Here is a 144,179-nt window from a genome sequence, read left to right on the forward strand (position 1 = left end):
ACAAAATAGAAACAGGCTCACAGATACACAGAACAAACTAGTTGTTTGAAAGGAGAGACGGATTAGAGGAGGAAAGAGGTAATGTAGGAGACTAAGATGTGCAAACTATTGGGTATAAAAGAAATAAGTTCAAGGATGTACAACACAGGGAACATATCAAATGCTTTATAATAAGTTTAAATGGAGTATAATCTATAAAAATATCAAATCACTAAGTTGTACACCCAGAACTAATATAATATTATAAATCAATTATATCTCAAGAGATAAAGAAGACAGTGTGATGCTACACAGTAACATAATCCTAGCAAGTAGCAGAGAGGAGGTCTTTAATCTCCTGAAGGCAGCATTATGGTTGAGTGACTGCCTTTGCTCATTTTAGTGACAAGGTACCTTCAAAGTACTCCCTTAAGTGAACCACACAACCCAGCTTATACATCATCAAATGCAACTGGGTATTCCATTGTCAAAGTAGATGCCAACTATTAGCTACTACGTGACACAGGCATGTACATCATCTCCTTACCCTTAACAGTTTTTGAGACAGGTACCATTATTCACATTTTACCGATGACAAAACTGCACTGAGTAACTTTCAAAGCTGCACAGCTAATAAGAGATACAGCCTAGATTCAAACCCAGAGCCAAGGTTCTTAATAGCAACCAGGATGTATCTGGGCATTTTGGGGGGAAGAAACTAGAGAAGGGGGCTACTCTGGACAATAAAGAGATAAGTCACATCTTTCATACAAACATAAACAACTTTGTTTTAGAGGTAAAGAAAACAAGCATACACCATTAGTGTCTAGGTAGAACACAAAGTTTCCCTGCAATAGGAAGTGACATCCAGTTAAAAAAGATGAAATAAATGCATAGATTCAAAGCTATGGTTCCAGTAGTCATGTATGAATGTGACAGCTGGACCACAAAGAAGTCTGAGTGCCAAAGAATTGATGCTTTTGAATTGTGGTGCTGGAGAAAATTCTTGAGAGTTCCTTGGACAGCAAGGAGATCAAACCAGTCAATCGTAAAAGAAATCAACCCTGAATATTCATTGGAAGGATTGATGCTGAAACTCAAGTTCCAATACTTTGGCCACCTGATGCGAAGAGGTGACTCACTGGAAAAGACCCTGATAAAGACTGAAGGCAGGAGAAGAAGGGGACAACAAGAAGACGAGATGGTTGGATGGCATCACCGACTCGATGCACATGAGTTTGAGCAAACTCCGGGAGATAGTGAAGGACAGGGAAGCCTGGAGTGCTGCAGTCCATGAGGTTGAAAAGAGTTGGCCACAACTGAGTGACTGAACGACAACCACATTGTGTATTTTGATGCCACTCTCCAAAGAGCTTGCAACTTGTTGTGCAAGCTTATTGAAACAGGATGTTGTGTTGTATATAAAGCACAATCCAACAGATGCATGCTCTGAAGGGAACTGACTAGTAGCCAGTGTTGCACTGGTTATGAGTTTATCTCTCCTTTCCTTACATAAGCATGTTTATGCAACATCAATACACAGAGCAATAGCCAAAAGATGCCGTGATAACTGATGAGAACAAAGAAGTTCTGCCCAGCTCAGCACTTCTGGACAGTGCTGCCTTATGAAGAAGGTATTTCTTAGTTAAGAGATGCTCACCTTGAAAGCATACCTCCTAGAGATGCATAGTCAGTTCATTTATTTTTACTGCTTCTTTTGGATAATAGTCTGTCTTTAATTTCTATTTATGATTATGTTTTTATAATTAATTAATTAACTATTTATTTTTGGCTGCACTGGGTCTTTGTGGGTGTGTGTGGACTTTCTCTAGTTGCAGTGCACAGGCTTCTCTTCGTGATAGCTTCTCCTGTTGCCTGGAGCATGGGCTCTAGGGCACTCGGGCTTAGTTGCCTCGAGGCATGTGGAATCCTCTCAGATCAGGGATTGAACCCCTGTCCCCTGCATTGACAGATGGGTTCTAAACCACTGGACCACCAGGGAAGTCCTATGGTTAGATTTTGATTTAAGGAACTATAAATTTGTCAAAGCTTAAAAAACTGACCTGGCTGAATACCTGGTCACCTTCCTAAAGGTCTCTTGAAAGAATTCTTTGTTAGGAAGTATTTTAGACATAATGATTTATAATGGTATTCGCGGAGCTTAATGTTAGGTCTGAAGGATTCACTTGTAAATTATGTAGATTTGAGTTACATTCATGCTAATTGTGTTAGTTCAGAAAAGTGTTTATATAGACATTAAATCACTGTGTTTTGGGAAACACTGTTCCACTAGACCTGCCTGTGGTTAGACCTGATTACTTCAGTCTTCCTCACTACTTCAGCTCTTACTTTAATTGGTGTTTATGCACACCCCATAAGTATATAATTATCTGTACATATCTGCTCTACACCCTCTAATTTGCTTTCACTCTTTTTTTTTTATTGCATTGAAAGTTTTCTTTTTATATATATATATATGTCTTCCTCCTCCCCAAGCCTCAAAACTCCTAGCAAAATATTGTAAACATACAACAGGATTTTGTCTGACGGTAGAGTTCCAAGTCAATTAGTGAGTTTCGAGTCTTGCAGCTTTGGAGATGTCTCAAAGGAATCAAGCCTAAATGATTCCTCCCAGATACCAGTCATCTCTTGGGTGGTTTTTTGTCTTTCAATTACTTGTTTATGTAATCAAATGGCCACAGGCTCCTCTGAGAGCCCATGTTAGAAGGAATTTCAACATCTAAACGAGCATTCATCTGTAAAGGATCTTACTGTGTCTAGAGGCTAAGAGAGTTTAAATGCATATCTATTTCTATGTTATTCACTTCCTTTCTTATTCACTTTTTTCCAGGCTTTTCCCTCAAATATATCAGTAATACCTCATTTCCGCAAGCCCGTGTCTACAAGTATCTTTAGAGCTCTTTTGCGTCCATCATTTACCTTATTTGTGAAAACCAAGTATTTTCCACTCTGAACTTCTCTAATGGTTCAACTGGGAGAGTGATTATTTTCCATGGCAAAGCACTCTTCACTTTCAAAGGAGACCAAGGACCTCTCATCTCTTCTTTGTATAAATACTAGCTGAGCCCATGGTGCCGGATGAAAAGAGTTCTGGGGGTGGATGGTGGTGATGATACTACAATAATGTGATGTACCTAATGCCACTGCAGTCTACACTGAAAAGTGCTGAAGATGGTAACGGTGATGTTAGGTGTCGTTCGCCGTGACTGTACAACGTCTGCCCTTGCACATTAACTGTGGCCTGCACCGTGTGTGGTCCATGCTGCGGCCACGACAGTGAGTGACAAGAGCCTGTCGCTGCCCACGCGGCCCGGTCCAGCGGGACCGTCTGGTCGACTGACCAGGTCGTGCTTCCATGTGGCACAGTGCTGGGCAAGGTGTGTAAGCTATGTCCCTGGAACTGAAAACCTGGCAGTGGGCACCTAACTTACCTACAGGGACTCTGAGAAAGACTAACATTGGGAGGCGAAGTTAACATGAGATGGGTTAGGTTATTTCCAGTTGGCAGAGAAGAGTTTCAGCACTGAGGGATTGGCCGAGGCAAAGGGTACAAGGTCAGGGATAATTCTATGTGTCTGAGCAACGGAAGGAAGACCTGGTGTGGCTGAGGAAATTCATGCGAGTAAAGTATGGAAGGACAAGAAGCTGGAGAGGAGCCAGCATCCGGATCTTTCAGGTAAAAAAAGATTTGGATTTTACTTCAGGTAAAAGGAAAGCCACTGAGAGGTTTTAAGCAGGGGGCTGGCCTGGGCTTATTAATATTTTAAACAGAACACTCTGACTGCAGTATAGAGGCTGGGTTGAAGGGGTAAGAGTTGAAGCAGAGAGGATAAAGAAGAAACTTTTGAAAATAAAAATATAGTTTAACTTAAAAATGCAATGGAAGGGACTTTGCTGGCGGTCCAGTGGCTAAGACTCCATGCTCCCAATTCAGGGGGCCCACGTTTAATCCCTGATCAGAGAACCAGATCCTGCAAGGTGCAACTAAGGATCCCACATGCCACAATGAACGCTCGGCACAGCCAAATAAATAAATAAATAAATATATATATATATATATATATATATTTTTTTTTTTTTTTAAACGCAATGGGAATTATATTTTTAGGGGTTACCTGAAAGGTAATGCAAATACATAAATGCAGAATACATCTATCAGTATTGGTTTGCTTTGCTGTAAGAATCTAAACTTTTTCTTTGACCCCGTTTTTTTCTCTGTCAGTACACTTTAATTTGCTTTTCATTGTATTATTCCTGAATATATAGTGAATGATTTTTGAAGAATGAGAGAATTTACAATAAAGCTATTTGTAACCACTTGTTAAAACTCAACATTCAGAAAACAAAGATCATGGCATCCAGTCCCATCACTTTATGGCAAATAGATGGAGTAACAGTGGAAACAGTGGCAGACTTTATTTTAGGGGGAGCTCCAAAATCACTGCAGATGGTGACTGCAGCCATGAAAAAGACGCTTACTCCTTGGGAGAAAAGTTGTGACCAACCTAGACAGCATGTTAAAAAGCAGAGATGTTACTTTGCCAATAAAGGTCCGACTAGTCAAGGATACAGTTTTTCCAGTAGTCATGTATGGATATGAGAGTTGGACTACAAAGAAAGCTGAGTGCTGAAGAATTGATGCTTTTGAACTGTGGTGCTGGAAAAGACTCTTGAGAGTCCCTTGGACTGCAAGGAGATCCAACCAGTCCATCCTAAAGGAAATCAATCCTGGGTGTTCACTGGATGGACTGATGTTGAAACTGAAACTCCAACACTTTGGCTACCTGATGTGAAGAACTGACTCACTGGAAAAGACCCTGATGCTGGGAAAGATTGAGGGCAGGAGGAGAAGGGGACAACAGAGGATGAGATGGTTGGATGGCATCAATGACTCAATGGACATGAGTTTGAGTAAATTCTGGGAGTTGGTGATGGACAGGGAGGCCTGGTGTGCTGCAGTCCATGTGGTCACAAAGAGTCGGACACGACTGAGCGACTGAACTGAACTGAACCTGTCCCACATCACTCATATGTAATGTATTACTATTGTGATTATTTAAATACTGGATGATGAAGATAATGGAAACAACACTTCACTGGCTGAAAAGATGTCCAAAATTATTGACTGCGGTCTTACCCTCAGAGGTTGCCACTCCTTCTTATGTGAACCATCTTGATTCTTCCCTGGCTGATGGACTCTGGAGTCCGAAAAGAAGGGACCTGGAGAAGGAGCGTGTCTTTGGAGTGGGCCACATACTTCAAGAGGTGTCTGTTTCAGCATTAAAGAATTAAAACGCTTGAATCACCCAAAGCCAAGGATTGGCAGAAAACACACACAGAATGAGGGCAGATTTCCCATCACCAACAAGTGAAGATAAAGTTGCAGTGATAAAAATGTCACGAGGCATTCCTGGCAACACTGGGTCCTCAGTCTTCATCTCATGAAGCAGAAGGATATAAGCGCATACTTCATAACTGTGCCTACTGCATGAGTCAAAACCCTCACGGCTGTTCAAACTAGAGAACGGGACTCTGTGTCCCTGCCCTCGGGGTGGTGATCTCAGCACCATCATCTTCCTGGCAAACTTCCCACGCTCTTCTCTGGGGCTCACCGGCCCCATCCGCCTCTCCTCGTTGCTCTGTGTCTCTCCAGATCCAGTCACTCTCAGAAAATAACTGTGAACAAAGTGTAGATGGAGGAAGGTGTATACTGTTCAAGGATATTAACTGCTAAAACAAAAAAATTTCCCCTAGCCTTTCAGTTAACATAATAGTTTTCCCTCACACAAGAGTCTAAACTGAGCTGGAAGATGGAGATGAGGGGATGGGGCTGGATCTGCTGCACAGAGTCACTGGAGAATCCAAGCTGCCAGAGGCCCTGCCCCCATATACAGGTGGCTTCTTGGGGAGGGAGTGGGAAATGGAAAGTTGTTGTTCAATAGGTATAAAGTTATGGTCAAACATGAGGAGTTGGAGAGCTCTGCAGTATAACATAGTACCCCTCCTTAGCGATATGGTATTGTGCACTCGAAAGACCACATGGTCTTTTCTTTCCAACGACTGAAGCAACTTAGCACGAGGATGACATATATTTCAGATTATTTTTCATCATAGGCTATTACAAGGTATTGACTATAGTTTCCTGGACTATATGGTAGGTCCGTATTGTTTATTTTATGTCCAGTACTGTGCATCTGTTACTCCCATACTCTTAATTTATCCCTTCCCCCTCCCTTTCCCCGCTGGTAACCATAAATTTTCATTTTCTACATCTGTGAGTCTTTTGTATATAGATTAATTTGTATCATCTTTAGATTCCACATCTAAGTGATACCAAGTAACATTTGTCTTTTTCTGTCTGACTTGTCTTGCTTTGGATTATTCTTTCAGAGAGGAATGTATGAAACATACATTTGCAGCTCTAGTGAAGTGAAAGTGAAAATTGCTCAGTTGTATCCGACTCTTTGCGACACCATGGACATAGCCCACCAGCCTCCTCTGTCCATGGGATTCTCCAGGCAAGAATACTGGAGTGGCTAGCCATTCTCTTCTGCAGAAGATCCTCCTGACCCAAGGATTGAACTTGTGTCTCCTGCGCTGCATGCAGAATCTGCTGCAGCCTTATTATTCTTAATGTCTTTTGACTCACTGGAATTGGCGATAATCTAAGATCTACAAACTCAAAACAGACTTTTAGTTACTGATGCTTATCAAACACCTGTATTTTAATTTTAATACCATGACTAAAATGAGGGAGTGTAAGGGGAATCCCCAGCACTCAGATGAAACTTGAATGCTTCAAAAAACAAACTGATTCTTTGGGCTTTTTTTTTTTCGGTAATAATTTTAAACCACTTTTATTTATACTGTTGTTAAGTCCCTCTGCCTAAACCTACTGAATCAGAAGTCTTGTCTCAACAAGCCCTCCAGGTGATTCTGAAGAATACTAACAATAGAGAACCACTGCCTTAGAGACTAGCTAAGTGAGGATCCTTGGAACGCTGGAGTTCCACTTTTGATTGCCACAATGCCGGCTGATTCTGACTGTTAAGTATCTTCTGATTAAATGGCTTTGTATTCACCGTGCCAATACTAAAAATCATATCTTTGGGAACTATTCTTCCAGATTCCATCCAAACATCAAAAGAACTCAGAACAGATTAAATCATTACATTCTTCTTCAAACAATGCATGCAAAATGCCAGCCTAAGAAATGTACAAAAGTTATAAACCAGCTATATTCCAATATAAAATACATTTTTAAATAAATAAGGCAAAAAAGAGAAATGTACAAAGTGAAGTGTCCTGGTTGTGACTAAGGGGTGATGGTGGAGGACCTGGAACCTTACTTGTTGGCCTTCCCAAGCCCTAAATCTGCCCCTGCGCCAGCCCTACAATGGCCCTGGAGTCGCCTCTGTGGAGTTTCTGTAGGAAATCCTTTTTTAAAATTTTTATTGGAGTACAGTTTATTTACAATGTCCTGTTAGCCTCAGGAGTACAGCAAAGTGAGTCAGTTATAAATATATCCAGCCTTTTATTATTATTATTTTCCCATATGAGCCACCACAGAGTACTGAGTAGAATCTCATATGCTATACAACAAGTTCTTATTAGTTACCTATTCTATTAATATATATTGCTTGCTTGTTCAGTCACTTCAGTCGTGTCCAACTCTTTGAGACCCTATGGACTGTAGCCCACCAGGCTTCTCCGTCCATGGGATTTTCCGGCAAGAGTACCGGAGTGGGTTGCCAGTGCTTTCTCCGAGAACTGTGTATATGTCAATCCTAATCTCTCAAGTTATTGCCACCCTCCACCCCTTATTCCCTCGTAACGACAAGCTAAACCTCCACATCTGTGAGTCTACTCCTGTTTTGTAAATAAATTCATTTGTACCATTTTTTAAAAAAGATTCCACATAAAAGTGGTATTTTATGATACTTGTCTTTCCTCTGACTTAACTTCACTCAGTATGACATCTCTAGGTCTACCCATGTCGCTGTAAATGGCGTTCTTTTTTTTTTAATGGCTGAGCACAGGATACACTTTGAAAATCATTCACTCTTAGACTAGTCATCTGGCCCTTCATTACATACTGCCTTGGCCTTGGATCCAAGCTTCTCACGCTCAATTGTCTCCTAGAACCATTGGCAGAACTCAGGGAAGCTCTTTATTACATTTGTCAGTTTCTTTTAAAGGCTACACTCAGGCACAGACCTATAGAAGAGATTCAAAGGGCAAAGTGAGAGGATGGGGGGGGGGGGGCGTGGGGCCCTGCCCTCTCTCAGTTTGCTTTCCTCACTGAACCAAGACTCATCACCCACCGGGGAGTTCTCTGAACCCTGTGGTTTAGGGGGTTTTAGGCAGATTCCATTCTGTAGGATTAGATCAGTGAACTCAATGTCTGAATGTGCAGCCCCTCTCTTCTCTCTGGGGCTGAGAGTTCCAACTCTCCAATCACACCGTCTGTTCCTCCGGCAACCAGCCCCCGTCCTGAAGTTACCAAGGGATCCACCAAGAGTCACTTCAGTGGTATAAACTCAAGTGTGGTTGAAAGAGGTTTGTGCTAAATAACAGAAGACACTCCTATCACTTCTACCCCTCAGGATATTTCAAGGGTTTCAGAAGATCTCTGTCAGGAACCATTGACAAAGACCTAATACATAGTTCTTAAAGGGTCACACTTCTTATGCTTGCCTTTTGTGTTATTTTATCATTGCTTTTTGTTCATTTAATTTTTGTATGGACTCAATTTCTGAGTCCTTTCATGCATAAAGCAGCAGAAAAGATCGTGAAGCACTAAATAATGTAACGGGCACATATAGCACACATAAATTCAAAACCAATATAGCCAGTAAGGTAGCCAGGAAACGAAAGGCATGGGTTCCGTGGGCAGGGTTTCTTGTATTTTTCATAGCTCTTGTATTCTTCCACGTCAACTAAGTGGAAGAAGGAATATAACTGGCACATGGAAGACACAGCCCAGCAAGGAGGCAATGAGAGTCAGCAGCTATTCATGTGGTTTTTGACTTCAAAACAAAATCATATAGGACCTTTATTTCTCTTCAATGGACCCTATATTTAGGACAATTTTATTCACTAGACCAACTTACTAAGTAATAAATTATTTCTCCAAATTTTCATCATGTAGATATAGGTCATGCATTCTCAATGGGGGCAAAAAATGGTTTCTATGGAGTGGCTGAAAATATCTTACTCTTCTTATATATAAAGCAGAGATAGATATGGACACATAGATATACACAGTGGATAAAAACATATGTAAAATATCTATAATATTAAAGTGTCATATGAGGGTTATTAGGAACAAAAATACATCTAAAAAGATTCCTCAGGGGATAATAATGGGGGAAAGGTAGTGATGCATTCATATAGTGCTTCCCAGGTGGCGCTGACTGTAAAAGAATCCGCCTGAGATTCTGGGAGACTCGGGGTTGATCCCTGGGTCGGGAAGATCCCCTGGAGAAGGAACTGGCAACCCACTCCAGTATTCTTACCTGGGAAACTCCATGGGCAGAGGAGCTTGGTAGGCTACAGTCCACGGGGCCACAAAAAGTTGGACACAACTGAGCAGCCGAGCTCAGGCACTCATATAAAAGACTTCCGATCAGAAGATTTGATCTGTGAGACTTACCTGTATTATCACACTCAGTTGGAATTCCAGTCAAAAGTAAATAAATGTCAGGACTTCCCTGGTGGTTCAATGGCTAAGACTCAGTGCTCCCAATGCTGCAAGACTGGGCTCCATCATTGGTCGGGGAAGTAGATCCCACATCCTGCAGCTAAAGATCTCATATGTCCCAAGGAAAAGGGAAGGTCCCGTGTGCTGCGACCAAGACCTGGTGCAGCCAAATAAATAAATAATAAAAGAGAACAGCAGGCAAAAATGGCGGTAGGGGTCACAAAACCACATCACTGAGTAAAACAGGAAGCCTGTGGAGGGCTTGAAGAGAGGAGTTCATGATGTGATTGTCACCTTCAGAGGTTGGCTGTCTTGCAGAGAACAGACCTTGGTTTGGTAAGCATGAAAGAGACCAAACCAACTAGAAGACTAATGCAATAGTTCGAGCAAGAAACAGTGGAGGCTGGCCTAGGATATTCTGATTTGGGATATGTTTTTACAATATGTTTTTTTTTTTAATCCAAAACAGCTCAATATCCCCATAATAAAAGTTTTTAAATTAGGAACTGCAACATTATCCCAAAGTTCTAGGTCTTACTTGGGGGGAATCTTTGGTAATTCTTCAGGTTGGCAAAAAATAAATTGGCGAATCTCACATCTTCTCTCATAGGAAAATTCTATTTGTAGCTGGACTGAATTACTACTTGGACAAAGAGTGGCTTTTATTAAAAGACAAGCTTCGTATGTTTTACACGTGTATGTGTGCTCATTCACTCAGGCATGATGACTCTTGGTGACCCCATGGACTATAGCCCGCCAGGCTCCTCTGTCCATGGGATTTTTGAGGCAAGAATAGTGGAGTGGGCTGCCATTTCTTTCTCCGAGGGATCTTCTTGACCCACGGATTGAACCCGTGTCTCCTGCATCGGCAGGTGGATTCTTCACCACTGTGCCACCTGAGAAGTTCATTTTGCTCCATGAATGTTCCTTTATTTTGGAAGCTGTCGGTATTTCCCAACTGAAAGTAATCTAAGTTGACGTAACATGCTATACCCTGTAGCTATTGAAGTACATTTGTATTTCCAGAGCTCAGAAAGTGCACAATGAGCATTAATGAATCTTTCTAGGCAATTTTTAAACTTCTGGCATTGATCAACTGTTACACTTACTGTGGTGAAACTTTCTTCCAGATAAAATCCAAGTTTGGCTCTGAAGTCTGTTTTCCAATCCTATTAATCAATTTTGCAAGCTGCCTCAAATTCCTTTTGGTGAAAAGCTGTCGTAAATAAGTAAAAATAATCATTGGCTAGTCCGGAAGTGGGGAAGTACAAGCTAGTATACACGCAAGGCATCAGGGTTGGGACATAGTCTGCATATGAGAAAGATGGTTTCTTCTCTGTGGTTACATGGGTCATACACTTGTTTATCATCCTCTCCCCAGGCTAATACAAAAGGCTGTAAGGAGCATATAATCCAAGAGTCTACTATCAAAACAAGTCTATCTCATGAAATGTGAGCTTCCCCTTCATTTTAGCAATGACTTGAGATCATTTGTGAGGGGTTATAAAGCATGTTTTCAGAATGGGCCCATATTTCTTACAAAGAATAGAATTTATAGAGGAAAAATAATAAGACTTTTAAAATAGAGACTTAAACTAGCTTCTTCATTTCTTGAGTGAGAGTAAATATATTGCTAAGTCATATGTGGGTTTCCCAGGTGGCTCAGCAGTAGAGAATCAGACATGGGTTTGAATCCTGGGTCAGAAAAATCCCTTGGAGTAGGAAATGGCAACCCCTCCAGTATTCTTGCCTGGGAAATCCCATGGACAGAGGAGCCTGGCAGGTTACAGTCCAAAGGGTCGATAAGAGTCGGACACAACTGAACAACTGAGAAAAGTATTCACAATATTCCTATATTTGTAGACCCCAGAGAACTCAAGACACCCAAATTGTTGATGTTTAGGAAGTCAGTTCTGATCTACACCAGCCAAGACCAGGAGCCCATTTACAATATTTGAAAACTTAATGGAAGTTCTAACTAGGTTTGCAGCTCTAGAGATGAAATAGTACAGGAAAAGTAGTTTGAAAGTCAGCAAGGGCCTACAAATGTTAAGGGATCTTCTCTTTAGACTAACTAACTAACTAACTCTTAAGACTAACTTTTTGTAGTTGTTTAGGTCCTTACATGAAAAAAGAATGTATTTTGTTAGAGAAAAACAAAAATTGAATTTATGACTAATTTCTCTCAATAGTCTTTTTCTACAAGACCTTACTCCAAGGATATTCAGAGAAATAACATTCCAGTTCCAGAGACAGTTCCCAGAGTCAGACACACTACAGAGTGGGTTGCATGTTTTAGCATTCTAAACTGCCTTCTTTCCAACATAGCTGGGCACTAAATTTCTTTCTCAGGAGGTGACTGAAGCAGTTTGAGGATCATGGTAATATTGTATCACTGTTATTTCTGGATTTGCTGGCTGTCCTTTGGTTACATAAGAGAGTGCCTTGTATTTATACGGAAATGTACACTCAAATGGTCATAGTCAATGTGGTGGCATGACTAGGATTTACTCAAATGGCTCTGGGGAAAAATAAAAACAACAGAAAGAGAATGATAAATCAAATGTACAATGTTAATAACTGGGTGATGAAATGAGGAAGGTTTTTTGCATTGTTCTTGCAACTTTTCTGTAAGCTTGAAACTATTTCAAAATAAAAAGTAAAAAACTTTCAAAGGGCACAGTTTGAAGAGCCTCCAACTGGCCAAAGTTTGCACTATGTGAAGCTCAAAAAAAAAAAAAAAGACTGTAATTTTAATCTGATGAATAAATAAGAATCTATGAGTCCACAATGATATTTAACAAAGGCTGAAAGAAAATAAGAGAAAGGAAGGGAGAAAACAGGAAAGAGAAAAAGAAGTGGCAGTTACTATTATTCCAAAAGTTTAATTTGAATTTTTTTAGAGAAAAAATTTAGGCATTTACTCTGTCATCAGTGCCAACAATCAATAAACAGTGTGTCCTAAGAAGGTTGATGTTTGATAGAAAACAACAAAATTATGTAAAGCAGTTATCTTTCAATTAAAAATAAATAAATTATAAAAGAAATATGAGAATTTTGTGTGAGCCAAGCCAAGGAGTATAGCCTGAGTGACATGGATTCAAGAACCACTTGAACTGTGTTCTGCTATACTACAAAATTGGGCAGGGGGCGAGGGAGGGTGGGCTTATGTAGGCAAAATCCTCCAAGTTACATAAATTATTTGTACAGAATTAGGACTGGAGCTGGCAAGAAGTGAGAGTGCTTGTTAAGCAAGGATTGGTTGGGATCCAAAATGGTTGCACAGTTATAAAGGGAGACCTTGAGATCCTAAGTTTGCAGCTGCCAGCAGATACTCTTTCGAAAATGCCTAGCGGGGTCCTTGAGTTTGACACAGTTCACAAAATTCAAGCTCTCAGTGATACAGGAACATGTCTGAACAGTGGCCATCTGGCGCTATTCTGGATGCCTGAACCATAGTCACTCCATTTTGATTTTTAAATGATCTTAAATAGGTTGTCATGGTCTTTTTTTTTTTTTTTTTTTTGATGTGGACCATTTTTAAAGTCATTATTGAATTTGTTACAATACTGCTTCTGTTTTGTTTTGTTTTACCCTAAGGCAGGTGGAATCTTAGCTCCCAGACCAGGGATTGAACTGCACACCCTTTATTGGAAAGCAAAGTCTTAACCATTGGTTACCATTAGGGAAGTCCCTCATCCCTCATCATGATCCCTCATCATGATCTTTTAGAGATCTTTTTGAGAAGAATTATCATCATCACCAGTTGCTGAGTGAAAGGAATATTTTCTTTTAGGAAGAATGTCCACTCACATGTTAAAGAAATGATAGACTAAAAATCACCATTTAACAGCCACTATATGTGTACCTATGGCTGATTCATGTTGATGCTTGAGAGAAAACAACAAAATTCTATAATCCTTCAATTAAAAAATAAATAAATTAAAAAAAACAGCCACCAAAGAAATAATCAGATATGCAAAGATCATCAGTGCATGCTGGGGGGAAAAAAGTGTGTGTGTGTATGTGTGTGTGTAAATACACAAGTAAAAAGATAAAGACAGTAAAATAATGATATGTTATTGAATCTATGATGGGTGTACAGACATTCTCTGTATTATTCCTTTGTCTTCTTTGTATGTTTCAAAAGTTACAAATGTACAAAATCCTTTTCAATATCAATGCCACTCTATATTTGACTAAAGTATAGAAATCAGGAGAAAATCCATCCTATCAGTTGTTAAAAGACTGTGGAATATTTACTGCTTTGCTTACCCCCTCAACCACAAAATATATTATTGGAGAGGATTTTCTGCTGGCCGCTGAATTTAACTAAAGACCTTAATCTCTGAGAGCTGCAAGATGACTTGCTTGGCAGGTGCACAAAGGTGTTCAAGGAAACCTGGCAGAGGGGGGTTTGTCCTTAAGTCCCCCAGTGATGAGTACTCCTGGCACCAACCACAGAGTCAGGCTGATTGATATTCTGAAGCTAGAATGGAAATCTCTAGCTGCACTTGAGACTTACCATCTGAGAGTTGGTATTATTCACATACTAGGATAACTGAATTCTTCTTATTCTCTACCCTTATTAATATACACCTATCTCAAGAAAAGTCTGAGGAAACAGTGAATATTAAATTATGTCTTGTATTCATGAATACTCACTCTGGTATTCTCTTCACCTGAGAACTATCTCCATGGTGGTACAGGGCAAAGAGAAAGCTCAGGATTCCCCCTGGTGGTCCGAGGCTAAGACTCCCTGTTTCCAAAGCAGATGGCCTGGGTTCAAACCCTGGCCAGGGAACTAGAGCCCATGTGTTGCAACTAAGACCCGGTACAGAGAAATAAATAAATATAAAAACAACGTGGAGAAAGCTCATTAATTCTAGCAAAACTTTAGTGAACCATCCTCAAATGAACAAATCCACTCATAGCTCATCTCCAAAGAAGATGTCCAGCTTCTAAAGCCATTCAGTATAAAGCTCTTACAATAAATACAATTTTCTGCACAAACATAGCAGAGTGATTTCTAAGGTTTCTATTCTTGTTGCAAAATATATTTAAAATTATTTTAATATCTAAATCTCTGAATCATACCACATCTAAATATGACATGTCTTTGTGGATAAAAACAGATCTGACCTACAACTGTGCTGTTTATGTGGCCACATGGCCTACTGCTCCCTGGGGACCAGAGGGTCACTTCAGTGACAGTATTTAGCAAACTGAAATGAATTGCTATCATATGCTAAAACTGGGCCATCTATCATAGGCCTGCCACAAACTCTAAGATGGAATAAGCCAGCTCTACAATCATGTGCAGCAAAACTCCCAAATGATACAGGAAAACAGTGGAAAAACAGAATTGCATTAAACTGTAAGTTTCAGGGAGAGTTTGTTGGGGGTAGGCAGCATAAACAACTCTGCAAAAAAACTTTCAAGGATCCTTGCTTTAAATACATCAATTATTAAAAGGATGGGTTTGGATGAGCTCTCATTTTAGCATCTAGTAACTCTATAACTGTACCTCAAGGGAGTAATGGGGTCTTCAAACTGGGGTGCACACTCTTCTGGATATGTACAAGAAGATTCACTGGAGAAGTTCTAGTTACTTTTAATCTAAACACAAGTAAGCTTTACTAGTACTTAATATACAGGCTGCCATTGGAAGCATCCCTCCAGCTACATGTTAAGCTGCTATTGGCTTATGACCTATGGACACCAAGGAGAACCCAATGGGACACCGCACATATGCTGACCAGCACCTTCAGGGTCCAGTCTATTCATATAGAAAGCTGTTTTGCACGACCCAGGGAAGCTGGGTCATGTGTTACCTATGGATGGGCTTGGGAAAAGAGTTAATACAAAAACAAGTGCAAATAACAAGGTCCTATTGTGTACCACAGGGAACTACATTCAGTAGCCTGTGATAGACTATGTGGAAGTGAAAGTCGCTTAGTCAAGTCTGACTCTTTGCAACCCCATGGACTACACAGTCCATGGAATTCTCCAGGCCAGAATACTGGAGTGGGTAGCCTCTCCCTTCTCCAGTATAATGGAACAGAATATGAAAAATAATATCTATGTATAACAGAGTCACTTTGCTGGACAGCAGAAATTAACACAGCATTGTAAACCAATGATGCTTCATGAAAATTTAAAAAAATCTGAAATAAAGGTAAAAATATGTCAGAAGCCGAGACCCAACTGAGCAGTGGACCCATAAATAGATGTCATTTTCAAGGCATTCAGATCTAAAGAACTTACAGGTAGTAGAACTACTTCTCAGTGGGCTGAATAACATTTATTATCTCTCACGCTAATCTGCAAACAAAGATGTAAGTTTAAATAGTTGTGTATTGTACGTGGTTGACTAAATGTGGGTAAATGTCTATATTAAAGGGACAGGGGCATGATAACTAATTATAAGCAGGGAGTGAGTCAGTCCCATCAAATTAGCTGATGTGTCAAACGAGGGAGCCCTGAAATTGCAATTCTCACGGGAAGAGGCTGCAGGAAAGCCAATGCCTTGAGAAGCACACGAGGCCAGGCCAGCTGACTTGGTGACCCTCCGTCACACTTTAGGTGCTCTGAGCAGCTTTTGGATTTGATTTTGCTTGAGACCTGAAATCAGTGCCATTTACTCTCTCATCTAGGCATATGTGGGGCAAGAAACATTTCCCATTCCAACCAGAGGTTCTCAAGAGTTTATATACTCTAAGACCAACTGTAATAGTAAAACAATGAAAAATTACCTGATATTGCTCTACGAATGTCACTATGTCAGTTTATATGCATTATCTATATCATTACACAACGGTTCTGAAGAAGTTTTATGACTCTGACCACACCTCATCTTAAAACAACCATGACTTAATATCTTAATTCATATAAGCCAAAGACACATGCAGACTTTCTTTTCCCTGGTAACAGTTAAAAAGCACAAGCTTTCCTTATGCAGATATTTCAGGCTTGTTTTAATTGAGTTCAGTTCAGTTCCATCGCTGAGTCATGTCCAACTCTTGACAACCCCATGGACTGCAGCATGCCAGGCTTTCCTGTCCATCTCTGACTCCCGGAGCTTACTCAAACTCATGTCCATTGAATCGGTAATGCCATCTAACCATCTCATCCTCTGTCGTCCCCTTCTCCTCCTGCCCTCAATCTTTCCCAGCATCAGGGGCTTTTCAAATGAGTCAATTCTTTGCATCAGGTGGCCAAAGTATTGGAGTTTCAGCTTCAACATCAGTCCTTCCAATGAATATTCAGGACTGATTTCCTTTAGGATGGACTGGTTGGATCTCCTTGCAGTCCGAGGGACTCTGAAGAGTCTTCTCCAGCACCACAGTTCAAAAGCATCAATTCTCAGCACTCCGCTTTCTTTATAGTCCAACTCTTGCATCCATACATGACTAATGGAAAAACCATAGTCTTGACTAGACAGACCTTTGTTGGCAAAATGATGTCTCTGCTTTTTAATATGCTGTCTAGGTTGGTCATAATTTTCCTTCCAAGGAGTAAACGTCTTTTAATTTCATGGCTGCAATCACCATCTGCAGTGATATTGGAGCTCCCCAAAATAAAGTCTGCCACTGTTTCCCCATCTATTTGCCATGAAGTGATGGGACCAGATGCCATGATCTTAGTTTTCTGAATGTTGAGTTTTAAGCAGACTTTTTCACTCCTCTTTCACTTTCATTAAGAGGCTCATTCATTCTTCTTTGCTTTCTGCCATAAGAGTGGTGTCATCTGCCTATCTGAGATTATTGATATTTCTCCCGGCAATCTTGAATCCAGCTTGTGATTCCAGCTTGTATGTTTTAATTATTCCAGTAGATCACTAAATCTGCTTCCAATTCCTTCAATGTGAAGCTTTTCAAAATGCCATCTATGAGGGACTTCCCTAGTGGTCCAGTGGTTAGGATTCTGCACTTCTACTGCAGGGGGCTTGGGTTCCATCCCTGGTCAGGGAACTAAGATTCCATATGTCGTGTGGCATGGTCAAAAAATGAAACAAAACAAATCATATTAAAGACCCATTCCCTGTATCTCTGTGCTTCTGATTAAAGCCCAGCCCAGGGGCTGCTGAGGTCTGTGGTAACTCTCAGTACCCCTGGGCCCTCCGGGGATTGCTCAGAAGTGCAGCTCGAAACAAGAAGTTGATGCCATTTAAAGCTACCTCCTGGCTCAGGGGGGACCCTCCAGGAAGATGGAACATATGTTATCTCATTTCAAATTTTCTTTTCTGGAAAGAGGAAAGAGAAGTGTAACAACCATTCATGAGAACTTAATATGGGCCCTGTGGTTTGCTAAGTGCTAATATATTTGTTCCCTGGAGACAGAAATGGCAACCCACTCCAGTGTTCTTGCCTGGGAAGTCCCATGGACAGAGGAGCCTGGCAGCCTACAGTCCTTGGGGTCACAAAGAGTCAGACACGACTTTGTGACCAAACAACAATAACATATTCGTTATTTTTCATGTTGGCAGGCTCCAGAGTCACAGGACCTCATTCACACCTTATTACCCCATTTATGAGTTATTTGGGCCTTGGTTTCCTCATCAGGAGAGAAAGGATAATAATAACACCTACTTCATAGGACTGCTATGAGGATGAAATGAATATTTTTTTCTGGATAAAGTGCTGAGAACATGACAGTTACACAGTAAGCTGTCTCAGAACACCACTCCTCTGTTGTCTACCACAACACACTCCACTTCTGTATTTTTAGTTGGAAGGACTGACTGCTGAAAACCAACCCATAGAAAGGTGCTCTTCAACTGAATTTGGACTTTATTCCTTTGACTTCCCCTCTGCCTGGAACAACAGTGTAATTAACCTATTACTGGCTTGAAATATGTTATTTCTTTATTGGTTTATGAAATATTGGCTTGCAAAATATTATTATAAATGATAATTCCTGTAGTGAACCTGTGTTAAATAAATTACTGGTGAAGACAGTCTCTGAGAGTAGTTTGCCTCCAAATAAAACATCTGTGCTTCTGACCGACCATCCATAAATCAAAAGTCCCCATGATCCCTTCCTTGGGTTTGACTGATTTGCCAGAGTGGCTCACAGAACTCAGGAAAACAGTTTACTTACTAAATTACTAGCTTATTATAAAAAGATATAACTCAAGAACAGCCAGATGGCATAGCTGCAAAGGGCCAGGTACATGGAAGGGGCTGAAGCTTCCACATCCTCTCTGGGTGTGTTACCCTCCTAACACTTCCACTTGCTCACCAGCCTGGGAGCTGTCTGAACCCCATCCTTTGTGGGTTTTACGGGGTCTTCCTGAAGTAAGATGACCAATGAAATCTTTCGCCATCTATGATGGGGCTTCACAGGTGGCTCAGACAGTAAAGACTCTGCCTACAACCAGTGCATCCTAAAGGAGATCAGTCCTGGGTGTTCATTGGAGGGACTGATGTTGAAGGTGAAACTCCAATACTTTGGCCACCTCATGCGAAGAGCTGACTCATTGGAAAAGACCCTGATGCTGGGAAAGATTGAAGGCGGGAGGAGAAGGGGACTACAGAGGTTGAAATGGTTGGATGGCAACGCCGACACAATGGACATGGGTTTGGGTGAACTCTGGGAGTTGGTGATGGACAGGGAAGCCTTGTGTGCTGCGGTTCATGGGGTCGCAAAGAGTCAGACACGACTGAGTGACTGAACTGAACTGAACAATGCAAGAGACCCAGGTTCGATCCCTGGGTCAGGAAGATCTCCTGGAGAAGAGAGTGGCTACCCACCCCAGTATTCTTGCCTGGAAAATTGCATAGACAGAGGAGCCTGGCAGGTTACAGTCCATGAGGCCACAAAGAGTCAGATATGACTAAGCGACTAGCACACATACACACACGTACACGGAAGATTCATCCCCCAGCCCCACCCCGTCCCTGGAGGTCAGGGGGTGGGGCTGGAAGTTCCTACCTTTTCAGTAGCCAGTTGGTTCCTCTAGTGAATAGCATTCATCCATAGGGGCTTTCCAAAAGTCACTTCACTAACATAAACTCTGGGTGGTGAACAAAAAATGAGTAACAAAAAACACCTTTCTCACTCTTATCACTCAGGAAATTCCAATGGTTTTAGGAACGGTGCCAGGGATAGAGTCAGAAGACTAACTGCATATTTCTTATTATTAAACACAGTATCACAAAAGCACTCAACACAAGTTGGCTGGTTTAATCTAAATTCTGATAACAACCCTACAGGGTAGATAATAGTAATTCTCCTTTTGCATGGAAAAAGTAAGCTCAAAGTGATTAAGCAAATTTTCTTGGTCCCGCAGCAAGTAAGTGATGATGCTGGTATATTTGTACTTGAGCTAGTTGGCCTGACTTGACATTTTAAGCTCTTTTCTGTCCACCACACAGCTTCAAAGAGAAAAATCTATATGGCAGAAATGAGAACCAAGCAGAAACTTATGAAACAGAGCATCACCCTGTGGGGCCCTCCCAGGGAACAAAAGCTTTTCTGTGCCCCCCGTTTCTGGTGTGTAGGAAAAAGCCTTCAGCCTTCTAGACTTTCCCTGAGTTCCAGAGGGCAGATCTGAGCCATTACTAATTAGGGAAGGTGGGGGGTGCAGAAACAAAGGAAAAGCAGTCAGGAAATCACAGCGCAGCATGAAGACAGAGTTCGAGTTCCTTCTCCAGGGATATATACAACCATCTGATGCATATCTTCCAGTTGTTCTACAGGAACCAAGGACCCCACCCAGGTGGAGAATGGCAACTTGGGGCTGAGCAGGAGATTCCTGGAACACCGCCCTGTTACCTCACCAGCAACCAATCAGAAGGAAGTCATACCCCCTTCAGCCCAAATGCTGCCTTTAAAAAAATCTCCCCTGAAAATCATCCAGGAGTCTGCCTGGGTCTTTCGAGCATAAGCTCCCCATTCTCCTTGCTGGGCTCTGCAATAAACCTTTTTCTGCCCCAAGCTCTGATGTTTTGGCTTGTTTAGTGTCCCTGTGCATTGGGTATGTGGCCTTGAGTGTGACAATACTTACAGAACAGGGGAGGCTATCCAAGTCATGTCTGTCCTTCATTCCTATTTTGGTCAAAATATCTGGAGATCAGATTTGCTCTAAATTCTTTCCAGAATATAATGATTATGGTAATGAACTGTGAACTCTAAATTCTGAGGAGCTATTTTATGAGTAGTGGGAAAATCTAATTATTTCTTCAGTGATATGGAATAAGCTATGTATGGAATGTGGCTTTGGAGTTTCAAGTTTAACCGTAAAACTGTTATTCTTGTTACTGTTTATACAAGAACCAATTTAAATACCTACCCAAGTTCTGAACTACTTACCGCCTGTACCTCAGCCTTCCCCCTCTTCCCTCTTCGGTTGACTTCAACATATGTTTGTGCAACAGACACTAGAAAAACTAAGCTTTTTTTCTCATTATTTTTTTTTTCCCCTTAGTAACTGAGATGCTTTACTTCTATAAGTAAAGAATCCCTTAACATTGAGAGAGCTAGCAAGGAACAACGACACAGCATACTTTTCTTTTTTCCATGCTTTAGGGAAGTGGGATAGTTCAGGCACCACATCTAATCTCTTACATAAGACTTATGCAAGAGACGTGAGCCAGTTTTTTCCTGAAACAGTGCCAGAGCTAATTCAGATATTGAAGGGTCTCTGCTTCCTAATATTCCTGGTAAGCATGGCATAAGCTTACTTTACTTAGTTCACTTAGGTTATTTTTAAACCACATGGGTAAACACACACATACACACATTTAAAAACATCCTTGCCAACACAGGGCAAGCTCATACTGTATTTGTTCAAGTGTGCTAAGCCTGGATGGGGAAGGGGAATAGAGAAAGTTTTGGGATGATTCATGCTACTTTTTCAATCTTTCGTAGAAAAGTACACAGTAATTGAAGACATTTCAGAAACAAGCTATTGATACTCATCTGGACTTTGGTAGGACGTAACTCCAGTGTGGAAGGCAAACAGTCCTGGCAAGTGGCTCAGGAACTGGAGTTCTGTTACTTCAAGTGTGGGGTTTCCCAGGTGGTACAGTAGTAAAGAGTTAGCCTACCAGTGCAGGAGACTTAGGAGACACGGCTTTGATCCCTGGGTCAGTAAGTTCTCCTGGAATAGGAAATGGTAACGCACTCCAGTATTCTTGACTGGAAAAATTCCAGGAACAGAGAAGCCTGGTGGCTCGCAAAGAGCTGGACGTGACTGAGCATGCACACACGCAGTTTAAGAGTGGTGAGAGTTAGGCAGCTAAAAGTTGAGTGACTCTGCCAAAGACAAAGGGGAAATCAGAAGCAGAGATGGATCAGAGATCCCCTTTGGTCGACCAGAGTCTCTGGGAGTGTTGTGTGACAACCTTGTCTTTTCTCTAACACGTGATTTGTGTTGGCTGGCTGAGCAGAAACAAGTCCTGTTAAGATACGTTTAGGTGGGGCACCCTTTTTCTCACATTGCAAGGTAGAGTACACCATCTCAAACCCAAGTATCAACTGACAGTCGAGCCAAGCAAAATAGCTATTGTAAAATATTAGTAAACAAAAATCTCAATTAAATAAAATCTGGAGACCAGAATGGGGAGCTCTCAGGCCCTGTGATGGCAGCAGAGACCAGTGTTCTTTCCTGGCAAGGACTCAGCCCATAAAGAGCCATGGACTCTTTGTTTACTGTAGTTTCCCCCAATTTCCTTTCCTCCTTTATATAAGTATTCTTTCCTTGCTGAGTGAGGACTTGCCTGTGGCTCAACAAGTGATTACAGACCCTGAGTTACAATTCTCTACTGATCCCAAATAAACCCATCATTTATTTTCCAATCATATATTTCTTATTTATTTTTAACTGAAGGATAATTTCTTTAGAAAATTGTTCTAGTTTCTGCCCTACATCAACATGAATCAGCCATAGGTATACCTATGTCCCCTCCCTCTTGGACCTTTCTCCCACTTCCCACCCCATCCCATCCCACCCCATCCCACCCCTCCAGGTTGTCACAGAGCACCGGTTTGAGTTCCCTGAGTTATATGGCAAACTCCCACTACTGATTTTACATACGGTAGTGTATATGTTTCCATGCTACTTTCTCCATTCATCCCACCGTCTCCTCCCCTCCTCCATGTCCACAAGTCTGTTTTCTATGTCTGCATCTCCATTAGAAAGTGAAAGTGAAGTCGCTCAGTCGTGTCTGACTCTGCAATACCGTGGACTGTAGCCCACCAGGCTCCTCCGTTCATGGGATTCTCCAGGCAAGAATACTGGGGTAGGTTGCCATTTCCTTCTCCAGGGGATCTTCCCAACCCAGGGATCGAACCCAGGTCTCCTGCATTGCAGGCAGACACTTTAACCTCTGAGCCACCAGGGAAGCACCTTTGCTGCCCTGCAAATAGGGTCATCAGTACCGTCTTTCTAGACTCCATACATGTGTGTTAATATATGATATTGTTTTTCTCTTTCTGACTTACTTCACTCTGTATAATAGATTCTAGGTTCATTCACCTCATTAAAACTGACTCAAATGCATTCCCTTTTATGCCTGAGTAAGATTTCATTGTATATATGCAGCTTCTTTATCCATTCATCTGTCGATGGACATCTAGGTTGCTTGCATGATCTAGCTATTGTAAATAGTGCTGCAATGAACCTTGGGTACCTGTCTTTTTCAATTATGGTTTCCTCAGGGCATATGTCCAGGAGTGAGACTGTTGGGTCATATGGTTAGTTTTCTCCCTAGGTTTTTAAGGAATCTCCATGTTGTTCTAAATAGTGGCTGTATCAATTTACATTTCCATCAACAGTGCAAGAGGGTACCCTTTTCTCCTCACCCTCTCCAGCATGGATCATTTGTAGATTTTTTGATGGCCATTCTTAAATGGAAACCCACACCAGTATTCTTGCCAGGGAAATCCTATGGACAGAGGAGCCTGGCAGGCTACAGTCCATGGGGCTGCAAAGAGTCAGACACGACTAAAGCAACTAAGCATGCATACATGCATTTTGACCATGGGGTCACAAAGAGTCAGACATGACTGATCAATGGAACAACAACAAAAACAATTCTGATGGGTGTGAGGTGATATCTCATTGCAGTTTTGATGTGCATATCTCTAATAACAAGCAATGTTGAGCATCTTTTCATGTGTTTACTGGCCATCTGTATGTCTTCTATGGAGAAATGTCTGTTTAGGTCTTCTGCCCACTTTTTGACTGAATTGTTTGTTTTTATGGTATTGAGTTGCATGAACTGCTTGTATATTTTGGAAATAAATCTTGTTTAAGTTGTTTCATTTGCTATTATTTTCTCCCATTCTAAGGGTTGTCTGTTCACCTTGTTTATAGTTTCCTAAACCCATCACCAACTCGATGGACATGAATTTGAGCAAGCTCCAGGAGTTGGTGATGGACAGAGAAGCCTGGCAAGCTGCATTCTATGGGGTTGCAAAGACTTGGACATGCCTGAGCAACTGAACTGAAACCCATGTTTACTGAAGAAATATTTAGCAGTCTGTTCGATTCAGGTCAATGCTATCTATGAATAGAAATGATGAATAAGATATCTATTCATCTATTTATGAATAGGAAATGAATTCTAACCAAGATTTTTAAAAATCAAGTAATTAATTGAAAAAGATGAGTTCACACTATACATCATGAACTATATACACTTAATTAGAGCTTAATAACTTAACTGAGCAAATTATAATACATGGTGAGAATTCTAATACCTCTTCATATCTATCCTTTCTTCCTGACAAGTGTTGAGTTGTTGACGTCTTTCAATGTGACTGGGGGCATTGTTTCTGTTCTAGTTTGGTCAGAATTCTCATCTTACAGAGCCTCCAGGTTCTACTGATCTTTTTATATATCTTCTGTTGAGTCTAGACCCAGGGAGTTTTGTTCTGAGTTTGTCACACTTATGTATTAAAGCAGAAAATAGTCTCTTGTATTATGACTGTTCAAAGTACTAGTTTTAGGTATGGTCTCCACCAGCTATATTTAAAGGGTTGCAATTCTCCAAGGATCCCTGTGGAATACTTGCCACATAATGGAAATGTCTTCTCTCTTTATCATGTGACCTCGCACCCTCTCTCTCCAGAAACACCTTCTGTATTCTGCCTTATTAGGGTGATGAAAACATTGAAAACAGCAATTTCAAGCAGGAAGAATTAATTTCTGGATCAGATCTGAGCAGATATGACCCCTCTATTGTTCTAAGTCAATTAACATCCTGACACTTTGAAATCATTAAAAGCTCCACCTGGGAGCAGAACTTCAGAGTTTAACTGTATAACCACTTCAAACTCACTAACAGTTGGGCCTTATTAGAATCACATAGCCTATAATAGGAACAGAATACACTTTAAAAAAAGTTCCCAAACAATAAATATAACTGCCATATTTTTCTCTCAAAACTTGATTCCTCCAAGAGATATTTCATGTTTTAATCTATCCAATTAATGGAGTCAGAACAGAACCAGCTATGGACAGAGGAAACCATGGAGCCACCCAAATACCATGGCTTTTTAAAGAGAACAGGGTATATTCTGCATCTTTAATTCTCCTCCTGAAATTCTATACTGAGCGGTATTTCAATCATTACTTTGAATGTGAAAACTAAGTTATTCCTGTGAAGGTTATATGCTCTCAAAGGTTAATATCTGAGCTGAATTTAGTGAATAGATACCTTGAAACAAGACAGGCTCTGCTAGGCGCTATAAGAACAGACAAATGTGCCCTGGCGCTTTGTGCCACGGGACGAGGGAGCAGAGACCCTGAAGCCATTCACACAGAGGGGAAGGGGAACTAGACACTGGCATTGGCCAGTTCCCTGAGCTGTGAGAGGCTGCCTAATTCCAGACTGTTGCCTTTTGATAGGGGCAATGAAGCCTACAGAGAATCTCTGGGTCCAGAAGAGCACTGCCCAACGGAGCTTTCTGCATCGATGGAAATATTGTCTATGTGTTCTATTCAGTATGGTAGCCACTGGCAACATTTGGCTTCTGAGCATTTAAACTGTGGTTAGTACAACCACAGATTTAATTCAAATTTTTAAGTATAAATAACTACATGAGGGTAGCGTCTGTTGTATTAGACAGTGCAGGTTTAGACCATGTTCCTTTTGACAGTTCTGCCTATACGTTGCCAAGACCAAATATAATTCTAATTCTTTAGTATCCCTCCTTCTTCATTTTTTTTAATTCAAAGAATATTTTCAATTGAGATATATCAAATTAGTATTACTACTAATTATTACTTTCATATATTAACTTCTTACTAAGTACTAAGTTCATTTATTATTATTTTAACTCTAACAACAGACCTTAAAGATAAATGTTAACTTTTTCTTAGCAGATTAAATAAACAGGTTCAGAGAGGTCATGAAGATAGGAAAGGACATGTCTTTGGATTTGTCTTTGAGGTATTTATTCTTTCCCCTACCCCACACTAAGGGCACCAAACATATAAAATATTTTACAGTTATTTTTATTGATCAAACCATACTTTAATTACATTTTATTAGCATGAATAATAAAATTTATTCCCCCTCCATCACTTTCTGAACCTATGTCTATTTGATACAGCCAAAGAGAGCTGACTGATGTCCACAGCAGAAGTGGTTCTCTTAGGAAATACAAACAGAATCATAAAAGACATGGACAAATTTATGACTAAAAGGGCTATAAACTTCTATTATCCTTCTGGGATATAGTTATTTTTAAAGCTTGTTAGGTAGCACAGTTACAAATCACCATTGCATGTTGCTTGAAGTAGCTATTCATAGCTGAACACTGGAATGGATTGACCCTGGCGTGACTCAGTTCAAATCCCTATGTTCTTATGATAGGCTATTAGCAAATGAAGGGAACAGAATTCTACCTAAACCTCAGGTTTAAGTTAATAATTTACTTGTTTAGGGATGTTATCAAGCTTTATCAGCACCATTATGCAAAAATATTAACTGCTTGAAAATGTTAAGATGTATGAAAATCAAACAAAAGCAAAAGTATTCAAATAAATTCATGAATTCACAAGAAGCAATATTAATTTCAGAAAAGGCAGAAAAACACAACACAGGTGTAAATGAGAACCCAATTAATGAATTTTTAAGTGCTCTTTTCAGCTGTCAAATTTAGTTTTCTCAAACCAGAGTTTAGATGGTGGTAAAATGAGCAAAAGTGGAAAAAGAAAAGATTGAGTATCCAATCAAAGCCACAGTGTCAAGAGAAAGCCAGATTTTTGAGCAAGCAAGTAAGGTCAAGGCTCAGCTGTTTTAGGAACAAATGGCACCCAGCAACGTGAGCTGAAAACGAACTCTTAAAGCTAAGAGTTAGTCCTCAGGAGAAAACCAGGCAATACACAAAATAAAAGCCCACGGTAACTGGCAAACTGAGAGTGGGTCAGGTATTCTTAAAAAGCCCACATGGGTGGGCAACTGGCATGGCTAGGACAAAGGCTGCTACAAGCAGGGAGAAAATGAAGTCAATAATGGAACAATTCAGCCATTAGCAAGACTACTACCATACAAGACAAGAAATAAAGTCTGTGAGAAGACAATATATGATGCGGTCTGAATGTCTGCATCCCCCTCCGATTGTTATGCTGACATTCTAACCACCCCCCCTGCCCACAACCCCACAGCAATGATGTTACACAATGGAGCCCTTGGGAGGTGCTTAGGTCATGAGGGTAGGGCCTTCATGAATCGGATTAGTGTTCTTATAACAGACTCCTCTGAGCTCCCTCTCTCCTTCCACCATCTGTGGGCACAGAGAGAACGTGCCGGCTGTGAATCAGGAAGTTGGTGGAACACAACCGTGGCTGGTGCCTTGATCTCTGCTCCAGAAATGTGAGAAATGACCTTGTGCTGTCTGTAAGCCGCCCAGACTGTGGGATTCTGTTCGAGTAGCTCGAACGGACTAAGAGCGTACAGAAGCCTAACTACTGAAGAACTAGGGTTGCATACAAGAAGCCATTTGTGTAAGCCCTGAACATACAGCTGAGAGAGAGCTAGAAGCATGGCTGACTCATTGCTGAGCAAGCAAGCCGCTCCCTCGCAGTCAGGGGACAATGACGTCTCAGCTAGTGTAGGGGTGTAGCTAGACCAAGAGACGCCGCCGTTCAGTCTTTAAAGATGGTGTGACCACTGATGTGTAACCTTCTTGAGAAGATATCATGGCTCTAGGAAACAACACTGAACACATCTTTTCTTGTGGCTCATTGGGCAAAGGTCGAGGTGCCAGTTCCCTTATGTGCCCATGAACAGACACGAAGTGGGGGCAGTGGAAGCTTGGAAGGGAGCAGGGAGCACGGTAACCTAATTCTTACCTTCCAGCTTCTCCCTAAAGGCATAGTTGGAATTAACCAGCAATTTTCACCCTGATGGTGTAGGAACACCCTTTGTAACACAGCTGTTTTCTGATGGCAACAGCAGATAGGCCTCTTCTCATTTCACTGTCCCCTTTCTTTCCCGTGAGAAGCAAATGCTACAGTCTTTCTTGGGTCTTTCATACCCAGGAAAACTGCAGAATGTTCCTTTTATGTTTGCTCCAGGGATGGGAAAGATGGTGGGTACAAAAGGCCACATTTCTCCTACAGTGCCCGATAACATGTCTCCAATGAGCCCTGCCAGTAAAGGGCACACCCTAGAAAACTCACATGCCTTAATGCTCTTCCACTGGCAGGCATTTAGACCCTTTCAATAGGTATCTATTTTGTCTCTCCATCCACGTGTATAAAAGTCACAGGAGTTGCGCTTAAGTGTTTAGCTTGCTTTTATTTTATCTGATAGGGAATATGGCTTCTGAAAGGAGCCAAGGATGGGGAAGAAATCGGGAAGGTGTATTTTGGAGCCCACTCTCCAAAAGGTGGCAGGGAAATCTGCTTTTGCTCTTTTCCATCTCATTTTTTCACTGTTTTGCATGTTTGATTCTCCCTCATAACTCTGGGGTTTAGTTTCTTTTTGAAACTATTAATTGGGCTAGAGTCACAGAATACTGGAGCTACTTGGCAAAGAATCAATGTCTCATAATTATCACAAGAAAAGCATTAAAACGAGCAAAACCTATTAAGAATATTCCTGTAGACATTTATAGATACTTCCTGTAATAAAGAATGAAGTTTATATTCTGTCTGGTAGCACAATATGCCTAGGGGGAGGCAAAGATGCTACTGAACAGTGAAAAAGAACATTGCAAAGAATTTTCCAGTCACACGGTTTTAAGGATGATATTGTAAGACGGGGATAAATCTCACAATTGGAATAATACTTTCTGAGACCTAATTTTAAAAGTTTAGGCTTCTGGAAATCTCTACTTGTTTGTTTACAATTATTCTGAACATTTGTTTTCTCTTATCTATGATGAAATTTGAAAAGAGCTGGATCCTAGACTAGAGGAGTGTCCTGCTTTTGCTTAAAAAAGCCTTGTTGAGTAGCATTTTTGCACAACTTCTGAATGTTATCAGAGGTGAGAAAGGTAACTGAAGCTTCTGGAATCACAAAAAACTACAAAAGAAGCTCATTTTTATAAACAGTATTGTCTTATGTAACCCCCTGGAAGACACCCAGTTCTCACTTCTGAGAGCTCTTATGAGTCAATTTGTCATTTGATATTTTGTAGAGTTTGCAGTAAATTGGAAGAAGTGAATTCTTCTATTAAACTTCTATGGTAAACTAAATCAACGCAATTTTGTACTGCAGTTCCGTGAGGGAAGCTATTTTATCTCCTGTCCTTGCCCCAGCTGGTTCCCAGCATCGAAAACAGTTTCTTACATGTGCTACAGGCCCAATAAGTATTTGCAGCATGAAATTGAATTTTGGAAAAATTTCCTTCTTTGGGGTATGGAACTGAAAAAAATATGAAGCCAGAAAGTTTTGCACCCCCAACCTCCATGAATTCCCGGCGCACCAACCCCCCACTACCCCTCACAAGTGTCTGCCTTTCCTGGGGCTGGTGATGAGAATAAACCAACAGGAAAACAAGATGTTGATTTGTTAATAGCTGGGCAAGGACTCAATCATTCCAACTCAAGGCAGATTTGGCAAATAGGGTTTAAGTCCTGGGCAGCTCAGCTGGTAAAGAAACCACCTGCAATGCAGGAGACCCTGGTTCAATTCCTGGGTCAGGAAGTTCCCCTGGAGAAGGGATAGGCTACTCCTCACTCCAGTATTCTTGGGCTTTCCTGGTGGCTCAGATGGTAAAGAATCCACCTGCGATGCGGGAGACCTGGGGTTCAATCCCTGGGTTGGGAAGATCCCCTGGAGGAGGGCATGGCAACCCACTCCAGTATTCTTGCCTGGAGAATCCCCATGGACAGAGGATCCTGGTGGGTCACAAAGAGTCAGACACAACTGAATACAGCATAGCACAAAGAAGTCTAAGAAAGGCTTCTTTTTGTTTGGCCCCTGAGTCTAAGATGAGCAGGAGTCCACTTAGCCACCAAGATGCATCAAGATAGACAGAAGAAGGTCTTAAGGCAAGACAGCAGCACCATCAGGGTCCTGGGCTAGAAGCACAGAGCTGACCGTGTGGACACAGAAAATGACGCAGATGAGGTTGTCCTTTAACACACCGACATTCTGATCATAGTTAAAAAGTGGCCAGTGGGAGGCTTATGTTCTCACCAACCAGGAAACCACTGGTTCTACTCTGGGTAGGGACTAGTGGAGGACCGGGGTGGGGGGCAGAAGAATGGGGGTGCCTGCTCTCCTCCTGGACAGAGGCGGGGAGCAGAAGAGCGAGCTGAGGGTCCCTGACAGGGAAGCACAGACACAGAGGTGGAAAGTGAGTGTTGAACTCTCTTGTTGGACTCCTGTTGAACTCTACTCACTGAGGAAACCAGGCCATAGAGTTGAGATTTTCACCCTGGACCCAATTCAATACATGAATGGTCACCACTGGACTTCTGCTTGACATCCCCAACCCAGCTTCAACCTTTCCATTTTATTTCCCACTACTCAGTAAGCTGCCACTAAATTAGACTTCTTTTCAGTTCCTTAAACAGCCTCTGTACTTTTCTGTCTCCACATCTTTATTTTATTCCCTTCCACCACTCTGTCATAAACTTGCACAGTGGGGCCTCCATATCCGAGGGTTCTGCATCTGTAAATCTGACCAGCTGTGAATGGAAGATATTATTTTTTTAATTTCAGAAAGTTTGAAAAGGCAAAACTTAAATTTACCTAGTGCAGGTAACTATTAACAGAGCAGAAGCCTGGAGTGCTGTAGTTCATGGGGTCACAAACAGTCAGACACGACTTAGCAACTGAACAACAACAATAAGTAATGTAGAGATGATTGAAAGTATATGGGAGGACGTGCATTTGTTATATGCAAACACTATACCATTTTATATAAGGGACTTGAGCGTCTGTCCTAGAACCGATTTCTTGCAGGCACTGAGGGATAACTGTACATCCTTCAAGACCCAGCTCGGATAACACTTCTCTATGAGTCTTTGACCACCCCAACCAGAAACAGTCACACCTTCATTGGTGTGCCCAATGTGCATCTTACCATGCAGAGAGCAAGGATCTAGCAGTTTGAGTCTGAAACCTGGCTCCACAGGCTTTTAAGTTTTGACCTTGAGCAAGTTATATTTTTTCATTACTAGATTTCCTCATAGTATTTTATGTAGGGAGTTGCCATGTCATAATGATTAACATCATGTGGTTTTTCCAGTAGTCATGTGTGGATGTGAGAGCTGGACTATAAAGAAAGCTGAGCACTGAAGAATTGATGCTTTTGAACTGTGGTGTTGGAGAAGACTCTTGAGAGTCCCTTGGACTGCAAGGAGATCCAACCAGTCCATCCTAAAGGAGATCGGTCCTGGGTGTTCATTGGAGGGACTGATGCTGAAGCTGAAACTCCAATACTTTGGCCACCTGATTCGAAGAACTAACTCATTGGAAAAGACCCTGATGCTGGGAAAGATTGAAGGCAGGAGGAGAAGGAGACAACAGAAGACAAGATGGCTGGATGGCATCACTGATTCAATGAACAATGGAGTTTGAGCAAGCTCCACGAGTTGGTGATGGGCAGGGAAGCCTGGCATGCTGCAGTCCATGGGGTCGCAAAGAGTCAGACACAACAGAGTGATTGAACTGAACTGAACTGAAATTATGTAATGCCTGGCAGACAATAAGTCAGTCTCCAAAAAGGAAGCCTACCATTACAGATGTAGCCATCCTTAGCATCAATTACAAGATATGGTGAAATTATATTTATGCGTAGACCTGAGTTATCTCCTCCTACTGTGTAATTCACCTGCTGTGGGAAGGAATTCGCAGCTTCCCATTTCTGTATCCCTCCCACCCTCACCCCAGCGTCTCGCATGATGCACACACACAACATGGGTGATCAACAGAATGGACTTAAATGCACCAAAATAGACTTGGCTGTCTATTGTACATCAGTTCATATCAAACTCAATCATTAATTACTGCTTACCTTAAAAGGGCACCGTATAACCTAATTAGTACTGTAGAACACTACATATATTCATTTACTCAAAGTATCAGATGACCAAAGTTTGTATTTTTGCAATCAGATGTTCTTTTAAAAACAGAGCTTTGTTTGAATAAAGAATTAGAACCTATTAATCTTTTATCCTAACCGTTTGCTGAGCCCCTGCCAGAACTTCAGGCTTTGCCAACCTTTTTTCCTCCACCTCTTTAACAATTATTTTTTTTAGAGCTAATCTGATTTTGCTGTTATAGCACACTCATCAAGATCGCAGAACAGACTCCACAAAACGAATCAAGATTGATGAAATGCTGTTCATCATTGAGGGTAATGACGATTCTCTACAATCTGTACCCTGTGTCTCTCTGTTTTACCAGGGCAGGCTTGTGCCACAGCCCCGCTGGAACCTCGGCTAAACTTTGTGGAGCAGACAGACCCTTTCTGCGAGTGCGGAATCGATTCAAGCATATGCCTCTTAAGCTCAGCTTGAAAAAAAATAAAATTAGGGGAAAAAAAAAAAAAAAAAACCCAACCTGTGAGTATGGGAAGTTTACATGCCATGAACTCTACACCATCATTAAAAGCAGAGTTCTTCCAGAATCTGGAAGTAACCAACAGGGCCCCTTTGTTCCAGCCCTGCAGTCCTAAAAGAGCAGTTCCAAGCCAAACAGCTCGGAGGGGCACCCAGTTCGCCCTGGGCACGGCTGCCAAACAAACGCCCAAGACGGTTCCCAGGAACCTTCCGCGCCGGCTGAAGTGTTGACAGGCTTGCGAGCAGAAACATCGGGCTGTTAACACGAATCTACAGCTCAAAGAGTCAGAAACCAACCTACTCATATTTCCCAGCCCATCCTCCACTCCCTTTCTCTCTTCCCAACAGTCCAAGTACAGATTCCTTTTTTTAAAACCTTCTTCCAGTAAAGTATTTACGTCCCCTGCTTCCCTCCACCCGGAAAAAATATAAAAAGCTGTTAAGGTTCTTGATGCCAAGCGGAGTCAGCTCAGCTCCCTCTCTGCCCGCCAGCCCCACCCCCACCCTCACCCCAGGTTCTCGCGGATTCCAAGGGGGGGGGGGGGGGTGCGGGGCGGGGCGGCCTTGGCAGCTGCACCCGGTCCGGGTCCGCCCTCACCTCCTGCTCGGTCATGTCTTCTTGGGGCCTCATGGGACATGGAAAGTGTCTTTTGCTTACAGAGAATGCGGGAAGCCCGGCAGCCCATGAAGCTTTTCATTTCACTTTCTTCTAAAAAGCCTTTTTATTTTTCTAAACACACCTCCAAGACTGGTCTGATGGTTTTAGAGACATCGGTCCCTCCATTCACAAGATATTAATGCTAGCTAATGAAGCTCTGAGTTAGTAGACTTAAAAGTTTAATGAGAGGTCAATTAGACCTCAAGAAAGCTGGAGGGAAAAGTTAATGAGTCAGAGAGAAAGAGACCGAAAATGCTAGCTGCTCCAATACTGATCTTCCTCTGTTTCTATAGTAATAAAACCCTTGACATTGAGCTGACATACCTGACCACCTAGAATAGAGCCGTCCTTTCTCAGGGTCCTCAGCAGCTATGGGAGGCCATGTAACTAAATTCTGGACGATGGGATGGAAGGAGCAGCTCTAAATGCTCTTTGCGGAGCACGTTCCTGAGTCCAGTGCAGGCCCATTCTTCCAGCCCTTCCTCAATCCTGCTGCCAAAGACAACATCCCAGGAACGACAACCGGGAGTAAGAAGACAGAGGAACATTGAACGGTGCAGCCACACCACCACCCCTGGAGTGTCTATCCCTGGACTACTGCATGAGAGAGATACATTCCTATCTTGTTTATGCTACTGTTCATTTGAGTTTCTATTTTATTTCATGTAGCCAACTGTAATTTAAACAGAGTTGGGTTTTCCATGAAGCGAATGAAGTGTAAAGTCAGAAAGCCTTGCTTGTCTGGGATTATTCCAAGGCTGGAGGAAGAAATTTAGTGTTGTTTCCATGGTTATTTTGTATTCTTTTCCTTAATGGGTTCCCCTAAACTGCATAAGCCCCACAACCTTGAATTCTTACCTCATCTTCAGTAATTCAATGAAGTATGTGCCTCTTCTGGTAAGCCAACCTGAAATAAAGAACAATAAGTATGTCAGTTTTCTCCTGTATGACGTAAACTCCAACATACTTGGTAAGATTTAAGAATATTACTGCCCACCTTTTCTCAAAGTATACATGCCTAGATATTAATGATTGCTATATGAAAAAAGAGTTTTATGATCAAGTCATTTGGGGAAATGCAATATAAGCTAAAACATTTGTGTCTATGATTTTAACTTTAATCTCTCAGAGGATTTAATTTGCCAGTGTGAATAGGGAGTCTTCCTGAGAAAGAGAAGGCTGTGTTTTTGAAACTTGAAACTACCTCAGTTGTGTCTGACTCTTTGCGACCCCATGGACTGTATAGTCCATGGAATTCTCCAGGCCAGAATACTGGAGTGCGTAGCCATTCCCCTCTCCAGGGGATCTTCCCAACCGAGGGATCAAACCCAGGTCTCCCGCATTGCAGGCAGATTCTTCACCAGCTGAGCCACCAGGGAAGCCCAAGAATACTGGAGTGGGTAGCCTACCCCTTCTCCAGGGGATCTTCCCAACCCAGGGATCAAACCAGGGTCTTCTGCATTGCAGGTGGATTCTTTCCAACTAAGCTATCAGGGAAGGGAGCCCAGGACGACTAACCATCTCTCCCCTTCTAAGGAGTAGTTTGTGGGCTAGTTTTCTGTGGAGCAAGATTCAGAAATTCACCAGGTCTCAGCAGGAAATATTTTTATGTTTTATTTTTTAATATTTATTTTTATTTATTTGGCTGCACCAGATTTTAAGTTGCGGCATACAAACTCTTAGTTGCCACACGTGGAATCTAGTACCCTGACCAAGGATCAAATCCAGGCCCCCTGCATTGGGAGTATGGTGTCTTAGCCACTGGACCACCAGGGAAGTCCCTGTGTTTTATTTTTATAGCATTAGTGGAACAAGGTGATTTTTCTTCCTCATCTTTTTTTAAGTTGCTGTCTGAAGTTTGTTGCCCAGTAAACATGAATGCCAACAACACTGCCATTTTTAGATTGACACTGGCCCATCTCTCAAGTCTCCAACAAAAGCTAGGAATATTATGTACAAAGTATTAGATCACCTTTGCAGGAAAGGGTGTGATTTCAGAGGAGCTGGGGTCACACTGAGGTTTTATCTCCCATGAGGAGGTTTTTTTGATAGTGAGCTACACAAAGCTACAACCACAGTTGAGAAGTAGTTTGCATAAAATATCTTTTTTTTCCCCCTTATGTCAATGCTTGTAGAAATGTCCCAGCTCATTTGTGACTTAGAATCTCATTACAGGGAAATAATTAGTCTCCATGCTTCTTGCCTTTTAACTAAAATTTTAGCATTCACACTTGTATTTGTCTTCTCAAGTTTCTGTAAGAGTTCCACAAACTGGGTGACTCAAAAAAATAGGATTTTACTTTCTTGCAGTTCTGGAGGCTAGAAGTCTGAAATCAAGATGTCAACAGGGCTGTTCTTCCTCTGAGACTCTGGGGAGAATCCTGCCTTGCCTCCTCCTAATTTCTGATAGTAGCCTTCAGTCCTTGGGGTTCCTTGGCTTACAGCTGCATCCTACAATCCCTGCCTGTTTTCACATGGTTTTTCTCTTTTCACAGAGGTTAGAACTTCACCATATCTTTTGGGAGGATACAGATCAACCCATAACAACACCAAAGAACCCTTATTTATCTGCGGGGCAGCATGCTGTCATAGTGGACAGAGCTCAGAGCTGGGGTCAGAAACTCTGGGTAAATGTCTAGCCTATGTTTTCATACACATGCTGAGAATAATAATACATGCCTTGATGTCCATCTAAGGGTTGTGACAAAGATTTGGAAAAGTGCTTTGTGGCCTTTCAATGATAGTAAGTGCTATCGCTATCTTTAAGGAGAAACACGGCCAGTGTGGGCAATCATCATTTAGTATATAATCCCACGGGCTTCCCAGGGTGGCTCGGTGGTAAAGAATACACCTTCCAATGCAGGAGACATGGGTTTGACCCCTGGGTCAGGAAGATCTTCTGGAGGAGAAAATGGCAAGCCACTCCAATATTCTTGCCTGGGAAATCCCAGGGACACCCTGGTGGGCTACAGTCTGTTGGGTCACAAAGAGTTGAAATGACTGAGCACACACACGGCAGCGGCATATCATCCCATACCTAACTGTAGACAATCATTTTGACCTCTATCTCATTCAGCTACTTACTAGACAAGGATAAGATTTTTTTTTCCCTTTTTTTGCTGCCTGTGCATTGTTAACCAAGCAAAGTCAGGTGGTGAGGTGAATCCTTGCAAGTGCAGCCAACTCAGAAATTGAATATGAAGCACTGAGTAATGGGAAAATGCCCATAATGCTTTAATAAAACTCTCTGTGTTTTAACTCAAAGGACTGAAAAATGTCAGTGAAAGGCTTTTTTTTTAAAGATTAGATATTACTGAGTATATTCAAAATTCCTCAGCATTCATTGTATATAAATGGCAACCCAAAGTTTTTGATGCAATAATAATAAATCAGTAGAGCTGACTCCTTAGAAAAGACTCTGATGCCGAGAAAGGTTGAAGGCAGGAGGAGAAGGGGACAGCAAGAAGACAAGATGGTTGGATGGCATCACTGACTCAATGGACATGAGTCTGAGCAAGCTCCAGGAGGTGGTGATGGACAGGAAGCCTGGCGTGCTGCAGTCCATGGGGTTGCAAAAAGTCGGACATGATTGAGCAACTGACCAACAGCAGAGAAGTGGTTCCTAAACTGAGGTCCTTGATCTCTAGAGACACTGGAGATAGTAATAGGAATTTGCATACAAGCTTTAATTTTGCCTAAGTCCCTAAAATCATCTTTTCACTTAGTTAACTAAAGTTATCATAACTAAAACGTTCATCTTTTTTCTTGGGTGTGAATTTATTACATAACTTTGACTATACTGGTTTTCTCCTGTTGGGTAGATGTTCTCCTTGGCAACCATATACCTTTTTAAACAAATACAAATGAATCAATTATGATGACACAGTTTAAATCATTTAAAGAATTAAAATGGAGTAACTGGTTCAGGTCACCAACATGGAGCTGGGTGGCTCTTATGGATTTGGTTTCAGACCTGTTTAAGCATTACAGAGAACCTGAATTGTTTGAACTGTATCAAACTCGTGGACACCACCAGCTTTTTCAAAATAGTATCTGCTAGCAGCTGCCAGCTACAACCTTCTGGTCTCAAGGTTGTAATTTATAACTATGCAACCATTTCAGAACACAGTCAATCCTTGCTTAACATGCACTCTTACTTCTTGTTAGCTCCAATCCTATTTTTTGACAAACATCTTACGTAACTTTTCAGTTCAGATTGTTATTGATTATCTACATCAATGTTTATACGTGTAGCTATTTTGGTATGCAGAATCTTAAGAAAACATGAGAATAAAGGGAGATTGAGATCTTAAGAAAGGATTCTTAGTAGTTAAAATGTCGAGAAAAGGGTAGATTAAAAAGGTGGCTACTGATCATATGACCCCCTTTTCAAAACAAAGGCAGTCTCCCAAACTCTGTTCTATTTTTACTTAAAACCATTACTTGACTTAAATGCCTTAAAACTATTACTGTGACCTTCTAGAATTTCCTGAACAGTTTTCTGCTATTTAAAATGTAGTTGGCTGATTCCTTTCACATTTCAGAAATTTCCTGTATCATTTTAATGATTATGTAGAGTATGACTTTCCTCTCAGCATTATTAAGTAAACAGAGACAAAACACTAGGAAGAAAAATTTATATATTTAGGCAAAACCTTAGAGAGGGCAGAATGCTTTTATGATGTGTGGGTGCATGGGTGCTCAGTCGTTCACTCGTGTCCGACTCTCTGTGACCCCATGGACTATAGCCCTCCAGGCTCCTCTGTTCAAGGGGTTTTCCAGGCAAGAGTACTGGAGCGGGTTGCCATTTTCTCCTGCAGGGGATCCTCCCCACCCAGGGATTGAACCCACGTCTCCTCTGTCACCTGCCCTGGCAGGCAGATTCTTTACTATTGAGCCATCTGGGAAGCGTTTATGATACAAAACCTGAAGTAAGACAAAGTCTGGGAAGGCAGGGTCGCCATTCCTGAAAGGTCTCAAACCCTAAATCACAATACTCTACACAAGGAGCCAATGATGTTCTAGTAGATTTAGTGACGCGATCTCCCTTGTTTATGACGTGAAGATCCCACGTAGTCCCCCATGTTGTCTGGAATCCCTGAGGAAATCAATAGAAACTACATCCCTGACCATTCTTAGCTGCTTTCTATCACTTTTCCTAAACTTTAATTTTATATGATCTTACTAATCATACAGGTTTTCCTTGTGTGTGTGTGCTAAGTCACTTCAGTCATGTCTGACTCTTTGCAAACCCATGCACTGTAGCCCGCCAGGCTCCTCTGTCCATGAGGATTCTCCAGGCAAGAATCCTGGAGTGGGTTGCCATGCCCTCCTCCAGGGGATCTTCCAAACCCAGGGATCAAACCCATATCTCCTGCATTGTCAAGGTTTTTTTTATCACTAGTGCCACCTGAGAAGCCCCGCAAGTTTTTCTTAGAACCGCATAGATCTTTACAACAAAGCACTTTTCACTCCCTGGGAAAGATGTTCCGAAGGCCAGGGTATGCTTTCCTTTCATCCAGAGACTCAACTTTAAGCAGCTCCTCATTTCTACCTTTTCCAATAACTTGTTTTAAAATCAGTTCATTTTCTTTCAAAGTGGGGTATCACATAACATTCTCTGCTGGAGGGCATATTCGGTGAGAAAAATCACTCCTTTAAGTGATTGTCAAAAAATGTATCCTTTCTCGTAAGGTATATCATACATACATATCAACATGAAGGGCTCTGTTCAGTGACATTTTACTCAGTGAACATATTTGTGGGGCCAGAAATAGAAAAAGAAATCAAAGTTGGTCAGCACTCTAGGTGCCCCTCTAAAGCCACCCCCCAGTCACTCCTAACCCTACTCTGCCCCTGAAAATAACTTTGTAAAAACAATTTTATCACTACAGATTAATTAGTCTGATTTTAGTCAGAATATATGCATCTGTACATGACTCAGTTTCCTATTTGTTGAGGCTGCTGAGGCAATGAATGGTTCATTTTTATTGCTGACTCATACTCTGGTATGAAAATGCAACAATTTATTTTTTTGTTCTATCTTGGATGAACCTTTGGGTTATTTCTAACATTTGACTCTTAAGAACACTGCTTCAATAAAAATTGTTGTGCATGTCTTTTAGAGAACACACATTATTCTGTACATCACTACATTTTGCTATTATCTGTGCTCTCGATATTATTTGCATTTATTGTGTCTGTATGGTAGAATATAATATAATGGTGTCTTACAATGTTTCTCTTCTCAACTCCTCATTCAGGAGCATCAGGTAGGTAGCATCACACTGGTTTTGTTGGCGATAAACACACCAATGAAACTGGCAATTACTAAAAGTCAGGACTTAGTGTTGTGTTCAAGACTTGTTTTGTTCTTGATCTTGTTTTGTTCAAGATCATCAAGACTTACAAAGATGAATAAAAATATTAATAATGCAGATTAAGTGTAAATGTGTATCATACCAGTAGTCACTGCATTGTTAATAGCGTAAAAATAGAGAAAATACTTTTGAATATTTGAAAACCATTATTCAATTCAGCAAACAATTGTTCTTGTTTATTGACAAGTGAGTGAAATTTCAAAACACGTGTTTTTGGTTTCACTTTGTTCTACTTGTGAACATAAACAAAAATATCAGTCAACATTTATGTTGGATATCCACTTGGAGAATGTTAAACATTTGTTAGAAAATCTCTGGTCAGAAGGTACAATTATGTTCAGTTTTAGTAGAAAAGACCAAACAGTTTTCTAATTTACACTCTTATCAGCAGTACATGAGAGTTTCAGTTGCTCCTCACGTGCACATGTACTATTTCATTCCAAGTACTTTTTTTTTTTTCAGCTTTAGTCATTCTGATTCATCTGATATAGCACTGTTGTTCTTATTTGCATTTCCCTAATGACTAATAATGTTGAGTATTTTGTCAGTATTAATTAGTCTTCTGAATATCCCTTTGGGAAGTGCCTATTTTTATACCTTTTGTGCATTTTCTTATTAGGTGGACTGTGTTTTTCTCATTGCTTTGCAGGAATTCCTTATATATATTTTGTATATCTTGTGTCTGAGGTCTTCTATCTTTTATAGATCTTTGTCAGATATACATCTGATCATTTGCAGCTTAACTTTTCCTTCTCATGATGGTGCTTTTAGATTTTAATTTTAATACAATCCTATTAATCAACCTTTCTCTTTATGGTTTCAGTGATTCATTAAAAAACATTTGCCTACACCAAGGTCATGAAGACACTCTCCTAGGTTACATTCTAAAAGCTTTGTTGGTCTTTCATGTTTAGATCTATAGTGTGCCAGAGTCAATTTTTGTAGGTGATGTGAGATGAGCATTTAAATTGCTTTTTTCTACATAGGTTTCCAAATTCCATCTAAGTTTTCCAAATGGATACCCATATACCATTTGTTCAAAATACCATCTTACCCTATCGCAGTATAGAGTTGTTCAGTCGCTTAGTCATGTCCAACTCTTTGCGACCCTATGGCCTGCAGCATGCCAGGCTTCCCTGTCCTTCACCATCTCCCAGAGCTTTGTCAAACTCATGTCCATTGAGTCGGTAATGCCATCCGACCATCTCACCCCTTCTTGTCCCCTTCTCCTCCCACCTTCAATCTTTCCCAGCATCAGGGTCTTTTCAAATGAGTCAATTCTTTGCATCAGGTGGCCAAAATACTGAAGTTTCAGTTTCATCATCAGTCCTTCCAATGAATATTCAGGACTGATTTCCTTTAGGATGGACTGGTTGGATCTCCTTGCAGTCCAAGGGACTCTGAAGAGTCTTCTCCAACTCCACAGTTCAAAAGCATCAATTCTTTGGTGCTCAGCTTTCTTTATAGTCCAACTCTTGCATCGGTACACGACCACTGGAAAAACCATAGCTTTGACTAGACAGACCTTTGTTGGCAAAGTAATGTCTCTACACTGTAGAGTAACTGGTAATAAGTTGAACAACTGTCTATCTCTTTCTGGACTCTGTTTTTTTCACTGGTTTATTTGCCTTTCCATGTATCAAGCCCACGGTGTTTAAAATAAGTCTTGATATGACGTTGTGTAAGTTCTGTAACTTGGTTCATCCTCAAGATTGCTTTTATTATACTTGGCTCTTTATACTGTCATAAAAATTTAGAATTAGCTATTTCTTGAGAGAGGGATCAAAAGGGAGGGGATGTGCCACATAACATAATCTGTTGGCATATAAGTAGTGTGATTAGTCTCTCCTGATTTTGATGATGCATTAGGCTTATGAGCTCCAAATTAGAATGACTGGGGCAGTAAGTAGTAGAAGACTTCAAATCAACTGGTTTAAATGTTAAAGCACTTTGTTATCTCAATAAACAAGATTTATTCATGGTATGATCAATATCTCTGGGTTCACTTATATATGATTCTGTCTTCCATGTGTTTTGGTTTTATCTTCAGGCTAAGAGATCACTGCATTTTCAAGTAACATGTCCATAAATAACAATATTCAAAGGAAGGAGCACTCTTTCTTTTTTAGGTTTTTCTCAGGACAAAAAGTTCTCAAATCAGACTTCCCCCTGTTGCCTCATTAGCCAGAATTATATCCAATGTCTTTGCCTAAATCAATTACCATTTAAGAGAATGGGACCCCCATGAATGACTCAGATAGGACTTTGGACTAGGATTATTTCTCATTAGGTACATGTTCTTGCCAAAGAGGGTGTCTATCTGAACAAAAACAGAGTGGAAGCTATAGGGTAAGTGTATAAATATTTCTGCTACAATTTCCCTTTGGTTACTCAACATCCAAACACATTCTACTTCTTCTGTCTTCACTTCCAAAGATAACTATGCTTGTGTGAATGAACATGACTACTTTCTTAGATGAAAATAACCCAGTGTCTCTTTTAGTTAATATGTCCAGCTCCAATTCTAGTGTCTCTAGATGTTGTGAAGTCTTACCAGAGCCTTCACTTCCCAAAAGAACCAGAGTGCTAGAAATCCTCTAACACTCTATCTCTTTGTAGTCATCTCTATGCAAATATAAGAGCAAACCCCACTGCAGTTAGGGGACGTTTTGAAGGACTCTTTGCCCATCTCTTGATTTGACATCTGCATCGATCCAAGGTCCCTTATGTCAGGAGAGCTGGGCATCACTGAGCCCTTTGTACACATTTTCCTGACTCTCTCCAAGGTAGGAACATTCAATGATGATGGAAGTTTCATTACTGCTGCTCGGTTCCTGCTTATACATGAGACATTTTATGATTCCAGTTAATACAAGATAACCACTGCAGAACAGGAACAACCAACGCACTTAATCACAAGATTGAGCCTTCTGATCTTGAGAGACGATGCTTTCCTATTTTAACAGTCACCACTGCTGCTGCTGCTGCTGAGTCGCTTCAGTCGTGTCCCCTCTGTGCAACCCCATAGACGGCAGCCCACCAGGCTCCACCGTCCCTGGGATTCTCCAGGCAAGAACACTGGAGTGGGTTGCCATTTCCTTCTCCAACAGTCACCACAGGAAACCCCAAAAACAGTACTCAGAAGAGGCCTCCAGGAAAGCAGAAATACTCACGGAGTCTCAGGAGGACTGAGCAGATTCTGTGCTGACTCTGTGAGTTGGTCAACAGGTACGAGCAGTGTCACGCTTCGATCTCATCCCAGCAACCCTGCTCCGGACTTGCTGAGAGAGGACAAAAAGAAACAGGGAGGGATAAAGAGAAGATCAGGACCTGTCTGAAAGTCACATGCTTACTCATCCCCATCTCCCATACATCCTCCTCTGAATCATAGAATGGTGGAGAATCTGGTAAACGGGAAGGGAAGTTCCAGCTAAGACACAATCTTTGTACATATTCGGTCAGCTGAGTTCAATGTCATTCATTTCAGTTGAAACTGATAACACTTTATTGAGGTGGTCCAAAGCAGACAGATCTGTATCTAAGCATCTTATTTTTAGTGACATATTTTTAACTGTGGGTGTGACCTCTGGGAAAGTTATGTAACCAATTTGAGGCCTGGCACTAGCAATAACTAACAGTTATTCAGGACAGGTGGTTAATAGTAACTGATGCAGTATACGTGATGCCTGGCACATGGCAGTCAGGGCTAAGTGACATTGATTTTTTCTTCCTGATTACTGATAAGGATGGTGTGTACGTGACAACAATAAAACAAAGAGCTTTGGCAGAGTCAGTTCTCATAGCCACAAATGGTATTAAGTACAAGAAAAAAAACTGGAACCTCTCCAAGTAACTGACAACACAATGTAACATAATAGAAAACAATTGCCAAGTGAAATCAGAAATCATGCAAAAAACGCTCTAACAAAAGTGATCTTGAGGGAACTGCCCACAGAATACACACATCATCTATTGATAACATTTGTGAGGTCAGGATAAAATATGCTATTTGTATTTCCAACGGAAGGATCATGTGAGCTGGATCACGGGAATGTATGTCAACGGTGCTCTGAAAAAACTGCCACTACACCACATCAGTTGTTGTTTAGTCGTGAAGTCATGTCCGACTCTTTCAAGCTAGCACTTGATGTTATTTCCAATAGACCCCAACCAACCACATGTGTTAGCACCATAAATCAATTTTCCTAAGATCTCATAGTCTCTGGATTAATCACACTTTAAAGTTTTGAGCTGAGAAAACAAACAAAATACAAAGAGCTAAAAGCAACCATAAATCTTTCTGGATCAGCAAATTTGATACCAGTGCTATTCAGGCCCCTTCTTTAATATTTTTGTTTATTGAGCTAAAATACATCTAACATATTTTGAGCATTTTAAAGTATACAGTTCAATGGCTTTTAGTATATTCACAACCTTATACAACCATCACCATTATCTAATTCCAGAATATTTCCCTTACCCTCCAAAAGAAACCTTTTTTTTTTTTTCCTTTTGGCCGAGCCACGTGGCCTGTGGGATCTTAGTTCCCCGACCAGGGATCAAACCTGCAGCTCCTGCAGTGGACGTATTGAGTCTAACCCACTGGACCACCAGGGAAGTCCCAGAAACCTTTCTTTCAAAGTGAACATACTTTTGGAGGAGGAACCTATTAATTTCAGTACTAACACCTATATATTTTCAGACTTAATTCCAAAATACAATTTAAATATACTAGGGAAAAGGGGGAAACAGGGAGAGAGAAATATGGTAGGGTATTGTAAGCATCAATAGTGCATTACTCCTGGAGTGGCCTGCCTGCAAGGAGGCCTGCTGTGATCTCTGCCTTCTGACAGCCACGCCCTGCGTGACCCCCTCCCCCATCCAATCAGGACGGGTCGGAGGAGCCAATAGAATACTGCAGGCGGGATACCAGGTCATTTCTTAGGTAGGTTTATAAACCACACGGCGGTTTTCCCTCGCTCTGTCTCTCAGGTCTCTCCCTCTGGGGAAAGCCAGCTGCCACGTCATGATGACGCTCAAGCAGCCTGTAGAGTGGCTCACCTCTCAAGGGACTGAGGCCTCCAGCCAGCAGCCGTGGGCGGCAGCCATCTTGGAAGTAGGTCATCCAGCCCCTCAAGCCTTCAGATGACTGCAGCCCTGACCGACACCTCCTGAGAGAGCCAGAACTACCAGACCAAGCTGCTGCTGGACTCCTCAGTGTTAGACATCACAGGTGATAATAAAGGCTTGTGGTTCTCATTACCAGAGAAATGCAAATCAAAACCACAATGAGGTACCATTACACACCAGTCAGAATGGCTGTCATCAAAAAGTCTACAAGCAATAAATGCTGGAGAGGGTGTGAAGAAAAGGGAACCCTCTTACACTGTTGGTGGGAATGCAAACTAGTACAGCCACTCTGGAGAACAGTGTAGAGATACCTTAAAAAACTGGAAATAGAACTGCCATATGATCCAGCAATCCCACTGCTGGGTACACACACTGAGGAAACCAGAAATGAGAGAGACACATGCACCCCAATGTTCATCGCAGCACTGTTTACAATAGCCAGGACATGGAAGCAACCTAGATGTCCATCAGCACACGAAAGGATAAGCAAGTTGTGGTACATATAAACAATGGAATATTACTCAGCCATAAAAAAGAACGCACGTTCTAATGAGGTGGATGAAACTGGAGCTAATTATACAGAGTAAAGTAAATAAAAAAGAGAAACAGCAATACAGCATATTAACACATATATATGGAATTTAGAAAGATGGTAATGATGACCTTATATTCAAGATAGCAAAAGAGACACAGATGTAAAGAACAGACTTTTGGACTATGTGGGAGAAGGCAAGGGTGGGATGATTTGAGAGAATAGCATTGAAACATGTGTATTACCATATGTAAAACAGATGACCAGTGCAAGTTTGATGCATGAAGCAGGGCAACTCAAAGCTGGTGCTCTGGGACAACTCAGAGAGATGGGGTCGGGAGGGAGGTGGGAGGAGGGTTCAGGACGGGGAGACACATGTACACCTGTGGCTGATTCATGTCAATGTATAGCAAAGACCACCACAATATCATTAAGCAATTAGTCTCCAGTTAAAATAATTAATTTAAAAATAAACAACAAAAAAGTAAAATAAAACAGAAAAAAAAGTTTCACACTGCTAAGTTTTGAGGTAGCTTGTTAACAGAGTAGTAATACATACGTACTAGAGCGGTGTCAGGGGAATGACTGAGCAAAGCTGCCAGCAGGAGGAGATGAAATACAAATGCCTCACAGAGCGAAGCACCTGAAATGCACAGAAATACAGAATTAAAGACAACGCGCAAATCCCCTACTCGGCACTCAGCTTACACAGGTGGGACCACAACTTCCCTTATGGAGTCCTTTCTCTGCCGCCAGTGCCCTGTTAACAACCTTTCTTCCCAATTAAGACAGTCCTTGTTCAAATAAAACCTAACTCATACCGAAATCAACAGAGGGGTATACACACTGTGATTTTTTTCTGCGCTCCATTTATGCCTAGAGATGGAATACTTTTATCCCCTCCATCTTCCTAAGGATGGAGCTGAGAGAAGGCTGATAAGTATTTTCCAGAAGGTCCTTCTAATGTTCTCTGTGTCTATTTCCACTGGATTTTTTTTTTCAAAGAGGTAAAACAAACAAAATGAAACAATTTAAAGTAAATGCAAATAAAATGGCAAACCACTTTAGAATAACTGGGGGGGGGGGGCGGTCAAGGAAGAGACAGCTTGAAAATGTTAAATCAGGTATTAATATCTTCACCATTCCTTAGTTTTCTAGAAAACGGCTGGTTTCTCCTCTCCTGCTCAAAAATTCACTCAGACCCTCTATTCTTTCAGTTGCGTAAACCACTCCACAGTGTTTTCTCCTGGCACCAAAATATGTTTGGATAATTCAAAGCTCTAATCTGTTCAGATCTTGTTCAAACTTGTTTGCTTTGCTAACTCCTAGTAAAGTAAATGTACTTTTAGAGCTTGGTCATGGACTTAAGCTGCCAGATGTTTTTGTCTGATACCATCTATTCCTATCAACTGTCAACAAGTTACCAGAGGTGGGGTTAATTCTCATTTTGCAAGAATGTGACCCAAAAATGTGTTTGGTGATCCTGGGTCCTGGTTATCTTGGATTTACAGCGGCTCTTAGATCACAGCTCTGAGAACAAGCCAGGTGCTCTCCTGCTACTCCCTTCAAGAGCACAGTGAAGGAGCTGGGGCGACTCCGTGAAGCTACGAGCCATGCCGTGCAGGGCCACCCAGGACGGACAGGTCACCCTGAAGAGTGCTGACAAGAATGGCCCACTAGAGGAGGAAATGGCAACCAATCCAGTATTCTTGCTTGGAGAACCCCATGAACAGTATGAAAAGGCAAAAAGATAAGACACAGGAAAATGAGCCCCTGCAGGTCGGAAGGGAGTCCAATATGCTACTGGGGAAGCGTGCATGAGTACAGTCGCTCAGCCCTGCCTGACTCTTGGAGACCCTATGGACTGTAGCCTGCCAGGTTCCTCTGTCCATAGAATTTTCCAGACAAGAATACTGGAGCAGGTTGCCATTTCCTTCTCCAGGGGATCTTCCCAACCCAGGGATGGAACTCGCATCTCATGCATCTCCTGCATTGGCAGGTGGATTCTTTACCACCATGCCACCTGGGACTCCCCATGTGTGGAGGGCAATTACTAATAACTCCAGGAAGAATGAAGAGGCTGGGCCAAAGCAGAAAGGACGCTCAGTTGTGGATGTGCCTGGTGGTGAAAGTAAAGTCCGATGCTATAAAGAACAATATTACATAGGAACCTGGAATGTTAGGTTCATGGGTCAAGGTAAGTTGGATGTGCTCAAGCAAGAGACAGCAAAGCTGAACACTGACATCTTAGGAAATCAGTGGTCTAAAATGGATGAGAATGGGCGAATTTCATTCAGATGACCATTATATCTACTACTATGGGAAAGAATCCCTTGGAAGAAATGGAGTAGCCCTCAGAGTCAACAACAGAGTCTGAAATGCAGTACTTGGGTGCAACCTCAAAAATGACAGAATGATCTCTGTTCATTTCCAAGGCAAATCATTCAACATCACAGGACTCCAAGTCTATGCACCAACCACTGATGTCGAAGAAGCTGAAGTTGACTACTTCTGTGAAGACCTACAAGACCTTCTAGAACTAACATCAAAAAAAGATGTCCTTTTCATCAAAGAGGATTGGAATACAGAAGTAGCAAGCCAAGAGATACCCATAAAAACAACCAAGTTTGGCCTTGGAGTACAAAATGAAGCAGGGCAAAGGCTAAAAGAGTTTTCTCAAGAGAACATGCTGGTCATAGCACACATTCTCTGCCAACGACCCAAGAGATGACTCTACACATGGACATCACCAGATGGTCAACACCGAAATCAGACTGATTATATTTTTTGCTGTCAAAGAAGGAGAAGCTCTATACAGTCAGAAAAAAACAAGACCTGGAGCTGATGGTGGCTCAGATCATGAGCTCCTTATTGCAAAATTCAGGCTTAAATTGAAGAAACTAGGGAAAACCACTAGGCCATTCAGGTATGATCTAAATCAAATCCCCTATGATTATATGGTGGAGGTGACAAATAGATTCAAAGGATTAGATCTGGTAGACACAGTGCCTGAAGAACTAAGGACAGAAGTTCCTAACACGGTACAGGAGGCAGTGACCAAAACCATCCCAAAGAAAAAGAAATGCAAGAAGGCAAAGTGGGTGTCTGAGGATGCTTTACAAATAGCTGAGAAAATAAGAGAAGTGAAAGGCAAGGGAGAAAGGGAAAGATATGCCCATTTGAATGCAGAGTTCCAGAGAAAAGCAAGAAGAGATGAGAAAGTCTTCTTAATTGAACAATGCAAAGAAATAGAGGAAAACAATAGAATGAGAAAGACTAGAGAGCTCTTCAAGAAAACTGGAGATATCAAGGGAACAAACATTTCAATCAAGAATGGACACGATAAAGGACAGAAGTGGTAAGGAACTAACAGAAGCAGAGAGAGATTAAGAAGAGGTGACAACTTAATACCCAACTGAATGCAGAGTTCCAGGGAACAGCAAGGAGACATAAGAAGGCCTTCTTAAATGAGCAATGCAAATAAATAACTTTGTTTTCAAAGAATTACATTACCATACAGTATGCCTCTTTCTCTTTTAAGTGGAGAAACTGCCTATTGGCCTATTATCACAGGTCTTTTTTTTTTGTAATGTAACAAAAATTAAATATTATAAATGTGACTATAATACTATGTGCCATAAACACTGCATAAAGATCCATTCATTGGCGTATAGGTTAGAATACTGTGAAGCAATCTTATCCATTGCATTAGGCTACTATTAAGCAATTGCACTGCTGCTTCCTTAATTATCAACGTATAAATCATTATATAAAAAGAGGAAAAGAAATAGAAAAACAGGAAAACAATAGAATGGGAAAGACTAGGGATCTCTTCCAGAAAACTGGAGATACCAAGGGAACATTTCATGCAGGGATGTGCACGATAAAGGATAGAAACTGTAAAGACCTAACAGAAGCAGAATATATTAAGATGTTGCAAGAATACACAGAAGAACTATTAAAAAAAGGTCTTAATGACCCGGATAACCAGGATGGTATGGTCACTCACCTAGAGCCAGACACCTGGAGTATGAAGTCAAGTGGGCCTTAGGAAGTATCACTACAAACAAAGCTAGAGAATATGATAGAATTCCAGTTGAGCTATTTCTAATCCTAAAAGATGGTGCTGTTAAACTGCTTGCACACAATATGTCAGCAAATTGGAAAACTCAGCAGTGGTCACAGGACTTGAAAAGGTCAGTTTTTCATTCCAATGTCAAAGAAGGGCCATGAAAAACAGTGTTCAAACTACCATGCAGTTGTACTCATTTCACATGCTAGCAAAGTTATGCTCAAAATCCTTCAAGCTAGGCTTCAGCAGTACATGAACCAAGAACTTCCAGATGTACAAGCTGGGTTTTGAAGAGGCAGAGGAACCAGAGGTCAAATTGCCAACATTTGTCTGATCATGGAGAAAGCAAGGGAATGCCAGAAAAATATCTACTTCTGCTTCATTGACTATGCTAAAGTCTTTGACTGTGTGAATCACAATAAACTGTAGTAAAGTCTTAAAGAGATGGGTGTAACAGTCCACTTTACCTATCTCCTGAGAAACCTGTATGTGGGTCAAGAAGCAACAGTTAGAACTGGACATGGAAGAACTATTGTTGCTATTGTTCACTCAGTCGTGTCCAACTCTTTGCAACCCCATGTACTGCAGCACAAGAGGCTCCCCTGTTGCTCACAATCTCCTGGAGTTTGCTCAAACTCATGCCCATTGAGTTGATGATGCCATCAAATCATCTTGTCCTCTGTCGTCCCCTTCTCCTCCTGCCTTCAATCTTTTCCAGTATCAGGGTCTTTTCCAATGAGTCAGCTCTTCACATTAGGTGGCCAAAGTACTGGAGCTTCTGTTTCAGCATCAATCCTTCCAATGAATATTCAGGACTGATTTCCTTTAGGATTGACTGGTTTGATTTCCCTGCTGTCCAATGGACTCTCAAGAGTCTTCTCCAGTACCACAGTACAAAAGCATCAATTCTTCGGTGCTCAGCCTTTTTTCTGGTCCAACTCTCACACCGGTACATGACTACTGGAAAAACCACAGCTTTAACTATATGAACCTCTTTGTCGGCAAAGTAATGTCTCTGCTTTTTAACATGCTGTCTAGGTTTATAACAGCTTTTCTTTCAAGGAGCAAGCATCTGTTAATTTCATGGCTGCGATCACTGTCCGCAGCGATTCTGGAGCCCAAGAAAATTAAGTCTATCACTGTTTCCATTGTTTCCCCATCTATTTGCTATGTAGTGATGGGACTGGATGCCATGATCTTCGAATGCCATGGAAGAACTGACTGGTTCAAACCTGGGAAAGAAGTAGGTCAAGGCTATATATTGTCACTCTGCTTATTTAACTTGTTTGCAGAGTACATCATGCAAAATGCCAGACTGGATGAATCACAAGCTGGAATCAAGATCACTTGGAGAAGTATCAACAACCTCACATATGCAGATGATGCCATTAGGAACTAAAGAGCCTCCTGATGAGGGTGAAAGAGGAGAGTGAAAAACCTGGCTTGAAACTCAACATTAAAAAAACTAAGATCATGGCATCCTGTCCCATCATTTTATGGCCAATAAAAGGGGAAAATCAGATACTGTGACAGATTTTATTTTCTTGGGCTCCAAAATCACTGCAGATGGTGACTGCAGCCATGAAATTAAAAGTCATTGGCCCCTTGGAAGGAAAGCTATGAAAAACCTAGACAAAGTATTAAAAAGCAGAGGCATCACTTTTCCTATAGGTCCATATAGTCAAAACTATGGTTTTTCCAGTAGTTGTGTACAGATGTGAGTGTTGGACCATAAAGAAGGCTGAGCACAGAAGAATTGAGGCTTTCAAACTATGGTGCTTGAGAAGACGCTTGAGAATCTCTTGGACTGCAAGAGATCAAACCGTTCAATCCTAAAGGAAATCAGTCCTGAATATTCATTGGAAGGACTGGTGCTGAAGCTGAAGCTCCCATAATTTGGCCACCTAATGCGCAGAGCTGGCTCACTGGAAAAGTCCTTGATGCTGGGAAAGACTGAAAGCAAAAGCAGAAGAGGTTGGCAGAGAATGAGATGGTTAGATAGCATCACTGACTCAATGGACATAAATCAGAGCAAACTCTGGGAAATGGTGTAGGACAGAGGATCCTGGTGTACTGCAGTCCATGGAGTTGCAAAAAGCTGAACACAACTTAGGGAATGAAAAAAAACTGTCCAGTTATTAACATCAGAAGTTGGTAACCCAAAGGAGCTCATCTCTTGTTCCATCAAATAAAAACACGACACAAATACATATTGTTAACTGGGTAAGAAGGTCAGACATTGGCTTTGTGGGCCCAGTGGTTTATAAAACAGGCCAAAAAAGGTCATCAAGACACTGCTTTGGACTCTCAGAATCAGGTGTTAAGACAAAATTATAGTCTTTGAGCCAGACTGCTTTCTGCATTTTTCTTCTCTATTTCTATTGGTCTATTTGGACTGTGCTTTGTTGGTGGGCTTACTTGTTAATTAAAAACTTTATGTGGCTTACATTTTGAACTATTTCAATGATAAAGAAAAGCTCAGAAACAAAATACTAGAAATCTGTGTATGCAATACCAAGACTGAACAAATGTTAAAATTTAGATTCTGTTTTTTTGAGGATGAACACAATTTAGACAAAGTCAAGACTCTAGTCCCATGGTGGACAGGCCATTGGGTGGTACCCAATGACCCACACCTGTTTAAGTCCCCTTTGCAGAACCTGTGACTTCTTTCTAATTGACAGAATGTGGCAAAGATGATGCAATGTCCCTCTTTTAATCAGATTATGCTACATGGCAAAGGCTAAAGGATTTTGTAGATGTGATTAAAATCCCTAACTAGTTGACCTCAAGTTTACCCAAAGGGAGATTGTTCTGTTTGGGGCTCATTTAATGAGAAACTAAAAGAAAAAGTTAGTCACTAAGTCTTGTCCAGCTCTCTGTGACCCCATGGACTGTACTCCACCAGGCTCCTCTGTCCATGGAATTCCCCAGGCAAGAATAATGGAGAGGGTTGCCATTTCCTTCTCCAGGGGATCTTCCCGACCCAGGGATTGAACCAAGTTCTCCCACATTGCAGGCAGATTCTTTACCATCTGAACCACCAGGGAGGCCACCATTTAATGAGGGGGGGCATCTTAAAAGGGGGACAGGGGATAAAAGACTTATAAAGACTGAGATCCTCTCTCCTCATCACTGGTTTTGAAAAAACAAGCCACCTTCTATTCTACAATTGCAAGAAATGAACTGTGCCAATAACCAGAGGGAGCTTGGAAGCAGATCTGTTTCTAAGTGAGGTTCCTAAAGAGAACACATTGTGGTTAACACTTTGATTTCAGCCTTGTGAGACCCTGCTCAGAGAACCTAGGAAGCTTTCCTAGAAGCTTTCCTAGGTTAGGTAGCCTCTAACCTACAGAGCTGTAAGACACTGTAAACTAACTGGCTTTAGTTTAACTTATGAAGCTTGCAGTAATTGTTACTCAGAGATTAAAAAAATAAAAATAAAAACCTAATACAAGCTCTGATCTCATTTTTTCATCTCCTTCCCCATGGTAATCCCATGAAATGATGTTCAGCTTTACCAGAAGGAAGGGAAATACAAATTTAAATAAGGAGATGCCATTTCATACTCTAAAATTGACAAAAATCAAAATGCCTAACAACTCCAATAGAGTAATAGGAAGTGTTATGTACTGGAAGTGGGAATGAAAACTGGTAGAACCATTTCAGAGAGAGGTTTATGATGCTTTTGTGACCTAACAAGTTAACTTTTAACAGGTTTTCATACTTTTTACTACATACATTCTGCATGAAAGTGAAAGTTGCTTAGTTGTGTCCAACTCTTTTCGACCCCATGGACTGTAGTCCATGGAATTCTCCAGGCCAGAATACTGAGGTGGGTAGCCTTTCCCTTCTCCAGGGGCTCTTCCCAAGGCAGGGACTGAACACAGATCTCCCGCATTGCAGGCAGATTCTTTACTAGCTGAGCCACCAGGAAGCCCAAGAATATTGGAGTGGGTAGCCTACCCCTTCTCCAGCGGATCTTCCAACCCAGGAATCGAATCGGGGTCTCCTGCATTGCAGGTGGATTCTTTACCAACTGAGTCACAAGGAATGCCATAGATTTTAATGTATATTATTCAGAAACATTTGGTATTTTTGAATGTCTTAAATTTTACATAAGTAGCATACTTTAGTAACTTCACTTTTTACTTAATACTCTGATATTAAAATTCATCTACTTTTATACTTAACAGATTCCTCTTTTTAACTCAGTAAAATATTCCATTATATTACAATATACCACACTTCATCCGTTCTTCAAACTATAGTGGGACAACCACACCTGTATTCATCTTAGGGACAGTTTCCCTAGAGATTACACTTAAAAGTGAAAATTTAAATAAGGGTGAGCATCGCTTTCTGTGTTTTTTGGTCATTCTATCTTCTTCTTTGCTAAATGCCTTTTCATGTTTTTTACCCATTTTCCTGCAGGGTAGTTATTATTTTCCTTGTTGACTTAAAGGACGTGTCTTATGTATTTTGGCTCTCAATCTCACCAGTTTTATGCATTACAGATGGTTTATCCACTCATTCTCTTTCAAAAAAATTTATTTACAGTGAACATGGTTTCCTCACCTGAAAAATGTGGATTATACCATGTACCTCACAGATAAATGACATGATATCCATGCAAGTTTCTGCTCCTGTGCCAGGAACACTTTAGATGTTCAGTGAATGTGAGTTTCCTCCATCTCCTCTTTAAGGAATTTCTGGATATAGGAATAAGGCAATGCCTAAGAGAATGGACTGGGATTGGACTGAAGTCTTGCTGAATCCCAGTGTCACCACTTGCCAGTCTTGTGATCCTGGACCACACTGCTTCAAGTTAGTTTGCTCATTTGTAAAATACAGATCATAATGCTTGCTCTATAGAGCCACTCCAAGGAATAAAGCTGTCTTCCACAGCGCCTATGACACAGTGAGCTATCAGAACAACAGCAACTTCTATCGTTATTAACATTATTGTTAGGGAAGATGAGAACTGTAGAGAAATAACAAACAGAAGCTAGAACATGACAGAGTCTCCCTATGTGAGATGCTAGCTAACTGGTATCACAAAGCAGACGTGAGGGAGAGATTACATCCAGTCATGGGTTGCTGGAAACTCAGGCAAAGTTTCACAGAGGAAATGTCATTTAAATGCAGCTTTGGGGGACCTCCTTGGTGGTCCAGTGGCTAAGACTCCGAGATGCCAATGCAGGGGGAGCTGGGTCCCATCCCTGGTCAGGGAACCAGATCTGACAGGCCACAACAAAGATATAGGATCCCAAGTGCTGCAACTAAGACCCAGAGCAGTGAAATAAATAAATAAAAGAATATTTTAGAAATGCAGCTTGGAAGAAGTGTGGGTGGGATATAGATAGTCAAACCTGAGGAGAAAGAAAATTTTGCAAATAAAACCAAAAACTGCCATGGTATTAAGCAAAACAAACAAAACACCTACTATTCCAGCTGTGCAGAAGTGTGGGATGACCTGAGAGGGGCTGTCAACATCCTGAAAAGGAGCATCCAGACCAGATCAATGGAAGCTCTTGGATGGCTTAGGATTCTGAAGTCAGATGGTGATCAAAGAGCATTTACTCTTTGGAGATATCAAAGTACAATACATTCTGCATGAAATAGAATCCCATGCCCTAGAAAAGGCCCTTTCTGGGTAACTACAGAGGGCTTTGGGCTATGGGATCACACTTGTCACCCAGGAGTCTGTGAGCGAGTGCCCGGAGGTGGCAGTGGGGAGGACCGGGGACAGTGCCTGTGACTGAGATAAAGGGGTCCAGCAGGTGTGTTCGTGGAAACAGGCCCTGGGTCAGCGGCCTGCGGAATCCAGCGTGGAGCTGCTCACTGACTCCCATCCCGCACTAGGAGTCAACCAGGTATGCATGTTTCCTCTCTTACATGGCATCAGTTCCTAAATAGGACCCAGAAAAGGCAAAGTGCACAGTCTTCTCGTAGACAAACCTGGTGGCTCAGTCAGCAAAAGAATCCGCTTGCAATGAGGAGATGCAGATTCGATCCTGGGTTGGGATGATCCCCTGGAGGAGGAAATGGCAACCCACTCCAGTCTTCTTGCCTGGAGAATCCCATGGACAGAGGAGCCTGGTGGGCTACAGTCCATGGGGATGTAAGAATCAGAAACGACTTAGCAACTAAACCACTTACCACCACAGGTCCAGGTAATAGTTTCATGAATATTTTCTTTTAAATGTGGGTGAAAGACATCTACCTTCAGGAACTTTGGCTTTAGACAAAATGTGCGCCACCAATTTGCCATTTAAATCATAGAATTTGGCTGTACCAAAATATATTGGATTTACAATGATCCTTGTTTCTTGTGTTTTATCTAGATTTTTTTCCAGTTTACTATCATATGATTGTTAACTTTAAAAGATGTTTTTGGTCTTTCTTACATGAGGAATCTAAAATATTCAAATTCAGAGGAGCAGAGGGTAGAATGGTGGTTCCCAGGGGCTGGGAGGAGATGGAAATGGGGAGGTATTAGTCAAAAGGCACAAAGTTTTAATTATATGAGATGAATACATCTTAGAGACCTATGGTACAGCATAGAGCCAATAGTTAAAAAATACTGTACTGAAAACTTGTGAAGAGGGTAGATATTATGTTAAACGTTCCTATACAGAAAAAGATTATAAGTACAGAGGGTGAGAGGAAACTTTTGGAGGTGATGGGTATGATTATGACACAGATTGTAGTGATGGCTTCATCAGTTCAGTTTCAGTTCAGTCACTCAGTCGTGTCCTACTCTTTGCGACCCCATGGACTGCAGCAACCCAGGCCTCCCTGTCCATCACCAACTCCCAGAGTTTATCCAAACCCATGTCCATTGAGTCGGTGATGCCATCCAACCATCTCATCCTCTGTCGTCCCTTTCTCCTCCTGCCCTCAATCCCTCCCAGCATCAGGGTCTTTTCCAATGAGTCAACTCTTCGCATCAGGTGGACAAAGTATTGGAGTTTCAGCTTCAGTATCAGTCCTTCCAATGAACACCCAGGCCTGATCTCCTTTAGGATGGACTGGTTGGATCTCCTTGCTGTCCAAGGGATTCTCAAGAGTCTCCTCCAACACCACAGTTCAAAAGCATCAATTTTTCTGTGCTCAGCTTTCTTCACAGTCCAACTCTCACATCCATACATGACCACTGGAAAAACCATAGCTTTGACTAGACTGGACCTTTGTTGGCAAAGTAACGTCTCTGCTTTTTAATATGCTATGTTGGTCATAACTTTCCTTCCAAGGAGTAAGCGTCTTTTAATTTCATGGCTGCAATCACCATCTGCAGTGATTTTGGAGCCCAAAAAAATAAAGTCTGACACTGTTTCCCCATCTATTTGCCATGAAGTGATGGGACCGGATGCCATGATCTTAGTTTTCTGAATGTTGAGCTTTAAGCCAACTTTTTCACTCTCCTCTTTCACTTTCATCAAGAGGCTCTTTAGTTCTTCTTCACTTTCTGCCATAAGGGTGGTGTCATCTGCATATCTGTGGTTATTGATATTTCTCCCACCAATTTTGATTTCAGCTTATGCTTCATCCAGCCCAGTGTTTCTCATAATGTACTCTGCATATAAGTTAAATAAGCATGGTGACAATATACAGCCTCAATGTACTCCTTTTCCTATTTGGAACCAGTCTGTTGTTCCATGTCCAGTTCTAACTGTTGCTTCCTGACCTGCATACAGATTTCTCAAGAGGCAGGTCAGGTGGTCTGGTATTCCCATCTCTTTCTGAATTTTCCACAGTTTATTGTGATCCACACAGTCAAAGGCTTTGGCATAGTCAATAAAGCACAAACAGATGTTTTTCTGGAACTCTCTTGCTTTTTTGATGATCCAGCAGATGTTGGCAATTTGACCTCTGGCTCTTCTGCCTTTTCTAAAACCAGCTTGAACACCTGGAAGTTCATGGTTCATGTATTGCTGAAGCCTGGCTTGGAGAATTTTGAGCATTACTTGACTAGCGTGTGAAATGAGTGCAATTGTGTGGTAGTTTGAACATTCTTTGGGATTGCCTTGCTTTGGGATTGGTTTCATCGGTGTACACTTACCTTCACAGTCATCAGGTTGTATACATTAAATATGTATGAAAGTACTGGTTGCTCAGTCGTGTCTGACTGCAACCCCGTTGACTGTAGCCTGCCAGGCTTCTCTGTTCATAGAATTCTCCAGGCAAGAATACTGGAGTGGGTCGCCATTTCCTCTTACAGGAGCTCTTCCCAACCCAGGGATCAAACCCCCAACTCCTGTGCTAGCCGGTGGATTCTTTACTGCCTGAGCCACCAGGGCAGCCTTGATATATGTCTAGATTTTTGTATGTCAATCACAACTTAATAAAGTGGTTTAAAAATGCGTTGTTCTTATATTATTGTTTTCTTAACAACTGAACATTCCAAAACCTATTTATTTATTCATAAGAAACTGACTTTCAAAAGATAATGAGATCCAGCTGCAAAACTCTATGTATTCAAATTATGAGTCTGAGGTTAGAAACATGCCTATTTTTTTTTTTAAAGCAAGTTCTAAGCTTCAGCATGCTGAATGCCTTTTCTCAACAAGGAAATGATGAGTAATTCTGTTAGCAAAAGCAGAAGGGCGTCATGCCACAAGAAATGTTTATCTCTTCACCTCCATCACCTGTTAGAAAAAAATCCAAAAACATTTCTAAAGGAAAGACAGAGAGCGTTGACAATGAAGTTACCCTATTGCTGTCCTTCTTGGTCTGAAACATTCTGCTGTTGTTTACTGCCCAGTGAGTGTAGATGGAGCTGAAATGATCTATGCAAGACCAGCAGCTCTTCTTCATTTTCTGCCAGGACTTTTGTAGTATTTGGCAAGAAGTAAGTAAACAGCAGGTGTGTTCACCATTATCAATTGATTTTTGAGAGCCGTTTCTTAAGAGCCATTTCAATGTTTCCTCTCATTCTAACCTAACCAGTAGACAGCATAGGGAGCTTTTTAAAACAATGCTATTGTAATGAAAGCTATTTATCCAGGACTTTGTGAACAATGATTAAAGTTTTTAAAACATTTATTTGGCTGCATCAGGTCTCAGTTGCAACTCGTGTGATCTTCCTTTCGGTGCCTGGCCTTAGCTGCCCTGTGGCATATGGGATCTTAGTTCCCTGACCAGGGATAGAACCTGTGTTCTCTGCACTGAAAAGCAGATTCTTAACCTCTGGACCACCAAGGAGGTCCCCACAATGACTAATTAGTCTGAATACCACAACCTTTTTTAAGACAGAAGATAAAGAAGTATGAAACGGACGAGTTGATAGCTAGCTTTTAATTCTTTATCTCAAATGACTTTCTGGCTGGATGTTTCATGAAAACGTGCTCTCTTACAAGAAAGGGAAATGGGTCTCTGAGGAGTTCCTTGCCTTCTCCTAGTACAGATGTGTTGGTGGTTCTAACCAGAGACACAAGTCTTAGGACTCTTCATCATTTATGTCTGTTGTCTGTCAATTTATGATTTGCAAAGGACACTTGGAATGCTATTTCTCATCAAGAGACTTTTATCTTTGTTAATAAATTAACTGAGGCAATTTTTAATATTCCTATCAATTTGCTGTAATATTCCTATCAATTTGCTGTAATTTTCCCCAAGTAGCTGCTCCAGATGGTGCGTTAGAGACCAGAACATAGGGTATGAAATGTTTTCAGGATACAATGCCATCTCTAATAATACTTCCTTCTAGATAACATGGCCAACCTTTTTCCTTCCTAATACTGTCTAATTAAACAAGAAGGGAGCTGCCAGTAGGAAAATTCCAATGTTCCCCTTCAGAATTAGGGCTCTTTTTTTTTTTTAATACAGACTTCAGCACCTGCAAAGCTTGGGGAAAACAGCTCACAGTAGTGAGCAATTTGGCCTTGCTGGTCGAGAAAACATAACACTTCTCATCAGTCTCATTTAGAATTCAACTCGAATCATTGTTTTGAAGATAATGACAAGCTGCATCACTGATATTTTATGCTACGGTTCCAGGGGGCACAAACCAGACACTGAGGCTTGGACACTTTCCTCTCACGTTCTGCTCCATGTTTTTTTTTGTCTTCCTTTGGTCCCAGTCCTAAGAATCCTTAGATTGAGCACAGGACTCTTTTGAAAAAGTCTCTGCTCAGATCTGGTTTATAGGCTCATCCTTGTGGTCATGCCCCAGACATTTTAGAAACAAGACGGCATATGTGGGCCCCTCTGGGAGCTGAGTTGCACAAAGTCTTCTCAGGTTGCCTTCTGCAAAATTTCCCTAGTACTTTCTCTTCTTCCCATGAAATTCAACACTTTTAGCCTCAGGTCCTTAAAAAATGGAAAAGAGGCTTGTGACTGGGCAGCATCCACAAAGAAGGAACTGGAACCCATCGTCTCCCATCCTTGGCCCTGGGCAGCGCACTCTCACTGCTGGCAGAGGGAGCTCGTGACAGATGGGACGTTCACCACCACTTTCAGAACACAACGTGGCTGTGTCCGGGCCCGTTTTCAGTTTCTTGGCAGCTTGTTTTGGTAAAAATAAGTCATCAGCATGAGACGAATGTAGAAGCATCATATGAATGAGAAAGGTATGCACTGTAACTGCCTTGTCTGTGATCCAAGGTAAGATCTTGCATAGACCTTCTCCTTCCCCACCCGAATCTCTAATGTCATTTAAACAGTCTAACCTAAACACTGAAATAGTCCTTCTGGGATTAAAAAACAATTCTCAGGGACTTCACTGACAATCCAGTGGTTAATACTCTGTATTTCCACAGCAGGAGTCCTGGGTCTGATCCCTGGTGGGGGAACTAAGTTCCCACCCGCCATACAGCCAAAAAAAAAAAAAAAAAGAATTCTCATTTGGATGCAAAGCCCCGTCTCTGACCATCCTCTCTGGGTCGTCTCCTAAGATGGTGCCGTTGGTATAGGAGGGAGACAGGGGTGGCCACATGACTTCTTGAGTTTGGGGAGAAAGGAGACTCTGGTCTTGTATTGTATTTGGAGTGTGATCTAGCAACATCTTCCAGCCTCTGGCATGATGTCACTTGATCAACTGCTTCCAAACCTGCTGCCCAGAGCCAAGGAACTCATGGTTCTGTGTTCCGAGCAATGCTTCCAGGCGGCACTGGTCAACCCTCACAGGCAGGCTCGGTGTCTCTGCTTCTTCCACTGCCTGTTGACTCCCCAGTCTTCCTTTTATCCTCCACGTGGTCTACCCTTAGCCTCTGTGTGAGTCACACTGCCCCATTCTACCAGCCCCATGGCAGCTCCACGGGCCCTCAACACGGGAAGGAGAGTGCCGTGGGAAGCCATTTTTCTCTTCCTGACCACGTGTGCCTCCAACTTTATTTGCAAGGACTGTCCCTTGTCTAATATGTGACCCAAACGAACAAGAGTCCATGGGCTGAGTTTAGATAACAACTTTCCGAAGCAAGGCTCAGGACACGTTTATCCAGCCATCTCGCTCCCCTATCTGTCCCTTTTTCTCAGCTCCTTAGGGCCTTTGCATCATCATCTCAGGGCTGGAAAAGGGCAGGTTTCCTGCTCCTCATCTGCTCTGCCCCTTCACAAAACTCTAAGCTGAAGAAAAAGATAAATCAACTGAGTTAATCCTTTCTTATGGCAGAATCCTTGCCAGAAAAGCCTCTGTTTTGCTTCATTTGAGTGACATGTCAAATATTTTTAAAAGCTCTAAGTGTTTTATTTCGTTTAGACTAAACCACAGTGTAACTGACAAAAGCTGAACATTAGCTGTCATTGTGTTGTTTGTCGTTAGTTTGTTTTCTGTTCCTTTTATAGAACATCTCAATCCCCTTCCCTCCCTCAGGCAGACAACTAACTACCTGGAATGCCCTGGGAACAACGCCACGCATTCGGAAAGTCAGAAGTATAAAAGCACATACATAATTGTTAAATTATTTCCCGCATGACATCTATGCTGTCCCAAATCTTCACGGAAATCTACCAGAATAGGTTTAATTCTTGATGCCATTCTCTGGAGGAGGAAACTAAGGTTCACCTTTTAAAACAGATTTCACCTGAATCATACTGGCTCCAAAGACCAACCTCCTTTCCTGGGTGATGTGAAGTGAAAGTTGCTCAGTCGTGTCTGACTCTGCAACCCCATGGACTGTAGCCCGCCAGGCTCCTCTGTCCATAGGATTCTCCAGGCAAGAATATTCCAATGGCTTGCCATCCCCTTCTCTAGGGGATCTTCCCAACCTAGGGATGGAACCTGCATCTGCTGCACTGCAGGAAGATTCTTTATTGTCTGAACCACCAGGGAAAACCAACCATGCTGCTTTCATAGAATAGCTGCAAGTTTAGATACAGATCATGAGCCAAGAGTGGAAGGTCAAAAAAGAACCATGTAAATGACATCATCCACATGGACTTGAGCGCAGGGACAGAGCAGAGACAAATGTGGCTCCCGATACTGTGGTCCCAGGCGATCTGGGGAGCTTGAAGGTTTAAGTAAATACCAGGCCACTCAGTAGAAGATTTGATTGCTTGCTTAATAATAAAAACAGAATCAACCAATGACTTCATTAAAATGGGGCAGGCTTTGAGCCTCATTCTCTGAATTCTAGGTCATCTGGGAAGCCCAGCAATCGTTCCATAATCTTGTGGAGGGAGGAACAATAGATTCTGCTATTCTGACTTCTGTATCCCAGGCTTCCTACCAAGTCTCTGCTACTCAGGTCAATGTCCTACAATTGGAGTTTAGAGAATTTAAAGATTAATGGGTATCATCTTTATAACTAGATACTAGATACTTCATCTCAAGCCGGCTTCATTTTAAGTTTATAAACACATGGTTGTGTTTTCAGTTGTAGAGTTTATTCCATGCCCATTTCATTCTCTGCCCTTGTTTTTAACTGATATTATAAAGAATGGTAACGAATGAACAAGAAAGCTGGAAAAACAAAGAGCACCCATCCGCGGACAAGGAGAGGAGGGCATTCCTGCGTGAGCATGACCTCAATGGGGGCGTTAGAAAGGGAGTGAGGTGCGAAGGACAGCCTTGGGAGAGGAGGTGGCCTGGAGTGGCGAATGAGAGCCAGACTGGGTGAGAGGGGTGTGTGTGTGGGGTGGGAGTGCCTGGAAGTCAGAGCCCTAAGAACATCAGGAGGGGGTCTTCCAGCAGGGACCCCGGGGGTGCCGGAGCCCAGGTGTGGTGGGAGAAGCGTCCACATGGAGGAGAGGGTTATGACAGCAACCAAGAGATTGTTTACACACTGGGGAATCAATCAAAGAAGTAACCACGTTAAGGGTAGAGGGAAACAGATTTCTCCCCATCACAGAAGAGAGGAAACTAGACAAGTCCAGGGCTGTTGGACTGGAACTGAAAGCGTCAGTGTGAACATTTGGTTTTTCAATATATATCAAGGTAGATAAAGAGATACAAATAGATTTAAATATACAGACAAACACACACACACATATAGTCTGGCTGTCTGCTGACAGCATCTTAGTGAACTGATGCTTCAATAACTGTGAGTACCTAGTACTCAGACCTAGTTTTTCAACATCGTTCTCCACAAAAAGAAGTCAAGTTTCTTGGAGGACTGGCCAATTCAGGGCTGAGGTAAGGAATGTACCCAATGAAACAGAAAGATCTTTTTTGTGTCCAAAACTAAGACAGTGCTCAAAGAATGGTGGGGGCACATCAAAAGGACACAGGGGCTCCCACTGGCCATGTCTGGGACAATCTGTCCTTCAAAATAAATAATCCTACTGGGAGATTATGGGTTTCCCTGGTGGCTCAAGGGTAAAGAATCTGCCTGCCAATGCAGGAGATGGGGGTTCAATTCCTGGGTTGGGAAGATCCCCTGGAGAAGGAATGGCAGCCCAGCCAGTATTCCTGCCTGGGAAGTCCCATGGACAGAGGATCCTGGGGGGTCACACAGTCAGTGGAGTCACATGACTTAGTGACTAAACAACAATAACAACTGGTAGATGATAACCTATTGAAAAAACTAGGAAACTATGAGTCACACTGATATAAATAAATAAGTTGCATGAAGATTGGGGTATTTCTTCTCAGAGTACCTTTGCACAAAAGACTTACTAGTTACAAGGAGAAAAATGGTCACCTTGCACTGGAGACTGTGGCAGAAGGCACTTTAGTGAAGTGATCAAGGTGAAAATCACCAGTAACAGGAGAAATTGAAATGATGCCCCACCAATCAAATGCAGTGAGGAGACCTCAGCATCACACTGGGATGTTCTCAACAAAGATGCAAAATCTGAATCTAATCACGAGGAGTGACAGATTACTCTCCACTGAGGGACACTGCACAAGGTACTTGCTTATCTTCAGAAGTGTCAAGGTCATGAACATCAAGGAAGTGTGAGGAATAGTTCAAAGTAAAGGAGAATGAAGAGACCACTATGTGATTCTGAACAGGATCCATTGGCCATAAAGGACATTCAGTTCAGTTCAGTCACTCAGTCATGTCCGAGTCTTTGCGACCCCATGGACTGCAGCACGCCAGGCTTCCCTGTCCATCACCAACTCCCAGAGCTTACTCAAATTCATGCCCATTGAGTTGATGATGCTTCCAACCATCTCATCCTCTGTCATCCCCTTCTCCTTCTGCCTTCAATCTTTTCCAGTATCAGGGTCTTTTCCAATGAGTCAGCTCTTAACATTAGGTGGCCAAAGTACTGGAGCTTCAGCTTCAGCATCAATGAATATGCAGCATTGATTTCCTTTAGGATTGACTCTGGAACAATTAGCAAGGTGGGGAGGGGGGGTCTGGGGCCCAATGATAATTTTGTATCGACATCAATTTCCTGATTTGGAGGTGGTCTTATGGCTCTGTAGGATGCCTTTGTTTGTAGGAAATGCACCCTAGTCTCCTGCCATCATGGCATTGGTCTCACTATCAATGCTTCAGGAAAAAAAGGTCTGTGCTGTACTGACACCTTTCATGTGAAAAACAACTCTTTAAATAATATATTAGAAAATACGTAAATATGTAAGGAAGTTAAAACTTTTTTTTGATATTTAAATAAACTTCAGATCCTGGTATATTTATTCCTACAGCTATCATAGGGTATTAGACAAAGGTGTCTAGTCTGATTTGAAGCGGAAAAATGCAACTAGTGTGAAGCTTTAGGTTCAGTTTCTCTGAATTATTATTACTATTATTAACATTATTACTATTCAGTTAAAAATCATTGCAAAAAGTATGGAAAAGCTGTAACAGTACTCCATAAACCTTTAAACTTCACTTAGATTCAATACTTGTTAACATTATATGAGATTTGGTTTTTCACCTCTTTCTGCTTTTTCTTTTTTCTGAACTGGTGATAAGTTGCAGATACCATGCCCCTTTCCCCTTCCTTAAACCCTTCTGCCTCTATCTAGAGAGGCAGAATATATAAGATGTGTGTATATATATAACTAATTTATTTTAATTGGAGGCTAATTACTTTACAATACTGTGGTGGGTTTTGCCATACACTGACATGAATCAGCCACGGGCGCACATGTGTCCCCATCCCAAACCCGCCTCCCGCCCCCCTCCCCATCCCATCCCTCCGGGTCCCAGTGCACCGGCTTTGAGTGCCCTGCTTCATGCATTGAACTTGGATAGGTGATCCATTTCACATATCTTTATATAGAGCTATCCACCTATCTATATGCATGCATGCATGCTAAGTCGCTTCAGTCGTGTCCAACTCTTTGTGATCCTATAGACTGCTGCCCACCAGACTCCTCTGTCCATGGAATTCTCTAGGCAAGAATACTGGAGTGGGATGCCATGCCCTCCTCCAGGGGATCTTCCCAACCCTGGGATTCAACCTGTGTCTCCTGCATAGCAGGTGGATTCTTCACTGCTGAGCCACTGGGGAAGCCCATATATCTACCTATACATAGATATATACATATCTATTCAAGGATATTCTTCTACATAACCACAGTATAATGATCAAATTCAGGAACTGCAGCATTGATATAGAGAGTTTAATTCTGTCAATCATCCCAATAATTTCCTTATTTCTTAGTGCAAGATCCAATCCACGTTCGAGAATCACATTAGACTTTCATATCCCCTTCATCTGAAACAGTCCCCAGACTTTCCCTGTCTCTCATGATATTGACAGTTGCTTTGTGAAGTGTCTCTCCATGTGGGTATGGTGTCTTTCTCTGGATTAATTTTCTTTTACCTCCTCTCTTTTCTTTGCCAGGTTTTCCCACCTATTATACACAGCCTTTTTCCTACCTTCTTGCATTCTACCAAATTCCAGAAATGGACACTTGTTTTGCTGGGCAGATTGTTCACAACATATGATTTTTTTCTAATTTTTAAAAAACTTGCCGGATGAACCATGGATCAATTCCTGAGAAGTTTCAACAATTTAGAATTATATGAGGACCACAAATAGATTTGTTGGAAAGAACAGAGTTCACAGTTGGAATGAACTCTTTATCACTGACTAAAGAACTAAGAATAACTCTATACAGCAAGATACAAATCATGGGCTCACGAACCATCATACCCACAGTGTGAGATCGGTGCTAATTGCCAACTGCATCTTTCTAAAGCACCTCGAAACCTCTTAGCCTGGAGGAATGAGAGTGCTGATTCTGTTCCAGTGGGTCTTCATCGTGTTGGCTCCGTGTTGAGCTCTCACGCTGGTTCCTTCCTTAATAACAGCGCACCGCTGCGTCATAAGGAGACGTTTAAGTACACAACGTGAAAAGACAGACAACTAATTGTAAGGAAAGATAAAACAACCTGAGCCCAAAGGAGGTATTAAGTGGGCTTCACTTCAGGGAAGGCAGGGTGAGGTGGGTAGGATTATGCTAAGTACAGAAACAGAATATAATGTGCTAATTATGTAACAAAACATCCACCTCATTTAGCAGTATCATAACCTCAAGGTTCTCAGAGTTACAATCTTTTCATGCCTGCCAATATGGGTAACCGTTAGCTTATAAGTTGTGAACACGGTAATGGACAATTTAATAATATTGAGAATATGTGTCTGGCTGGAATAATGGTGCCCTAATCATATGCATATTTCCCCTAGATATCTGGATAAATTATACTGTATAAAAACTAAGCAGTATTAGTACACATAGCCTTGTACTAAAACAACTCTTAGCTTGCCAGATGGAAAGGTCATTTAATAAATGTTTAAACAAGCATTTAACAACATTAATATTATTTGCTAATATTTTAAAAGTACTCTCCTATGAATAAGGGCATTTTGTTTTAATCTGCTTCAGATGCAAAACACAAGACTTCAGAGATCTTAGCGAGGCCTGCTTCCCTTTGGCTTCCGAGTCTGTGCTGCCACCTGGCGTTCTCTGAGGGCCTCAAACTCTGACACAAATGAGTTTGGTATTTCCTGCTGCCTGCTGGACATTAAACAGGATGTGTCTCTCACTGCAGCCCCTTCCTGTCTGGCTGAAGACGCCACATCTTCTGACCCCTGACTTTCCTATTCCTGCTACTCTTCCCAACTCCGGGCATGACGCTGACATACCCAGTGCCTGATTCATCGATGCCTCTTAGCTGAATGAATGAATGATGCTTGTTATCCAGACTACAAAACATGAAGCCATTTCTAACGGCTTCTTCTTTTCTCCCGCCATCAAATGGTCAAGACTCTTTTTACCTACTGCCACCCCTTAGTTTAAATCTTTACAGTGTCACGTCTAGACTAATTCTAATTTATGTGTCTCCTCTTCCAACTGAAATCTCCCCCTCTCCTTCTTTCTGCCGTATCTTATTTTTCTTGAATGTCTGTAGTCTTTCCTTTCTGTACCAGAGATCTATAAGTAGGGGGTAGTCAAGAAGATAAGGCTTTAGAATCAGTAGATATGGGTCTGAATTCCAATTCTGTCCCTTACAAACTGGGTAAATTAAACACATTAATCTCCTTAAACTTCAATTTCTTCATCTGTAAAATGAGAGTAAATAATCAGTTGTTCCAGGCGTGTGTGTGTGTGTGTGTGTGTGTGTGTCTGGAAAGTGAGGCAGAGCAAGACTGTTATTTTTAAAGATTACTTTGATCTGAGTCACTGGTCAAGGCAGAATAATATTTCTTAAAGAGAGAATTACTCTTTTGTTTAGAAAATATCTTGATGTCTTTGGCTCTGAAAGGCAAACCTACATTTCTTATTCTCCTTCCACAGAAGTCTAGATCATGCAAAGAACTGAATTCAAAGAGAGCTAACTTTCTCTGCTGAATAAAGTATTTGAAATCAGATATCTCTAGCCAGTCCAGGAAAGAGGGCATTAGGTTGATGAGGCTGAAATATGGAGAGAAGTGGTGGGGTAAGTGGAAGGGGACTTTGGAGGGAAGATAAAGTATTAGTTGTAAAATATTCAATCTTAGGTTATTTTCTATTCTGTACTTAATTTTTCCCTTTATTTTTTTCCCTCTAACTTTCAGAAAAGTTTGTTGCTCTACTGTATGTGTGGAAGTGAGGTTTTAATGAATGAAGAAGGGCAGACTTTCATGAGTGGGCTTAAGAGAGAAGAAAGAGGATCACCATACAAGGGATGGCTCAGAGGGGTGTGCTTGAGACTCAACTCAGGAGGAGGCAGCTGGGGAGAGGAGGCAGGAGAATGTAACACTCACCACCCACTCTGTCTCCCTCAAGACACACTGAGGAAGCCTCCCAAGAAAAAGGAACCCTGCCGCATTGCTGGTGGGAATGTAAATCCATGCAGTCATCATGGAGAACAGTATGGAAATTCCTTAAACAACTAAAAACAGAGCTACTACCACATGATCCAGCAACTTAAGTCCCGGGCATTTATCCAGAAAAGATGAAAACTCTTAATTCGAAAAGATATATGCATCCCAGTGTTCACAGGAGTTCTATTCACAATAGCCAAGACATAGAAGCAACATAAGTGTCCATTGACAGGCGAATGAATAAAGAAGATGTGGTACATATATATGATGGAATATTATTCAGCCATTAAAAATGAAATAATGCTATTTGCAACAACATGGATGGACCTAAGTGAAGTAAGTCAGACACAGAAAGACAAGTATCATATGGTGTCACTTATTTGTGGAATTTAAAAAAACAATGGTACAAATGAATCAATTTACAAAATGGAAATAGATCACAGACACAGAAAACAAACTTACAGTTATCAAAGGGAAAAGTGAGGGGGGATAAACTAGGGGTTGGGGATTAACAGATACACATTACTATATATAAAATGGATAAGCAACAAGGATTTACTGTATAGCACAGGGAACTATATTCAATATCTTTATATAAATATAATATATACAATATCTTTATATATATATAATGGAAAGAATCTGAAAAAGAAGACATACACATGTATTGTATATATACAATATATTTATATGTATGTATGTCTGCTCAGTCACTCAGTCATGTCCAACTCTTTGCAACCAGATGGACTGTAGCCTGCCAGGCTCCTCTGCCCATGGAATTTTCCAGGCAACAATACTGGACTGAGTTGCCACTGCCTACTTCAGGGGATCTTCCTGACGCAGGGATCGAACCTGTGTCTCTTGTGTCTCCCAAATGGCAGGCGGATTCTTTACCACTGCACCACTTGGGAAGTCATGTACATATATACAGTACCTATTTATGTATGTATATTTTCAAATGTAACTCATATGCATATGAAAATACATATAAATGTGTATATATTATTCATATCTTATATACCATTCATATCTTATATATTACACATACATATATATATCTCTCTTTTTCAGATTCTTCCTGCTATAGGTTATTATAAGATATTGAATATAGTTTCCTGTGCTATACAGAAAATCCTTATTGCTATATATATATGTGTGTGTGTGTATATATATAACATGTATGTATATATGTATATAGTGTGTATGTGTATATACATATACATACACACATATGCATAACGTGGTTCCCTGATGGTTCAGCAGTAAAGAATTGCCTACAATGCAGGAGATGCAGAAGACGTGAGTTTGATTCCTGGATTGGAAAGATCGCTTGGAGGAGGGCATGGCAATCCACTCTAGTACTCTTGCCAGGAAAATCCCATGGACAGAGCAGCCTGGCAAGCTACAGTTCATGGGTTGCAAAGAGTCGGACACAATTTAGTGACGGAGCATGCATGCACAGAGCATGCATAATACACATACATATAAAACTGAAGCACTTTTTTATATGTCTGAAACTAACACAACATTGTAAATCAACTATACTTCAATTAAAAAAAAGCCCACCTCCCCCCAATATTGTGTCAGACTTTTGCACATTATGAGGGATAGAGGCTCCAGGCATTTTATCTCAACATTAAAGAAAACAGGCCCGCAGAGAGCCAAAGGACGTGGGGCCAACTGAGTTACATTTGAAAATCAGTTCACGTGATGCCTAGGAGAAAGGAAGCACTCAAACAGTGTATGGTAAGAATAACAACTGTGACACTATCGAGCCACTATCATCCCCATTTATTCAGAATCTTGTATGTGGGTGTCATAGTCCATCTCTTAAAGTGTTGAAATGAATTTCTGATTATCTCTTTGTGTGCTGGTATTTTTATCTTCATGTGGCCTCCTCTCTAATACAGTTTAAACTCTGGAGACTGAGGGACATAGCTGGGGTTTCTATATATGCTCCAAAGCCCCTAATCTGATATGTTCTACAGAATAAACTCTCAAAATATTTTTTGACTGAGCTGTCCTGGGGTGTGGTGCTAACTCTGCATTTACATATTCCACTGATTCCACCCAGGAACAACCTGGACGACTTAACCTTTAGATGCTCTCCAACTCTCAGCTCCCTCCCCTTCCAAACCTTTAAGGATGGGTTCCCCTGACAGAGAAATAGATGCTTTTAGATTATACTTTTTGTCATTCTCCAAAATGCGGGCTGGGTTGAGATTTTCAATTATCAGCATGAATGCTTCACTGAAAATGGGGATCACTGTGGAAATGTTAGCCCAACGAGGCTCCAGCTTGGAGCCTATCCAAGGACGTCCATGAGCAAAAGGACCTCCTCACTCAGCAGCCCCGTGCAGAGGTCTGTAAACAGGGATCCGGGCGGCCCCGCTGGTGTGAGGCCCCGGTGAGTTTATTCATGTGGGTGAGGCTGAAATGGCCTCCATATAACCCCCCCCCCTTTTTTTTTTGCAATCTGTGCTTCTGAGAAGATGAATGCTTGACTTACAGTTGGAGTCACCACCTGTGACACTGCTTACTTACTGTCCATTGGAGCGGAGCATGGAGCATTCCCTGCCCGAAGAATCACCAACATCTGAAGCAACGGCCACAAGCAAGAGAAGGGGTGGGGAGAGGAGCGGGGGCGTTGACAGCTCTTGCTTCTGGGATGCCCGAGATTCATCATTCAATACAACCTACAGTTTTGAACCTCTCACGTTGTACTCATTTTCTTATCACTGAACAACAAGTTAATCAGTATAAAAATTTAATGCTTACAGATAAGGCTAGAGGAGAAATGTTTATTGTATCTAGGGAAATATTTATTGTATCTAGGGAAAATTAAAGGGAAAAAACCTAAAAGCATTGTTTTCTAGATTACTAAAATCGCAGATTTATTTTTTACTATAGTTGACTTTATACTTTTATTAAAGTATAGTTGACTAATACTATATTAGTATAAAACACAACAATTCTATATTTTAATAACTTATTCTCCCTACAGAGTTATTACAAAATATTGACTATATTCCCCAGGCTACATAAAATCACAAGTTTTTAAAATGTGCACTTAGAAGGCCTGACTTAAATATTTTTTTAATTATAAAAAGTAAGTTATGACATAAACTATGTAGATTAAGATCCAACATACCTTTACTGTATTTGCTGAAGGCATAATATGTGCTCACACAGCTGAGGGTTTTTACCAAGCGGAGCCTCAGTTCGTCCACAAAGCACCCTATTATAACAGAGCAATGTTTTCCAAAGTGGGGGATGAGGGTCACAGGACAGAAGATGGTTTCAGGTGGTGCAGGGAGTCTCTCAAGTATCACAGGCAATAAGAGAGTATCAGCAGACACGCTGAAGCCTCACAGGATGACTGAAGTTTAAAAACTCTGGAGACTAAGAATCGTCAGCCTGTTTCATAGGTGAGGAAGAATGCCAGGGAAAATGCAGTTATTTCCCCAGGGTTTAATCCAGAAAACATCAGAGCTGTGATGTGTATTTATTCTCATTCAAAGACCAGGGCTAGCCTTTCATGCTTTCTCTTTTTGTTCTTAGTCATTAACTGTCAGCTATTTTAAAACAGAAAATATCTTGCTGCACTGGCATCAATCTCTTTACTTTCTTAAGAGAAATAAAATATTCCAGATATTGTCAGAGCACCATCCAGGCCTTTCCTTTCCCTTCCTCCCCAAAATAACTACTCTCCTGAAGTTGGAACGTATCCTTTCCATGTATTCTTTTTTACTTTCATCATACATGCAAATTACAAAAACAATATAAATAGAATAAAAAAAATGAATCCTATAAAATGTGATGTTCGGTTAGTAAAGCTAAGAGGAAAACTTGAGGAGGAGGAGGAGGGCAGGGGCCTACACCGGCCAGTGGCAGTAAACCGTGAGGAAGGATTAGGTTTACAAAGTTACATAAATTGCATTTGTGCACATCCTTTAGCGATGTGTTTTTTTTCTTCACTCAGCCCTGCTTTGAGATTTCTTGTGTTGAAACACATCTTTGTAATCCATGCAAATGAGCCCATGTACTGCAGCTCCATTTTAAGAACTGCTTCTACTTTTTAAAAAAAGATTACAAATAGTGCTGCTATGAATACTACTGATCAATCAGTTCTGGGGCAGAACTTCTGGTGACATCTGGGGCTGGATAACTCTTTGCTATGGGGCTGCCTGTCCATAGTAAGCTGCTTAGCAATGTCCTTCGACTCTACCCGCTAGATGCCAATATCAACTACCCCATCACCCATCCACACTCCTCCCCTTGAATCATGATAACCAGAAATATCTCCAGACTTTGCCAAATGTCACTTGTGAGGCAGAATCTCTTCGTTTGAGAACCACTGCTCTGGAGGCTACAGTTAGAATGGAATTTCTGAAATGCTAAGTGTGTGCACCTTTAGCCTACTTTAGCACACTGCCAAATTTTCTCTAAAGTTGTACTAATCTACACTTCCATCTAGGTTTTCATGGATACACTTCAACAAGTTAAGGCAAACCCCTCTATCCTTCGTTTGCTAAAGGCAGTATCATGAATAGGAGTTGAAGTTTAGCATAATAATTTTACTGACTCTGTTGTCTCTACATTCACTAATGTGATGAATTTTATATTTTCTAAAGACATGTTATTCTGTTTTCCTGAGAAAACTCCTTGGTTCGGGTGGGCTTTTAAAAACACCATGTTGGATTTGGGTGATATATTTTATTTGCCTCTCTGTTCAAAAGTGAGATTATCCAATAATTTTTCTTTCTTTAATGTTCTTGTCTATTTTGTCTATTGAACACTTGAAATGTGGTTAGTTGACTGAGAAACTGAAGTTTAAAGCTGATTTAATTGTAGTTAATTGAAATTTAAATAACTACGTGCGGCTAGTGGCTTCCATATTGGAGAGCAAGTTCCAGAGTCACAAGAATGTGCTACCTACAGACATTACAAAGAGAATAAGAAAGTTCTTTTCTCTCCTTTCCTGAACACAGTCCTGAAGATGTTAGATACAGCTGAGTGTGGGAGAGGGGGAGCCAGCCAGAGGGTCACAATCTGATCAGTTACAGGGAAGTTGCCTGAATACATGATTATATTAAGGAATTCTTGTCTTAAAACGTCACTGTGATTAAGACAGTGTGGTTATGGCTTTGCTTTTTTTTTTTTTTTGAAGAAAAAAATTTATCTTTAGATAAGGGGTTTCCCTGGTGACTGAGACAGTGAAGCGTTTGCCTGCAACTCGGGAGACCCGGCTTTGCTCCCTGGGTTGGGAAGACCCCCTGGAGAAGGGAATGGCAGCCCACTACAGTATTCTTCCTGGAGATTCCCACGGACAGAGGAGCCTGGCTAGCTACAGTCCATGGGGTGGCAAAGAGTCGAACACAGCTGAGAAACCAGGTTGTTCAGTCACCAATCATGTCCGACTCTTTGCAACTCCATGGACCGAAGCATGTCAGGCCTCCCTGCCTCCCATCTTTAGATATGCATAACGAAATGTTTGTAGATGAAATGGCATGATGCCAGTAATTTGCTTCAGAATAATCCAGTCATGTCTGGGAGGAGGGGCAGACCCTGGGAGGAAACAGGACTGGTTGTGAGTGGGTAACTACTGAAGCTGGGTGACAGGTGTTTGAAGGTTCATCAGATAGCCTGGCTTCCCTGGTAGCTCAGCTGGTAAAGAATCCACCGGCAATGCAGGAGACCCCAGTTCGATTCCTAGATCAGGAAGATCCCCTGGAGGAGGGCATGGCAACCCACTCCAGTATTCTTGCCTGGAGAGTCCCCGTGGACAGAGGAGCCTCATGGGCTACAGTCCATGGGGTCACAAACAGTCAGACATGACTGAGCGACTTAGCACACATACATTCACATGTGCTTAAAATATTTTATAACAGAGACTCTTTTAAAAAGAACTTCTTAATTATTTGAATCTGTAAAGAGAAAGCTAGTATTTTTCTACCTTTGGCCAAAATCCTCCTCAAACATGCAGTTAGATTTTCTTCTAAGTATGGCTTTAGCGGCATCATACCACTTTTCATATGTGACGGTTTTGTCAGCCTAAATATTTTCTCATTTTTGATTTAAAATTTTCTTTGATCTGTGAATTACTTAAATACATGATTTTAAAATGTCTAAATATTTTGGGGGGAGGTTATTTTATTCTTTTTTAATTTTATAAATTTGCATGTAGACAACATGGTTGTTTGGTTATTCACTCTTTGGATTTTTTTTGAGATTTGTCTTTTGGGCAAGCATATGGTCAGTTTTTGCTGATATTTCAAGTGTACTTACTTAAAAAGAATGCCTAGCTAGTGTTTAGCTCTATACAGGCTCACTAAAACAAGTCTATCTTGTGTTTTTTATATATTCCATATCCTTACTAAGCCTGCCTAAAACATACAATAGCACAAACGAAGGGAGGTGTGTTAAAACCAGAAATTACTCTGTGTTTTAAAACAATTTCTTTATGTAATTTGACAAAATTTTCTTTATTGTTAGGTTCACACAAGTTTAGAAATACAAGTTCCTGATCAATTATTCCTTTTACGTTTGCAACAAGTATTTTTCTCTCTCCATTCTTTCTTCCTAAAACTCACTTTATATATACCTATAATTTTCCATTCTCAACCATCATGTCTCTTAATCTCAAATACTTTCATATTTTTTCTCTTGCTGTATTATAGATAATTTCCCCCTCATAGTTTTTTCATTGATTATGTCTAACCTAGCTTCTCACAGAATATTTTTTTTTTTTTTTACAGAATTTTTTTTTAACCTTACATGTCTGTGTTCTCTATTTCTGGAATCTCTATTTGATGGTTTTTTCAAATCTGCTGGCTCTGTCAATACAGGGTCTTATTCTTTCTTAAAAGTTTTGATTCACATTTTAAACTATTTTAAACAGCCTTTCTTTATATCCTCTTTCTGACAGTCATTCCATTAAACTTAGTTCTCAGAACTGTAAACTCACATTGTATTGTTTCTGTTGGCATTCACTCACTGTGTCCTCTTATGTAAGTTGACATGTTTTACAACGAGCTCATCTTTATCAGGGCTTGTTTCTCCCTGAGACACTTCTGTGGTGTGGGCTGGAGGAACGTTGTTTTGAGCAGTGTTACATCTGCTTTTCCTGATAGCTCTACTTTTTCTACCCCAGACTTGACTTTCTTAAGTCTTCCCAAAGTCCTGGCTATTGCATTTCAGATCACAGATTCAGGTGTGGTTCTGGTCTGTGCCTTTTGAGAGTAAGAGCTGAATTTTTTCCCTGCAGATTCTCCACACTGAGGCAGAGCTTCCCTGTGGTCCCTCTGTGCCAGAGTGTGACATTTTCCTTGGTCCAACTGAGATGTCATGACTTTTCAGGGGGTGGGGAGGGTCTTGGTTATAACTCTTTCGTGTGTAGACCCAGAGTCTAATTTCCTACCCCAACTCAAGCATTAAGCTCAACTCCTTAAGTGACTCTGCCTGACATACCAGTAAAGCATAACTTTATTTTGTCTTAATTTCTAGCTCAGCTATGCATTTCAAAGAGTAACTATTTAGATGTACACTCATTTCAACCTAAGCATCATTAGATTGAGGTCAAGGGTTTCATCTGTTTTGTTCACTGACATGCCCCAAGGCCTGGATAAGTACCTGGCACAAGGCAGGAGCTCAGTAAATATTCGTCAAAAAAAATGAAGAAAGAATCAATGAGTGTAACTCACTCCCTAGTATGTGTGTGTATATGCTGGAGTGGGTGAAGGGCACTTCTACACGTTTACAATGGGATATTTTTCAGATCGTCCAGTCAACACTAAGGAGACATACCTGTAAAAACAGGCATGCATTCTACCATCCCATATACTGGATGACATTAGGAAACCCTAGCCCTATTAGTCCTCAATACAAATACCCAAATCTGGACTTAATCCTTCTTCCCATAGTCTCCCATTTCCAGCTCACCCTTCCTGGTGGTAACCCCTTCTCCCCAATTCTACAACCAACACCAGCCACCAACTCCAGCTCAACCTGAAACCTATCTCTCACACCCTTCAACCCTCAGTCTCCTGTCCAGCCATAAATACTGTGTGTGCATGCTAAGTCACTTCAGTCATGTCCGACTCTGGGCAACCCTATGGACACCTAGCCTGCTAGGCTCCTCTGCCCATGGGATTCTCCAGGCAAGAATACTGGAGTGTGTTGCCATGCCCTCCTCCAGGGGATCTTCCTGAGAGGAAGATCAATCCCTGATCTTCCAGGGATTGAACCCGAGTCTCTTATGTCTCCTGCATTGGCAGGAGAGTTCTTTACCACCAGCACCACTTGGGAAACCCCAAATCAAAAATCCCAATTCCTAAATGGAATATCCGACCAAGAACCTACTGAATCCAATCATAGGGCTGGGGCTTGGTTTTGCTCATGGGTATACTCAGGGGAGGACCCAGCACCAAGAAGGATTTCAGTAAATACATGTTAAGTAAAATAAAGAAGAAATGAATTTAACTGCCACTCACACTGAAATACCATATGGTATAAATACACAACATGCAATCAAAACTTCTGCTTTCAAGCAAAACGAAGATAGCAGAAATATGCACCCCAAAGTCTGGTTGTAAAGTTTTTAAGTACCTTTGAAATTTTCCAATCTGGGATGGTATTTCAAGCTCCCATGCTGCTGTTTCCAATTTAAAACAAAGTAACAGACCTAAGTTAAGAAAACAAAAATCTTCTGATATAAATAATAAAAATAGCAGAGAAAGATTCAGATTTTAAAAAACATATTGAAATTCCCTGGCCTCAGTTTCCAATTAAAAAGGGCAAGCCCAAGTCCAGAAGTTAAAAAAAAATTATTTATAGAAATCTTCCAGCATATTTTGGGACCTGAAGTAGGGAGGAAAAAATGGAGAGCCTCTTTAGAAACTTGATTTTGTTGAAAGTCCTGTGGCCTCAGTTTCTAAACAAATAAAGTTTTCAAATAAAACAAGCCACAAAAATATCAGCCGAAAGCCCCAAAACCCCAAAGCAAAACTTGGCTAAATGTTTTGCAAAAACCTACCAAGTTCAGTTTCCAATGAAAACAAACAGTAAGAAGAGCATACAAACTAAATTCATACACAAACTAAGTTTCTTCCTTAAGGAGGCTTCCCCTAAATTTTCTCAAACCTCCTCTCTCAAAATTTTATTAAAAAAAAAACACACACAACATTGTTTTTTAATGAGAAAAAGAATCTTCTTTCAAAATAAAAATCTACCTTCTTCTGAGTTGGAAGTCAATTACAAAGAGCTAAAATTGGCCACAAAATCTGTTTCCCTCTCCTCTGACAGCTTCAAAGTAAAAGAATAGTCTTTGGCAGCATCTTAGGGCTTTGCGGAGCTGAAACAGAACACAGTGTGCATGCTCCTAGGATTTACCTTTGAGGGGCAGATATTCCAAAAGAAGCTCTAAGGTGCACCTGCTCTCCACGTCCAGTCCTCCACGTCCCGCTTCATTCAGGATCCGTAAGGAGGACAGACCATCCTGGAGTGGCAACTAGGATGTCAAAAAAACGACTGGAATTTTCAAAATCTCTTTATCATGTTGGTATTCTTCGGGCCCTTCCAAAATGATCTTGTGTTTGACAAGTATACCCAGTTTAAAATGAACTCTTTGAATTCGTTGCAATCATCTTGAGGACATATTCACTGGGAGTTAACTAAGTAAAAACGTTAGGTATATTTTCATGCTTTTTACTGAAATAGTTTAAAAATGTCTTTTCTCTGGGCAGGTACAGGGGGGCGGGGGCTGTTTAAGAATATCTTCGAGGATCCCATGGTAATAAATGTCAAACGAGTGAACAACCAGGAGATGAAAATCTTCCTGGAGATTCCACTCTGACAGCAGCTGCCACTTTGGGCATCAGAAGTGCCTTCTCGGGTGCTACAGGGTGCTGATCACCTTGTCAAATGTGCATCTCTGACTCCTGAAAGTCTTTCGTGAAGTCTGACTGCCCTCCTTCTTGCTTTGATCGGGGCAAACTGTGGTCCTTCTGCCCTGGCTAGAAAGGCACAGGTAATCAGAGTCTTGTTCTGCCTTTACTCTCACCGACACTTTATCTCTCCCCTCTTCCCTTTGTTTAGGGACTCAGAAAACAACTTGTCACAGCTTATTTTTTATTACAAAGACAAAGCTTTAAAAAAGTCTTGGTTGGGAGTTGCCTGGAGGTCCTGTGGTTAGGACTGGGCACTTGGCTGCAGCCACCCTCCACCCCCATCCCGCCCCTAACAGAAAGTCTTGGCATTCCATAGGCTTCTCCAGCTAGAAATCCTGCTGGGGAAATGAGTCTGGGAGATCCATTCCTGGTGTCTAAAACAGTTATCAGAGGGAGATTAAAAAGACATTTTGACATCCTCTGAGTTTAATGTTTAATCCTATGAGAAATTAAACTTACAGAAGACCAGGCACGTTTTGTTGAGTCTTTCTCAGTTCCCTGGGGGCGTTCCCGGGAGCCCTGCTGCTGAAACTCCTGAGAGGCTGGGCTGTGGAATGGTTGTTGGGCTGTTCATCCCAGTAACCCAGTGATCTGCTTGCCTTCAGCTGCCTTCGTACGTGTGTGCTCCGTCGCTCTCAGCCGTGTCTGACTCCTTGCGACACTATGGACGGTAGCCCACCAGGCTCCTCTGTCCATGGGATTCTCCAGGCAAGAATACTGGAGTGGGTTGCCTTTTCCTCTTCCAGGGGATCTTCCCGACCCAGGGATCAAACCTGCTTTCCTGTGTCTCCTGCATTGGCAGGCTGATTCTTTACCACTGGGCCACGTGGGAAGCCCAGCTCCCTAGAGCATATCTTTTAATACTTAAACAGAGACCGGAAGTGAGTGAAGACTAGGGTCTTTATCAGGTGGGAATTCGGAACCAAGAGGCTTGCACAAAGGAAGAACTTTCAAAACACCATTAGTAAATCCAGCCCAGCAGCAGGAGACACAGCAAGGACTCAGGTGTGTTTTCTTCTTTCTGCCACTGGGCCCCGACCCGACATCCAAGACAAAGTGTTCTCGGTTATTCCCCAGTTAACTGCCTTCTCTTGCCTCTTACCCGGAAAACTAAAACCAAATACAAGATTATTTATCTGCTGTTACTGCTTCATAATCCTCCAGTATTTTCCTGTCTTTATAATCAGAAGGACTTCCTCGGAGTCACCTGAGCAGAAGGCTCATCCTAAACTAGAAACTCCCCGAGATCAGAGGTCAGGAGCACCTGTCAGTCTAGCAGCTCCTGTTTCAGCATTCAGCGAGCATCTTGGTGTCTAATTATCCTTACTCCAGCCTAGACATGGATAATTAACTTGCCATTATTAGAAATACTTACTACTATTAGAAAAAATTATTAGAAATGTTTTGTTGAGGTGATTTACATACATACTCTTTTTAATTTCAATAATAGTTTTGCAGGTGAGGTATTAACTCATTTTAGAGGCCAGAAAATTTCAAAGAACATTCTGCTCAAAGCTAGAAATCAGTGGAGTGAGATTTAAATTTGGATCTAACTTTAAAGCACTTGATTTTCTCCCCCTGCTATGCACTCTTGCCTCCCACATATCTATGTTGTTGATGTTTATTTGCTAAGTCGTGTCCGACTCTTCTGAGACCCCATAGACTGGAGCCTGCCAAGGCTCCTCTGTCTACGGGATTTCCCAGGCAAGAAGACTGCAATGGGTTGCCATTTCCTTCTCCAGGGGATCTTTCTGACCCGGGGTTAAATCCACGTCTCGCGTTTCCTGCACTGGCAGGCGGGTTCTCTACTGCCGAGCCACTAGGAAAACCCCACATACCCTACACAGAATATAAAATCTAGTTCAAGCCTTTACCAGCCTCGACCAGCAGTGTACTGGAGCTGGCTTGTCGGAACCAGTCATGAGTCAATTACAAATGTTTCTGGCTGCACGTTCACTGACTTCAGATCTGTGACTTTAAGTGAGCCATGACGGAGGTATTTTACCCCCCAAATTAGCAAACATTACAAATTAGTGCTTTTCAGAGTGTTAACTGCTACATATACACCAGCATACCACTGTCTTCAAACTACAGTGCCTTTCTAAATTTCATATCAACATCCATGCAGACCATGTAGCAGAGAAGTGTCAGCTAACACTTCAGTCTCTTAGGTCCAAGATGCTATAAAACAGAATTGAATTTTAAGAGTCTAGAGTAAGATATATTCTGTAGAAAATTCTTCAAGAGATGGGAATACCAGAGCACCTTACATTCCTCCTGAGAAATCTGTATGTGGGTCAAGAAGCAACAGTTAGAACATGGAACAACAGACTGGTTCCAAATTGGGAAAGGAGTACATCAAGGCTGTATATTGCCATCCTGCTTATTTAACTTATATGCAAGGCACATCATGCAAAATGCTGGGCTGGATGAAGCACAAGCTGGAATCAAGATTGCCGGGAGAAATATCAATAACCTCAGATATTCAGATGACACCACCCTTATAACCAAAAGTGAAGAGGAACTAAAGAGCTTCTTGATGAAAGTGAAAGAGGAGAGTGAAAAAGCTGGCTTAAAATTCAACATTCAAAAAATGAAGATCATGGCATCCAGTCCCATCACTTCATGGCAAATAGATTGGGAACCAGTGAGAGACTTTAGTTTGGGGGGCTCCAAAATCAATGCAGATGGTGATTGCAGCCATGAAATTAAAAGACACTTGCTCCTTGGAAGAAAAGCTATGACCAAACTAGACAGCATATTAAAAAGCAGAAACATTGTTTTTGTTGACAAAGGTCCATCCAGTCAAAGCTATGGTTTTTCCAGTAGTCATATATGAATGTAAGAGTTGGACTATAAAGAAAGCTGAGCGCCGAAGAATTGATGCTTTTGAACTGTGGTGTTGGAGAAGACTCTTGAGAGTCCCTTGGACTGCAAGGAGATCCAACCAGTCCATCCTAAAGGAAATCAGCCCTGAGTATTCATTGGAAGGACTGATACTGAAGCTGAAGCTCCAATACTTTGGCCACCTGATGCCAAGAACTGACTCGTTGGAAAAGACCCTGATGCTGGAAAGACTGAAAGCAGGAGGATAAGGGGACGACAGAGGATGAGATGGTTGGATGGCATCACTGACTCAATGCACGTGAGTGTGAGTAAGCTTTGGAAGTTGGTGATGGACGGGGAGGCCTGGAGTGCTGCAGTCCATGGTCCGCGAGGTCTCAAAGAGTCTGACACGACCGAGTGATTGAAGAGTAAGACGCTGTAGGGTGTCAGATCTACCAGCAGGGGGAGCCTAACTCTCAAATATATGCTCTTAGCCTCCTCTTGGAATACAGCAGCAATGCAAACGGAAAATAGAGAACTCAGCTTTGATAAAAATTCACCAGAAACTCAAACATACATTAGAAATAGAGATAAATACCATTCAAATAAATTTATATTTGCAGAATAAATCAGCATTACCCATGCTAATGGAAATAAAGGAGAAACTTATACAAAATATCTAGTAGAAACATTAAACAAAGAACTGGGAATTTTAAAAAGTTATGACAGCTTTTTCAAAAAGAAAGAAGTACTATACACTTTGAATTCTCTTATCTAGGCCTATATATAAACCATGCAATTTTCAGAAAGCTTATTAAATTATTCAAGGTTCTTAAAACTCTTCCAAATAATATATAAATATGATGAGACTACAATCTAAATTTCAATAGCACTCTTAAAAACTTCACAAGATTATTCTAATTTTTACACCCAAAACTAAAACATCAGGAAGGCATTTAAAATACTGAAAAATGAAAATCACTTTTAAAGAGGGAACTTTTACAAAATATGAACTTTCAGATTTTGTATCATGTCATATAGCATAATAGTAATAATTAACATGCTATCACACATGTGCTAAGACACACAAACCAAAAGAACATAATGGATTATATGAACCTAACTACTGAGGATTTTATTACAGTGGCATATCAAACTAGTGGGAAAATTGTGAATCATTCAATAAATGGTGTTGGTACAATTATTTGGAGATAAAAAGTTACATACTTCTCATGTTCTAAAATACAGTCCAGATGGACTAAAGTTTTAAATATATTATTTTATATATGTCTGTATGTGCAATACACTAAATGTAATTTATAGACTTCCCAGGTGGCTCAGGAGTAGAGACTCCACCTGCCAATGCAGGAGATGCCAAAGATGACCCCTGAGTCAGGAAGGTCCCCTGGAAGAGGAAACGGCAACCCAGTCCAGTATTCTTGTCTGGGAAACCCCACGGGCAGAGGCGCCTGGTGGGCCACAGCCCACGGGGTTGCAAAGAATCAGGCATGATTTAGCGACTGACTCACACACATCATTGCACCTAACACATGAATTGCAATTCCATTGAACAGTCAGCATTTAATTTCCCAAACTTTATTATAAATGTTTTGGTACTATTTGAATCCAGCTCTTAACCAGCTCAAGGATATATTCTAAGAGGCTCCATCTTGGTTACATGCTCACACCTCTATTAATCGCAGAGCCCTGTGGGCATGCGTGACAGACTGTGATTGCCCAAACCCCTGGGCAGGAGGAGAGGACTTTGTTACAGGCTAAGCGGGGGCTGCAGAGACACAAACCGCAGCCAGTATAACCGAGGCAACCCAAACTAGATCGTTACTTCCTGCTTCCTTTTCCAGCCTGCCTCTACAACAGAGACTTATACTGATACTTCCTGTATTAGCCACCCTCAAGAATCCCTTCAATTCTTTCAGAGAGTTTTGAAAGGGTCTTCTCCTGTATGTTCCAGAATAAGCTTTTCTGGCCCTTGTCTCCCCATCTCGACCCTGGCTGCTGCCTCTGGTGCGGCAACTTCACGGTGGTGTGGCTCTTTTGAGAACAGTCCTGGTGGGTGACTGCTGTGTTTCTTTTTAAAAGTCTTTATTGAATTTGCTACAATATTGCTTCTGTTCTATGTTTTGGTGTCTTGGCTGTGAGGCATGTGGGATCTTAGCTCCTGACCAGGGATCTAACCCGCACCCTCTGCACTGGAAGGCAAAGTCTCAACCACTGGACCAGCAGGGAAGCCCACAGTGATGCTCTTTTACCCTAAAACCCACATTGGAGAAGAGACACTGCTCTCAGGGCCCCCAGCTGCTAGGAGAAGCAATTTCTCTTGTAATCTTAGGTCTACCGCTTCCTAGTTATATGTCAGTGTTTCAAACAAGATGGCTTTACAGCCAATCCACTTGGTGTCTTTAATTAATCCCCACTTATCCCTCAAGTGCTGACATGAATTGAGCTTTCTCTGAATGGGTGGGTTTCCTCTCACTGTGACCTCTGGTCTGAGCAGTCTATTCTAACCCTTCTTACCATGTATTCTTCTTTCTCGCTATGGCTGTTTGTACAGGTGCCTACTTGATGCAGTCTCTGTTCTAGACTGGCTTTATTTATGGGATACTTCCTTTGATATTAATATGTGCAATGATTCACCAATTAAGTTTTCCTGAAAATCTGGAGAAACTAGTAAGTCTAAAACACTGAATTATTTCAGATCAAGTGAGAAAAGATGCTCAACAGTAGATATCATTTTCAGCTTTAAGGATAAAGAGTAAATCAGGGAACTTCCCTGGTGGTCCAGTGGTTAGGAATCTGCCTTGCAATGCAGGGGACATGGGTTCAATCCCTGGTCGGGGAACTAAGATCCCCACATGCCACGGAGCAACTGAACCCGTGAGCCACAACTAGAGGGTCCAGGCAGCACAATGAAAGACCTTACATGACACAGCAAAGAGCCTGTGCGCTGCAACTAAGACCTGGCACAGACAATTTTTTTTTTAAAGGGTAAATCAGGATCTGAGCAGAAGTTAATGCAAACCTGATTATTTCCTTTGGTTTTGATCCAGCTTAGTACCCATGCACGCCTCTGGTAGCTGGTTAATAAAAGTTTGCAAATTTCTGCTAGAAGCTAATGAACCTACTTACTGAGAAGTACAACATTCACAGTATTAGCCTCAATCTAACAGTATGCAGACCCAGCTTAGTAGCTGTGATTCTCCACTGAGGTATGCTGCATTCTGCACCTTAGTTACTTGTTAAAATTGTTCAGCCAAACTTTGCTGTAAAGAGAAAGCTTTTTCTCTTGGGCTTCATAACAGATGGCAAACCACAAGAGAAGGCAGATTTATTGTTTCATTTGTGAAAAAAATCTGTCAAGAGAATTCCATGTATCTTAAGAAAGACTCAACCTTCAGAACAGAGAGCATGCATTCATAAGATGTTATAAATACTTTATGATGTCCTGTTTCACCACTGTTGGTAAATTCTGAGTGCTGTGGAGGAAGGGGCCTTGGGCTGGAGAGAAAGATACCAGTTCAGAAACCCTATGCCACCTAAAGTTGTGTGTCCGAGTCAATCACTTAACTTGTTCATCTTGTATATAAAATCAGGATCATGATAACCACCTCTGAGGGCTGGTTCTGTTTGAGTGCAGGCATGTCAGTGGCATAAAACAGCGGTTGAAATCTAGCATGTGACCAACAACACAAAATACAATGATCTTCATGGATTCATTAAATCAGTATTTCCCAAAGTGTGCTTGATCAACACCAGGACTTTAATAGTTACTATACAGTGAAAGCATTCTGTGATTAAATGTGCTTGGGCAAAACTGGGTTAAACAAAGAGCAGATGGGTTATAGATTCTCTTTTTGTTTTCTTTTTCCCCTTTCTAAGCTGCAGGACATCCAGGAGACTTTTATACGGATCTCTAAAGCAGAATTTCCCAGCCTTATTTGAGTATGGAGTCCTTCTTACAACCATGGAACACTAGCAATTGCAAGGCACATTTAGGGAAATACTAAGTTATCCTCCATCAGAGACATAAATCCTTCAACCACAAAGCCTTTCTTACATCCATACTACAGAATTATGATGAGACTGGTTCTCAAATATTTTCTGAAAAGAACTTTTCTTTTTTTCTTATTACTGTTAATATACTTGAAGGAAAGATAATGGCTTGCTCGAAACCATAGATATGTTTCTCCCATTATTAAAACAACTAGAGCTCTGATTTGGTATATTAAGTATCAAATATGCTTACATACATTTGCACAGAGTTCTAGAAATTTTAAAAAAGTGGGAAAAGACCAAAAGGCTGTTTAGTCTCATCTCTGTCAGGGCAGGGATCCTTTCAGGGCTACGTTCTCTGACTTTTTCAGGCTAATAATTTTGTACAGTCAGCATTCAGAAATGGAGTTCGCTTTCATCACCCAAATCTGCAAGAGGAGTGAGCCTTTTTCTTTTCTCTCACTTGGAACAATGAGGATTCAGTAAGACTCGACTGCCTGGGGAAGATTCTAGCTATTTTCACCTTCTTGCAAACGAGCAGGAGAGAAGAAAATGTCAGCCTGGATGAAAGGAGGAGCGGGCAAGGAGACAAGGGAGCCCGGCTGCCCTTGTGGACGAGCAAACTGCAGCTGGGCCAAAGGGACTTGGCTGGCCTTAATGCTATGCTGTCACTGTTTGGAAATTCTTCCTAAGTTTTCAACAAATGGTTCTACATTTTCACTTTGCACTGAGTCCCCAGAATTATGTAGCTGGTCTTGGAGGGGGAAATTGAAGACAGGGTGTGACCCTCTCAATGTCTGGTGTGTCTAGGTCAAAGACACTGGCTGGAATCTAGCACTGACCGAGGTCATATTTGGTCAGAGCTCTTGACGCAAATGCCACTGACAGAAAAATAAAATGTTTCAGCGGGCTAAACTATGTGGCAGCGAAAGAACAAATTGAAGGGATAAATATATATTTTGTGGGTGAGGCTTTCTGAACTAATAAAATATTTGATCCATCATCCCTCCTCTGAAATCCTTAGGAAGCTACAGAACCTGAACAAACAGCCGGGGGGATTATTAAGCTCTTAATACAAACCCTCAACTTGCTCAGCCATCAATTTCCTTTATGAAGAGTTGCCATGGTGATGTCTATCACACCTGCCAATCACTTCTCTGAACCATTCATCTAGAAAGTAAGTAGTTGATACTATACACAAAATAGATAACCAACAAAAGCCTGTTGGCTCAGTGGTAAAGAATCTGCCTGCTAATGCAGGAGATGCAGGAGACACAGGTTCAATCCCTGATCTGGGAAGATCTGATAAGCCATGGAACAACACAGGCCTGTGCCACAACTATTAATAAGCCCATGTGCCGAGAGCTCGTGCTCCTAAACAAGAGTCAAGAGAAGCCACGTGAAATTAGAAGCCCTCACACTGCAACTAGAGAATAGGCCCCGTTCGCTGCAACTAGAGAAAGCCTGCACAGCAACATAGACCCAACACAGCCAGAAATAAATAAAACAAAACTATATTAATATCTCATAATAAACTATAATTGAAAAGAATTTGAAATATATATATATAACTGAGTTACTTTGCTGATACCTGAAATTAACACAACATTGTAAATCAAGTATATTTTAATTAAAAATACATTTTAAAAGACAAAAAACAGAAGGCAAAGAAAGAAACAAAAAATTAAAATAGTAGCAACTTCCCTGATGGTCCAGTGGCTAAGACTCGGCATTTCCAATCCAAGAGGCCTGGACTGCATCCCTGGTCAAGGAACTAGATCCCTCAAACCACAACTAACAGTTCACACACTAAAACTAAAGTTCTTCTGTGTGGCAACTGGGACCTGGAGCAGCAGATTATTATTATGTTGTTGTTATTATTTATTATGTTATTATTATTAATATAATCGATGAATACATTTAAATTTTTAAAAAAGTAGTTGTGGGCTACCCTAAGAGGAAATACTAAACAGTAGTCATTTCAGCCACTTTGGATGAATCATCCATTGCAATGACAATGTTTGAAAGCACCTCCAGATCAAAATCATAACCCCACCATTGATTTTTCAGTCATTAAGAATATTTGGGGGCATTATATAGACAGTTTAAAACATTATAGGTGCTTAGAAGAAAGTTACAAAACATATAAACATTCATGGAAACTTTTTTTTTAAAAACTGACCCAAGAGAAGGCTTGTATTTTCCAGTCAGTTCCATAAGAGAGGTAAATAAAAGAGGAGAGCTTTCATATTGGGCCAAAGTGGAAGAACCTAAATCGAAAATTGAAACGTTGCTTGTGGGGAGAAGAGAAGAAAATCAAGAGATTGTCCTGTCACTACAGTCAAAATAGGAGCACTGCACAGATGGAGAGTCAGTGGTGACAATCAATCACCATTCTGGGGCACGGGGCAGGCAAATACAGAACAGGCAGCTCATTCTTGCATCTCTGCTTAAATTTCTCTTTTCATCTAAGAGGTGATCTCTATGAACCAGTCTTGATATCTCTGTGATAAAAGACTTTTAAAAAAATTAATGACATTTCAATGATTGTTAATAACTACTTTACAAATTACTTCAGATCTTTAAATTTGGGGAGAAATTTCCTTCAAGAATCATTTAGCTCTAAAAAAATTGCTGTTCAACTATTCATTACTTTATATGTCCAGCTTTCCTGACACTACTTACTGAGAGACTATTTATTCTCTATTTGCATATTCTTGCCTTCTTTGTCATGGATTGATCATGTGGATCAAAGGATCCAATAAATAAGCAGATTTACTTCCGGGCTCTCTGTTCTTCTCAATTGATCTATGTGTCTGCTTTGTGCTAATATCATACTGTTTTGAGTACTGTAGCTTTGTAGTATAATATAAAGCCAAGGAGCGTGATACCTCCAGCTTTGCTGTTTTTATTCAAGATTGGTACAGCTATTCAAGATCTTCGGTGGTTCCATACAAATTACAGAATTATTTGTTCTAGCTCTGTGAAAATATGTCATGAGTATTTTGATAGGGATTGCACTGACTCTATAGATTACTTTAGGTAGCATGCACATTGTAACTATGTTAATTTTTCCAGTCCCTATCTTTCCATTTATTTGTATAGTCTTCAGTATCCTTCATCAGTGTGTTATACTTTTCAGAGTACAGATCTTTCACTTCCTTGGTTAAATTTATTCCTAGATATTTTTTTTTAAATTCAGTTATAAGTGGAATTGTTTTCTTGATTTCTTTTTCTGATAATTCACTATTAGTGTATAGACATGCAACAGATTTATTTATATTAATCTTGTATCTTACAACTCTACTGAATTCATTTATTAGTTCTAATAGTTTTTCTGATGGTGTCTATAAAAATATCAAATTACTATGTTGTACACTTGAAACTTCTCTGTAGCTCAAATGGTAAAGAATCTGCCTGTGATGTGGGAGACCAGGGTTCCATCTCTGGGTTAGGAAGTTCCTCTGAAGAAGGGAATGGCAATCCACTCCGGTATTCTTGCCTGGAGAATTCCATGGTCAGAGAAGCCCGGGAGGCTATAGTCCATGGGGTTGTAAAGAGTCAGATATGACTGAGTACACACACACACACACACACACACACACGTGAAACTAACATAATATTGTAAGTCAACTATATTTCAATAAAGGACTTTCCTGGTGGTCCAGTAGTTAAGAATCCACCTGCCAACACAGGGGACCTGGGTTCCATCCCTAGTCCAGGAAGATCCTACATGCTGCAAGCAACTAAAGCTCATTCACCACAACTACTGAGCCAGTGCTCTCGAGCCTGCGAGCTGTCAACTACTGGGCCCACGAGCCCTAGACCCTGTGCTCTGCAACAAGAAAAGCCACCACAATGAGAAACCTGCATACTGCAATGAAGACTAGATCCCAGCTTGCCACCGTTAGAGAAAGCCAGAGCACAGCAAAAGAGACCCAATACAGCCAAAAGAAAAAACAAAACTGTCAGTTCATTTCAGTTGCTCAGTCCTGTTCAACTCCTTGTGACCTCATGGCCTGCAGCATGCCAGTCTTCTCTGTCCTTCACTATCTCCCAGAGCTTGCTCAAACTCTTGTCCACTGAGTCGGTGATGTCATCCAACCATCTCATCCTCTGTAGCCCAAACTGTACTTCAATAAAAACAAATACCTAAAAAAGAAGCATTTAGCTGAAGAAGCCAAACAGATATAATTTTAAGTGGTTTCATCACAAGACCCTAGAATAAAAAAGGCTAACAAGCCATTAGTGAACTTTTAAAAATCTTTTTTTAGATATTTTATCTAGTCTGATAGCAGAAAACTTACTTTCCATCCACTATTTTTCATGTTTTTATCTCCTAAAAATGTAATATACAAGATCACTTTATCTTCAAGTCTATTTTCTATTTAATCTAACTTAATTTCTTTTTCCTAGTCTTAAATGCATATTTCACTTGCAGACTTTATTCTTTGAACACTGCGACTGGCAATCTCTTCCAGACAGAGGTCTTTAATTTGGTTAGCAAGCTGTTTTTTCCCCAGAAGGTTCTATGAGAGGAGCCTGCACATCTGTGCCTCCTTTCATATTGATATCTTACCCTCCACTCAGAAACCAATGTTCTGAAGGGAAAAGAATAGTCTTTTCCCAGTGGGGCTGAATTGGAAGGTTTTCTTGTGTGACTTGCAGCCATTCTCAAGTGCTATTCCGACTTTGGCTAGTGGCCTCACTTATAAAGAATTTTGCAGAATTCTTTTTTAACATGGGCCCCCTCTTTCTGATTAATTACATAGCAGAGAGGAGTGGGGAGGGGAGCTCTGGGGAGCCATCGCCAGATGCTGAGGGCAAATGAATCATTTCTGCTGCACCACCGTTTCTTCTTCATTCAAAATTGTTCTTCAGTAGGTGATTCCAAGCTAGATTTGATTCCTGCCTTGCTTTAGTTTCATGATACAACTACAGATGTTTGTCTTTTTTTCTTTTGAAGTGTCCACATCCCCAAATAATCCTTCTCACATGATACCACCTAAGCAGTTACAGTTTATTTGAACTATATAAAATGACAGTGCCCTGAAAAGATACCTCCATTTCCATCAGAATGTAGTCATCAGGCCCTTAGATGCAAGGATCAAAACTTCTCAAGGATTTGTGAGTCACATGTGCCAAGAGGTACTTTGATAGATCACTCATATACATTTTTGATTAGAAAGGCTGAGCAGGTCCTTCAGTGACTTTACTGTTCCTGGAAAGACAAAAGTTCTACAATGGAGCAACACAGCTCAGAGAATTATGAGCATCGTTTATCTTTACAACCAGTGTCAAAATCAACTGGATTTGGAGATGGTGTTTTTTGTGTCCACTTGAAACAGTTTTAGAAACTCAACCTCAATTCATTTTAAATTTACGAACCACAAAGAAGTTCTTTACTCAATGTTTGTTAAAATATGGATCTTTTGAGGCTTATATTTAAGCTCCGTTTATTTTTCCTTGCCTCATGGATACTGGGGTAGTGATCAGGGAAGTAAATACAGAAGATTAGAAACAGGAGGATGAGATGATGACAAACCTTATAGGCTAAGGTCCTGCATAACTAATTGTAATCTACCTGAAATTTGTTATTTCCATGTATCACCAGGATTGTTAATATCTGAGGATGCCAAACTCAACATTTAAAGTGGATGAAAACTAACTGAACCAATAAGTGAATGAAAGTGCTATTTGTTATAGAGAATGCTCTTTTTTGAACTTTTTTTCAATGACCTGAATTTTATCAGATAAAATTTCTTTTTGAGTTTCATTCTATTAAAGCTTTGGAATAAGGAGTTATATTTTCATTTGGAGTTTGTATGTCATTTTAATGCTTGAACACAATGTTCTTAGTTACTTTTCACAGGGCTTTCAGGTATAATACATTTCAAAAATAATTAACAGAAGTTTATTTTGAAGGGAAAGATTGGAAATAAGAATCACTCTAATTCAGAATAATGGGGGATAGTCAACTGAATTAGTGAAAATAGAAATAATTAATTCATGTTAATTTTACTATTTTCAATTGCAGAAACTAACTAGGAAGTATTATCCATCTTTATATCATTTCACCATGAGGCAGTATGTTTGTGTGCATCTTTTTAGCTTCTATTTCTGTACCATCAGCTTCATCTGGAGCCCCATGGCTAGAACATAGCACTTCTTCAAGATCTTAAACCAACTGACTCTCGACTATACTCATGAGCTCTTGCAAGTTGAGTCTTAAACTCCCAGGAGCACCAGACTGTGAGTCTCATTAGAGTAAGAAAGGGCTTGGAGCTCGAGGTGGAGACCTGGAGACAGATGAAGCTACAGACATGGGTGTAATTTTCCAGGGAGAACAAAGAAAGTAGGAAAGAAACTTTGGACATAAGCCTAGAAAATGTCTGAATTTTTGTTGCTGTTGTTCAGTCACTAACTCATGTTCAACTCATTGCAACCCCACAGACTGCAGCACGCCAGGCTCTCCTATCCTTCGCTGTCTCCTGGAATTTGCTCAGACTCATGTCCATTGAGCTGGTGATGCCATCCAACCACCTCATCCTCTGTCGGCCCCTTCTCCTTTTGCCTTCAATCTTTTCTAGCATCAGGGTCTTTTCCAATGAGTCAGTTCTTTGCATCAGGTGGCCAAAGTATTGGAGCATTAGCATTAGTTCTTCCAGTAAATATTCAGGGTTGATTTCCTGAATTCCTAAAGGATTGACTGGTTTGATCTCCTTGCTGCCCAAGGCACTCTCTAGAGTTTTCTCCAGCACCACAGTTCAAAAGCATCAGTTCTTTGACGCTTAGCCTTCTTTATGGTCCAACTCTCATATCTGTACATGACTATTAGAAAAACCATAGCTTTGAGTAAATGTGCCTTTGTTGGCAAATTGATGTCTCTGCTTTTTAATATGCTGTCTAGGTTTGTCACAGCTTTTCTTCCCAGGAGCAAGAGTCTTTTAATTTCATGGCTACAGTAACTGTTAGAGGTGATTTTGAATTTAAGGGGGAGAAAATAATAGGAGTCCATAAAGAGATGAACAAGGATAGTCAGAAAGGTAGGAGAAAGTGAGAACCCCATCCCAGTAATCAGAATAAGAGGAAGCTTTTTTTTTTTTTTAAAACAACTTTATATTTCTGCTGAGATGGCTGTCAGAGCATTTCTGGATTCACAATTCACATTGTGAAGAGAGGGTAATTTTAAAAGTTTTTATTTAGAGTAATAATTGGGATCCAAGAATATTGATTACTGTTTGCAAAATGTCTAAGATGTTTTTTTGGGGGAGTGGAAGACATATATGCTATACACATAAACAAAAGAACTCCTATTTCTTCCAGGTAATTTCTTTGAAAAAAATGTGAAGGTTCCCTAAAAACAGGTCAGTAGCCTATCAGCCTCATAATCAAGAAGACAGACTACCTCTATTAACATACTGTCATGACTTTCTAGCATTTTGGCAAATTGGTAGTATTTCCCCATAAAATTCTTATCTATCACTTTTTACTCTGTCCATTAAAAACCAGTCATACACATTGAGGAGGCTCTGCTATCCACCAATACGAGATTGGTCGGCACTTCCTAGAGTTAAAATATGTGAAAAGCCAGCTACTTGGTACCCTTAGCAGTGTATAAAGAAAAACACCAATAAGTCAGTTCTCTTTCCGTCCTGTCTTGCTTTCCATCAGTCATAAGCAAAGTGAAAAGATAGCCTTCAGAATGGGAGAAAATAATAGCAAATGAAGAAACAGACAAAGGATTAATCTCAAAAATACACAAGCAACTCCTGCAGCTCAATTCCAGAAAAATAAATGACCCAATCAAAAAATAGGCCAAAGATCTAAACAGACATTTCTCCAAAGAAGACATACAGATGGCTAACAAACACATGAAAAGATGCAACATCACTCATTATCAGAGAAATGCAAAGCAAAACCACAATGAGGTATCACTACACGCCAGTCAGGATGACTGCTATCCAAAAGTCCACAAGCAATAAATGCTGGAGAGGGTGTGGAGAAAAGGGAACCCTCTTACACTGTTGGTGGGAATGTAAACTAGTAGAGCCACTATGGAAAACAGTGTGGAGATTTCTTAAAAAACTGGAAATAGAACTGCCATATGACCCAGCAATCCCACTGCTGGGCATACACACTGAGGAAACCAGATCTGAAAGAGACACGTGCACCCCAATGTTCATCGAAGCACTGTATAATAGCCAGGACATGGAAGCAACCTAGATGCCCATCAGCAGACGAATGGATGAGGAAGCTGTGGTACATATACACCATGGAATATTACTCAGCCATTAAAAAGAATTCATTTGAGTCAGTTCTAATGAGATGGATGAAACTGGAGCCCATTATATAGAGTGAAGTAAGCCAGAAAGATAAACACCAATACAGTATACTAACGACATACATATGGAATCTAGAAAGATGGTAACGATAACCCTATATGTAGGACAGAAAAAGAGACACAGATGTATAGAACAGACTTTTGGACTCTGTGGGAGAAGGCGAGGGTGGGATGATCTGAGAGAATAGCATTGAAACATGTATATTATCAAGTGTGAAACAGATCACCAGCCCAGGTTGGATGCATGAGACAAGTGCTCGGGGCTGGTGCACTGGGAAGACCCAGAGGGATGGGATGGGGAGGGAGGGGGGAGGGGGGATCAGGATGGGGAACACACGTAAATCCATGGCTGATTCATGTCAATGTATGGCAAAAACCACTGCAATATTGTAAAGTAATTAGCCTCCAACTAATGAAAATAAATGAAAAAATAAAAAAACCCCAAAATTAAAAAAAAAACAATCAACAAACAAAAACAGAATGTCCCTTGATGACAGTCACTGAGCTGGAGATTAAGAAGTATTAACATTTAGGGTGAGATAAAGCTTTCAAGACAAAGAGAAACAGAGTGGGAGCACCCCCACTTCCTAAGAACCCGTGTGCAGCCACCCTGGCAGGCCCTTTATGTACTCTATCAGCAGGCAGACCCAGGATTTTGCAGGTCTAAAACATCCAACCTGGGGCCTTCTTTAGCAAAAAGAATAACAAATACAAAAACAATGCTAGGTACAGAGCCTTAAAAGAATCACATCACGTTACATCACATTTCTCACCTATAGACCTATTTCAGCACTGTTTATAATAGCCAGGACATGGAAGCAACCTAGATGCCCATCAGCAGACGAATGGATGAGGAAGCTGTGGTACATATACACCATGGAATATTACTCAGCCATTAAAAAGAATTCATTTGAATCAGTTCTAATGAGATGGATGAAACTGGAGCCCATTATACAGAGCGAAGTAAGCCAGAAAGATAAAGACCATTACAGTATACTAACACATATATATGGACTTTAGAAAGATGATAACGATAACCCTATATGCAAAACAGAAAAAGAGACTCAGATGTTTAGAACAGACTTGTGGACTCTGGGAGAAGGCGAGGGTGGGATGTTTCAAAAGAACAGCATTGAAACATGTATATTATCTAGGGTGAAACAGATAACCAGCTCAGGTTGGGTACATGAGACAAGTGCTCGGGCCTGGTGCACTGGGAAGACCCAGAGGGATCGGGTGGAGAGGGAGGTGGGAGGGGGGACTGGGATGGGGAATACATGTAAATCCATGGCTAATAAAAACTCATCTCTTTCACAGTTGGAATAAAACCCAAACATTTTACCTTGGCCTTGAAGGTTCTGTGTCATTTGGCCCCTTGTAGAAGTCCCTTTGGAGCAATACATTAAATACGAGTGTATGCATCCCTATTTGAAGGGTCAATCAACTTGATGTCTGACAGAAACAGGGAAGAAATCACTAGATCAATAGTTCCGAAAATTCAATTTTCAAAAGACTATTTGGAGTGCTCTTTTACCAAAGGAGACCCCTGGCCCAACACTGGTCACGGGGAGCTCGAGTTTGTGGATGTGTCTCATGGATATGCACGTCAGCAAGGTGTGCCCCCAGAAAGTCTGATGCGGAGAAATAAAATTTATCACTGTTCTAAATCCAGACATAGGGCCCAAATTTTCAAATAATTGACAATTACTAACAGCAGAATTTTGTTTTATATTAATTATAACTGAAAAGTAGAAAGAGGTCTCGGTTCTGAGATGCTCATAAAAATGGCTGGGCCCCAAGTTCCCCTCCTACTTTACACACACACTTTCTCCTTCTTCTATTCACTTCCTCTCTCTCTCTTTTCCTCTGATCGAAAGACTCAGACTTCAAAAAATCCTAAATGCTTTCCTGCTTAAGAAAAGTGTCTTCCTAATTTAAACTTGCTGAGAAACAAGTCTTGAAGTAGACAATGTGTCTGATAATAGTGTGAAAAAGAAATAAGCATAGCCCTTTGGGAAAGAATTAAAAAGGGAAAAAAAAAAACTTGGCAGGATTGAAAAGTCTAGACCATTATCTTAGCAATAGCAAAGTTTTTTGGTTGGATGAATAATACATAATTTCTTCAGCTCAGACTGTTATCTCTGTATTTCATTTTTCTTTTGTAAACAGGCAAATTAATTATCAGAATTGGAGGACTCTGTTCAACAATCAGTTGCAAAGTTTCAGGAAAAGTCTAGAAGAAGAAAAACATAGTGGAGTTATAAGTTGTCCCTCACTGCTCCCTCCCTTAAACTAAAGTATCCTTGTGATTTGGATCTGAGGAAGAAAACTGAGCTGGTTCAGTTCTATACTAATGATTGAACTAAAACCCTTGGAGAATCTAATTGTTCAAAATCTGGCATTATTAGGTTCCTTGCAATCTGAACTTCAGTCCTGCTCCAAGGAGAACAGAATGAAATGTACTTAAGCATAAGAAGGAACAGTACAATATGGAATGGATGACTAAAAACCCAACCTTCATTAGAAATTCAAAGCTAAACCAAAGACGACCAAATTTTCTGTCTGCTTACCCAAGTCAGACATCCAGAGCTTTCCTACTAATGCAAGGCATCCCTCTGATCTGACACTTTTCAAGTATCTACCCTAAGCAGCCTCTCATGTATTTTGTTGTTGGTGGGTGATCTGTTGACACTGAACCCAGGAATAGACGTGAATTCTGCAGGGTTGGTATTAAAGGGATCTTCTAGATTCCACCTCCACTGGCTGTACCAGGATAAGACACCTATGAAGACATTTCTGGAGAACAGAATAGCAGTAAAGTGAACGGCAAAAGAAAATCCAGGAAGAGCAGACATGGGCAAGTGAAGAACCCACTGATCTTCAAGAGTCATTCTATGGCTCTGTAAGTGTTAGCTGCTCAGTCATGTCTAACTCTTTGCAATCCCATGGACTTTAGCTCGCCAGTCTCCTCCATCCATGGAATTCTCCAGGCAAGAAAACTGGAGTGGGTAGCCATTCCCTTCTCCAGGGGATCTTCCCGACCCAGGGATTGAACGGGTCTCCAGCACTGCATTGCAGGCAGATTCTTTACCATCTCAGCCACTAGGGAAGCCCAACTTTCCTAAACTCCTCTCTTCCTTCTTTTGAGGCCCACTGCTCTCCATACCCACTTCTGTCAAAGCATATGTAACTGTGGTTGCATTTATTATTTACACATGAATGAAAGTTTTTATAAATGAGGGATTAAAAATGAACAAATGAAAAATAAAGGTATAATATTCCTGCACTCAGGGTTTTTTTTTCCCCCTCAAAATAATCATGATGAGCTGGGAAAAGATCATACTAAAAAGAAGACAGTTTTAGTATTGTGAATTATCTTCGTCTGAATATTAAGAGGTCTCTCTGCCCAGTTTTAAAATAGTTTCAAATATTTCAGTGATTTGCTCTGACCCTTGTAAGGCATATGCATTCTTGGTATGTCTCTTGATTTCTAGTTGGAAACTTGCTAGAGAGAGAAATGTTTTGTAGATTATGAAATCCTATTTATACAAAAAATCTGCATAGCAAGACAACTCTAAATTTTGAGACATCACGAAGAAAGGCAGGCTGCTACCCAAGACCCTGATATTTATAAGCTTTTCAGAGACTTGAAAATTAGAAGTTATGTTTTATATCACAAATGGTAATTGTGTTTTAAATACATCTATTTGAAATCTATTATCTATCTTGTTCTCTATCATCTATCTATGTCTATCTATCTAAAACTGTATGACAATATGACTTACAGAATATGAAAATATGAGTATGTTCCTTTGGTAAGAATAATTGCTCTCCATGTGTTTTAAGTTTTAAGAAATGGGTGTGTAATTAACCACCGAAGACACATTCAACAACAGTTCAGTTATTACAGACCATCTGTTATGTTTGTGGACTGTCAAGTTAGAGCAGGTTTCAGAAGTCATAAATATCTTGGTTGTGTTTTTTCCTTGGGACTAGTGCCGGGTGTGTGTGTGTGTGTGTGTGTGTGTGTGTGTGTTGGAGCAGTGATAAAAGTAGGCCAAGGGGAGAGATGAGTGCTCCTAATTAGGCACAGATGGGGAAGGACCAAGGTTTTGCTCCAGTGTTTTCAAGTGAATTGATTTTCTCATCTCATACTCTTTTTTTTCAGAACTTCCCCCTATTATTGAATCTCTGAAATATAATGGTGCAAAAATACTTATTTAATATATATTGACCTATATTATATTTATTTACTATATAATAGTTTTAAGTAGCTGCGTCTTTAAAGTTAAACCTGTTGCCTCTTTGGCATAAAATGGAATCCTACTGTGGTTGTATTGTGGTGTTGTTTGGGGGATCTATCTATGGCTAGAATGTTCTGCAACAGCACAATAGAGCGTGGCTCTCAGGTGGGAATCTAAAAGTGCATGCATAGAGGTTTGAGGGTTCTATGAGAAATGTTACAATCTTTGATGCTGTTTCATTAGAATTTTTCTCTGGAAGAGGCATTTAAAAGGACACAGAATGCACTGACCACAAAAGACAAGACTGCTCCAGTTGAATGCTATTGAAGTCAAGAACTTCTTCCCAAGAAAAAGACACCACTGAAAGAGTGAGAGGCACTCTGAAGACTGGGTGAAGATGTGCAATACACATATCTGTCAAAGGACCCTCCAGTTCAGTAAAAAAGGACAACCCAATTTTAAAAATGGGCAAAATATTAAAGTAGGTCTTTCACAAGAAGATACCCAACTGGCTACAAGCAAATGAAAAGGTTTTCAACGCTGTCATCAGCGAAATGAAAATCAAATCAATGAGCTTACATTATCCACTCTCTAGAATGGCTAACATTGAAAAGACAGAATATCAAATTTCTCATCCCAGCTGTGAAGAGTTTAAATTGTTGTACTTGGAAAACTTAGTAGCAGTTTTTACTAAAGTGCCACATATGTCTACCCTCAGTTCAGTTAAGTCGCTCAGTTGTGTCCAACTCTTTGCAACCCCATGAATCGTAGCACGCCAGGCCTCCTTGTCCATCATCAACTCCCGGAGCCTATCCAAACTCATGTGCATCGAGTCAGTGATGCCATCCAGCCATCTCATCCTCTGTCGTCCCCTTCTCCTCCTGCCCCCAATCTCTCCCAGCATCAGGGTCTTTTCCAATGAGTCAACTCTTCACATGAGGTGGTCAAAGTATTGGAATTTCAGCTTCAGCATCAGTCCTTCCAATGAACACCCAGGACTGATCTCTACCCTACAACCCAGCAATTCCACTCCTATTTACCCTGGAGAAATCAATGTATATGTCCACCGAAGACATCTCCAAGACTTGTTCATAATAGCCCAGAACTGGAAATATGCCACCAACAGAAAAAGATACCTAAGTTTGGTATATTCATGAATAACGTATCAATGAAAAAGAAAAAAACTGACTGGGACGTGGGTTCAGTCTTCAAGACAATGTTGAGGAAAGTAGCCAGACTTAAAAAAAGTATGTCCGTTTATGTAAAGTTCAGAAACAGGCAATACTAATCCATGGAGATACACTCACAACTGTAGTCACTTTAGCAGGATTTGGTATTAATTGGGAGATGGCATGAGGGAGCCTTGGAAGGTTCTGGAAATGTTTTAATCTGAATGGTAGTTAACATATACAGATACATATGTAAAAATTAATTGAATGATACCCTTAAGATTTGTACAAGTATGTATCTTATGATCCAATAAAAATATTTTTTAAAGTGAGGGTAAAAAATGAAAGCAGAGTAGGGCCCATCAAGTTTGAGAAACTGTGCTATAGCAAATACACTACCCTTATGCACAAGAGAAGAAAAACATTAATATTGAGGAGGAAATTATTTTAAAAAAACTAGAAATGCATGAAGTTAAATATACATTATCTTAAATAGAATATTTGTTGGTATTATAAATATCCCCTATCTGTTAGAATATATTTACATATTAAATAACATTTCCAATTCTTACAATTATAAATGCAGTTCATTTCATTTACATAACTTGAAGTTAGAAAGGAGCTCAGTTCTACCACACCATTTCTAAAAGCAATCTGGATCCCTTCCCTGCGTCATTTTCACTTCATTAATTAACATCTAATTTATAAGCATCTCAACAGTTGAAGCATTCTTGCAAATAGGGCAAACTAAAATAAGTCTGGACATGTTTAAACATCTTGGAAATGCAAATGGCCCTTTCCCATTCTATCTGGTAATTTCAAAATCTCTTCCCCGTGAGGCCTTCCTGACCTGCTTAATCACAAGTAATCACTCCATTCTTCGTGTTCCTGTAACATTGTGTTCTAACGTCTATCACTGCACATGTCCCTTTATAAATAATATTTGCTAAACCGTGAGTTCCTTGAGGACAGAGAATAAGTTTTATCTACTTTTCTTAATAGGGAAAAATTATTTAGCTTCATGGGGATATAATTGATATGCAACAAAACTGGACACATTTACACTATACCTCTCTTTTTTTTCTTTTTTTCTATGTTCCCCACCTGTACATTTCATAACCAACCATGTCTCATCATTTTGCAGCAGGAAGTCTGTACCTCTTAACCTCCCTTACTTCTTTCTCTCAAGCCTTATTAATCTCTTAATTTCTTTTGCCTTGTACACTGTGGGCACTCAATATACATCTGCTGAATGACTGAATGCCTTAATGATAGACAAGTCTCTCTAGAAACTTTCCAAGTGTCTTGGGATATTTACCAACTTTGAAAATAAAGACTGAGCAGCCCTACCACAGTTCCCTGACCTCCACACCCTGCCCACAGGGGCCCTTCCACCTGGAATCCCCTTCTCCTACACTTCCGTCCCTACCCACCTTTTCCTGAATAACTTTTCATTCTTTTCCAGTTCAGCTGGGAAGCTGAGACCCTGCAGTCCCCCACTGTGGACTGTGTTATCGGGTCACTGGTACCCGCTTGCCTGAAAGCAGGTGTGGCTCTCCCACCCAGATCTTCCTGAACTTGAATAGCTCTGCTCTATACAGGTTTCCTGCATGTGCTCGGCCAGAACTCAGAACTGCCGTCCAGGTTTGAGGGCTTGCAAATGCACAAAGGATATTCAGAATAAGGGTACAATCGAGTGGCAGATGTTGCTTCCAGGCCTCACTCATTTTCAGCGAGGGGTGTCTTCAAGGGACCCACCCCAGACCAGGTCCCTGGGGTGGGGGTGGGTGAGAGACTCTGCTGGTTGGGAAGCTCAGAGCGTGGCTGGGGTCGAGGGAGCCAAGCCAGCACTCGACAGAGAGCTCGGAGTGCCCACTGAGACCACACCACTGCCCCTTCCTCCTCAATCCTTGGCTTCTAAGGGGACCGCAGGGTCAGGCGGGGAGCTCCTGTGATCACTGAACGCACTCCCACGTGACAATGGTGGCCCAGCCTCCTTCGCCCAGACTCATTTTGAATAGGACCTCCCTCCTGCATCCCTGCGGAGAAGGCAATGGCACCCCACTCCAGTACTCTTGCCTGGGAACTCCCATGGACAGAGGAGCCTGGTAGGCTACAGGCCATTGGGTCGCGAAGCATTGGACACAACTGAGTGACTTCACTTTCATGCACTTCATGCACTTCTCACTTTCATGCACTGGAGAAGGCAATGGCAACCCACTCCAGTGTTCTTGCCTGGAGAATCCCAAGGACCGGAGTCTGGTGGGCCGCCGTCTATGGGGTCGCACAGAGTCGGACAGGACTGCAGTGACTTAGCAGCAGCAGCCTGCGTCCCTGAGAGGAGGGCTCGTTCCCCTCAGCCTTGGACTTTTTCAGGGCTCTGTAACTTGTTGCAGCTCAGATGACATCACTGTGACCAGCCTTTGGGCCCGTTCTCCTAGCAAGGCTCAGGCCTCTTTCCAGCTTCAAGATCTGATGGTGCCAGCATCTCATCTCCATAGTAACGGAGGCCCCCCACAGGCCCACCAGCGTGTCCTGGGTCACAGTGCAGTGAGTGGTTCCCACCAGCTCCGCCTTGCTGCCTGTCACAAGTCTCGATGTGGTGCTAGTCCTTGGGAGTGGGGCACCATTGCTGAGACTCCCTGGTCTAGGAACCTTCCCAGGGAATGAATGAGGGGGGACCTTGGGGTCTCTGAGAATGGCTGTGACAGCACATCAGCTGGGACAAAGTTGGGACTGCTGCCACCAGCACCGAAGCCTCAACCTTCGCTCTCAAGTAGGCAGCCTGAGTCATGTTCTCCTCCACCTGGACATTCTTCAGACTGATCTGTGCTGTGGTTCCATTTGGTGCCAAGAGGGGGACCTGGGTGCAGCACTAGGTTTTCTACTGCATCTCCTCCCGCAATGCCACGGTCCTCAGGGCACAGAGTTTGGTTGCTCTGAGCTAGAACACAGAGGGCAAGCAGCAGGCCTCCTGCAACAGGCACAGGAAAAGATGCTCAATATTGCTAACTATTAGAGAAATGCAAATCAAAACTACAATGAGGTACCACCTCACACCGGTCAGAACAGCCATCATTAAAAAGCCTACAAATAACAAATGCTGGAGAGGGTGTGGAGAAGAGGGAACCCTCCTACACTGCTGGTGAGAGGTAAACTGGTGCAGCCACTACGGAAAACAATATGGAGGCTCCTCAAAAAACTAAAAACAGATTTGCCATATGATACAGCAATCCCGCCCCTGGGCATATACCCAGACAAAACTATAATCCAAAAAGACTCATGCGCGCCAATGTTCACAGCAGTTCTAGTCACAATACAATAGTCACAAGACATGGAAGCAAACTAAATGTCCGTGTACAGATGAATGGATAAAGAAGATGGTGTGAATGTATCTCTATCTGTAATACTGTGCTGTGCTAAGTCACTCAGTCATGTCCGACTCTTTACGACCCCATGGCCTGTAGCCCACCAGGCTCCTCTGTCCATGGGGATTCTCCAGACAAGAATATTGGAGTGGGTTCCCATGCCCTCCTCCAGGGTATCTTCCAAACTCAGGGGTCGAGCCCAGATCTCCTGCTACTCAACCATAACAGAGAATGAAATAATGTCATTTGCAGCTACATGGCTGGACCTAGAGATTATCATACTAAGTGAAGTAAGTCAGAAAGAGAGAGACAAATACCACATGATATCACTTCTATGTGGAGTCTAAAATATGACACAAATGAATCTATGAAACAGAAACAGACATGGAGAAGAGACTTGTGGTTGCCAAGGGGGAGGGGGTAAGGGGTGGGTTGGACTGGGAGCCTGGGACTAGCAGATGCAAACTATTATAAATAGAAAGGATAAACAACTAGGTCCTATTGTACAGCACAGGGAACTATATTCAATATCCTGTGATAAACCATAATGGAAAAGAATTGAAAAAATAAGAAGAGGGCCTCCTGGCAGCTAAGAAAGCCAACTCTTATTCCACTCTTCTTATTCCTGCTAAATGGCAAATTATTCTCGCCCAACCTACCGGCTCCAAACGAACTGCACCAGGCAATAAACAGCTGGTCCTGAGATCAAAGACAAAAAAGAATGACAATTAGGACTGAAACTGCTTTTACTTTTGTTTTCCTTCAAACGTGTAACGAGCCTGGGCAACAGGTCTAGATACAAGTATGCCTGTTTTTCAAGATTCGCTTTATGCCAGTTCCACACTACTTTTACAAAAGACCTACCCTAATTAGTACCTCTCTTCCCCAACCAAAAGAAATCTGAAGAGGAAATTCTCTTTACAAAAATCGATGAAAAGCAAAAACTAGTGTTCAGAGGTGTTTTGCGGCAGCCTTTACAGAGTCAGCCCCCACCCCCAGCACCTGGAGTGGCCTCTCCAAGCTCCTTCCCCAGGAACCACACTCAGAATCTCAACGAGCCAGCATGAAGCCACCAGAGCTGTGAACTGTGTCTGTGGACATCTCTGCTTTACCTTGATGTATTCTGAGCATCTGTTAACAAGATGTGTCCTAAGGTAATTTCCTCTTCCCTTTATGCCATTCTGGCTTAGGAGAGGTTTCCCAGGAACGATGCATTTCTGGACAGCAGGAAAAATTGGTACAAGCAGCGAGGCAAGTGGCCTCACCTCCCAGTGCCTCAGCCAGTCCCCACAGAGGTGCCCCAACAGGAGTCTTGGGTGGGAAAAGGAAAGCAGCAGCCACGAACTTGGAGGGAAGTTGGTGAACTTGCCTGGTAAATATCAGGCTGGTTACCCAGGCGCTACCTCCTCCTCAGTTAGGCAAGACTGCATTCTGCTCATCAGGCCTACAAAGGCTCCACCCTGGCCAGCCACATCCTTCCGTCCTTGAGATCCTTGGAAGGAATGAGAGCCGTGTCCTGCATCTCTACACTCCCAGCCCAGCACTGTACCAGGCCCAGAGGAGGCACCAGAAAATGTCTGCTGGTCACATGGGTGGACTGATTGACTTGCTTTCAGTTCCACACCCTTGGGTGGGTGAGTATCTCCCAGGGAAGGTGAACAGAACCCAGAAAGGTTGGACAGACGGTCATGGGGGATGGTTCTCCTGTGCTGCGCCGTTCCTCGGTCTCAAGGATGCAGGGATGGGAGCCTGAGCTTTCTCACAGCTCCAGCCGGCCTTCAGAAGAGGGATGAGGGGGCTCGTGCCTGAGCTGGAGTTACTCCCTGGGCAGGAGCTCTGCAGCAGAGCCAAATGCTGTGACAAGATTAATTCATACATGATTCACTTAACTGCATCAGATTAAACCAATAACAATTTGTTGAGCAACTAGTATGTAGAGACTGTAGAGAGACGGAAATAAAGGGTGGTGTGGTAGAGACAGGAATGAATGCAAACTCTGCCACTGGCTGGTTATAGACCTTGGGGTAAAGTCTGTCTTTTGGTCCTAAGCTTCTTCAAAGGTATCCACTATGATTTAAAAACTCAATCTCAGCCTTAAGCGACATGAACAATAATTGGCAATAAAAACAAAAACTCACTTGTTCTTCTGTCTGAGATGATCATCATAAGGATCCGGCCAGTGTCCAGGAGCTCAGAGAAGAGCCAGCAGAGAGAGGCCTTGCCTGGCAGCTGTTTTGGGCCCTGAGAATCTGGTTGCCTCGTGTGGCATCGCAAGGGCTCTCCTGAACAGTGGTCAGGCTGGGAAATCGGGGTCGAGGGGCTTGAGTGGAAGCTCTGTTCTCAGGGGTGCAGTAGGCTGTGGGGACAGAAGAAGCAAGGAGGTTACCACCTGTTCCCAACCAGCAGGCCGGGGAAAGTGGTTCTCTTTCTTCTCTCTTGCTCATCTGACAGTGGGATCCATCTGTGGCCTGTGAGTCAGAGAATCAGGCTCATTACTTCTGCTCTATAAAAAGACCTGAACCCTGGTTATTTTCACTGTGCTTTTGCATAGTCAAACAAAAAAGGTCTAAAGACAACTAAACCCACGCTAGTTTTACATGCTAAGTGGACGTACTTGATGTACAAAAAGAGCATACTTCTGAGTTCCATGGTACAATGAGCAGTTCAACATCCACCTGGAGAGTCACTGCTGAAAAAAAGAAAAACTCAATAATGTGTAAACTTATTAGCATCATTAGCAAACTTGCCATATCCTAGGCAGCACTGATATAAGACCACAAACAAGAACAAATAAATCACAACCTAACGTCCAAACAACCGACCAACAAAACTAAAAACCAAGAAAGGATCAAAACATAATTTTAACTGAGTTTGTAGAGCTAATGCACAACAGCTTAACAACATGGTTACAAAATCATGGTTTTTGAAAAATAAGATCTCTGCCAAGAAAAAAGTATTTCTAATTCTCCGGTTAGGTTTGTGATGGCTACAAATGCAAATAATTTTAGAGAAAGTAAAATCAGAGTTGTCAAAAAGCAAGTCAACACACTTTTCTTATTTTCCTTAATATTGCTAGCTGCACCCTCTCAGGGTTAGGAATGCTGAATTTTTGTTCTAGTTGATGATGTCATGGACAGACCTCTCTCAGAGTGCCTGCTGCACAGATCTGACTGTGTAGCTCATTCACTCATTTCTTACATTTTAGGGAGGCACATTTTGGGGACCACAGTCCAACACCTGGATTGAGCGCTTCCACTGTTATTCTGTACTAGTTACATCATCTTTCTGAGCTCAAGTTCCTGATTCTGTAAAATTATCTGCAAAATTACAAGATGACAGTAGAGTGCCTCGAGGTTAACGTTTATACTCTAAAATTACTTAATTTTATGCCAAATAGAGGTAATGCCAAAATTCTTCTCTAATAAATTAGACACAAGAAAGACCCCATGAACTCTCTTGGGCTACATGACAACTTCTGAACACACACATGAGACTCTAATACTAATACTCAGTGATAAAAATCAAATTGTTAAGATATAGAAACACAACTTACTTACCTACAAAAGTGATAATAATACCCTGGCTATAAAACCTGTGGTACTTTTTATTAACATTAACAAACATAACACGGTAGTTGTATAGAAAAACCTACACTGTTCATGTGGGTTTCTCCTTTACTCTCATACTAACCAACACACTCACCACACTACTGAGACCAGATACATGGGAATTTTCTGCCCATCAAGTCATTCTCAAGCGCTGTTCTCAGTGACTTTAGTCATGTTCAACTCTTTGCGACCATATGGACTGTAGCTCCCCAGGCTCTGTCCATGGAATTCTCCAGGCAAGAATACTGGAGTGCCATGTCCTCCTCCAAAGGATCTTCCCGACCCAGGGATCAAACCTGGGTCTCCTGCACTGCAGACGGATTTTTCACCACTGAGCCACCAGGAAAGCCCAGCAGTGTCCCAGAGTAACTCAAACCTGACACTGTCTACCTGGAGATAGCATCAGATTCCACAGGTTAAGGGCTCAGTCCCGCAAGATTACCCACATCCCACTTCAGACATCAAGTGCAAAGCCAGGCTGTTATCTGCACTTCTGACCAATCGGCTATAAGTCAGAAATTCATATGACCCCCTCCTCAGGTTTCACTAATTTGCTAGAGCAGCTTGCAGACTCAGGGAAACAATTTATTTACTGTTTACCAGTTTATTATAAAAGGATGTGATAGGGACTTCCCTGGTGGCCCAATGGTTAAGAATCCTCCTTCCAATGCAGGGGACATGGGGACTTAGATCCCACATGCCTTGGAGCAGCTAAGACTTGTGCTGCAAGGAAGCAATAAATAAACAAATTTTTTTTAAAAGGATATGATAAAGGACACAGATGAACACCCAGGTGGAAGAGGTGTGTAGGGAGGTCTGTGGGAAGGTGTGTAGGAAGGTGTGTGGGAAGGGGCGAAGAGTCTATGCCCCTTCCAGGTGCACCATTCTTCCAGCACAGCCACGTGGCCCCCAACCGAGAAGCTCTTCAAACCCCAACCCCCTGGGACTTTGTGGAAGGTTTTCTCCCATAGGGATGATCAATCATTAACTCCACTTGCAGACCCTCTTCCCTCACTGGAGAAGGGGATGGAGCTGCAAATCCTAAGATTCTAATACTGGCTTGTTGGTCTTTCTGGTGGCCAGCCCTCATTCGGGAACCCACCAAGAGTCACCTCATTAGAACAAAGGACACTGTTATCACCCAGGAACTTCCAAGGGATAGAGGAACCCTGTCAGGACAGGGGCTCAAAGACCAAATACTAGAACAGAAGGTGCTCCCAGTGCTCTGATCACTAGGAAATTGCAAGAGTTTTAGGACCTCTGTGCCAGGAAGTGGGGCAGAGACCTAAATACATATGTTTTTGTATTACCTCACAGTAGCATTAGAGAAACATCAGCAAGTTTTGTCACTAACAAAGTAATAAAGGCCCACATGACAGCTGTCACTTAGTTCAGTTCAGTCACTCTGTCGTGTCTGACTCTTTGCGACCCATGCACAGCAGTACGCCAGGCCTCCCTGTTCATCACCAACTCTCAGAATTTACTCAAACTCATGTCCATTGCATCAGTGATGCCATCCAACCATCTCATCCTCTGTTGTCCCCTTCTCCTCCTGCCTTCAATCTTTTCCAGCATCAGGGTCTTTTCCAATGAGTCAGTTCTTCGCATCAGGTGGCCAAAGTACTGGAGCTTCAGCTTCAGCATCAGTCCTTCCAATGAATATTCAGGGCTGATTTCCTTTAAGATGGACTGGTTTGATCTCTTTGCAGTCCAAGGGACTCTCAAGAGTCTTCTTCAACACCACAGTTCAAAAGCATCAATTCTTCGGTGCTCAGCATTTTTTATAGTCCAACTCTCACATCCACACTTGACTACTGGAAAAACCGTAGCGTTGACTAGATGGACCTTTGTTGGCAAAGTAATGTCTCTGCTTTTTAATATGCTGTCTAGGTTGGTCATAAGTTTTCTTCCAAAGAGCAAGTGTCTTTTGATTTCATGGCTACAGTCACCATCTACAGTGATTTTGGAGCCCCCCCAAAATAAAGTCTGTGTTTATTTCCATTGTTTCCCCATCTACTTGCCATTAAGTGATGGGACCAGATGCCATGATCTCAGTTTTCTGAATGTTGAGCTTTAAGCCAACTTTTTCACTCTCCTCTTTCACTTTCATCAAGAGACTTTTTAGTTCCTCTTCACTTTCTGCCATAAAGGTGGTGTCATCTGCATATCTGAGGTTATTGATATTTCTCCCGGCAATCTTGATTCCAGCTTGTGCTTCTTCCAGCCCAGCGTTTCTCATGATGTACTCTGCATATAAGTTAAATAAGCAGGGTGACAATATACAGCCTTGACGTACTCCTTTTCCTATTTGAAACCGGTCTGTTGGTCCATGTCCAGTTCTAACTGTTGCTTCAGACAACAATAGAATGGGAAAGACTAGAGATCTCTTCAAGAAAATTAGAGATATCAAGGGAACATTTCATGCAAAGATGGGCTCCATAAAGGACAGAAATGGTACGGACCTAACAGAAGCAGAAGAAGACGTGGCGAGAACACACAGAAGGACTGGACAAGAAAGATCTTCACGACCCAGATGACCACGATGATATGATCACTCACCTAGAGCCAGACATCCTGGGATGCGAAGTCAAGTGGGCCTTAGGAAGCATCACTATGAACAAAGTAGTAGAGGTGATGGAATTCCAGTTGAGCTATTTCAAATCCTAAAAGATGATGCTGTAAAGTGCTACACTCAATATGCCAGCAAATTTGGAAAACTCAGCAGTAGCCACAGGACTGGAAAAGGTCAGTTTTCATTCCAATCCCAAAGAAAGGCAATGCCAAAGAATGCTCAAACTACAGCACAACTGCACTCATCTCACATGCTAGTAAAGTAATGCTCATAATCCTCCAAGCTAGGCTTCAACAGTATGTGAACCAAGAACTTCAGCTGTTCAAGCTGGATTTAGAAAAGGCAGAGGAACCAGAGATCAAATTGCCAACATCCGTTGGATCATCGAAAAAGCAAGAGAGTTCCAGAAAAACATCTGTTTCTGCTTTATTGACTACACCAAAGCCTTTGACTCTGTGAACCACAACAAACTGTGGAAAATTCTTAAAGAAATGGGAATACCAGACCACCTGACCTGCCTCTTGACAGCTGTCAACTCATTCTAAATTAATTTTTCATGACCCCTAGGTTAATGGTTAATTTAACTGTCTCTGATAAGCACAATATTCTGCTCGTTATAAGGAAAAAATCCATCAAACTGATTTATAAGTAGATTATAAAAAATTGATATCTGTGAGCTGGTGACTTACTGATGAATAGCAAGTTCATCAACACCATGAGTTTGAGACATTACTTCTGACAGCATGAAAATCATTTTCACTTTACTTTAATGTCCTTTTTAGGTAATAGGGCATGGCAACCCACTCCAGTATTCTTGTCTGGAGAATCCCCATGGACAGAGGAGCCTGGCGGGCTACAGTCCATGGGGTCACAAAGAGTCAGATTTGACTGAGTGACTAAGCACACAAGTATTACTTTAATAAATAATATAGTAAAATAATATTTAGGCTTGCAGTGGCCAATTTCCTATTTGGAGAAACTTAGCAAAGGCCTGACAATACTCCATCTAGTGATAATCCCGAGGAAAACTTGCCCATTCATAGGTTTATATTCAGCAAGGGGGATGCCATTTCACCCCCTAGACAGAAATCACAACTTGTTTTAAAACAAAAGCAGAGGGACTTCCCTGGTGGTCCAGTGGTTAGGACTCTGTTCTTCCACTGCAAGGGGCCTGGGATCTACCCCTGGTTGGGGAACTGAGATCCCCAAGCTGGGTGCTATGGCCAAAAGAAAAAAAAAAAAAAAAAAAACAAAGAGGATCTGAGGTTTAAGCACACTGGATATACATCTATAATCCCTCTTTTACATGTAAATAATGACATCTGCTGCAGGGATACAGAAGGACATCAGAAATTCCATTCTACAGCTGTTTGACTTATAACTCTTCTTATCATTAATCACATCCTGCCAATTATTTGCCTCAGAGCCAAGGACAGAGGAGCTTCCAGGTAGCACTAGTGGTAAAGAACCCACCTGCCGATGCTGGAGACATAAGAGACGTGGGTTAAATCCCTGGGGTTGAGAAGATCCCTGGAGGATGGCATGGCAACCCACTCCAGTATTCTTGCCTGGAGAATCCCATTAAGATAGGAGGCTGGTGGCTACAGTTCATGGGGTCACAAAGAGTTGGACACGACTGAAGCGACTTAGCATGCATGCAGGTATGCCCACAAAGGACAAAGAGGGAATCAACACTGCCCATGTTTATAATAAATAGTAAAAATTGGATCTGATGCTTATGTACCAGATACCTCCTCAGCCCTTGCTAATTTAACTCCCTGCTATCTGGATATTTGCTGTAATATCCTGCAAAAAGGTCTACAAGAGGTCTACAAAAAGGTCTACAGGCTATAGTCCATGAGGTTGCATAGAATCGGGCATGACTTAGCAACTAAACAAAAACAACATGCAAAAAAGGCCTAAAGATCACAACAGAAATCCTGCTAAAATGAACCCAGGTATCCATGTAAGTGCAAACACTGAAATTATGTGCAAGATATGTATGTACACACACAGACATGTGCCCACAAACATGTACCTGTTTGAATGTATGTACATCTGTACCCCCAGTTCTGTCTGCTGAGAAAGCCCAAGGTGGGAACCTAAGTAGCACTAATTAAACAGATCATGGTTTAAGAGCAGTGCTTGCCCTTCTTTCCTTAAACATCAGGGTAAGGTCCTGATATTTATGTTGTTTCCCCACTTTGCACCACGGGTAGGCTGCTACCAGATTAAAAACTGGAAGCTAAGAAATGAAACCATGAAGCAACCTAGATGTCCATTGGCAGACGAATGGATAAGAAACTTGGTACATATACACAGTGGAATATTACTCAGCTATCAAAAAGAATGAATTTGAATCAGTTCTAATGAGGTGGATGAAACTGGAGCCTATTATACAGAGTGAAGTAAGTCAGAAAGAAAAAACACCAATATAGTATACTAACGCATATATATGGAATTTAGAAAGATAGTAACGATGACCCTACATGTGAGACAACAAAAGAGACACAGATGTAAAGAAAAGTCTTTTGGACTCTGTGGGAGAAGGCGAGGGTGGGATGATCTGAAAGAATAGCATTGAAACACGTATATTATTGTATGTGAAACGTATCACCAGTCTAGGTTTGATGCATGAGATAGGGTGCTCAGGGCTGGTGCACTGGGATGATCCAGAGGGATGGGATGGGGAGGGAGGTGGGAGGGGGGTTCAGGATGGGGAACACATGTACACCCGTGGCTGATTCATGTCAATGTATGGCAAAACCCACTACAATATTATAAAGTAATTAGCCTCCAATTAAAATGATTAATTTTAAAAAAAGAAATGCAACCACGATAAAGAGCTAGTAAATGGCTGAGCCAAGATTTGAATGCAGTTCTATTTGACTCCAGTGCTCAACTTCCTGACCACTGGGCCTTGATCTCCTTAATAAGAGCATCCTCATCTCGCTTCTGATCAGCACAGAGTTCGTGTTGCCAGACTGTGTTTACTATTTGCATCACAACCAGTGATTCCTCCCAGTATCTGTGGACTGTCTTTGATCCTAATGATTTCAAAGAATGGCAGGAAGCTGGTACAGCAAAAGCTTGTATATAGAAGCTATGTCTATGAGATCTGGCATTTTATTCAACTTCTAGGAGACCGAGGCTTTTGAATAAAATATGAATTGCAAGAAAGAAATCATGCTCTTACAGTAAAAACAGGCTTTTTTTTTTTTTTTAAATCCAACAAAACAAGTAAAATTCAAAATCATCGTTACTTTTCTCTTTGAAGAAAACTAAGTTCTGAACCCCAAATCCCCTTGTGGACTTCATGTGAGCAAATATAAAGGAAAATGATAAAAGGTATAGAAATGGCAACCATCATTTTTCATTGTAACCTTACTGATTTTATGATCCTGGTGTAACTGGTGAGTTAATATTTTGAACTAAAATATTCCTTTCATAGTCATTTTGCTCTTAACATGAATAATAAAAAGAGATTTTCCCCCTTATAACTAACATGAATAATAAAAAGAGATTTTCCCCCTTATAACTACTATGGCTTCTAAATAGTATGAAATCAAGTAGACATCTGGAAAATAAATGATTTATATGACCAGTATGCGGCTTCTCTGGTGGCTCGGCAGTAAAGAATCTGCTTGCCAAGGCAGGAGTTTGATCCCTGGGTCAGGAAGATCTAGAGAAGGAAATGGCAAACCACTCCGGCAGTCTTGCCTGGGAAATCCCATGGACAGAGAAGCCTGGTGGGCTACAGTCCACAGGGTCACAAAGAGTCAGATGCGACTAAGCAACTAAACAACAACAGCAATGACCAACATAAAACACTCAAACTGACAAAAATAAACTCTGGAACTTAGATTATCCCAAACAATTTCCTAGGTAATGACCAGGTGTCTTCACCTTACTAGATACACAATAACTAATTCAGAGGCATGAAAATGAAAAATATTTTAAATAATTTAAGAAATAAAACTGATCTTCATTAGGAAGGCTGCATTAACAGAACAGTGTTCATTTCTCAGAAGGGTAAATTCTTACTAAAATCATGGAAGTTTTTCCTGGTTACACTAACCTTTGGAGATGAGTTTCTTTAAGCAGTTCTACAGAGGAGATTTGCCTTGCTTGGTCTCAGTTTATTAGCGTCAGAAACAGGAGGGGAGTCTGTGACACTTGCGGTCTGAGGAAATGTGCCTTAATGATGCTTCCAGAATCAGAGCACTTCTCACATCCCACTGCCTCTTCCCTGGTCTTTGCCGCCTCCTCTCTCCCCTGCATTATTTCAACCTGGTCGCCTGAATTTTGCCCTTGCCCAAGCTGCACAGCCGCCAGGGTGACTGCCCTAAAATAGAAGCCAGATCAAGTTGCTCTTCTGTTCCAACTCCCCCAGTGCCTCCCAATTTCTCTGACACAAAAGGCTAGAGTTTTGGGACCTCCCTGGTGGTCCACTGGCTAAGACTCTGCGCTCCCAATGCAAAGGGCCCAAGTTCGAGTCCAGGTCTGGAAACTAGATTCCTTGCGCCACAGCTAAGAGTTCACATGCTGCACATGCCCCAACGAAGATGGAAGATCCAAATAAATACTTTTTTTTTTTTAAAGCCAGCATTTTTCCCATGGTTCCAAAGCACTCCAGGGTGTGCACTGTACCCTCCTGCCCCCAGGTCTTTTCTCTTTCTGCTCTTTGCACTTGCTGCTGCCTTTGCTGGGAACATTCTTTCTCTCCCAGGTTTTCATGTGGCCAACTCTTGACACCAAGTCTTGGCTCTGATGTCACTTCTATGATATGACAGGACCACAGCACATAAATGTAACCTGAACTACTCTGCCCACCTCCTCCCATTACCATCCCCTTCCAAACTGCTCTTTTTTCTCTTCTTCCACAGGACTTTCCATTCCAAAATACTACATAAACTGACATATTATCATGTATTGTCTCTGTAACCTACTCCCCACCCCCAGTAGAACATAGGCTCCCTGAGAGCAGCAGCTATTTCACTAATGTTCACTAGTATATGCCCAGTTCCTAAAACTGCCTGACCTGTTGTAGGTCCTCAAAATTACTTGATGAAGGAAAGAATAAGTTGTTATTAATAAGCCACTTTATTTTTAAAATTAAAATTATGAATTACACAGAGCACCTCATTCACAAAAAGCCCTGGTTATGTTTTTCTCTTCCTCATCGCAATGCAAATATCTTTATTATCCATATTTTAAATAATTTTCCTGGTATCCTCATTTCCTAAACATCCATCACTGGTTATTCCAAAACTCAAGGTCAGCAGCTACTGATGTTTCATACATTTGAGCTAATGCAAATACATGATTTTCACAGACATCACATGGACAATTTGACCTTTTGATTTCACTGTACCTTCAATTTCTTCCATTCTGCTGCAAGTAGAAAGTGTTCATAACAAGATGTTCCTTATGACTTACAAAATTGTTTCTGCCATCGGGTAAGATATTTGATTTTTAAGTGAATGTTCTTGTGATAGTACAAAATGATGCTATAAATAAGGGTTTTGTTTTTGATGCTTTTGTTGTTTTATTTCTTTTTACTTTGCCATGTTTTTCTTCTAATCATTGGTTCTTATGAGATTTGTTCTAGGACAAAAGGCCATTAAAGCAGGTAATAATATTCTAGCATTTGTTTCACAAGAAGATTTATTATTTATTTGCAGATATTCTCCAGAAGCCAAGTTTTACATCATATTCATGCATACTATTACTTAGCTAATGACTAAACAGTATAACTTAATTTCTTCAGTAAAACAGCATAATTAAGAAATGCAAGGAAGTTGCATTTGGGAGGGTATGCGGACATGTTCAGCTCCTGTGGGAGATTCTTGTCTTTTGCAATTTGTCATAAGAAAGAGCAGATCACCTATAGTTCCTACCTCTAAACATTCTTTGGTGCGAGTCACCCCGTAGACAGTTAGAAATTTTTCATCTTAAATGTATTTTGCCCAATAGATTTCTCTTCCTGGCTGTGACTGGCACTGACTCTTTTTCTAAAAGCTATATGTTTCCTGGGCTCATAGTGATACTAGGGTGGTTCTAGAACTAGAATGTCCATTTCCTTAAGTTCTGAATTTTGAAGGGTTCCAAGCCAGGGCTGGGAGAAGAGGCTGTCAGTAGGGTTGGGTTTCTGCATCCATAGTGCAGTTCACACCAGGTTACCAATCAGGTTGCCTAATTGCCTCGCTGAGACACTTCCCACTGTTTTCTTTACTAATCTTTATCTTATGTATTGCACTGACCACAGATTGTCTATGATGTTGTCAACTACAAATTGCGCTTGCCAGGGGTGCAGGCCATTCACCTCTAGAAGGATTAGATCGTGTGCTGCTATTAGATTAGATCAGAGGCTACTGATCTTCGACACCCCCTGAAGGAGCTCAGGGTGGAGAGCAGAAATGAGGCACTCTGTGTTTGAGAAAAACTGGCAGGACAGGTCTTCAGATAGTTAGATATTCTCAGCAGCTGATTTTATGAGCCCAGTTCTTATATCTTATCTCCTCATATCTAAAAAGCACTAAAATCCTTCATGGTGATGACTGTTCTTGTGACTAGCAAAGGCTTCATGAGACTAGTAGGAAGCTTCTGCAGAAATATATGTTTGATTGCATGTATTCTACCTTCACCAAAAATCATATATACTGACCTTTCCCCCTCTGCCTCTTTGGAGCAGTCTCTCAGAGCTATCTGAGATGCTGTCTCCTGGGCTACTATCCCTTATTTTGCCCCAAACAAAACTTAACTTGCAACTCTCACATTGTGCATTTTTTTTTTAAGGAGACAATGTTCATTTTAATCTGATATAATTAACCTGACATGGCTCCATTTGAGAAGGGGAAGTTTTCTATTTTCTCTGAGCACAGAAATGTCCTAGGTGGGGAAAAGAGCTTTGGATTAAGACCCAAAAGAACATGAAATGGTGGGTTAACTTATCAACATGACCCTTGATGTTCAGATGTCCGAATTTTGTTTCAGATAATGTTTCCATCGATCCATGAAACCTCACATCGACCCTTGCGATCTGTCCTCCAGGAGTGGATTAGGATGGAGACTGACTTGAAAGGCCGGGCTCAGTGGCTTCTCCGACACCAAGATCATCCAGTTCCACATCCTTCACTTACTGCCCAGAAGCCAGACATGATAACATCTAGTCTCTGTCAGAGGAAGCTTCAGAAGGACTTCAAAATGCAACTAAATGTTCTTCTACGTAACTCTAAATAAGGTGTTATGTTGTGAACTCACTGAATTATAATTCTCAATGCTACTCGAAGACAGTGCTATTAATTAAGCACCAGGTATATGAAATATCTGTTAAGCTAAACTACTGAAATATCCACTGAAATATAAAAAAAAGCCTGGCTTGAGACTCAAAATTTGAAAAATGAAGATCATGACATCTGGTCCCATCACTTCACAGCAAATAGATGGGGAAACAATGGAAACACTGACAGACTTTATTTTCTTGGGCTCCAAAATAACTGCAGATGCTGACTGCAGCCATGAAATTAAAAGATACTTGCTCCTGGGAAGAAAAGCTATGATAAACTTAGACAGCATATTAAAAAGCAGAGACATTACTTTGTCAACAAAGGTCCCATCTAGTCGAAGATATGGCTTTTCCAGTAGTGATGTATAGATGTTGAGAGTTGGACCATAAAGAAAACTGAGCGCCGAAGAATTGATGCTTTTGAACTGTGGTGTTGGAGAAGACTCTTGCGAGTCCCTTGGACTGCAAGGAGATCCAACCAGCCCATCCTAAAGGAGATCAGTCCTGAATATTCATTGGAAGGACTGATGCTGAAGCTGAAGCTCCAATACTTTGGCCACCTGATGCAAAGAATTGACTCATTGGAAAAGACCCTGATGCTGGGAAACATTGAAGGCAGGAGGAGAAGGGGATGAGAGAGGATGAGGTGACTGAATGGCATCACTGACTCGATGGACATGAGTTTGAGCAAGCTCTGGGAGTTGGTGATGGACAGGGAGGCCTGGAATGCTGCAGTCCATGGGGTAGGAAAGAGTCAGACACGACTGAATGAGCAACTGAACTGAACAGAGGGAGGTCTGGCATGCTGCAGTCGGTGAAACTGCAGAGTCAGACACGACTGGGCGACGGAACAACAATGTTAACTTTAGATGGATGATCCTCACACTGCCTAGAATTGGGATTTAATCTCAAACACCTATCTCCCATAAGTCATCATATAAAACAAATACATAGTGCTTTGCATTTTAGTATTTAAGTATCCATATGTTGTATGCCATTTTGAAAATTAAAATTGTCCAAAGTTCAATGACTTACCATGACTACTGTACTATATCACTAAACTTTTCTAACTTTTTAGAAAAGTCTGTATATTATATTAATATACAGCCCTATTTTAAGAACACAATCTAAGAATGGCTATTCTTAGTGAGACATTACAGAAAGTTCTGTTATAATTTGTGAAAAAAATTAAATTACAATGCTATATAGCAGCTGGCAGTCAATCTGTTGTCCCATTAACTGAGATAGCTCAAGAGGACTCTGGTTTCCTACATCCCCACCACCAGTACTCCCCAAATTATTCATATACTGGCATATACAGAGAGGGACAGAGAAAGTGGAAGGGTCTGCTCACACCTGAGATAAATGACCCCAGAGACTATGGCCATCTGAAGTCTCCGCTGGTAGTTCCAAGGACTCAAGGGAGTCAGTAATTTGGCTCATCGGTGATCTCTGCTATGTATGCCATACCAAATAGAAACCTTGCCATGTACCTAAAATTTAGGACGAAATTAAACAAATGTTTGAAGAGACACGAAACATTATTTATTAGTCACTAGTTCAGTCGTGTTGCTCAGTCGTGTCTGACTCTTTGTGACCCCATGGAGTGCAGCACACCAGGCCTCCCTATCCATCACCAACTCCCAGAGCTTTCCCAAACTCATGTCCATCGAGTCACTGATGCCATCCAACCATCTCATCCTCTCTCATCCCCTTCTCCTCCTGCCTTCGATCTTTGCCAATATCAGGATCTTTTCAAATGAGTCAGTTCTTTTCATCAGGTGGCCAAAGTGTTGGAGCTTCAGCTTTAGCATCAGTCCTTCCAATGAATATTCAGGACTGATTTCCTTTAGGATTAACTGGTTTGATCTCCTTGCAGTCCAAGGGATTCTCAAAAGTCTTCTCCAACACCACAGTTCAAAAGCATCAATTCTTCAGCACCCAGTTTTCTTTACGGTCCAACGCTCACATATGTATATAACTACTGGAAAAACCATAGCTTTGACTAGATTGGACCTTTGTTGGCAAAGTAATGTCTCTGCTTTTTAATATCCTGGCTAGGTTTGTCACAGCTTTTCTTCCAAGGAGCAAGTATCTTAATTTCATGGCTGTAGCATCTGGAGTTATTTTGGAGCCCAAGAAAATAAAGTCTGTCAGTGTTTCCATTGTTTCCCCATCTATTTGCCATGAAGCGATGGGACCGGATGCCACGATCTTAATTTTTTGAATGTTGAATTAATTGGTCACTAAGCAAATGCAAGTCAAAATCACAATAAAGTACCTCTTCATACCCACTAGAGTGGCTAGTAATGTATAAGGGTTCAGCCACTGTGGAAACAGTTTGATAGTTCCTCAAAGAGTTAAACATGGAATTACCATATAACCTCACAATTCCACATCTGGGTATATACCCAAAATAACTGAAAACATGTGCTCAAACAAGAACATGTACTCACATGTAAATAGTGTACACACTATTTACAAAAGCCAAAAGGTAGAAACAACCCAAAGGCCAATTAACAGGCTAAAAAACAATTTGTGGTGTATGCACTCCTGGTCCTTGTTAGCGCTCAGTCGTCTCCAACTTTCTGTGACCCCATGGACTATACAGTCCACGAGGCTCCTCTGTCCACGGAATTTTCTAGGCAAGAATACTGGAGCAGGTTGCCATTTCCTCCTCCATGGGATCTTCCCAGCCCAGGGACTGAATCTGTGTCTCTTACGTCTCCTGCATTGGCTGGCGGATACTTTACCAACGCACCACCTGGGAAGCCCAGGTATACACATTAAGTGGGTATTATTCAGCTCTTGAAAGGAATGAAGTACCAATGTATGCTATTCTTCCAAAGCATTATGCTAAGTTAAAGTAGCCAGACATAAAATATCACATATTGTATCATTCCACTTAGAAGAAATATCCAGAATAAATAAATCCATAACCACAGAATACAGATTAGTGGGTGCCAAAAGCTGGGAGGAATGGGGAGAAATGGCTTAATGGATAAAGATTTCACTTTGGAAAGATGGAAATGTTTTGGAACTAGAAAGAGGTGGTGTTTGCACAATATTGTGAAAGTACTGAATGCTAATGAATTGTTCACCTTTAATTGATTTATGTTATGTGAATTTCACCTGTCATCTTTTTTTAATTACACAAGTCAAGTATAAGTGGATAATTTTAAAATTCTCCAATGTATTTCATCGATATGGGTGGTAAGACCAATGATTTAGGTGCAAATTTTAAAGTTCACCATATGGTACAGAATGTTTTTTCCCCATTAGGCAGAAAAATTGTGCCAAGAAAATAAATGGTTTGTTCCATTTCAATGGAGCACTCTTCACACCAGCTATTTTAAACAAGAAAAATAGGTCGATTTATTGGGTTATGCTGACAAAGGAGGAAAAGAAGGAAAGTTGTGGAATAAGAGAATCACACATTCTCATGGAAGTCTGTTGCTAAGTTGTGTTCGACCCTTAGAGACCCTATGGACTCTTAGAGCCTGCCAGGCTCCTCTGTCTACTTATTTTCCTACTTTTCCCTAAATTAGAGTATGTTCATGATCTCTGCATTTGTTGTTCATGGGGATGGAAATGCTGGAAATGAATGGGACATTAGAGATCTCTCCTGACCACAGTTTGACTATAGCCAGGCTCCACTTTAAATTACTTGCTTCATAGAGAAATGAATACTACTTGTGTCATTTGAACTCCTTTGAACCAAACATACTAAACAGTGATGGTTAATTTTGAGTGCCAACTTGGCAAGAGTAATGTGCCCATTACTGTAAAAGTATTTTTTATTTGATATGATTGACATTTACAGTCAGTTGGCTCTAAGTAAAGCAGATCACCCTCTAGAACAAGGTACCTCCTCCAATCTGCTGATGGCCTTAAAAACTAAGACTGAGGTTTCCTGGAGAAGGAATTCTGCCTCCAGACTACAATGCAGAAATTCTGCCTGGGTTTCCAGCCTTTGGGCCCCAAACTGTAAATCCACTCTTATCTGAATTTCTAGTCTGCTGACTTATTCCACAAATTTGAGACTTACCAGCTTCTCAACTGCGTAAACCAATTCCTTATCTATCAACAAAGAGAGAGAGAAAGATCCTTTTGACTCTGTTTCTCTGGAGAACTCTGACTAATACCATCACTTCACCATCACCCTCTCACACTGATCAGTCTTGGCTATTAAAATAAGGCCACTGCCACCTTGCCAATCTCCCTCCCCGCAAGGCCACTAAATCAGAAGTAATCACTTAGCCCTCACAGGTTTATTTACCTTAGACTCACTCCAAAGAAACCAGGCCTTAATTATTTTTTGCTCCTAGATTCACCCTGCTTGGCAAGACAAGGCTTAATAATACCAAAACCACAGAACATGGTGTCATCAGGTCTCAATGACAGCACAAAATGATGGTATGTTTTAAACCAAATATATTCAATAGCTAAACATATTCAGTGTTACTTCCACAAAGGAAATAAATTACAATAACATTCAGAAGCAAGTAGCTGACAGCCATTCTCTTGTCCTATTTTCCAAGATGAGACAATAGCAAACAGCATTAAAAAAAAAAAATCCTATACACAGCCTGCATCAAATGAAATTGGAAATGGCTAAGTTTTATTTCATCTCACTCTGGGAGACTGAAGATGTATAATGCAGACCTGCAGAGGAAAAAGCAAGGTCAGCACTGCTGTGTGGTATGCGGTAACTCAACCAATTTCCTCACTGGGAACACATCTTCACAAGAGACCAGGAGAAAAATATGGTTCTCAGTGTTCTTATAAAATTCAATAAGGAAGTTCTGAGATGTTCAGTGTTATTAATAGCCAACAGAAAAATAAATTAGAAAAAATAATGAAACCATTATCACCTATCAGATTTATAAAAATTAAAACATTTATAACATCCAGGGCTGCTCAAAATGTGGTTAAGACTTCCCATGCTGCTGACACTGGTTTCAACTACTACAACAATCTGGGGGAAAAAAAATGTGATTATCGATTATCTCTCTTATGTTTACAATGCATTCATTGACCCAACAACCTCACTGGGAAATAAAAGCACTGGAACATGGCGATTTATGCACCAGGATATGCATTAAAGCATACATGTATCATAGTGTTAATCACTCAGTCATGTCCGACTCTTTGTGACCCCATGTACTGTAGCCTGCCAGGCTCCTCTGTCCCTGAGATTCTCCAGGCAAGAATACTGGAGTGGGTTACTATTCCCTTCTGCAGAAGATCTTCTCAAGCCAGGGACTGAACCCAGATCTCCTGCATTGTAGGCAGATTCTTTACTATATGAGCCACCAGTGGGGTCCCGTATTAAAGCATACATGCAGTTATTAAAAAAAAAAAAACACAGCTGAAAATAACTGACATGTTTATAAAAAGAGTGGCTGAATAAGCCAGAATATATTCTATAAAATAGTAAGCATCTACTAACAATAATGAAGTATATTACAAGTTTTAATTTGGAGGGCTGTTCATGAAATATAGTCAGTGACAGCATAAGCAGCAGAGAGATGTATAGAGTGTGAATTCATATTTATAAAAAATTCCTACATTGGCATCAACATGTTTGTTTGCATATGTTTGCACAGAGATAGGCCTGGAAGAACACACACAGAGTGCTAACTCTACTGCCAGTGAGGTGGAATTGCAGATGGGGGTGAGCTGTTGTTAATGTTTCATTTTTGTGCTTCTGTATTGTTTGACTCTGTATTGCTTATATATATTTTAAATTAGAGGATAATTACTTTACAGTATTGTAATGGTTTTTGCCATACATCAACATGAGTCAGCATTAGGCATACATATGTCGCTTCCTTCTTGAACTCCCCTCCCCACTCCCTCCCTTTCCCACACTCTGGACTGTCAGAGAGCTCCGCTTTGGGTTCTCTGCTTTACACAGCCAACTCCCATTGGCCATCTGTTTTACATATGGTCATGTATATGTTTCAGTGATATTCTCTCAGATCATTCCACCTTCTCCCTCCATCACTATGTCCAAAATCTGTTCTTTATGTCCACATCTCCTTTGCTGCCCTGGATGTAGGATCGTCAGTACTGACAGTACGATCTTGCTAGATTCCATATATATGCATTAATATACGATATTTGTCTTTCTCTTTCTGACTTACTTCACTCTGTATAATAGGCTCTAGGTTCATCCTCTAGTTTCTTTCTGCAACTGAGGAATATTCCATGATGTATATGTACCACAACTTCCTTATCCATTCATCTGTCAATGGACATCTAGGTTGCTTCCTAGCTTTCGTAAATAGTGACGCAATGAACACTGGGATGCATGTGTCTAAATTTTCTGTACACTGTTTTGACATCTAAAAAACCTTTCTGGCTGGGGAGAGACTGCCCTTTGCCTGACCTGGCCACTCCTCTGAGACAGGACAGGACTCAACCCAGCCAGTCTCTGACATGCAAACTAACTGATCCAGAGCGACACTTTCATTCTCTGGCCTGTGCACCCCAGGAGGTAACATTCCTCTGCCTCAATCACCCCAAGGCCAGGTACCCGGCATCTGGGACCACCCATGTAGTTTAGAGCCTGAAGAAATTATTCCAACTAGCCAATTGCAAGAAGTTCCCTGGTGGCTCTGCAGTAAAGAATTTGCCTGTAATGCAGGAGACCGGGAGTTCGATACCTGGATCAGGAAGATCCCCTGGAGAAGGGCCTGGCAACCCACTCCAGTATTCTTGCCTGGAGAATCCCATGGGCAGAGGAGCCTGGCGGGCTACAGTCCATGGGGTCACACAGAGTCGGACACGACTGAAGTGACTAAGCAGCAGCAGCCAATTGCACACTGTTTCCCCTGCCCTGCCTTTCTTGGGAGCGCCCAGGACAGGCTGCGGTCTTGGTTTTCCCTTTGCTCTTGCTGGCGCCTGACAATCCTGAGGCTTCCCCACCTGGCCCCGCTCCACCTGCTGAGCTTCCCGTGAGAACCACGCAGGTCTGACTCCCTGAGTCTCTCGTGCGTCCCCTCTTGCAGCTGCACATGATTGACTGCCATCCAAAAGACACAGAACAGACACGTTCTACAACCCTGTAAATATTCTGGCACTTAAAACCATCTGGTATTTATTTATCACTAAATTTGTTGCTGTTGTTTGGTCACTAAATTGTGTCCAACTCTTTGTGATCCCGTAAACTGTAGCCCGCCAGGCCTCCCTGTCCATGGGATTTCCCAGGCAGGAATACTACCATTCCCTTCTCCAGGGGGTCTTCCCAACCCAGGGATTGAACCCAGGTCTCCCACATTGAAGGCAGATTCTTTACTGTCTGACTCAATGCAGGAGACATAAGAGACTCAGTTGGGAAGATCCCCCGAAAGAGGGCAAGGGAACCCACTCAAGTATTCATGCCTAGAGAATGCCATGGACAGTGGAGCCTGGTGGGCTACAATCAATGGAGTTGCAAAGAGTTGGACACAATTGAAGCGTCTTAACACACAGGGGCAGAAGGATCTGAGGACAATGTCCACTCCCATCTACATGTGCAGGGGGGCAATTATAAATGTGAGTGGCTAAGAAGGCTTGAGAAGGCTTCTCTTCAAGGTTCCCTCAATATCTAACCTTATCCTTTCCATCCTTTTTTTTTTTTTCCATCAAGCTCTTGATGTAAGACTATTTCATTAGAAATGGTATCAGCTGCTGGTGATGTTTAATTTTAGCCTCTCATTCTTTCCTTTTAGTATATGATTCACACTATTTGTCTCATGCCTTTGGCTTCATTTTAGGAAGCAGATGTTTAACCTCCTGTTCCTTGAGCTAGTAATCTCTATAATTAAGAATTCCGAAAGAAAACTGGAAGGGGTACAACCTAGTTCTTGGATAAAATTATATCTGTGCATGGGAAATTTATTTCCTTCCGATTACTTTAATTATAACTTAAGCACTTGTTTAGCATTTAAATCTTAACAACAAAGCTTCACGTGGGAAAAAAAAAAAAGCAAAAAACAAAACTGTAGAGATTCCTGGCTGACTTCTCTCAAATTCATCTTTTATTTTCATTTACATATTTGCAGCCAGTACACATTTATGGACTATTCTCAAGTTTTAAATGTTTAACAGACTAAACTAAGGGAAGGCTCCACTCTGCCACGTGAATGACTAAACACTGAAACTTCAGAGGTTTAATATAATAACAGCTTTACACAAAGTGAGGTAGACCAGTTGTCTGTCCTCCCTTTGAAATGATATCATCTAGTGCACGGAGGGCTCCAAGGGCAGTGTGACAGGGGAAGAGAGGGTAAAAAGAATATATGGGGTCTTTTATGTACCAGGACTGAACGTGACTTGCTTTACTTTTCTCCAGATTCTAATGGGCAGACTCTGAGCTCAACAGCAAGGGAACTGTGACATGTGGATGGGTATTTGTTCATCCAAAAGAAGGGGGAAGGGATGGGAGACAGACAGGGGAGGGACATTTGTTAGGTACCATCAGTGTCTACATTCGCTAAGTGTTTAAAATAACTCCCCAAGGTAGAAAAACAGAGTGGAAGAAAACTGTTTTAACATTATATCTTTAGTGCTTGCTTGATGTTGCTTTAACACTGCATGTTGGAATTTTCTAAGCATAGATACAGAAGGTACTGATTCTTACTGGGAACAAGTGGGACACTCATAATTGAGTGACAAGTGTGGACAGGCAGTGAGGATGGTTTCAGTTTAGAATGAAATGAAAGTTATGTGTGGCCCCTGGGAAGGGAGAGAGGAGAGAAAAGAGGGTTGGGGTCTGAAAAAGAGAATGATATTCAGTTTTCAAGGTCTTTCTGGAAGGTCAAGGAGTAGCTAGATTTTCAGTTTCAGGAACCCTTCTTCACATACTGAACCTTTGCTCATTCTTATTCCCTAGGATTGCATCAATATTCCTCTTTCCATTTCCCTATTCTATTTATTTTTTTTTCTTCCATTTATTTTTATTAGTTGAAGGCTAATTACTTTACAATATTGTAGTGGTTTCTGCCATACATTGACATGAATCAGCCATGGCCTACTCTATTTCTCATAATTGGTCACATGCAAAAAAAAAATCGAAAATTTAACTCATGAAAAAAAGGTTGAAGATTAGAGACAAGCTAACATCACCCCAATTTTTATAAGGAAAGAATAAGCTATCAAGAGACTTCAGAAGATGAAGCCTAAGGTCCACTGCTATCATGAAGAAGACTGAGATGAATGAAATACAGTCCCTTTTCTCAAGTAGTTCACAATCAGGTAAGAGGAGGTGAACCGTGACTGTCCCATGTAATATGACATGGGACCTAAAAGCTCTGTACACAAAGCTACAGTGGCAGTTTACAATGCCCAGCAAACATATCTGCCTGTGAGGAAGGTGGGCAGGGACATGTCACAAAAGGGTTGTGTGTGTCTCAAAAAAATGAGATACATGAAAAGTCAAAGCCCTGAACTATCATGACTTGGTATGCAAGAGTGAGTCAAGCTGGATGTGGAAAAATGATGGGAATGATGCTGGAAATAGAGGTTGGGATCATAGCATGCAAGTCCCCAAAAACCAAATTAGGATATTTGAACATCTGAGGGCAAATGACAGCAAGCTATCACAGATTTTATAGGAAATAGCATGATTATGTGAGAAGCTCCCCAAACTGGTGTTTGTATCACAATGTCTCTCACCAATGCCTGTAGTCAACATGGTTTGAGAAATATATCACAACATATCTCTTTCCTAGAGATTCACAAAAACTCTAATGAACATAATATACACTTGATAATTCTTTTTTTTTTTTGGCATTCAAAGGAGAATGTGCAAGAATATTTGTACCCTGTACTTTATTTTTTAACTTTTTAATTGAAGTATAGTTGACTAACAGTAGTGCATAAATTTTAGGTGTATTGAATAGTAATTCTCATCTTTATTGCAGATTATATTCCATCATAAATTATTACAAGATATTGGGTATAATTCCCTGTGCTACACACTAAATCTTTGTTGCTTATCTATTTTATGTATGGTAGTTTGTACATGTTAATCTCATACTCATTTGTACTCCCCACACTTGAGAATTCTTAAAATAAAGAAGCTTAACTTGGTTTAGCACAGTATTTCCAAAATATAATTGTGTGTATTATTTTTCTATTGTTGTGTAACAAAATATCTCAGTTTTAGAAAATTAAAGGCTATTTATTAGCTCACAGTCTGTGCGTTAGAAGTCTGACATGGCAAAACTAGGTTCCCTGCTGAAGTTTAACAAGGTTAATATCAATGTGTTGCCCAAGTTAAATTCTCATCTGGAGGCTTTGTGGGGCCTGGGTGGGGGAGGAGAGGGGAATCCACCACCAAACTTTAATACTGTTGGCAGAATTCAGTTCTTTGCCTCTTTGCTGTTGCAGAACTGATGCCATTTCCTTGCTGGCTGTGGACCCTGCTGCCTCACTCACAGTTCCCAGCATGGGGCAGGGTGGGGGGGTTGCTTTCTTCGAAGCCAGCCAGGGAAGCCTGGTGCGCTGCAGTCCATGGGGTCGCAAAGAGTCGGACACGACTGAGTGACTGAACTGAACTGAAGCAAGCCAGGGCACATTTCTCTGTTTTCCTGTCTCTGACCAGAGGGCTCACGGGTTAGCTTAGGCCCACCAGGATAAATTTTCCATTTTAAAGTCAATCACTTTGGGCCTTTAATTACATCTACAAAATCTCTTCACAGCAGTAATGACTGTTTGATTGAGGAACCAGGAATCTTGAAGATCCATTTTAACATTCTGCCTACCACAATAAGCAATTTTCTTCCATGGAAAATATTTTAGGATACTGCAAAATAATATTTCACAGCTGCCCCGTTTGGTAAAAAAAACTGGATGGATGTTGTAGAAAGAATACTCCAGAGAGAGTATCAGAAGTGTGGAAACTTGGAAACTGGTTAAGATGCTATCGTGGCTATCAAAACAAGATAAAATGAGCATCTAAACTGAAAGAATTTGGAGGTAGAATAAAGACAACTTGAGGAGGAACAGAGTAGGAAATAGTAGACAAGAAATGTTTCCTATTAAGTTCAGGACAAGAAACGGAACTGACAAAGAAGAGGCAATGAGTTTGGTTTTCAATATGTTGAGTTTGAGGTCTGTGCTATACATGGGAAGAGAAAAGCTTGAAAGTTTAAGGAAAGACAGGAATTGATAATATGTATGTGGGAGTCATCACAGTGGGTAAGATTTCCTAAACTGGGTGAATAGAAAAGCATGGAAGAGGAAGGGGGATGGAGAGAATAAACATGTTCACTAAAACACAAGAGTTAATCTAAAAGCAATAAAAGAGTCAGTTATTTTACCTGCAAAACAGGTTTACTTGAGAGCAGCAAGGAACTGCAATGTGCTACTATGGAGAACCAAATACAAATCAGTAAAGCAAAAGGAAGGAAGCTCTATTTTATAGAGGAGAAGGGGAAATTGGGAAGGGGTGTTTAAACAAAAAGTTCATTGGATGAAAGTGGAAGTGTGAAGTTCAGTGGCTGAGCTGGTGCTAGACTGGGAGAAAAATCTTTCTTCCTCCTTTGGGTGGTAGTAATGTAGTGTTCACTTCCTTCTAGAAAGGCAAGGTGCACCTCTTCCTGCTGGAATACATGCTGGCCTTGTGCATATCTACATGCGTGAGAGCTCCCTCTTCTGCCCTCCAGCCTCTGTTGTGGTGAAGTTTTTCTTTATTAATTTTCATACAAGCAATGCCAAGTTAAATCCACAAAACCATTTACTTATTAGAGCAGGAGAAGGCTCAGTCAAATTTACATTAATATTAGCAGAGTATTTAAACTACCCCATGAGATCCCTGCAGATAGATGAGAGTTGCATAATAAATATTTGTATTCAGCAGTGATGATTCATGAGTCTTTGTCAAAAGAATTAGTGGAAAAGAGTAGTGGTCTTGGAGTCAGGGGAGAATCTGGACTCTTCCACTAAAAGTGAGTTCATATAATAATGGATTAAACAACAACCACACACACTCACACAATTCTTGAATAAATGAAAAGCCAGTTGCATGTCCTTGAACATTTCAACCCACTTTCTGGGTCTCTGTTTCTCATCAATATGAATGCTTCATGAGATATTCTGAAAAATCCATTTATCTCCAAAATTCTAAGGCATATAAACTACAGAAGTAGTTGCAAAGCACCACACAGGTCTCATCTTTGATCTGCCCTGTTTAACATTTTTATTTGTGATTTGGATATGTACATAGTAAGCAATCGTGTAGTTGAAACAGATCTGAGAGACACACGGTTAAGTGACAGATGGCAAAAATCAACATTAAATTGTTGGCAGGAATCTGGCAACAAAACCAAAAATAATTAGCCAATACTTTGACTAAATAAAGATTATTGCTGGAACTTAGAATTTACTTCTTAAAAAATGTAATCACAAGGCATGTAGTATGATTTCCAGGTGAAGCCATTCAGTTCTCTTTGGTCGGTTCCCGAGCTGCGGGGCTCCCATCAGGTGCTGAATGGCCCTCCTCCCAGAGTACAAACAGTATCTTCCACCCGCTGCTGCTCCCCAACCTACTGTTGCCATGCTGCAGAGTCACTTACCACCTTGTTTCACTACGTGACCTGCCTGAAAACCTTGTTTCACTACATGACCTGCCTGAAAATCAGCATTTCCTCCTACAAAGGATCTCAACTAGATGTTATTCTAAAATTTTTATTATTTTTAGAATTTTTAAATGACTGTGTTAATACAGTGGAGTTATACCTTCCATCTTAGAGCTGGGAGGTGGGTCCTCTCTGACCCGACCCACCTCATGCCCCTCAAGCACAGTTCAGTTCAGTCGCTCAGTCGTGTCTGACTCTTTGCAACCCCATGGACTGCAACATGCCAGGTCTCCCTGTCCATCACCAGCTCCCAGAGCTTGCTCAAACTCATGTCCATTGAGTCGGTGATGCCATCCAACCATCTCATCCTCTGTCATCCCCTTCTCCTCCTGCCTTCAATCTTTCCCAACATCAGGGTCTTTTCAAATGAGTCAGTTCTTCACATCAGGTGGCCAAAGTACTGGAGCTTCAGCTTCAGCATCAGTCCTTCCAATGAACATTAAGGACTGATTTCCTTTAAGGTGTCACCCTTTTTGAGCTGTTCCTTCTAGCCTGGAGGGGCTGGTCATTTGTGTACAGTTTTTTCATTTACTAGCTGGGGACTCTACCAAGGCATATGTGCCTATTCATTTACAGAGTGTGTGCGAAAAGGAAGGAAAGACTCTCCTAAATGTCCTCCACCGTCTCTTTAATTCCCACTGCTTATGTGCTCTGTAGAGAGCTGTTCTGCATTCACTGAGTCTGTTCTCCTGAAGTCAAAGCCTGAAAGCACTGCTGTGTCCTTTTTGTCCAGAGGTGAGTCCTGCCTAGTACAAAACTCCCCTATCAGAGAAGGAAGATGACGCAAGCCTAGGCTTGTCACTGGAATTCGATTTAGACATGAATGATTGCATTTAAAGAACTACAAATCTATTCAGTTTACCTTGATTTAATCTCATCTATTGATTTAATACAAATCTTGATCAGAGGAATCAACCAGGAATGATATGTCACTTGCTAATGAAATAATTGCATCAAAATAACAAAAAGGTTATGACCCAGCTGAATGTATACAGCTCCCAACACAACATAGCAATATGGTTTTGTTTATTCCTTTCTACAACAAGGAAAGAAGGGAGGGAGGAAGGAGAAGATGAAATGAGAAAGAAAACAAAGAAGAAGCTCAGCTCAATTGGAGGATTTCCTAGCCATCTTAACTATTGGTTTATGCAAAGCTAAAGTTAGTGAAAGTCGCTCAGTCGTGTCTGACTCTTTGTGACCCCGTGGACTGTATAGTCCATGGAATTCTCCAGGCCAAGATACTGGAGTGGATAGCCTTTCCCTTCTCCAGGGGATCTTCCCAACCCAGGGATCAAACCCAGGTCTCGCGCATTGCAGGCAGATTCTTTACCAGCTGAGCTATCAGGGAAGCCGGTAGCTAAAATTATCCCTCCCTTAAAGCCCTTTAATGAAAGTGGTTTGCAATGTAATATCCCAGAAATTTTATGTCCCTTGACTACCCTGATTCTATGGCCTGCACATAGATGCTTCCTGGTGGGCCTCTTCATAAATGTGGAGTTTGAACGATGGTCTAAAAAGTCTGGTGACAACTTCCTTACTGAGAAAACGTCAGTAGACCATGTCTCTTGGTCCCAAACCTGTGGACCCTGGACTCAGACAGGAGCAGTTTAAATTTGGAAAGGTGATTTAGGAACTGGGCTATAAGGCTCTGAAGGTAGGAGAATATTTTTAATTTAGTGAAGCAGTCTGTGAGGACAGTGTTTTCCTGTGAGAAAACAGAAGATGCTGTGGGGGTAGGGGTGGTCCAAGCATTCTTACATAAAGAGCTTCAGCTTGCTTCCTGAGAGGTTAAGACCTAAATGCAAGGATCTTATTCAGAAATTATAAACCACTTCAGGACTCCGAACTGTGGATCTCATAAGTACTCAGTTTTTTCTTCAGGCTTCAGTAATTGTTGAGTTCTTTCTACCATGTATAAGGCATTACACTGCATCCTGGGGCAAGAAAAATGCATATGGCAGACGCTTGCATCTCCAAGGCGGGAGACAGATCTGAGGTGCAAGGAAAGGAATGATATCTGGGGTTACTGGGTAACAGGGAGATGCAGTTTTTAAATATTATCTCAGCATTTGATGGTTAATGGAGCATTTTCCCAGATTTGGGGGCTGAAGACTGGGTAGCAAGGTTTCTTAAAAATCCATTCCAGTGTCTGGGTTATACGTAGGAGTCCAACCGAGTACTGTCAATATCTTGAATCAACAGTTACCTTTCATCTCTGTTGGCAAGTTAGCGCTTCAAATGTCATAAAGTAAGAGCCAGGTGATGAGGACTTGAAAGAAGGACCTGACCCTATGGCAAAACCCCTCCAATGGTCTGTTTTCAGTTCAAGGTCTTCACAGACAGATGAGATAATGCATCTTAATATGTCCTTGCTGGAAATCATCTGACAAAAGCATCTCTGTGAAATTCCTGGAACCATATGACTAACAGATTAAATATTTTACTGCTGTCAGGTTGGAATGCTCTTGGAACATTGAATTTAAGCTAGAACATTAAGTTTAAGCTTTCCAATCTTTTAGCTACTGGGTAGGAACTAACAGATAAGAACTGGGAGATGGAAGTGAAAATATATCCCCAAAGTCTTTTACATTGTCTATACCGTACTTTGATCCACTGGCGTATTCCCTTAAGTCTGGCTTCCAAGGCAACCATTATAAGAGATCAGAACAACCCACTGGTGAGTCCTTATCAACTGTGCTGAAGGGGCAAGGAACACTGGGATGAGCAGGACTCTGTACCTGGGAATGCTCTCCAATTGTGCATTAGGTATTTTCCATGATTATTCTTAAAACATAAGAGAGATAAAATCGTAAATCATAATAATTGAGATCTGGAAGTAGGGAAGCCTAAGAACTGGTTTTTACTGATCACACATTATGGGTCAAACACTAAGCTAGACACATCACATTTTAGATCTCATTTAATCTTCCAAACACCCATAAAGGTAGAGATAGTCTTACTAACTCGTTATGTGATACAAGCTAAATGCTTTTGATTTTTCAAATCTGTTAAGGATTACTTCATGTAAGCTCTGATCACCTAAAAGCCAATGTGTGCTGGTCTTGAGAGAGTAGAAGTATTGTATAACTTGCAGATTTTGGTATCAAATGCCTCTGTTTAAGAAAAGCAGAGAAAAATAGAGAAGATAAATAGAAGAAGAGAAAAAAGAAGCTGCATAAGACAGCATCCAAGGATGACAGGAAGGAAGCCAATGGCAGCCCAGGAAGGAGGGACATCAGGAGGGAAAAAAGTGTTTTATAAAATTAAATTTTTTTTTCTTGCTAAATATTTGCACTATAAACCATTTTCACTCTTCCTTCCAAAATATCCCCCATATTTTAATAAAATCAACAGTCAAGGAACGCTAAGTCTTACTTCAAAAAGGGCATGGACTGAGAACCGAGGCTGCCAGGGCCAGAGGTGCGGGAAGCAGCCGACTGTGAAATACACAGAGTTGGGGCAATTGAGACTCCAAGAGTTTGAATGGCAGACTCAACATACAATAGCTAGGAAGTGGAACCAGGATTTGGTACTGTGTCTGGCTTCCCTCGTGAACCAGTGGTAAAGAACCCGCCTGCCAATGCAGGAGACTCAGTGTTGATCCCTGGGTCAGGAAGATCCCCTGGAGAGGAAAATAGCAGCCTCTCCCAGTATTCTTGCCTAGAAAATCCCATGCACAGATGAGCCAGGCAGGTTACACTCCATGGGGTCACAAAGAGTCAGACATGACTTCAGTTCATTCAGTTCAGTCGCTCAGTCGTGTCTGACTCTTTGCAACCCCATGGACTGCAGCACTACAGGCTTCCTTGTCCATCACCAACTCCCAGAGCTTGCTCAAACTCATGTCCATCTAGTCGGTGATGCCATCCAACCATCTCATCCTCTGTCATCCCCTTCTCCTCCCACCTTCAATCTTTCCCAGCATCAGGGTCTTTTCCAACGAGTCAGTTCTTCCCATCAGCTAGCCAAAGTGCTGGAGCTTCAGCTTCAGCTTCAGTCCTTCCAATGAGTATTCAGGACTGATTTCCTTTAGGATTGACTGGTCGGATCTCCTTGCATTCCAAGGGACTCTCAAGAGTCTTCTCTAATACCACAGTTCAAAAGCATCAATTCTTCAGCACTCAGCTTTCTTTATAGTTCAACTTTCACATCCATACATGACCACTGGAAAAACCATAGCTTTGACTAGATGGACTTTGGCGGTAAAGTAATGTCTCTGATTTTTAATATGTTGTCTAAGTTGGTCATAGCTTTTCTTCCAAGGAGCAAACATCTTTTAATTTCATGGCTGCAGTCACCATCTGCAGTGATTTTGGAACCCAAGAAAATAAAGGCTATATCATGTTGTCTCCCCCCAAGGTTTAGGAAGCATCAAGGTCAACCGCATCTCCTCCAAATAGAAAGCTTAGATTCAGAAAAGCGAACTGATTTTCCTAAGGTCAAATAGGTAGGTCCTCCCCATCACACCATGTTTTGTGGGATCTGATCTTAGTTTCCTAACCAGGGATTGAATCTGAGTCCTAACCACCGGCGTGTGTGCATGCTAAGTCACTTTGGTCGTGTCTGACTCTTTGCAACCCCATGAACCATAGCCTACCAGACTCCTCTATCCATGGTAATCTCCAGGCAAGAATACTGGAGTGGGCTGCCATTCCCTCCTCCAGGGGATCTTCCCAACCCAGGGATCATATCCAAGTCTCCTGCATCTCCTACATTGGCAGGCGGGTTCTTTACCACTAGCGCCACCTGAGGAGCCCTCTAACCACTGGATCTCCAGGGAATTCTCCAGTTTTTGCTTTAAAAAAAAAAAAAAAAAAAAAAGCTAAAACTGGAACTCAGATTTTTTCCTAGAAAGTTTTAATTCAACTTACTTTCCACATTTTTGTCATGGTCTCCAAAAACTCAATATCATTAAGTCCAACATGAGTCTGGACCGTCTCAGTTCCACCTCACCAGACCTCATGGCAGGGTTTTAAACAACTGATCACTTTTTCCTTCTTGAGTCATCTTGATATCCTGGCTTTGATAATGCCACACTCTTCTGGTTTCCTCTGAGAAGGAGAATGGAAGTTGAGAGCCTGGAGCTAGTCTGATGCTAACTGTCAGATCTTGGTGTTGCCAGTATCTGGCCTGCATGCACTGCTGGACTCCCCTTAGACATAAACAATTTCACAGAAAATCCACCTCAAACAAGGCCACACTCTGACCATCAGGCATCAAGATAAAAGACAAGACTGCTTCCTAATACTGTGTTCACACAGCCCTGTGTGTGAACACGGTCCAAACCACAGAATACCGAGCATCCCCCATCCTGGTTCTGCAGAAGCCCCCTAGTTAGCCTCCCAGACTCCACCAAGGCTCCCTCTACTGAGGCATAGACTAGAATCTCATCTTGATAATTCTGCAGAAAGGAACTGACTAGCAGCTGTTTCCAGAAAGCAGTAAAAAGGCTACAGCAACAAACACCAGATTGAGTTCCAATCAAAACTCCAATGATTCATACAGTAGAACCAAGCCACCAAGAAAACTACCGCCATTGCTATAATCACTTGACCGGTAAGGTGACACAGTCCAAACCATACAGCCTCGCCACAAACAGGAAACCAGCATGATCAGAAGCTGCTTCTCCTGGCAATGAGACCTGCCAGCAGAAAACAGAGGAACCAGTCATCTCACGGCCTCAACCCTACTAAATCTCATATGACTGCATTTGTTCGGTGGAACTTACATCACCTCCAGAACTCCCACTAAACAGGAACCCGGGAATGTGGGTTTTACCTTTCTGGTGTCTCCAGGGTGAAGAGGCGCTCTAGAAAGAGGCTGGACTAGACACTGATCATCAGACTCTAGGACCTATTATACTTGTCCATTTCAACTCTGTCAAGCATAAGCCTCGTGATCCCACCCCTCCTTGTTCAGCACTTCGGCACACAAAAGGTGCGCCATCCACTGGGAATAAGATTCCAAGTCCTTATGGGACGGCATCTGGCTGCAGACTCTCCTTTTACTCTCCTCCTTGCTCTTTCTGCTGGGGCTGCTCTGGCTTCTTATGCCCCCCATCCCCCCACCACACTGAAATATTCCTACTCCCAGACTGCTTGCTTCTCACTCTGTCCAGAAAGGTTTTCCATCAGATATTCACATTGTCTGTTGCCCTACTTCACACAGCTCTCTGGCCAAAAAGCCAAGCTGCCCTCCCCTGACCACCCTGCTCCATCAGCTCTGCTGCTCACCCTCCATGCCTCTCCCACTTCACCCCTGCCCCCTGATCACACATTTGTCATTTTCAATGTCTGTATCCTGCTCTATTTCACCTGATAGCTTTTGTTGCTTAATTATTTTATTTATTTTTAATTGTTGGCTGTGCTGGGTCTTCGTTGCTGGTTAAGGGCAGGCTTTCTCTAGTTGCAGTGGATGGGGGCTACTCTTTGTTGCAGTGCGTGGGCTTCACCTTGCGCAGGCTTCTCTTGTTCTGGAGTGCAGGCTCTAGAGCAGAGCTCAGTAGTTGTGATGCATGGGCTTAGTTACTCCGAGCCTTGTGGGATCGTCCCAGACTAGGGATCGAACCTGTGTCCCCTGCACTGGTGGGTAGGTTCTTAACCACTCGACCACTGGGGAAGTTTCCCCTCCTGATAACTTTTACCCTATTGGGGATTCTATTTATCTGTTTAAATGTTTATACAGTTGACCTTTAAACAACACAGGTTTGAACTATGAGGGGCTGCTGAGACTCAGATTTTTTTTTTTCCACTAAATCCATACTACACTACAATACCATCCCTGGTTGAATCCCCTGATACAGAACCATGGACATGGAGGGCAGACAGTAAAATCTGACAAGGATTTTCCAATATTTGGAGGGTTAGCACCTCCAACCCCCACAACAAGGGTCAACTATAATCTGTCTCACCTCATGAACATATCAGATTCACAATTTGGCTGTGTTATACTTGGGACCAGGAACAACAACATCTGGCACACAGCAGAGGTCAGTAAATATGTATTTGTAAAATAAATTGATTACTCAGTCCACCAAAACAATCTCCAAAGTGTGAACTAAGAAATGTAGGTATCAGTAATGAAGGAAATGTAGTTCAGGTCCACATTCCTTATCCTCAACTCTAAAGGCCAAAAACTATTAACTCGAAGTTTGGCAATTTTTAAAAAATAAAACTCATCTACTTTTTTCATGGAACACCATTTTTACTTGAAAGAACAAATGACAGGAAAACCATGACAAACATATTTTTTAAGTGGAGTGAAGTGGGCATGTAAGTTCAAAGAAAACAACTGACAATGTTTATTATTAAGCTTAAAATTTAAGCTTTTAAATGAAAATTAGAATTCTGAAAAACTTGTATTCACCATAGTAAGCTTGTCAACTTTCCAACAGTTGACAACTTTTTTGATGAGCTCAGTGGTTATAATAATGAATAGAACTTTACAATTTTGTATAATGAAATGTGCTAATATTTGCAAAATCAGCATAACTCTTTAAACAAGTATTTGCCAAATAGCCAATGCATCATGTTACAAAGTGAATGGGTAAAAGATCTATTTAAGCTTCAAGACAGATCAAGAGATTTTAATAAACTAGAGTACAAAAATTTCATTGATAAGATTTCAGATTCCACAGTTTTACTAACCTCTATGAAGTCACTAATTATTAGGTTGTGATGTGGTATCAAACAAAAAAATCCACACTTATCTGAACAAGTTATTAAAATACCCTTTCCTTTTCTAACTACATATATGTGTGAGGCTAAATTTGTTTTCATATACTTCAATCAAAAGAGCATATCACAACTAAAAGAATGCAGAAGCAGATTAGGATCTAGTTCTCTTTTACTAAACCAAACATTACAGAGATTTGCAAAACTGTAAGGTCTCCCCTTTCACTATTGTTTTGTTTTGGAAAACATAGTTATTTTTCATAATGAATATGGTATATATGGGCTTCCCCGGTGGCTCAGCGGTGAAAGAATCCCCCTGCAATGTAGGAGCTGCAGGAGATGTGGGTTCAATCCCTGAGTTGGGAAAATCCCCTGGAGAAGGGTAAGGCAACCCACTCCAGTACTCTTGCCTGGAGAATCCCATGGACAGAGGAGCCTGGTGGGCTACAGTCCATAGGGTCGCAAAGAGTTGGACACAACTGAAGCAACTTAGCACGCATGCACAGATGGTATAGAGATTTAAATATAATGTGTGTTATGGTTATTTTTAATGAATTAATAAATATTTCTAAACTACCAGTCTCCATTTCTAATATGGCAAATATTGATAGATATATTCCATATGACAAAAGCTCCCTGAAGTCCTATAATTTTTTAAGAGTATGAAGGGATCTAGAAATCAAAAATTTGAAAACTGCTATTTTAAAGCATATTCTCAAATTAATATGCAAGTTAAATTCAGATAAATTCATACAATAATGATACATTTTTATTTGCTCATGCATCCTAGGTTGCTTCAGTCATGTCCAACTCTTTGCAACCCCATGGGCTATAGCCCACTAAGCTCCTCTGTCCATAGGATTCTCCAGGCAAGAATACTGGAGTAGATTGCTATGCCCTCCTCCAGGGGATCTTCCCATCTCCTGGAGGAGATCCTCCTCCCGGAGGATCAAACCCCGTCTCCTGCAGCTCCTGCATTAAGTTGGATTCTCTACCACTGAGGCACCTGGGACACCTATATTTACGCAACTCAACCAATTAATTTTAAAGTTCCTTTGAAAAAGAAAATGTGCATTAATAATCAAGGAAATTTCAACAAACTAATCAATGAAAAGGGACATCCCCTCTTATATTAAAATGTAACAAAAAACTACAGTAATTATAATTGTACTGGGTATAGAAGTAAATAAGGAGATAATGGAAAAAAATGAAGAAACTGACTCAAAATATACTTATGGACAGATTTGCGTGTAAAACAGTGTTGGATCCTGGTTTGGTTAAGGTCCTTAGTTGTAAATATTAAAATCCACTCAAACTAGCTTAAGATAAAAGGAATTTATTAAGGGGTATGTGGAGTTCACAACATTATTTTAGTAAATAAATGAAGAAAAAGATTCCAGGCTGAGTTTCCAGGAATGATTATCAAAACCAACCCCCAGATTTAAACAGCTAAGCCACCTGATGCACGCACAAGAGGCAGCTGCAGAATCAGGGGCTGCCACCACAGCCGCCGCCTCAGAACAACAACCCTCTGCCATCCCAGGAAGCTGCCAACACAGGAATCCATCTGCCTAATGAGCAGACACCATAGATGCTGATTCTAGAGCTTGCTAGTGCTGCCAAGATCCAAGTCTGCCGGATGAACACCCCACGTCCTTTCCTCTCCAAACAACTCAGTTCAAATACAAGTCTCTCGTAAGTACCTCCTACTGATGGAACCAGAGTCACATCCAAAAGTCCTAGTGAAACCGAAATCTGGAAGAGAGTGGAACGATCTTTGAGTGAGGTATTCTATTGTTACCCATGATCTTTATCTTGCACCATAGCAATACAAATTACAAAGGTGTTATAAGAAAATATAGGCTAGAAAGTTCCCTGGTGGTCCAGTGGCCAAGACTCTCTGCTCCCAGTGTCATGGGCCCGGGTTCAATCTCTGGTCAGGGAACTAGAGCCCACATGCCATGACTATGACCTGGGGCAGTCAAATAAATAAATAAATATTTAAAAAAAGAAAACATAGGCCACTATTTTTATAATTGTGAGAAGAGGAAAGATTTCATAAGCAAAATACAAACTCCAGAGAACCCTGTATGAAAAATTGATAGATTTACATGTGTTCCCCATGTGTTCCATATGTAAATCCATGGCTGATTCATGTCAATGTATGGCAAAAACCACTACAATATTGTAAAGTAATTAGCTTTCAACTAATAAAAATAAATGAAAAAAAATTGATTGGCTTGACTACCTAAACTTTTAAAGCTGTTACATGAAAAAAAGAGACACAAACAAAATTAAAAAGACTTGCCCTGACTGGCAGAAAATATTTGTCATACATTAGACCTTTGGAACAACAGTGAGGAAGCAGGGAAGAAAGTCTCTCTGGGGCTACCAGTGCCTTGCTGTGTGCAGTGGGTCACAAGTTTCCTCCAAGATTGCCCCTGTTTCAGCTAGAAAATGAGGAGCATGACCTACAGCATGACTTTCAAGACCCCGCAGACATGTCCAAAACCAAATTCATCACTAGATCCCAAACCTGCTCTGGCTCCCAGGTTCCCATCTCAGCCAATAGCTTTGCTCTCCACCCAGTCACCCAGACCAGAAACCTGGGTGTCGTCAGAACGCTCCCTTCCCTTCACCTCTAGTTTCCTCCTCAATCCCAAGTTCTGCCCCTTCTTCCTCCTAAATGTCTTCCACCACTGCCATCTTAATCACAGCCCCAGCATCATCACCATCTCCGCTGCCTACTGCACAAGTCCCAGCCTCCACCACACTCTCCTACTCTTCTTCCACACCAGAAGCCACCTGGGGGAATCACACTTATATCAAGATCTGGATTTTTTTAAACTGAGGTATTCTCAACAAAATGACTTTTCACATCCAGAACTGATATGCTCATTCTGTAGATGGGACAATAAAGAAGTGTAGTTCTTTCAGAAGGTTATTGAGGAACAGCCATGGAATTTTAAAATGTACTATAAATATCTTTATATAATATAAATACAATGATTTTGAACTGTGGTATTGGAGAAGACTCTTGAGAGTCCCTTGGACTGCAAGGAGATCCAACCAGTCCATCCTAAAGGAAATCAGTCCTGAATATTCATTGGAAGGACTGATGCTGAAGCTGAAGCTCCAATACTTTGGCCACTTGATGTGAAGAACTGACTTATTTGAAAAGACCCTGATGCTGGGAAAGATTTGAAGGTGGGAGAAGAAGGGGATGACTGAGGATGAGATGGCTGGATGGCATCACTAACTCGACAGACATGAGTTTGAGTAAGCTCCAGGAGTTGGTGATGGACAGGGAAGACTAGCGTGCTGCAGTCCACAGGGTCACAAAGAGTCAGACACGACTGAGTGACTTAATTGAACCAATATAAATATATAATTATATATAATAAGATAATAAAATAATATAAATATTTATATAAAATATATATTTATATCTTATATAATATGTAAGATATTTCTATAAAATAATATAAACATTTATATATAGATATAAATAAATAAATTCCAATGCTTTGGCCACCTGATGAGAACTGATTCATTGGAAAAGACTCTGATGCTGGGAAATATTGAAGGCAGGAGAAGGGGATGACACAGGATGAGATGGTTGGATGGCATCACCTACTTGATGGACATGAGTTTTAGCAAGCTCCAGGAACTGGTGATGGACAAGGAAGCCTAGCGTGCTGCAATCCATGGGGTCATAAAGAGTCAGACATGAATGAGTGACTAAACTGAACTGAATGGATAAATATCCTTTGATACAGATATTGTATTTACCTGGCACTTTCCAATCTGTAAGATTACTCATATATGTGCCTACAAAGACATAGGCAGTGATTTTCTTTATAGAAATTCATAATAAATATTCAGTAAATTTAAATCTCTATCCTTGGAGACATGGTTAAATAAAATGTAGTAAATCTACATGATAGATATTGCAACAGCAGTTAAAAAAGAATGAGGCAAATCTATCTGTATGGACATGTGTTTTCAAAATACAATGGTTGAATAATAAAGCAAGTTGTAGAATAATACATGCAGTCAGATAAAATCTATGTAAAAACTGCTCTCCATCATATTTGTACAGGCAAAAACTTATTGGCAATTGCACAGAAGTCTAGAAACACTGGCTCAGATAGTAAAAATCTGCCTGAAATTCAGGAGACTCAAGTTCAATTCCTGGGTTGGGAAGTTTCCTCTAGAGAAGGAATTAGCAACCCGCTCCAGTATTCTCGCCTGGAGAATTCCATGGACAGAGGGGCCTGATGGGCTACACTACATGGGGTCACAGAGAGTCAGACACAACTTTCACTTTTCTGGAGACATTACACACACCCTTAATAGAAGTGATTTCTGGGAAGGACAGTGCAGCTGGAGTGGGAAAGAGGCTGTGAAAAAAGCCAATATAAAAAAACCTGTACATCTTACTTATTGTTTAATTTTTTAGCAAAACATATTTGGATCTTACAGTTAAAATGTAAAAGTGTATTTTGCTGCCCTTTTGATATTTGGCAATAAATATATTTTATTACATTTCAGGGCATAACTTGGGGCCGTTTAGCACATAATGATTATGGTAGGCATTTTCAGTGGTTAGTTATATTTTCTGAAATCAGATTGTGTTTATATTTTGGGTAATGGCCATATTCTTAATAATTAATTCCATGCAATTTTCCCCACTTATTCATGTGCGACACATTTCCTGATGTTATCACTGGGATAGTACTAATGCCTGAGCCTTCCACAATAGAGTCAACCTCACAGGTTGCTACTCCATTACTTTCTCCCCAGATTATGAGAGTCCAATTTCATGTAAGCATGAATTTGTGACAAATTACAGAAACCACAGGCGAAAAGTAATACATGGTAGAGGACTCTCAAAACTCTGTCTTTCCTGAAACAATACAGCAGTATTGATCCAGAGCAGTTGAATCATTACCATCTCTTCTGTAAATACATCAACCAGACAGAAATAGCTTATGAGAACGGAACCTCTTCCCGCTTCAAAGTGCTCTCACTGTAGGGTGACCAAGAATCATGGAAGACTTGAAATTGCAACAAAAGGAATTTGGGTCAAGTTTAATGTTGAATTTCCCATCTTGGGAGTGTTATCAAATATTCAAAGAATTATAAAACCCTGATGAACACCTATTCTAAGGGGAAAAAAATGCACTTCTCTCCACCGTCACTGATAGCACTTTAGCCATTCCATAGCCTTTTAGTTTTTGGCACCTTAAAAGGTCTAAGTTTTGTTTTCTCATGAAACACTGATAAATCAGGCTACTCTGGGCAGAACTTGGTGAGCTTGGGACCCTTTTAAATTCAGCATATTTTGCTAGTTTCAGGGTGTAGAGCAAAGTGACCCTGCCATACGCAATGTAAATCAACTATACTCCAATATAAAATTTAAAAATGTTTTAAAAGAAAAAGAGTTCAGTATGATTTGTGAGCATGCTGCCACAAGTATATTTTAATTGCCTCCCAGGTGCCACAGTCTGTGTTTGCTGCTGGGAAATACAGAAATAAATGATATGTGATCCTACAAGCAAAGAGCTTATCAAATCTGGAGAAGACCGTCAGGCACTCATCTGCCACGGGCTCGTTCACTCAGTTCCCGATTGACAAGCATGACGGAGTGCCCACAAACGCCAACACTGGGCCAATACTAGGGACACGATGGCAACCACACTCGATGGTGAAAATACATTAGGAAAACGAAGTTCACTAACAGTGTAGAGCAGGGCAAAATTAGCTCGCCTGCGATAGGAAAAAAAGCTTCACACAAAGGACATCTGAGCTGAGTCATAGGGAGGGTTTTACAAGGCACAGATATGGGAGGAGGGAATTTCAGGTTGAAGAGATAGTGGGAGTAAATGGAAGAGAAACATGATAGGAGAGGACAGAAGGTCTGGTGCCCAAAGAGCATGTGGAACCGTACGTGACAAACATAGTTAGATATGAAGCGCTGGACACAACCCCTGAATCTCAACAACTCATATCCCATCACAGTCATTCGGTATTCAGTCGGTAGCCTTCCATATGGAGAGTCACAGACCTTTGCGTCTACTAGTCCCGTCTTCCATGAGGCTGTGTGTGTGTGTATCTGAGAGAGACAGACAGACAGACAGACACAAAGAGCAACAGAGGGAGAGGCAGAAACAGAAAGAGAGATCAAGCCAGAGAGGAGGCTGCAGGCAGTGGGGGCCAGGACGGGAAGGGCATACATTACTTCTCCCCACATTTCTATTGCCAGAACTAAGTTAGACAGACATGGTCCCACTAAACTGGAAAGGAGATGTGACTAGGTCATTACTCCATGTGCCGAGGATGTAAGGACACCAGTTCATCACCACTGAGCATTGTCTGTGCCACAGAAATAAAATCATCTATGAAGGTAATTCATTTAAGCATTTAAGTATTTAGGGCATCTCAGGTGCCCAAAGAAAGGCAATGCCAAAGAATGTTCAAACTACTGTACAATTGTGCTCATTTCACATGCTAGCAAGGTTATGCTCAAAATCCTTCAAGCTAGGCTTCCACAGTATGTGAATCCAGAACTTCCAGATACAGAAGCTGGATTTGGAAAAGGCAGAGGAACCAGAGATCAAATTGCGAACACACACTGGATCATAGAAAAAGCAAGCAAATTTCAGAAAAACACCTACTTTTGCTTCATTGACTACACCAGAGCCTTTACCTGTGTGGACCACAACAAACTGTGGAAAATTTTTAAAGCGGTGGAAACACCAGACCACCTCACCCGCCTCCCGAAAAACCTACATCCATGTCAAGAAGCAACAGTTAGAACCTAACATGGAACAATTATCTGGCAAAACTGGGAAAGGAGAACGTCAAGTCTGTACATTGTCACCCTGCTTATTTAATGTCTATGCAGAGTACATCATGCAAAATGCTGGGCTGGATGAATCCCAAGCTGGAATCAAGATTGCCGGGAGAAATATCAATAACTTCAGATATGCAGATGATAACACACTTATGGTAGAAAGTGAAGAGGAACTAATGAGCCTCTTGATGAAGGTGAAAGAGAAGACTGAAAAAGCTGGCTTAAAATTCAACATTCAAAAAACAAAAATCATGGCATCTGGTCCCATCACCTCATGGCAAATAGATGGGGAAACAGTGGCTGACTTTATTTTGGGGGGCTCCAAAATCACTAGGACAGTGACTGTAGCCATGAAATTAAAAGACACTCATTCCTTGAAAGAAAAGCTATGACAAACCTAGACAGCATATTAAAAATCAGAGACGTTACTTTGCCAACAAAAGTTCATCTAGTCAAAGCTATGGTTCTTCCAGTCGTCATGTACAGATGTGAGAATTGGACCATAAAGAAGGCTGAGCACTAAAGAATCGATGCTTTCAAATTGTGGTGCTGGAGAAGATTCTTGAGAGTCCCTCGGACTGCAAGGATATCAAACCAGCCAATCCTAAAGGAAATCAGTCCTGAATATTCATTGGAAGGACTGATGCTGAAGCTGAAGCTCCAATACTTTGGCCACCTGATGCCAAGACCCAACTCATTGGAACTCACTTCCTGATGCTGGGAAAAAGGGCAGGAGGAGGAGAGGGCGACAGAGGATGAGATAGCTGCATGGCATCACTGACTCAATGGACATGAGTCTGAGCAAGCCCTGGGAGACAGTGGAGGACAGGGGAGCCTGACGCGCTGCAGTCCATGAGTCGCAAAGAGTCAGACACGACTGAGTGACTGAACAACAAGGACAACAAAGAGGCATGGTGGTAACGCATCCACCTGCCAATACAGAAGACTCAGGAGACCCGTGTTCCATCTCTGGGTCGGGAAGGTCCCCTGGAGTAGGAGATGGCAACCCACTCCAGTATTTTTGCCTGGAAAACTCCATGGACAGAGGAGCCTGGCAGGTTACAGTCCATGCGGTCACAAAAAGTTGGAAATGACTGAGTGACTGAGTATGCACACATTTAGTATTTAAGTATTAATTCACAGACCATAATCCCCATCATGTATATTGCAAACAAGTGTTGAGAAATTGTCTTGCAAGGTGATGTGCTAGACTCTGAACATGCAAGAAGTGACAATATACTGAAGGAGCTTGCAAACAAGAAAGGCATCAAGACTTCCACTTAATGAGAGAAGTAACACAGGATAACCTACAGTACGTGCCAAGAGACAGAGCAACATTAATTATGGCTTTACTTTATGATTCACACAACATTACTACAAAAAGAGAAGCAAATATAATGTTCTCCGGATTTTCATACAGCTCTAACGTAGGCTTATAGTGTTCTCCAAACACAGAGACAAATGCCCAGTACTGCCTTTTAAAATTCAGAGCTTCAGAAAAGAAAACTGAAAACCTTGGGTAGAGAGCAATATT

The 144,179-nt window shown here is 41.3% G+C and overlaps 1 long non-coding RNA gene across 2 annotated transcripts; it reads right to left on the reverse strand.

Moving 5' to 3' along the window:
* Nucleotides 1-34,195: 34,195 nt before the first annotated feature.
* LOC110149189 (uncharacterized) lies at nt 34,196-114,220 on the reverse strand. 2 transcript variants are annotated; one of them, XR_011485238.1, is made up of 5 exons: nt 114,097-114,220; nt 104,155-104,372; nt 45,945-46,024; nt 42,893-43,000; nt 34,196-34,246 (listed from the first exon to the last, which is right to left on the reverse strand). It is a non-coding gene; the product is annotated as an uncharacterized lncRNA (long non-coding RNA). The 2 variants fall into 2 exon arrangements; XR_011485237.1 differs by lacking the exon at nt 114,097-114,220 and adding an exon at nt 112,275-112,526.
* Between the last annotated feature and the right edge of the window lie 29,959 nt (nt 114,221-144,179).

Source organism: Odocoileus virginianus, chromosome 32 (assembly GCF_023699985.2).
Source record: "Odocoileus virginianus isolate 20LAN1187 ecotype Illinois chromosome 32, Ovbor_1.2, whole genome shotgun sequence".
Classification (NCBI taxonomy): Eukaryota; Metazoa; Chordata; class Mammalia; order Artiodactyla; family Cervidae; genus Odocoileus; species Odocoileus virginianus.